This window comes from Takifugu flavidus, chromosome 12, assembly GCF_003711565.1.
Source record: "Takifugu flavidus isolate HTHZ2018 chromosome 12, ASM371156v2, whole genome shotgun sequence".
Lineage (NCBI taxonomy): Eukaryota > Metazoa > Chordata > Actinopteri > Tetraodontiformes > Tetraodontidae > Takifugu > Takifugu flavidus.
Genome location: NC_079531.1, coordinates 10,893,516 through 11,032,187, shown reverse-complemented (window position 1 = coordinate 11,032,187; position 138,672 = coordinate 10,893,516). Strand labels below are relative to the sequence as shown.

General features: G+C 44.0%; 13 protein-coding genes and 1 long non-coding RNA gene across 22 annotated transcripts in view; 4 read left to right on the top strand and 10 right to left on the bottom strand.

The window, feature by feature from the left end:
• The window catches only part of lsamp (limbic system associated membrane protein), a 272,640-nt gene extending 247,085 nt beyond the window's left edge, over positions 1-25,555 (top strand). For 3 of the 4 annotated variants that reach the window (XM_057050598.1, XM_057050596.1, XM_057050597.1), the window contains 5 exons: positions 234-359; positions 16,542-16,673; positions 17,272-17,392; positions 23,149-23,297; positions 23,680-25,555. In XM_057050598.1, the coding sequence (XP_056906578.1) occupies positions 234-359; positions 16,542-16,673; positions 17,272-17,392; positions 23,149-23,297; positions 23,680-23,777 (626 nt within the window). In that variant the 3' untranslated portion in view covers positions 23,778-25,555. The other variant, XM_057050599.1, reaches the window with a different exon arrangement.
• A 4,383-nt stretch (positions 25,556-29,938) lies between these two features.
• On the bottom strand, positions 29,939-38,957 carry gap43 (growth associated protein 43). The gene is made up of 3 exons (XM_057050601.1): positions 38,662-38,957; positions 32,731-33,316; positions 29,939-31,142 (listed from the first exon to the last, which is right to left on the bottom strand). Exons 1-3 carry the CDS (start codon positions 38,689-38,691, stop codon positions 31,060-31,062), a joined length of 699 nt encoding a protein of 232 aa, XP_056906581.1. The 5' UTR covers positions 38,692-38,957; the 3' UTR covers positions 29,939-31,059.
• A 3,316-nt stretch (positions 38,958-42,273) lies between these two features.
• Positions 42,274-50,300, bottom strand: mpzl3 (myelin protein zero-like 3). Its single transcript, XM_057050603.1, has 6 exons — positions 50,054-50,300; positions 47,675-47,841; positions 44,288-44,501; positions 43,405-43,561; positions 43,142-43,215; positions 42,274-42,948 (listed from the first exon to the last, which is right to left on the bottom strand). The coding sequence occupies exons 1-6, from the start codon at positions 50,157-50,159 to the stop codon at positions 42,869-42,871; spliced, it is 798 nt and encodes a 265-aa protein (XP_056906583.1). The 5' UTR covers positions 50,160-50,300; the 3' UTR covers positions 42,274-42,868.
• Positions 50,301-52,317: 2,017 nt separating this feature from the next.
• On the bottom strand, positions 52,318-62,503 carry LOC130535523 (myelin protein zero-like protein 2). The gene is made up of 5 exons (XM_057050600.1): positions 62,224-62,503; positions 56,681-56,850; positions 56,346-56,556; positions 56,059-56,230; positions 52,318-53,584 (listed from the first exon to the last, which is right to left on the bottom strand). Exons 1-5 carry the CDS (start codon positions 62,276-62,278, stop codon positions 53,428-53,430), a joined length of 765 nt encoding a protein of 254 aa, XP_056906580.1. The 5' UTR covers positions 62,279-62,503; the 3' UTR covers positions 52,318-53,427.
• Positions 57,012-58,954, bottom strand: LOC130535528 (uncharacterized). Its single transcript, XR_008953154.1, has 2 exons — positions 58,198-58,954; positions 57,012-58,095 (listed from the first exon to the last, which is right to left on the bottom strand). It is a non-coding gene; the product is annotated as an uncharacterized LOC130535528 (long non-coding RNA).
• Positions 62,504-66,349: 3,846 nt separating the features above from the next.
• On the top strand, positions 66,350-68,049 carry LOC130535526 (T-cell surface glycoprotein CD3 epsilon chain-like). The gene is made up of 5 exons (XM_057050602.1): positions 66,350-66,556; positions 66,761-66,940; positions 67,022-67,165; positions 67,276-67,316; positions 67,771-68,049. The coding sequence occupies exons 1-5, from the start codon at positions 66,469-66,471 to the stop codon at positions 67,834-67,836; spliced, it is 519 nt and encodes a 172-aa protein (XP_056906582.1). The 5' UTR covers positions 66,350-66,468; the 3' UTR covers positions 67,837-68,049.
• A 1,002-nt stretch (positions 68,050-69,051) lies between these two features.
• Positions 69,052-70,449, bottom strand: LOC130534719 (T-cell surface glycoprotein CD3 gamma chain-like). Its single transcript, XM_057049199.1, has 6 exons — positions 70,322-70,449; positions 70,202-70,225; positions 69,924-70,112; positions 69,699-69,842; positions 69,475-69,539; positions 69,052-69,386 (listed from the first exon to the last, which is right to left on the bottom strand). The coding sequence occupies exons 1-6, from the start codon at positions 70,431-70,433 to the stop codon at positions 69,330-69,332; spliced, it is 591 nt and encodes a 196-aa protein (XP_056905179.1). The 5' UTR covers positions 70,434-70,449; the 3' UTR covers positions 69,052-69,329.
• A 921-nt stretch (positions 70,450-71,370) lies between these two features.
• On the bottom strand, positions 71,371-75,045 carry LOC130534718 (transmembrane protein 25). Of its 2 annotated transcripts, none has more exons than XM_057049198.1 (9): positions 74,396-75,045; positions 73,887-74,008; positions 73,279-73,626; positions 72,914-73,204; positions 72,693-72,824; positions 72,578-72,611; positions 72,313-72,422; positions 71,915-71,995; positions 71,371-71,680 (listed from the first exon to the last, which is right to left on the bottom strand). In XM_057049198.1, the coding sequence occupies exons 2-9, from the start codon at positions 73,963-73,965 to the stop codon at positions 71,607-71,609; spliced, it is 1,149 nt and encodes a 382-aa protein (XP_056905178.1). In that variant the 5' UTR covers positions 73,966-74,008; positions 74,396-75,045; the 3' UTR covers positions 71,371-71,606. The 2 variants fall into 2 exon arrangements, with proteins under 2 accessions (XP_056905178.1, XP_056905177.1); XM_057049197.1 differs by having other exon boundaries at positions 73,887-74,004; positions 74,395-75,042.
• Positions 75,046-77,362: 2,317 nt separating this feature from the next.
• sik3 (SIK family kinase 3) lies at positions 77,363-102,155 on the bottom strand. Of its 4 annotated transcripts, none has more exons than XM_057049192.1 (26): positions 101,775-102,155; positions 97,486-97,602; positions 96,496-96,559; positions 96,225-96,386; positions 95,945-96,069; positions 95,742-95,865; positions 95,390-95,508; positions 94,194-94,304; positions 93,973-94,107; positions 93,356-93,436; positions 93,108-93,217; positions 91,334-91,490; positions 91,071-91,220; positions 90,906-90,979; positions 89,814-89,948; positions 87,903-88,044; positions 85,859-85,978; positions 85,637-85,695; positions 85,419-85,528; positions 84,124-84,293; positions 83,920-84,047; positions 82,181-82,944; positions 81,879-82,033; positions 80,133-80,262; positions 79,935-80,061; positions 77,363-79,823 (listed from the first exon to the last, which is right to left on the bottom strand). In XM_057049192.1, the coding sequence occupies exons 1-25, from the start codon at positions 102,138-102,140 to the stop codon at positions 79,940-79,942; spliced, it is 3,930 nt and encodes a 1,309-aa protein (XP_056905172.1). In that variant the 5' UTR covers positions 102,141-102,155; the 3' UTR covers positions 77,363-79,823; positions 79,935-79,939. The 4 variants fall into 4 exon arrangements, with proteins under 4 accessions (XP_056905172.1, XP_056905173.1, XP_056905174.1 ...); XM_057049193.1 differs by having other exon boundaries at positions 84,124-84,290; XM_057049194.1 differs by having other exon boundaries at positions 93,356-93,433.
• A 1,840-nt stretch (positions 102,156-103,995) lies between these two features.
• med17 (mediator complex subunit 17) lies at positions 103,996-109,018 on the top strand. Its single transcript, XM_057049957.1, has 13 exons — positions 103,996-104,154; positions 104,400-104,648; positions 104,985-105,145; positions 105,241-105,460; positions 105,621-105,757; positions 106,031-106,112; positions 106,236-106,388; positions 106,787-106,917; positions 107,004-107,188; positions 107,889-108,026; positions 108,098-108,215; positions 108,304-108,463; positions 108,645-109,018. Exons 2-13 carry the CDS (start codon positions 104,414-104,416, stop codon positions 108,851-108,853), a joined length of 1,929 nt encoding a protein of 642 aa, XP_056905937.1. The 5' UTR covers positions 103,996-104,154; positions 104,400-104,413; the 3' UTR covers positions 108,854-109,018.
• Positions 109,019-109,072: 54 nt separating this feature from the next.
• On the bottom strand, positions 109,073-111,946 carry LOC130535107 (V-set and transmembrane domain-containing protein 5). Of its 2 annotated transcripts, none has more exons than XM_057049960.1 (4): positions 111,621-111,946; positions 109,869-110,195; positions 109,658-109,801; positions 109,073-109,542 (listed from the first exon to the last, which is right to left on the bottom strand). In XM_057049960.1, the coding sequence occupies exons 1-4, from the start codon at positions 111,691-111,693 to the stop codon at positions 109,508-109,510; spliced, it is 579 nt and encodes a 192-aa protein (XP_056905940.1). In that variant the 5' UTR covers positions 111,694-111,946; the 3' UTR covers positions 109,073-109,507. The 2 variants fall into 2 exon arrangements, with proteins under 2 accessions (XP_056905940.1, XP_056905941.1); XM_057049961.1 differs by having other exon boundaries at positions 109,073-109,539.
• A 3,345-nt stretch (positions 111,947-115,291) lies between these two features.
• On the top strand, positions 115,292-121,258 carry LOC130534808 (transient receptor potential cation channel subfamily V member 1-like). Its single transcript, XM_057049371.1, has 15 exons — positions 115,292-115,508; positions 115,975-116,129; positions 116,942-117,094; positions 117,167-117,304; positions 117,372-117,673; positions 118,463-118,639; positions 118,888-119,043; positions 119,120-119,215; positions 119,298-119,368; positions 119,445-119,610; positions 119,718-119,784; positions 119,850-120,184; positions 120,568-120,683; positions 120,790-120,896; positions 120,961-121,258. The coding sequence occupies exons 1-15, from the start codon at positions 115,381-115,383 to the stop codon at positions 121,032-121,034; spliced, it is 2,241 nt and encodes a 746-aa protein (XP_056905351.1). The 5' UTR covers positions 115,292-115,380; the 3' UTR covers positions 121,035-121,258.
• LOC130534809 (protein FAM222B-like) lies at positions 121,068-127,922 on the bottom strand. The gene is made up of 3 exons (XM_057049372.1): positions 127,769-127,922; positions 126,028-126,154; positions 121,068-125,545 (listed from the first exon to the last, which is right to left on the bottom strand). The coding sequence occupies exons 2-3, from the start codon at positions 126,107-126,109 to the stop codon at positions 123,633-123,635; spliced, it is 1,995 nt and encodes a 664-aa protein (XP_056905352.1). The 5' UTR covers positions 126,110-126,154; positions 127,769-127,922; the 3' UTR covers positions 121,068-123,632.
• Positions 127,923-128,228: 306 nt separating this feature from the next.
• Positions 128,229-135,450, bottom strand: LOC130534810 (flotillin-2-like). The gene is made up of 11 exons (XM_057049373.1): positions 135,266-135,450; positions 133,175-133,256; positions 132,813-132,903; positions 132,056-132,179; positions 131,660-131,778; positions 130,777-130,890; positions 130,574-130,693; positions 130,278-130,492; positions 129,951-130,134; positions 129,269-129,418; positions 128,229-129,192 (listed from the first exon to the last, which is right to left on the bottom strand). Exons 1-11 carry the CDS (start codon positions 135,312-135,314, stop codon positions 129,166-129,168), a joined length of 1,275 nt encoding a protein of 424 aa, XP_056905353.1. The 5' UTR covers positions 135,315-135,450; the 3' UTR covers positions 128,229-129,165.
• Between the last annotated feature and the right edge of the window lie 3,222 nt (positions 135,451-138,672).

Sequence of the window (138,672 nt, the reverse complement as noted above, 5' to 3'; positions counted from 1 at the left end):
TCTGAGTGCTGCAGACGGTAAAGAAAATGTTCTGCAAACCTTTTCTCCTGTCCATCTTCCACTGAGGAAATCAAGGCCGGGATGTTTTCGAATTTAAATGCACTCCAACATCGCATCTCAGACGCAGAACTAGTCAAAATACCCCCCGAAATGGACCGATGAACAGCCCCCCGAGTCTGAGTCTTTGTATAAAGGTTGCTTTAACACTGGTGTGGTGTTTCTTGTGCCTGCAGTTCCAGCCAGCATCTATAAAGTGTCAGAGGACATCATAGTCAACGAAGGCAGCAACGTGACGCTCACCTGCTTTGCCAGCGGCAGACCAGAACCTGCCATCACCTGGAGGCTGCTCAACCCCTCAGGTAAGGACCAACCAACGGTCAATGGGGCCAGCGATCGTCTGAACATCTGTGGTGTTTCTCTGTGTCAAAAACGCATCTTTCGAAGGGAAACGGGCCGTGTTCCGAATGCGGACCCACGTTGGGTCTCAGCCTGCGTTACGGTGAGAACCGCGGTGGAAACGAACGTGGGGTTCCTCATCAGAACCTGTCACTGCGCTGTGATGGATGGAGACGCTCTCCGCGTCTCAGTGCGACGACAGCGCCGTGCTGATGGAAAACTCTTGTATCTTTATCAATTATTGCGTCGCGCGTCAGGGCTTCGGACACATTTCATCAAATCCATCTGTCTCCTGCACCTGGAAGCTAAACCAGACGGACGGGCGTGCCTTACTTCCTCTGTCTGTTTGCATTAGAGGAGAGCCATTTGTTTGCGCTAATCCTCTGAGCCTTATGGAAGTGAAGCATTCCGCCTTTCACTTCCTGGATATCATCACCGGAGGTGAGCTCCTTTGTAAGTTTAAACACCCTTTGTTGGAGAAACTGGGCCGCAGATTTGCGCAGAGCCTGGCGCTGCAGTGGCCAGTGCCGCAGCACCTCTTTCTAACTCCAGCTTTTGTTCTCTTTCTGTGGGTTTGCTTTGAATGGCGATTAGGCCGTACAGCCGCCACGCTGTTGATTTGCAAACTTTGCCACTCTTGTTTTGTTGTTGTTCTTTGTATGCGTTCCTGAGACTCCCACCCCGAGTCAGTCCAGCCCTGCAGCAGCGTGTAGGGAACTGCTGAGAGAGATAATGATGTCTGCCAGCCTGTGGTCTCTCTGTTTTATGCCTGCGCTGCCCGGGTGGCAAAGCTTCTTTGCTCAAATAGCCACGCTCTCAGCTGTTTTCTTGAAGAGCAGGTGTCCGTCTGCTGAATCAGAGCGGGATCATTCTGTTATATAGGGATCACACTATGATATCTCACCAGTTTCGCTTTTTTAAAATCACCGTTATTACCATTACTTGCATAGCAACATGCAAGCATAGGTTCTGTTAGGGTCTGTTTTCTCCTTGCTGCTTCGCTTCTCACTTAAATGAAATCCTTTGTGCGGATTAAACTTTATGATGTGATGCATGGAAAAAACATAAAGGTTTTCTTACAACCTTGATACCAGCTCATCGGGTGCTCGGATCATCGAGGGATCGGGATGTTGGTTTTTAAACTTGTGTCCTGGAGGAACTTACTGACCCTCAGTGCTACATTGTTGTGATGCTATAGTACTCTAATCGAAGCAGTATATGGTGGGTAATGTCAACAGATGGTCATCCAATTTAAAGATTGTGTGAATCGCTTCAGTTATGGAAGCAAAGCGGACACGAAGTTCAGCCTCTCGGCGACCTTTTCATCCGAAGTGACTTTAGACGAAAGCTTTTCGCATCTGAATGAGGATCTGAGAGAACATGTGGATGTCTAGAGGATTTCATTATAATACTATAAGTATTTGGAGGATCGGAGAGTTGAGAGGCATAAATGGCGTCATGTTCCTGTCTGAAAATCCAAACGGACATTGCAGACTGAGTGGATCATCACTGGGGGCGTAAAAAATCAATTGCTGAATTCAATAATGATTCTAGTTTCTCTCCATTGTTACAACTGTTTAATCTCCACTTTCCTAAAAGATTAGAGGTACAGATATGTTAAAGACAAGCCAATGCTGAGACTAACAGGCAGAGGCAGCATCAGGCTGGGGGGAGGGTTAAGCAGCATATGTAATGGGGGACTGAGTCACAAAGCATTTCCAGCGAAACAGAAAACCTGCTTTGAATCTCTGATATGACTCAGATGTTGCGTTCTGCAACAATGGTGACCCCGTTTCTTGCTGCTAACTACATGTGGGCTGCTCTGATTATGGCCGTCGTGCGGTGGGTGTCTCCTCTGGCCATCTGTCATATCGTCAGAACTGACCATTCTCCCTGTTGAGGAGTCATTGTCAGACGGGCATGTCGGGAGAGCAAAAGTAGGAAAAGTATCTAAACGCTGCCAATTTGAGGATAATATGTTCCATCAAAGACGCTTTCTGACTGTTCCTTTTACATCTCCGAGCTGCGTCTGTAGTAAAAGGGCTGAAGTGACTTTTCTCAGGCTGAGTGGCCACGTAAACATTCCAGCGTGGTGGCAGACATTTAGTCAGGGGCTAAATCAGGCACTCCATTAAGTGATGCAGATTCAGAAAAGTGATTGATGAGTCAGTTGTGTAGCTATTAAGGTCTAGCTGAGAGTCAACTGGAGCGTGGAAAGAAAGTGGAAGATGTTTTGTCTCTTATCCTGAAGGGTTTCTCCAGTTGTAACTAAGATGGTGGGAGTTGAGACTCTTCACGCTCCTACTGTACAAGCTAACCTAGTTGTCTCAGCTATCGCTAATGGAGACAACTAAGTTACTCACATGAAGCTAAATGTGACAAAGTCTAAAAGCAAATGAGGTATGTAAAAATGAATATATATATAAATGCAAATCTTAAATCTCTCGTTGACATCTGAGGGAGAGCTGAAGCCAAACTCTGCTTCCTTGTTGAATTTTGCTACCACTGTTTTCACCTTAGGTGTGTCCACATCTATTCCTGCAAACGTTTCCCTAAAAAACATGTTCTTTTGTGGTTTTTTCTGTACTTTTATCAATAGGGGGAGCAATTTTGATAGTCCAACACCTCCCCATACAATAACGCTCCCAGCGACACAATGATTTATTATTTAACCCTCCGCTCTTCATATTCAAGAACAAAGCCAATATGCAACCTAACGTAGGCGACATTTTAACTCTCACAGCAGGTGTTGGATCTTTGTAGATGTTGTGAATCTAATCATCAGTCTCACCATCACTGTTAATGATGTTACTGTATATGTGGCACCTGCGGATGAGGGAGAGGGATCCCTATAAAAGTAGTGTGTTTTTGTGCCTGTGGTCCTATTTCTTCTGCCTCTTCTTCATCATGACAGGTTCTTTCCTTTTATAAATAATTATCTCTGTGTCCAAATCTCTTGAGTGCACACAACCTGCTGTGTTGGCTAATTAAAGTAAACACAGAACACCGTGCCACGTGTACAAGTCATAAGCAGGCGGCATGTATATTCCCTCCACTCCAATCATGTTGAACACTCCATCTTCTCCGAACCAGTCCAGACAACCATCCTGCAGCGGCAGAGATTTCCAACATAAAGCCGGTACAAATAAAACATAATCACTCCCAGGAAGTATTCAGTGGTTTCGAGCTAGGCAAAGCTGTTCATAAAGTGTCCAGCTTCGATCCCAGGATTCAGGTTCTTTTATGTCTGCGTTTCTTTGGCTTTTTCCCATTTCGACATGGATTTTCTCGGTGGGAGTTTCTTCCAGTTGTCCAAAGATGTTCGGTTCATTGGTGACCATTTGTGTTCTGACGCACTAGCAACACATCTAGATCACATTACCTCTCGTGTTGCTGCCCCCCTGCTGTGAATATTTGAAAGTAGCGGCCCGGCTGGCACCTGATAGAAGGTATAGAGGAAGTGGAAAGTGGTGGTTTCGGTGACCTTGGGATTCTGTCCACAATATCTGTGGATAAGTTAGTCCTATTGGTTTCATTAAACACCGACCTCCAGCTCACCCTGGAGTCATTTGTAGCTGAGTGTGAAGCTGCCGGGATGAGGATCAGCACCTCTGAGTTTGAGGGCAGGGTTCGCTGTTGGAAAAGGATGAATTACTCGCTCCATGGCAGAGAAGATTTGTCGGAGTATCCCGGGGGTCGTGTTCTGAAGTGATGGGCGAAAGAGGGAAGAGATTGACAGACAGACGTCGTGCAGGGTTGTGGGGTGGGAGAGAGAGCTGAGCTGGAAGGGAAAGCTCTCAATTTGCCAATCAGTCAATATTCCAACTCTCGCCTATGGTCATGAGGCGTGAGTAGTAACTGAAAGAATACGATGACGGAAACAAGTGGCTCCCCAATAAAGCCTGAGATGGGGGTGAAGAGCTCAGACGTTCACTTCTCCATGTGGAGAGGAACCACTGGAGGCGCTAAAAAGACATTAAAATGTCTCCGTGATGTCGACCTTTTTATGTGGCAAAGTAAGTCAAAAACACAAGTTATACATCAGTAACTACATAAGGTTGACCTTTATCTGAATTTGTACACCCTGAATCCTACTTTTTATGTGAATCTGTAGGATTAATCAGCTAAAGGCACGAGGTCCTCCATAATGTTGTAACTTTACTATTAATCAAAGTGCTCACCTGAAAAATGTATATCTATATTAGTATTCATTTGATACAATTGGTGCAATCAAAACAACTGAAACCTAATTAGATATATGATGGGGATGCTGGAATTAATGCATTTACAGAGGATTTTTAAGGGATTAATCAATTAATGCATGTGGAAATATGCTACACCGAAGCCCAAAAAGCTTGTATCATCTAAATATATGCTCATTGGCCCTTCAAGTTCTGCTGTTATGTCTGAATAAATGTAGATTCAAGATTCAAGATTCAAGATGTACTTTATTCATCCCTGTAGAGAAATTGAATTGTAGTAGCAGCCTAACGTGGATTAATATAACTGTAGACTAGGTTTTGTATTTACAAAGTATAGAAGCAGAATAAATAAATACAAATAAGATTAGAACGTTATAAGCATATATACATATAATATACAGTATACATAATATAATATATACATATTATAAGCATTATAAGCATATATACATAAATATAGAATAAAATAGAAATAAAATTACAACATAAACATTACACAGTTATTGTTGAGTAGTTTTGGGTGAATTATACAGTCTGATAGCGGACGGCAGGAAGGACTTCCTGTACCGTTCCTTAGAGCAGCGAGGCTGCAGGAGTCTGTTGCTGAAGCTGCTCCTCAGTTTGTCCACTGTGTTATGGAGGGGGGGGGGGGGTTTCCTTGATTGTCCGCAGTTTCAACACCATCCTGTCCCTCACCACCTCGTCCAAGTTTGCCAGTCTACAGCCAACAACAGACCCTGCCTTTTTAATGAGTTTGTTGAGTCTGTTGGCATCCTTAGCTTTAATGCCTGCACCCCAGCACACTACAGAAAGAAGATGGTGCTAGCCATGACATGATAGAACATGTGGAGCATCCTGCTGCAAACACTGAAGGACCTGAGTCTCCTGAGGAAATAGAGTCTGCTCATGGCCTTCAGCATCGGTGTTTGTGGACCACTCCAGTTTATTGTCCAGCTGAACACCCAGGAACCTGTAAGATGGGACTAGTTCCACTTCTTTCCCACTAATGCAGACTGGGGAGGGAGGGGACTTGCTTTTACTGAAATCCAACACCATCTCCTTCGTCTTGGTCACGTTGAGCTGCAGAAGGTTCTCCCTGCTCCACCTGACAAAACTCTCCACAAGGTCCCTGTATTCATCCTCCTGTCCATTCTCCACACACCCGACTATGACTGTGTCATCCGAGTACTTCTGGAGATGACATGTCTCAGAGTGGTACTGGAAGTCAGCTGTGTAGGTGGTGGACAGAAAGGGGGAGAGCACAGTTCCTTGGGGAGCCCCTGTGTTGCTCGTCAGGGGGTCGGACACACAGCTCCGCAGTCTCACAAACTGTGGTCGACTTGTCAGGTAGTCCTTGATCCAAGAAACAAGGGGAGCATCCATCTGCATGTTCTCAAACTTAGCCCTCAGCAGTCTTGGCTGGATGGTGTTGAAGGCAGAAGAGAAGTCGAAGAACATGACCCGCACTGTGGTGTTTAGTCTGTCCAAGGAGGAGTAAGCCCTCTGTAGCAGGTATATCACTGCGTCATCAACCCCCACCTTGGGCTGATAGGCAAACTGCAGAGGGTCTTGAAAGGGGCTCACCAGAGGTCTGAGGTGTGACAGCACCAGCCGCTCCATGACCTTCATAATGTGGGAGGTCAGTGCTATTGGCCTGTAGTCACTCAGTGCTACAGGATGGGTCTTCTTTGGCACCGGGACCAGGCAGGATCTCTTCCAAAGCACTTGGATCCTCTGAAGATGAAGGCTCTGGTTAAGAGGTGCTGCAGTATCCCACACAGCTGCCTGGAGCAGCTCTTCAGCACTCAGTTCTTCAGCACACTATATATCGGCATTTTTCCAATATTTTCATTCTGTAGTCTTAGCCGAATGTGAAAATGGTGCTGTCTGTGTCCAGTTATTGGCCTAAACCTGGGCAAATTGCAACTGGAAGACACTGATTTGAGATATAACTTAATATATAGTAATATATAAATTTATAGTAATAACTTATTTTGGTTGTGTATATTCACAAACATGCCGATTTTCAGGTATGTGGAAACAAAGATGAGAGGCGAGAGCAAAGACCTGATTTTTTTTTCAGTCCAACTCCCTTCAAATCACATTTTCCCTTCAGTTCAGCGAATTGAGTTGCTGTGATCATTCAAGGGAAGATGGTCTTCACCTCTTCTGAAAACACTCCATTTCTTTCAAGGAATTGAGATGGAATGCACTGACACTGCCAAAATGCTATTAAAATGTGCAGCTAGCTTCCCCAATTTTTGTCACCGCAACTCACATCACTGCTCCTGGACAGTTGGGAAGTGAAGATGTGCACCTCTTTGGTCAGCAATTAAGATCTTCAGCCAACTTTCAAAGGAAGCCTGTAGTGGAAGGATCACGAACTCTGCACCATCCCCCCACTCCCCTTGTCCTGCAGCTTCAGATTGAGCTGAGATGTTGTGTCCATCACAACCAACCGTCAGCTGTCATTATTCCACCCAAAACCTCTCAAAGACCCTTGTCTTAGACAGCCACCCCACTTTATTTTGGAGGAGCAAGTCATCAGAAGCAGCAATTACTTGGTAAAAGCAAGAGAAAAAACAGGATAGGTTAACACAAACAACACAAAACTCCTCCCTAGCTTGGGAAAATTAGGTGTATCTGGTCAGGTTTATCTGCGACTAGTTAGCGCTTTAGTCAGCACAGGGGCTAATTACTTAGCAATTGCAAGCACTTAGCAAGCACACTCGAAATCTGTAAAGACAACAATCTTAAATGAGTAAAATTAATAGACGCGCTCATTCAAAAGACTACAACACTATATTCGACAAAGTTAACAATAACTGAAATGTTTACTTGAGGAACATCCCTTCTTTCAGAAAACTGTTTGCACTTTGCAAATACTACCGTGTGTGTGTGTGTGTGTGTGTGGAACCTGCAGGGAAAATTGACTGATAATTGATTGAACTTGCAAGGCAAATAAATCAATAGGCTCGCATGAGGCAGTGAAGGGCAGAGGCAAAAGGCTGAGAGGAGGAGAAGAAAGATGGGCCTAAAAAGCTTATTTTGGGCCTGAAGAACCAGAGCAGTGAAGAACACTTTCATTAGATGTACGATTATTCTTATCATCCGTTGGGCTCCACGGTGGTTAATTAATGCGCTGTAATGCAGCGAAGTTCCCGTCACCTCCGTGTGGGAGTATTTCAGGACTTTTTCAGACTTTAATGCTGCAGGCAGCTAAACTCCTCAGGCCCACTCAAGTGAGCAGGTCCACCTGGATCTCTGAGGATGCTGCAGCCAGGGAGCTGCAAGCAGGACCAACGGGTCCGTTCCACCCTACTGCAGCCCAGGAGCCACCCCCAGATCCCACAACCAGCCGGCCACAACACCGCACAGGCACACCGAACGCCTCTATAGGAGTTTACTCTCCTCGCTGGTTTAAACTAAACTAGAGCCAATATCCCAAATAATTGCAGCAGCTGGTAGTCAGCAAGTAGTTGAGTGGAATATATTTCATTTTAATGTGATGAAGTAGACAATCTGTAGTTTCTGATCAAATTGAAATAGAAATAAAGAACAAGTTCAGCATGGAATATAAATAAATGGTCAGTCTAGAACTTAAGGGGAATGAAGGGCAATGTGGATTTAAACACAAACTGCTCATCGAACAGATGGTAAAATGAGACGTGGGGGGGACCAGCAGATTTAAGAATTTCATCAAGATCCGCCACCGTTTTCTCAGAACACCTCCCTCGCCTTTGAGGTTAGCATATGAATAGGAAAAGACAGATTATTGAAAAGATATAAAATATTAAAGGATTAATCAGAAGATTCTTGGAGTGGAAGGGGTTTTATTGGGTGGGGGCTGCTTTTACAGTCTGAAGTTCATCAGATACTGCAGATAGGAGGAGTGTGTAGATAAGACAGGCACACACACACACACACACACACAATCTCTAAGCTGACAGCTTTTCTGATCATTAGCGGGAAGTTTAGGTGGTCAAAGTCTCTCCTACAACACAACTATGGTCGAGAGAGAGAGAGTGTGCATGGATGTGTGTGCATGCATACATGTGTGCATGCGTGCACGCCCGTGTCTGCGAGAAGACAGCTGCTCATCTGTCTCGGCAGATCCCAGATCTGCTGGCTGTCACCGGTTTGTTTACAACCAGCAGCATTAGCAGCTGGTCTGAAATCAGTCTGCTGTCACACCGGTGCCGAGAACACGATGAGCACAGCTTGGCCCGCATCTGCCCGGCCTCATTAGGTGTAACACCGGCGAGGGAGGCTTGTTCGGAGCAAAGCGGAGCAGAGAGGGAAGCAAGCGCAGGTTAGCTCCTCAAACCACCCATGTTGACATCGCAGCCTTTAGTAGCCACAGTTAAAACATTCCGTAGGGAACCAATTATCCACTCAAATCAGGCTCCAGCCATAATGCCGCTGACTCTTTTATTCTGGTTTTCAACACTTTCAAGTTAAAGAAGAGGAAATGCAGCGTTTTTACCATTAAAAGGAAAATCAGTCCTATGAGGTTCAAACTCCTTTATGTTTTTTATTATTTTCTTCCTCTTTTGGTTTTAATTTGATGATGCGGAGCATTACCAAACCAAAATTCTTTTCTAAATATAGCAGCACGGGGACGGTTGACCCCTTCGTTCAATCATAAATGAGCTCAGACTCCATCCGTTTGTTCGGTAACTTCCGTAAACATAAAATGTTCCAGTGGTTCTTTGGGGTTTTTTTGTTTTTACCGTCAGAGGCTTTTTATTTTTTTGTCTGGGCATCGAATTCTAAAAACTGATACATTTTCGTTGATTCTTTGAGCTTTTTCCCAATTAAAGCGGCGGCGTCAGTCGATGGCATATCGCCAAGATTTCCTTTTATTTATGTTTAAAGAGAATTACGGCTTTTCCTGAAACGTTGCTGATAATGTCAAGATGAATTTGAGTCATTTTAAAACCCGGAGATGCAAAGTTTAGTTTCTTATATTTAAGTAAGTAATTATATTTAGTGACAATCAAAGGGAAACTTGGCACTGACAGCACATCTCATCGTATCTCTCTCTTTATGCGCCAACATATACTCAAACCTTCCACAGCGAGTAATTTATCTCGCTATGAGTGTCAGGTAATGACATAAAAAGTGGGGGCGCGTGGATGATCTCATCAGAAGTGTCTTTAGATGCAGTAATGTGATGATGGATGGAAATGAAGGCAGTGACGGAGGCGTCTGGAGCGACCTTGCCTTCGACTCCTGCAACAAACGCTAGTCAGCTGACCGTGTCCCGGCAGCCATCAGAACACCCCCCCACACACACACACAACAATAGTCCTCATTTTTTATCAGCCCACTAGAACAGGACACTGGTCCAGCCTTTGTGGGACTTCAGCCACCATTTATCGCCATCTAATCTGCTTTTAAAGTCTTCAATAGGCCCAACAACCCACCATGGAGAAAGCACAGTGAGATAGCACAATGTGTGTGTGTGTGTGTGTGAGAGAGAGAGAGAGAGAGGGGGGAAAAAGAGATGACAGCGTTCCTTTAAACCCGAATGCTGCTGCGCTCCACTGTGCATGTCATTCCTTCAACTCGAGAAGCAGCAAATAAACAGACGCCGTGTTTTCGGCTTTGGCACCTGCGTTATTTCAGCACTGCCAGCAGCACTCCGTGGCAAATAGCCTGCGAGGAGAAGTGGAAGCTCTCCTTTTGTCCTCAGCCTGTTGGAAAGATGTGCGTGTAAGACTTGCTCCTGAGAATGACAGCCAAGAGGAATAGTACCTATAAAACATAGTGCATTAAGAAGAGAAGTTCCACAAGGGCACTTTTACCGCTTTCATTTATGGAATTATGATTAACTGCACGTCATAAAAAATGCACACAAAATGCCAAAATAAATGTCTGCTCCCAGATACTTCACCGTTAAAATCCCGTCAGATAAGCCCAATTTGCACAGAGCCCATTCTCAACAATGCTTAAATACGACACGGGCGCTTGAAGCGATGGAGAAGTTTAATCACTTTAATAAAACCTTAAAATGTGACTTTAGGTCAAAGACTGTTGGCGTCGCCGAGCTTGGTATGCAGAGTCTGTCGGCCCTTATCTGCTCTCAGCTTCTGCGGGGTGTCAGCGGGATGTGGTCGCAGCGGGGGCCTGCCGGGTTTAGGGCAGAGCCGCCGAGGATGAGGAGTTCCTGAGACGGCAGAGCGATGCTGGGAGCTGGCTGCTGCTGATCTGGGCCTGGAAGCACACGCCCGCGTTGGCGAACCAGGATTTAAACATCAGCGGGGGCTGAGGATCAGCTGCACCGGGACGAACGCCTTATATATTCTATAAAAGACACAATAATTCTCATCAGCATCAGAATTGATCGAGGGCGGAGCCAAGCGCGAAGGGAAGTTTCTGAAACCAAAAAGTCCAAAAGGGAAAATGTGTAAATGGTGTCACATATGAGCAGATTTATATTTGGTTTGGTAACTCGGTGAATAGACTCATTTTATTATTGGGGGGGGTTGTAATTTTGGTAATTGTTGGAATCCCACCTGCTCAGGAAGATAACTGCCTGCAGCTGCGAGACCCACACTGTCCAAACACGTCCGCACACGTGGGACACGCGAAGGGACAAAAGGAAGTAAATGTCAGAGGGTCTTTTATGCTTCCCAACTCTGAAGTTTCTCAAATCAGCTGTTTATCATAAATTAGCATTTGCAAACTAAATGTAATGTTTTGCACTCTGGTAAAGTGATGCTGATGAATCATGCATGAGCGTATGCAGATGAAGTGCATCCGGTTGCCAGCTGAAGTTGCTGGTTTGTGATTTCTCACCCATCCGCCTCCTCCAGCTCAGCCCCCCCCCCCCCCCCCCCCCCCCCCCCCCCCATAGGGGGAGGGCTTCTGCTGTCCCTCACTCCTACAAACTGCTTTAATTGACACAGAAAAGTTGGAGTCATTCATCGTAACTTTGGGACTACAATGCAAATCAGGATCCAGCAGTCATTTGTTCAAGCTCGCTTCTTTCAGAACACCCCCCCCCCAACCCCTCACAAAAAAAGAAAAATCTTTCCAATGCACTAACAAAAGCCGGCTTTTGAATTTTCCACCCAGCTGCCGAGGCTTAAATCGGCTTCCAGCTGTATAATGTGTGGGAAATGACAGCAGTTATATGCAATTTAAGGTGTTCAAGAACATATTAAATATTCATTTAAAACTTTTTTTTCGAGGGGAGAAGATTCCCAGTTGGGAAAATCAAAAACAATTGATTCTAATCCACTTTTCCAACAAAGTTCTATTGATAAATCGTTCCACGCCCACCTGGTTCACAGATGTCAATGTACAATCCTGGTTGAATATCACCTTAATCGTGTCGGCTCAACATTTCTGTTTCGCCCCGAGTGTCCGTCCGGTATTCCAGCCGAACCCAGACTGGTTTCCAGACTCAGTCAGGCTAATCAGGAGCCGCTCTGGAGCCAGTATGTCAACCTGGACGTCTGAGAGTCACGTCAGAACCTTGGAAAAGTCCTTATTTGGTTTTCTTCGACAAGAAAAAGTGGAATTTTCTGTTCCAAGCTAGACACCTAACATGTTTTATTGAAATAGTCGATAATGTCAAAGAGGCTTAAAGTGACTCAGCACTTTTTAAAGGTTCTTGTTCTGTCCAGCTCTTTTTAGTTGCTCTCTATATTATTGTGAGGACTTTTATGTGTCAGAATACAGATTCATTCATCTACAAAATATTTTTCCGCTACCAAAACTTGAGGTTCCAGTTAGAAGTCCTCCAGCAGGAGAAACCAGGTGAGTCCCTCATTGTTCATTCCGGTGGTGTAATAGCTCAAGGCTTCTGCCTCGAGACTTTCCCTCCCCTCTAAACATATATCTGCCAGGATAAAAAGTGTAAGAAATCTCATTCCAACTCTGCAAGGCCACATTCACAGGTGAAAGAAGCAACGTTCGTCCACCCAATCCATCTGTATCTGCTGAAAATAAGCAGAGAACGTGAAATATTTCCATTTTTGCTTCATCTAGACACATTCTCTTGTTCTTATACCATCAGTGTGAACCGATGTAGAACTTTAGACATTATTCCGAACATCATCCGCATATGTCAACATACAAAAATGAGAAGTTTTTAGCTGATACTGATGATTATTTATGTTTTTAGATGAAAAAAAAACAACCTATACATTTAAAGTAATCGTGCCTTCTTAAACGCTTCATTATTCCCGACGGTGAAGCATCGGAATTTTTTTGTCCCTCGTCAATCGAAACGCCTCGCAACTCAAATTTAGGATTTGAGAAACTTTCACAAATTAGTAAAAAAGACAAAGTGGTCTTACAGCTACAAGTCCAACCACACTGAACCGCTGAGACGGTTTTAGCCCGACAACCCGAAAACTGGGCTCGAGATTCTTGTGAGAACGACGCATAAAAAAGCAGGAGAGGGGTTCCACTCTGCGGCAGAGCCCGGTTCTTAGTTACCAAAGCCTTTTCCCAGACGCTTCAGTTTGTTCAGACATCCAGCGGTGAGGAAAGTCCAGGTCGACCCAAACTTCTTTCATATGATAATGATGGGGGTTAGGCCCTGGGATTCTGGAAAGCGCCTTGAAACAAGTTTGATTGTAAAAGACGCTATATAAATAAAGATTGATTTGATTTGATTTGATGGAGACTGTTGAGACTTAGGAACGATAAATGAAGCAGATTTTGTTTTTCTAGCCGTGTCCAGACCTGTGTCCTGCTACAGCTCTGTCTCTGAGCTCTTCAGGCAGTTCTCCTGACCTCAGGAGTCTAATTTTTGCTCTGATATGCTCTACGAAGATCAGTGTCGGCAAAGGAAGTGGACAGAACCTCAACCATTTTTTAGTTATTTGCGAAAAAAATCTAAATTCTGGGTTTTGTGAAGTATTTAGTAGAGCTCGATGAGGGAAAGAAATATATTTTGGGATTTTGATGTGATGCTTTCCTGTAAGAAATAGGAAAAACTAAAATCCAGAGGGCGACCTGAGACCTGAGAAGAAGAGCAGCAGTGGAAAAAAGAGAATCACGAGGGACAAACAGTGTCAACATGCACGAGGCCCACGGCTTCTTCATTAACCCCTGTTGACGCACTGCTTTGTATTTATTCCCTGGGTTGGTTTAGGGGCTTTATAAGACTGGTTATATGAAACCTAAAGTCTGGATGGATAAATAGTTTGATTAGCATAAAAAGGCGATGACACCGTACACTGTAAAACATATACTGCGCTTTCCTCACGTGCACACCGTGAGTCAGCCGCTGGGCTTCGTGCTTCCTGAAAGCCCAGTAGCTGCCTACATCTGTGGAGACGTAGCTCCGCCCACAGTTCTTCTCTCATGACAGGATTAGGCAACCAATCTTTACCCCACTTCATTAGCCAGATAACGTGCGAAGCCCGTCCATGCCACGCAGGAAGCACGAAGGGAGGAATGATGAGTGGTAATTAGTCGTCCCTCCGTGCACTATATGACACCATGGAGTTGCTGTCCTCAGACCTCTGACGGCTTCCTCTCTGCCCCCTCTAAAAACTCTCATCTCATTGAAATTCTCTCCTCCCTCTGCCGCTCTTTCATCTTTGCAGTCACCTGCTTTTCTCTTTATCCCGCATCCAACCGAAGCACATGAGAAGAAATTGAGCCCTAAAGAATTTCCATGGCAACAGATTTTCAATCATTCTTCTCCAATCACATTACCCCCGCAGTTCATCCACAGAGGGATGAATATGATCTGCTATTCTGGGCTGTGATCATCATCCCACTGATCTTTCAATCAGTGCTGTACAATGGTGTTTTCAGATGACCCGTGTGTCCGTCGTCCAACTCGTCGGGGTCGTTTGGTGCGTTTCCTTTGTCCGCTCGGAAGGCCACTCATCCAGAACTCAGTATTTTGGTTTAATAGCTAGAAAAATGTAACGTTCACAGTGAAGCCTGTGGTTGATGAGTTGTTCTGGGTGTCAGGTTGCTTCAGTCTCCCAGAACGAGCGGCAACTTTCCAGCGAGGAATTACCGCCGCTGACGTCTCCTGTCCACACATTGTGTATTTTTCCCAGCTCCCCTAACAATCTCTCTCTTCGCGCACTTTATTTTGAGGGTGTTTTCCTATGATTACAGCTACCAGTTGCCGTGATCGCTCTTATTGCATTTACTGGCTCTTCTGGGAATTCCTCCGTTATTCAGCTCAGATAATTGCATACAATTCAATTGTTTACCTACTGCTGGTTCCAACATAATGTTATTTTTCTCACATATTTATACAGGTTTGCATGAGACAGCACGCTACAAGAGTACTTCATCTGTTAGATGTAGTCTGATTAAATCTGTGGATTTTATACTTGCACCATTAGCTTCGCTGTTTAGCTTCTGGTACACATGCTAACCCAGTTCAGTCTAATGTGACCTGAATGTTTTCAACAACAGCTCCTCTAACAAAGGTTAGGTCAGCAGGCGTCGCGTCATCGCTGCGAAGGCGCTCGCGTTTTCTACAAGGGGCGCGGCCCGACTTTACTCCCCCGACCGCAACATTTCCTCACCTTAATCACCACACACACTCAGGGAGGGATGTTTATATTGACTTATCTCCCACAGGAAGTACATGAAGTTATAGTTTTGAATGTTAATGTGCTAATGGCTATTACAAGCCACTGATTAGCATTAAAGTACATAAATGATTTCCATGCAAATAGATGCTGTTGTGATAAGCTAAGAAATGAGTATGTTTTTCCCTACTTAAATTCCTTCTATCTGAAAACATTTATTTATTGCATTTTACGGTAAGTCAAAAAGCACATGTAGAATTGCTTATTTGCAATATTTATAGCTTACATGCGTCATAACTGAAAAACTTAATTATCACATCTCTGCCAGCTTTGCTGCAGGCTCTAACAAGCTTTCGCCTACTGATATCACAAGTTAATAAATACCATAACGATGCAGCGACTGCTGTGTCTTCTCACTAGAGCTGCCTTCAGAGGCGATAAAAGATGGGCTGCTACCAACATGTCAACACAATAAAGACATTTCCATTTCACAACTTCTGTTCCAGGTATACCTCTTCAAAAACACACACTATTTTTCCTAATTACATCCCAAGACAAGTGTGCTCTAATGGGGCTAATTAGCTGGCTTGCTCATTAAACAATTAGTGAGATATCTGTTGAACTGTCTCTGTGGACTTCTTTGACTAATCAGATGTGTTGCCTGACATTTGTGGGTATAATTCCTCTGTTAATTGAAGCTAAACACAAACAGTAATGTGTGTGCTTGACAACCTGTCAGCTATTTAATGCAATTTTCCTTTGCTAGCAGTTGAAATATTTCCGGGGAAATTTCAGATATTTTGTTGGTACATGCGGCAAAAGCGAAAGAAAGAACTCTAGTCGATGCTAGCCACAAAAAATGAGCCATCATCTGGTTTACTTTACATACAACTGGCTTACTGCTCCCCCTCTTGTTGACATCACTTCCTGTTTGTATGTGTGACATGAACATCTGACATCTCCCAACACGAATCAGAGGTTGTGTTGTTTACCTGCTGTTGGTGTGAAATGCACCACATTTAGAAAGTCGATGGAACGCCAACAGAAGGCTTTAAACACACACACACACACACACACACACACACACACACACACACGCGCCGTGCGGGAGGTGTTTCAGCTGAGTTCACTTTGACTTTTGCTTTTCTTGATAAGGATAAAACATTGGCGTCACTGCACAGACAGAAACCACCAGTAGGTCATTGATGCTTCCTCCTTCTCAGGCGGAAACAAAACCCAGATGAACCCCTGGGAGAACAGATCTATATATCGTTTTTACCATTAGCATAAGGTCCGATGCTAAAGGGGAGGAGCCAAAATGTAGGCGTTTAGACTCTTTCTGGCTGATCAAGGCTCCTTTTAGCTGTTCACAGCCGAGGCTCATCCATCTTTTGTCTTCTCTTTTTATCCTTTGCAGCAGACCCACTGGACGGAGACGAGTACCTGGACATTATAGGCATCATGCGAAACCAAGCGGGCCGCTACGAATGCAAAGCTAGCAACGACGTCGCCATGCCGGATGTCAAATACGTCAACGTGGTTGTCAACTGTAAGTACGGAGGGGCTGCTGCTCTTCCTCCGCTCCGACGGTCTTAATTATTCTAAGCACATTTCATCTGACTCACTCAGACATGAAGTCAAGATTAGAGGTTAGAATCTGGTGCGACAGGCGGCGAAGATTTGAAAGTTTTGGAGTGCTCTTCGCTTTTCTCCCACGAACTCAGGTAGACGGAGGAAGATCCAGGCGTTGATTGCCGCGGCGTTCCAGCCGAGCCGTCATCCTCCAAGAGGCAAAAATTGCGTTCGAAAAATAAGAGCTTCTAATTGCGTCTCGTCACTCCTCCATGTTGGATCAGCTGATGCTGACGATTAGCGTCCAGCCCCAGTCGCCGCACGTTTCTTTGATGGGAACCCGTCAGGAATGGCTCCGCGCCCAAAGCCACGCTGGAGCCAACCCCAACAATCTGAACATAGCGATAAGGATTTCTATACGGAAAACCTCTCTGTAGTGTGGACTGTCGCCAATTATCCACATGGGACATACGTTAGCGCAGGTTCCTGATTATTCCAACGTTAGCTGGATGAATAATAGGGCTGAAAGTCGCTTTGGCTATTACATCTTCCATCACCCGGCTGTGCCTCCCCAGATCCTCCGACAATAAAGAAAACCCAGAGCTCGGAGACTCAGGTGGGCCGCATGGGGACGCTGCAGTGCGAGGCCACCGCTGTACCCACGCCCGAGTTCGAATGGTACAGAGACGAAAAAAGGTAATAATCCGACACGCGTTTACACCCGACGCACCGCTCACAGCGGCGGCGCGACTTTAAAGCACTTCATTTCAGCTCCGTTTCGCTCCCGAGTTATGAGAGAAATCCTACACTCACTCCGACGCCATGCGCATGGGTCTATTTACTTTATATCAGAATGCATGCGGGGTGTTCAAAGGGCAAAGTAACCCAGTTTCTGCTTCCAGTGTTTGACATTTAATAGCCTGAGCTCCCCTCAGCCGGAGCACACGCGTGATACAGTCTCTCCGGGAATGGCGGGAGCAGCCCGCGATGAAACGAACATCATAATCTGCAATTCCCGCAGTAAAGGTTGGGTGAGGACGGAGAGGAAAACACCGGAGGAGTGTCGCGAGTGTTATCGCAGATATGGTCTCTGAAGTATGGGGCTATCACAGGGCCGCTTCAACGCCGAGATTTATGGGCGCTGAAATATTTTTGCATTATCTGTTGTTTTGAACCTCCCTATATCTCACTTGTTTTGTTCCCTAGAGGCTTTCGGTGATGTGTCTGTTGGCAACTTCTCCCTCTGGGACAAAGTGTTATTGCACTTTCTCCTTGGGCGCAAGATAATATTCTAATTTACCTTCACTGAATTATAAATTGCGCCCGCAATCTGATTATTAAAGGCAGTTCCCGACAGCGGGGCTGGCCTCCGTTTAACCTGTTTGACTCTACATTAACACATTTAACCCCCTGTTTTGGGGGATTAAACTCTACTTTGAGGCCGAGTAAGAGCGCTGAATTCGTTTTAGAGGTTTTGTTGGCGGAGTTTTTTCAGCATTTTATCAATGGAATTGAAAACAAATGTTAACAGTAACTATTTATCCGACTGACAAGATTATCGTCCCTGATGGATCGCGCCGGGAAGCGACGCTTGTTGTCAGCTCACATGCAAATCTACCATTGTTTGCTGGGGAGGTCGATGTTACACTCTCAGACTTTAGCTGCATTTCACACACACACACACATGCTAATACCAAGCTATGGTGGCACTGTTGTGATAAAACGGTCGTCAGCCTGGATAATCAATAAAGCTTATGCATTGATCAAAGGACACGCGGCATTTTAAACAGTGTAAATCAGAGATATTTCTGTCCCCGGACACAAAACATGCATCACTTTGCCCCAGGATTCCCTACTTAAGTGTGAATCACTAAATGAAAAATATAATCCACACCCACAGGAAGGAGGGGAAAAAAAGGGAATTCATGGACCATATGGAGTCACAGGATTCAAACCTATAACACAAAGCAACAAATCCTCCCGGCTTACAACAATGCTCAGACCAGGATGACAAATAAACGCCCATATATGCAAACTGGTATTTATTTATTTATTTGCTTGATGTCAGAAGGTTCGTTAAACGGATTTTCCTGATTTTTCCGGGTTCAAGATTTGCGGGTTTTAAGGCTCTTTCTTCAACCTCAACGATCGCTGTAAATGTAGCGGGGCTTCTTTCCTGCAGCTGTTTGATACTGCAGTCACGTCGCTGTCTCAGCAAAGGTCTTTGGTTCTGATATTTATTGCCCAGTTCAAAAGCATCGGTGTTGTCCACACAAACAAGCCGGTTTCGAGAAGTAAACCCAAGACAAGCTGGTGAAAAGGGACCCATCCTGTCAGTCTCCGCACAGCAGATGAAACATTAAATCATCCCGCGTCTCACCAGCGGTCCCACGCTCTCCGCGGCGCTCACAGATCCTCTGTAGAACTCAGAGCATCTCGATGCTAAAGTGTCTGGGCAGCAGATCAGAGCTGAGAGCTCCTCCAGCCTGCCTTTCATCAGCCTCCATGTGATTTAATTCCCTTCTTGCAGCTGTCTATCATGGTCATTCCCTTTGCCATGTGAAGATCCAGTTCAGCCAGATACGCTCTTAGAAATATACGTGCGCGCTTCCACCAGAGCCCCGTCTGTAATTCAAAGGTAATGGACAACGAGAGTCGGACTGAGGATCTTTTTCATGTTTTCACGGTTTCGACCGGGGAGCTCTTTTCAAAAAAGTCTAATATTTTCATTGAGGAAATACTTTTTCCTTTCTTTTTTGACAGAAAGATTCTATTAAACTTTTTTCCGTACACCATTTTTTCCCAGGTTTGGACCTGAGAACCTCAGTATAGAGCCCTGTAGAGAGCCTTACACACACAAGTTGGACACCATCATGCAGATGTGTGGTTTGTTTATCTAATCAGCTGATCCATGATGTCACTATAACCTTCCAGTCTCAGCAGGACACAATTTCCTCCCTCATCTCTCTCACTTGTCTTGGATTGTACCACTTTCTCTGACACCGCTGACCTACTTTAGATGCTCCCACACACGTCTGAATCAAATCTTTTCATCTGCTTATTTCTTCCACGCTTCCATCTTCTAACTGCCTGCGAACGTGGCCCCTGCGCACACAACCCCTTGCCCTCCACCAAATGGAGAGGTCAAGTCATTTCAGTAAGCTTTAATGTGACACAGCAACAGCACATCTGTGGCAAAAACACCGGTCTGGCTGGCGGAGCTCTTCTGCCCTCTGTCGGCGGAGAGAGCTATTGCATATTTAATCTTAATGCCTTGTCTTTTAACAAAAACACAGATAAAGTAGTGTTTCAAGCTCTGAGCCAATTTATTAAATATTATGTTTTACATTTTATTTTGTCCATGGAATTCTTAATTCTTATTTAACATGTCTTTTTTTAATGGTGCAGCTTCACCTCAACAATAATCTCAGTGTATCTAATAGAATAATACTCATTTACTTGTCATTTATTTGCCATTTTTGTGCTGACTCATTCTAGATGGAGAGGGAAGCATATTTAAGCTCAAAATCTGCCTAGTTAGAAATGCTGAGATCTATAAATGCTGATGGGAAAAGCTGCAGATCAAGATGTTTGGATTTCTGTTCCCTCAACTCGTCACTCAAAAGTGTTTGTAATGGCATAAGCCTTGTTTCCAGCCGGCCGCGGTGCTGTCTATTATCTGGAACCTTGGTGTTTCATTGACGTTTGCACTCGAGCCGATCACAGTTCGAGCAGTTGCGGAGGGGAACGCTGCTGCTGCACTTCCCTGCTTTTCCCAGCACGTCCCCATGGAAATGCCTCGAGTCTGTGCTCCCCAGGCAGCCAAATTACACTTGTCCAGGAAGTGCAACATTTTCCTTTTTGGACTAATACTTTCATCATGTGTCAGTACAAGGATCCTGCTCTACGGCTCATAATTCTGATTACGCAGACTTAAGCAGGATTAACTTGAGGCACCTCAAATGAACTCGTCATTCCTTCGCGGCGTTAAAGGGCTGGATCAGTCCACATCAAGCAGAATCCATTAGATGCTCCCCGCTATTAAAAAGAGATGTGATGATGTCAGATGTGCACTGTACACAGCCTGAGTAAGCAAAGTGTATTGATTAATTAGCGCTGAAGAGAGTTCAAGGTTGACATAATTGATTGTCAAAAGTTTGCTGGTTATTAAGCCTCCCTGTAGCGGAGACCTCAGCCGCATGTTAATCACAGACTTTCAAAGCAAAGTCCAACACAAGATCTTGTGGTTGGGAGAGACCTTTGGACTGAAAAGCCAGGCATGTTTCCTGTGAGCCGTATCAGAAGCAAATCCCAATGTCTTCAAAATTGTTTCAAGGCGCTTTCCAGAATCCCAGGGCCTGACCCCAGACAAGCAACAGTGGCAAGGAAAAACTGCCCTTTAACAGGAAGAAACCTTGAGCAGGACCAGGCTCATGTAGGGGGACCCTCCTGCTGATGGCTGCTGGGTAGAGAGGGAGGAGAAGGGGGAGGAGAGGAAGGAGAGGAGAGGAGAGGAGAGGAGAGGAGAGAGAGGAGAGGAGAGGAGAGGAAGGAGAGAGAGGAGAGGAGAGGAGAGGAGAGGAGAGAGGAAGGAGAGGACAGGAGGAGAGGAGAAGTCTAGAATTAGGAGAGAGGAGTCTCTTAGAGAGTCGAGAGGAGGAGGAGAGGAGAGAGAGGAGAGGAGGAGAGGAAGGAGGAGAGGAGGAGGAGAGGAGTCTTCTCTTCTTCCTTTCCTCCTGAAAACAGGATTGAAGCAGGTATAAAAACTTGCTTCAAAGTGTGTCTGCCTCTCTCTGACTCCAGAGCTGGATCTTTTCAGTCTCCTGAAGCTTCTGCTCCGGGTCCGATTTGGACAGGGAGCTTTCTTTCCTTTCATCCGGCACCTCCTGTGTTTTTGCTGCCATTAAACCCGAGGCTGTGTAACACACCTCTGCTCGTCGGTCCACTCCTGTAGACTTTTCCTTGAGCGACTCCATCGCGAGCTGCTTCCTGAAACCTGAGCTGTTGATATCTGGAGGACAAACTCCCAAAGACTCGTCTGTGGAGATGAATCCTATCTGAGTGATATCGAGGTGGTTCTTTGTCTCGCCCCGTAAAGGACGGGTCGTCACCACCAGGAACCAGTTCCCAGCAGGAACTCAATATTTTTTTCCTTCAAATCATCACTTGAAGTTGTTTTCAGCCAAAATGACTTCAAATGAATTAATTTCCAGCACAAAGCAAAGTGTGACTGGCTTTTTTTTACTGGTTTACTCCACATCAGCGCTTTAATCGATACAACATCGCAGTTTTTAAAGATTTAATTTCACTTTACTTAATTTTACTATTTTAATATTCTTTTTTAAGGGTGTATTGCGTGGATAAAATTGTTATTTTTGAACTTTGTTTTGAGTGTGCTGGTTTCGCGAATTTTCTCATTACATCGTTAATGAGCCGGATTATTTTGTGTCTTTATGTGTCATCATGGAATCGAACTCCTGATCAAGTCTAAATTCACGTAGACCTGCACTTAAGCTCAGTAAAGTGTTGGTTCAGAAATGTCTTATTCCGCAGAGTTCCACAGATAAAGTTTTTCCGTTTAACATGTGAAAACCTTCGAGTGTCTTCAACAATAAATAACAAAGGTCATCATGCCGCTGCTCTTCAACAGGTGCTCGGGTCCAAATGGAATTTTCTATAAGGATGAGGGGTTCTGAAATAGTCTGTGATGAGACAGAGAGGTCACAGCAAGGTCAGCCCCTCCCCTCAGCCCTGGGACGAGCTGAGATCAGCACCCACATGTTGATCACACGCCCCCCAACCCAGAACCCAGAGCTGTCCTGACGTCTGACTGGTTTGTGTGAGACACCTCCAGGTCCTGGGGAGATTTTAAATAGAAAGGAACTCAAAATTTAAAATGCAAAGGATTGGAAACCCCCACCCTCCCGCCGGCAGTTCAATTAGATGATCCCCAACAGATCTGGTACCTGAGCCCCAGCAGATCTGGTACCTGAGCCCCAACAGATCTGGTACCTGATCCCCAGCAGATCTGGTACCTGAGCCCCAACGGATCTGGTACCTGAGCCCCAGCAGATCTGGTACCCGAGCCCCAGCAGATCTGGTACCTGAGCCCCAACAGGTGCAGTGCTGGGATCACATGTCTGGGCAGAACTGAAAGAACTATGAGGGTCCTCAGATTTGAGTGGTTACCCGGTTTGGGGGCTGGTTTCAGGAGGGTCATACCCTCCACCCACTGGTGGGCTGGGGGGAGGAGCCTTTCAGAGCAATGTCAGTGGGAGGAGTCAGCTGAGGTCAGAGAGCCTCCATCGTCTCTGGGGGTGGCAGAGGGAGCGGGGTCCTGAAACGAGGACCAGAGAGGTCCAGGCTGGAATTCTGGTCCTTGCTGATTGGACCGGATTTCCCATCCTTCGCCATCATGGGGTTCCTCCTGACCGCACTCTTTCTATTTATAGGCTGTCCAATTCGCAGAGCATCAACATCCAGATTCTGGGCACAACCACCATTCTAATGATCGCCAACGTGACCGACGAGGATTATGGGAACTACACCTGCGTGGCTTCCAATCGACTGGGCGTTCAGAACGCCAGCCTTTTCCTCTATAGTGAGTATGGCCTCGTTTATTCTGCTCTAACTAGTTAGTCTGGTCAGAGGTTCAGGATCAAGGTCTTTGTTCGCTGTCACGCCACAAGCGAAGCGTCTGAGGCTTCAAAAATGAGGAAATGTTTGTAAATATGGAAATATACGATGCTGATGCGACGCGCCGCCTGTTTTTTTTTAACTCTTCTTCACCCAGACACGAACATGAGCCGTTCACCATAGAAGATGGTTCATCCAGAATGAGTCCTTCTTCCTCTCTGTTGGGTGGAGGACAGAAACAGACGTCCCAGAGATGGGACGACCCTTTAAGATCTACCGTATATATGGACACGGACATGTAACCTCCCCTTTAAAAGCATGCGTGTGTGTGTGTGTGTGTGTTGCAGGACCAGGGACAGGCCGAGATATCAACGGCTCTTCCTGTGTTTCTGCACCAGTTTGGCTCCTGCTCTCCTGCATCGCCGGCCTTTTCTTCAAGTCTTAATCCTCCTCCTCCTCTTTCTCCTTCTCCTCCTCCTCCATTGTTCTTTTTCTTCTCCTTCATCTCACCAACATCCAGACTGTTTTTCTTCACGAAACGCAACCTTAACGTGCCCTCGGGCGCGACGTACAGATGTTATAAAAAGAGAAGTTCATGAGTAAAATAAGAATTTTAAAAAACTGTGAAAAGGGACAGAATACTCAAATAGTGCTCTTTCTGATGACTGTCTTTTTCTCGTTCCTGTTTTTTTCTTTCATCTTTGAAGGTTTGGCTGCTCCTTCTTTTTCCAAACCTGCCAAAAAAAAAAAAAAACACACATATAGTCTCAGCGTATTGGACATTCCTAACGAAATTCCACATTTTAACAACGTTTGTAAATGTCAACTGCATCCATGTAAATTCTCCTCCGAATCCGAAGACGGTGCACGTCTGAAACTAACTCGAATCAAAGGGAAAATACCGCAGCTTCCTACCTTCATCTTAGCCATCTGGTTTTGTTTCGCAGCCTATGGAAAACAGTAGATTCCTGAACAAAAAAGTGTACTGTACATAAGTTTTGTATTCCTCTATGGTGAGACGACACATTCTTTCACTGCACCAGCAGGACAGACACAGGTGGACGTCTCCGCTACCATATTCAGTCTTGGCATCATTCGTCACAGCTGGAATTTGGATAAAAAGAAATGTATGACACCAATGAATGACTTACTCTTTAGTTTTTCTCTTATAAACAAGTTTGTCTGGTTTAAATATGAAGCTAAGATAATCCATGTAATTTTGTGTCCAGTTTGTGTTGGGTTTTTTCTGTTTTTTTGTTTGACTTTTTTTTTTTTTTTACCTTAAAGATAATGTATATTGTATCGGATAGTGCTGACTTACATTATATGAGTATAAGGATTTCAGCCTTACGTTTAGCTTTGCTCTGCCAGGAGAGTCACTCGGTAGTTTGGGTACTATCTATAAAAAATGAGAAGGGAAAATAAAGGATTGAAAATAACACTGAAGCCAAAAAATCCATTTGAAAATAAGACAAAGACAAAGCCTAAAAATGAGGGATTAAATGTGTGGCGAATGTGTCGAGATGTGTCGATAATGTTACCCAGTAACAGCGGAATGACACGGCTGGGCACTTAAAGAGACGGAGGTATAGATGTGAGTGGTAACCATGACTACAGTGTTGTGAACTTGAGCCTGTCTCAATGCATTTAAAATGTGAGATAAATGAGGCTAAACTGTGTAAATGGGGACATCCAGTAATTAAAACAACATGTCTCTGAATAAACATTTGAGGTGGTGTTTCGTTTGTGCCATTTTAACATTGATTTCAGTGTTTCCAGAATAAACGCTTCTTTGATTTACATCTGCTACAGTCTCGCCGCTTGTATGGAAACAGGACTGTACAGCAGTATGAGAGCAGCAAATGTTTGCTTCTCCTCTCCTGCACTTAAAGGATTCTTTTTCCAATTAGATGTTGCACCGAATGTTCTCGCCCCACAGGGATCACTGGTTTTATTTTCATCCTCTCCTTTTTCATTTCTCTCTGTTTTTGAAAGGTCTTTTTACACAGTGTAGCTCTTTCAGCTCAGAGGTCATCACCGCTCTGAGCAGAATCGCCGACACTGATGCTCTATTTGTGCCATTTAATCTGACCAATTCCATGTAGACTTCAGAGACGCTGATTCACATTTCTAAAAAAAAAAAAAAAAAGTACTGTAAACGACACGTGTAATTAATGTGTTTCTTGTCATCCATTAAAGACATTCCTGGTGTTTTCATCATAACTGCTTCTGAGGCTGCATGACTTATCAGTTCTAAAGAAACTTTTTTTTACTGGATTTCTACAGTGGGTTGTGCCTCTAACATACCACATCGAAGCATCCTTCTTTGTTATTTGCATATATAAATATATAACTAACGTGAACCTCGATCAAGAATAACCACATCATGTAACTCATCTTTTACTGTATGACTCTGCAGTTCTCACTGTCGCCACCAGATGACGCTGTCCTCCCAGGGGAAAAGAAGCTGTGGCTCATTGTTTCCACTCAAAGAAAAAAGCTTCAAAAGACTTTATCCATCACCACTCTCTTCGGGTAGCTCCCTGTGAGGCCTCACTGTGGTCCTGGACTCTTATTTTTCATCATCCACTACTACCTTACACGCTTTTGCCCTGTGGATCGAAGATCACATGTGAGCTGAACACGCTAACAGTGTCTCCGTGACCACCTGCAGAGGGGTTTCGGTAAATGGGGGTCACGAAATGGGGGTTCTCAGTGTGTTTTTGGCATTGACCATACACGTGCTCTTCGGTGTGCAACGTCAACACAAAACACATTTTAACTACAGATGTAAAAGGGGCATAATGTTGTAAAAAAGCAAATAATCTGTGGTGAAAATGTTCTTTTTATGAGTCTGATCTGTGTCATTATGTGCCACATTGCAAAAGAACCTCAGGTCAGAGCGAGGTCAGCCATAGGCCGATTTTCAGGCAGGTGTAGCAGAGCAATGTACAACGTTTCCACATGGTGGTCAGCTGTAGCATTATCCTGCTTGTAAAACATCTACCTGAAAAGAAAGCTCCAGCTCTTTCAGGTAGGATTCAAACCTTAACAGTGAGTGTCGATAGAGCCCACCTTCGAAATTACGGTGTTTACAAGAACCCTTCAGAGCTTTTCAGCATGGAGAAGAAGCTTTTCTTTTCCTGCTGTTCAATATTGTTCCACCTGGAACCATTTTGGACGATTCTTACCAAGTCATCATGGACATTTTGGGAAGCTTCATTTCTAAGAGTGCAGCGGCTAAGCAAAGGCCACTTATGTAAAAGCCAAGACACTCTGTCAGATTCATCCAGCAGGAGAAAACTGAGTAAATACTGTCCTTTGTGCAGCCTGTGGAGACAGCAGCAGCCTCTGCAAACAGTCGATATGACTGTTGTTTACTGAGGGCAGCCTCAAAACATCATTACTTTTACTCCCGGGAGAACGGCGCTAGTTCGATGCTCCCCACAGTAACTCTTCATTTGATTGATCTGAGTGATAGATTGGTTTTTAGTTGCTTTCCTGTATGTACATACAGTTGAGTGTTTTGCAGAATGTTGTGAATTCAGCAAATCCATTTTGTGACTAAATGATTCAACTTTTTTTTCTTTTCTTTTTTTTAAAAAGGTTTTTCCCCTTCCCTTTGTGAGGGGAATTCATCATTAAATCTGACACAGCAATGTCCCTTTTCTCACAGGTAGTTTTGATTACAGTTTATTATAAAAATAAATAAAATAGTATATGAGAAGATATTCATAATGCTAAATGAAGTGTTTTGAACCTAATGTTCTGTGTTTGAATGTGACTTAATGAAGTAAGCTCTATTTTGCAGATAGCTTGGATGGTGCTGTTGTGCTTATCACTGTGTAACACGCAAATAAAATTCTATATGTATTGTTATATTCTCTGGAAAAATTCTTGTCGTCAATCAAATGAAACTGTTTTGTCAATCATGTTAATTGTTCGTGCTGATGCAATGCGATGTTTTACCACAAGGTGTCAGCATAAACCCGGAACTGAAGCCCTCCTGATTTCCTCAGAGCCAGATGGTTGTGTGTTCTTCCCGAGTTGTGTGTTTGCCGTCGGTTTACACCCTCTGTCACATTCCAAACAGCACTGGAACGGTACTGATGGCTTATGCACAGATTTAAATGCTTTAACGCTACTTAGAGAAAGAGCACTGAGACTGCAGTCATGTATTTTAGGAGTGGTACAGTATGTGTGCATCTTTTCAGGGCTCTACAATGTCTTAGCAGATGACAAACACGTTTTTCTGCATCATTTTAGCTTCAAACCCTGATGATGAGCGGGAACTGTAAAAGCTATAACCATAACCTTTCCAGCAAAGGTTAGAAAAACAAGCCTGTAGCTGCAGTTTATAGTGCGCAGCACCCCCACCATGGGAATATGTGGGTGGCAAAAAACACAGACTGGATGGATGGATGGATGGATGGATGGATGGATGGATGGATAGATAGATAGATAGATAGATAGATATAGATAGATAGATAGATAGATAGATAGATAGATAGATAGATAGATAGATAGATAGATAGATAGATAGATAGATAGATAGATAGATAGATAGATAGATAGATAGATAGATAGATAGATAGATAGATAGATAGATAGGTGGGTGGGTGGGTGGATGGGTGGATGGATGGATGGATGGATGGATGGATGGATGGATGGATGGATGGATGGAGGTTAGGGCTAGTGAATGGGGTCAAGGTTTGGGTTAGGATTAGGGTAAGGGCTGGGGCTAGGGAAATGGTTGGGGTTAGGGAGAGGGATGGGGTTATGGGTGGGTTTGGGGTTAGGGTCAAGAAAGAAGGATGGGTTGGGATCCAGAGAAGGGGTTTGTGGTGGGTTAGGTATAAAGGATGCATGGGTAGAGTGCATGGGGGTGAGCCATTGTGGTGTTCTTGATTGTCGGAAGAAAGCACCTTGAGTAGACTCTATTGTGGAGGCTATCAAAGAGTGTGCTGGTGGCGGTGTGGAAATCGGATGTGGTGGAACAAATGCCTTAGAAACAGATCATTTGAGATTTAATGGTTGATTTGTATGTTTTGGGTGGTGACTAGATTTTTGGAGAATACCGTCGGGCTGCCTGGATCTGGTCTTGAACCCTCTTCTCATGTGGGAGGGAATGTGACCTTTCTGCCAACTCTGACCCTACTGTCTGACCCTACTTTTGACCATAACCCAAACCCTAACCCATAACCCTAACCCAAACCCTAACCGCTAAACCTAACCCTAACTTTCTAATTAACCCTACTTTCGACCCTAAGCCTAACCTTAATCCTAACCATAACCCTAACCACAAGCATAACTCTAACCCAAACCCTGGTCCCTAACCCTAACCCTAATTGTACCCATCTTCCTTTAAGACTTTAATACCTAAAATTAGCCTTCACCTTTTTATGGTCTATTTATTTATTTTTCTAAAAACTAACACAGAAACAGTCAGCTTGCTTGGTAAATCCCTCTCCCTAACAGCAAATTAAGATTTATGTTAAGATGCATGTAATAATATAAAATTATTTTTAAAAATTAGATTTAAAAAAAATTGGCCAGCTGAGGGAGGTTGTTCCTTCACATTGGTCATTTAGGTCTCCTGGTACAGCTGTGCCCAATTTAGCGATCCATATTCATTCTGCTCTCTTTCTCTATCCCCATGTCCAGCAGTTGTTGCTCTCCAGGCCTGAGATAATGAGGATGTTGTTGGAAATGTTGACCTAGGGGTGTGCCAAGTTGAACTCTTGCTATATTGTAAAGGTGTTCGGAAGGGCGGGGACAAAAGTAAGGTTAGGGTTAGAGTTGTGGTTAGAGTTAGGCTTGTGGTTGGGGCTAGGTTTAGGGTCTAAAGTGGGGTTTAGGATTAGGGTTGTGGTTAGGATCGAAAGTAGAGTGGGGGAGGGGTTGTAGTTGGGGTTAGGGTTGAATTATGGTTAGGGTTAGGTTAGAAAGTAGGGTTAGGGTTCGGGTTGTGGATAGGATTTTTTTCAAAAGTAGGGTTAAGGTTAGGGTTAATTAGTAAGTAGGGTCAGCGTTGAGGTCTAGGATTTTGGGTTGAACCGTTTAGCACTGGCATAGTGATTACAAGGGTGTAGGTGCGTGGAAAGTTTGCAGTCTCTCCCGCAGGGGGTTCAGGTTCAAAACCAGGTCTGGATGAACAGAGGAAGAGGGGATACCTAAGCCTGTCAGCTGCATCAGTGTTCACTTTTAGAAGACTAATTAAGTCGATAGAGTACGTAAATAAATAGATATACCATAAAAAGGTGAAGGCCAAAGTTGGTTATTCAATTTTTAAAGGAAATGAAGAAGTGGGTTAGGATTAGTTAGAAAATAGGGTTAGGGTTAGTTAGAAAGTAGGGTTGGGGTTGGGGTTAGTAAATCGGGTTGGGGTTAGGGTTAGTAAGGCAGTAGTGTTAGCATTAAATTTGGTGTTAGTTCAATAGTAGGTTATGGGTTATGGTCGGGGTTCATTCAAAAGGGATAGGGTAAAGAGTTAGGGTAGAAGGTAGGGTTGGGGTCAGGGTTAGTTTGAAAGAAGGTTTGGGTTAGGGTCAGGAGTTGGGGTTAAGGTTAGGGTTAGAGTTAGGGGCTTTAAACAAACTCCACAGCTTGTGATGGTAATTGGCACATTTGCTTTATTTTTGAAAACAGACAATGAAACCATTTTTATGTCGTTTTTTTCATATTTTTTCTCACAAGTTCAAACTCCTTGATAAGGTTGAAATTGACATTGCACTCACTGGAACATGGGAAAAGTTTTATTTTTGTTTGCTTGTTTGATTTTTTTTTAATCTTTTTAGTCATAACATCAGTGCAAGATTATTTTTCCAATTCATATAAACTGTCATAACAACACCAAAGACATCAAAAAGAAGCCGCCACAGCTCTTAAGTTTTTGTGGCTGCGAAAAAGTTCCTCTCGGAGGGAGAGTTCCCATCATGCATCTGGTTCGATGGTTCATGCTACTGTTCTCAGGTTTGGTCGTCTGAACACAAATCATCAGTACTATAACTGATTTCTACAGTATAGTTTATTATATGATCAGGTCAATAACAACAGGTCCTTTACTGAATACGTGAGTAAACAGAGTTTGTAAGGGTGTGTAAACTGAGCTGGAGCAACTCAAATAGAATGGAGCGAGGCGGGGGAATGAAAGAGCTTCTAAAGGGTGTGGGTTTGGATAAAGCTGCCCAACTGGAAATGTCACACATTGGTTCATACATTCTACTCTCTGTCTCATATGGAAGTACATTAACTACGTGTTCTCAACACACTTGTTCTGTGTTGAAAACAGGATTTGCATTTTAAAACCAGCTATTTTTGTGCGTGCATTTGGAGAACTATGGATTTTGCAAAACGTGTTGAAAGAAAGTGCATTGCAATGCAAATAATCGGTGGCGCATTTGCAATGCATTTAGATGTGGAAATATCCAGTTGGGAGAGTTCACTCCACCACTGATTCACTTGCAATAGAGAGTGAAGGTGTATCCTCCTCATCGCCATCCTCGTCATCATCAAGGTAACAATCATTTTTCATCATCATCCCATCCTCCTGTATGAGCTTGAGCCAAAAAACTTCACGCTGGAAACTCCCCCAACATGAGAAAAATCATTGCCACACAAAAAATGACAAACAAATAGAAACGGAGTGCCCTCTTAAAGGCAAAGAGCAACCTTTCAGATTTTTCTTGTGTTATTCTTCATTCTTTTTCTGGAGGTGATATTTCATTCTATTCTTCCTTGGACTCGGTGGCGCCAGCCGCCGCTGTGTCCGCTGGGGCGGCTTCCTCTGCTTTACTCTCCTCTGCAGCATCTGGAGGAAGAGGAGGGAGAACGGAGGGGCAATGAGGAAAGGAGAGGAAGATAATGAGGATTGAGGTAACATATTCAAGCTCAAACAAAAAAGCATAGGTACATCCTGTTAGCATTAATAGAACAGCTTGGTCTTTCCTTTATTCACTCAGATGGAGTGAACATGAGGACAAGAAGAAAAACAAGAAGAATAGGAGCTGCTTAAATCCTCAATGTTGACTCAAACTATAAGAAAAAACCTGCACATTCTTCATGCCCCACATGTAGATCATGAAAGAGGGGGGTGCTGCTAATGGGGGCTGCTTCTCCTCAATGTACCTGATGTTGACAGTCAAGTGCAACAACAACAACCGCTGTGACTTTCATGCAGTCACCCAAACATCTGCTGTCCTGCATAATAGAGAAAACCCATTATCGTATAGAACAAACGTGTTGTCCCACAAATTTTGGAGAGAGAGGAAAAAAATGCTCTTGTAGATTACATCATGATGACCTCATGGTCTTTGAATAGAAAGGGGTGAGATCATAGCATGACATCATCCCATTAGAGATTAGACTTTGTGTGTGGGTATGTGTGGATAGATAGATAGATAGATAGATAGATAGATAGATAGATGGATAGATGGATAGATGGATAGATGGATAGATAGATAGATAGATAGACAGACAGACAGACAGACAGACAGACAGACAGACAGACAGACAGACAGACAGACAGACAGACAGATAGATAGATAGATAGATAGATAGATAGATAGATAGATAGATAGATAGATAGATAGATGGATGGATGGATGGATGGATGGATGGATGGATGGATGGATGGATGGATGGATGGATGGATGGATAGATGGACAGATGGACAGATGGACAGATAGATAGATAGATAGATAGATAGATAGATAGATAGATAGATGATAGATGGATGGATGGATGGATGGATGGATGGATGGATGGATGGATGGATGGATGGATAGATGGACAGATGGACAGATAGATAGATAGACAGACAGACAGACAGACAGACAGGACAGACAGACAGACAGACAGACAGACAGACAGAAGACAGACAGACAGACAGACAGACAGACAGACAGACAGATAGATAGATAGATAGATAGATAGATAGATAGATAGATAGATAGATAGATAGATAGATGTAGCCAGGTAGATTTTTAATTACCGCCTGTCCAGCAGCTCTAACGGTGACGTACCTCCCCGGTTGGGATCGTGACCGGACAGAATCATTAATCATTCATTGAAATCAGAGCACCTGTTATCGCTGCTCCACACCGTGCAGGCCAGCTACCCAACTGAGATGGTAACTATGACAACAGGGAGACAGCACAGCCTAGATGACCTAGTTTCCTTTTAATTCTGTAGTGTGTACCACTCCCACCTACCACAGACTGAATGCAATCAATAACTACCTGTCTGACCCTCATCCTAGAGCAGAGGAATGAGACCACGTTGTGCACCATGACTGAATTTTCGGTATCACGTACTCACAATATCGTTTGTCTTGGATTTATTTTAAGTGCAATTGTGAAAGTGAGATTTTGTGCAGCAGTGCCAGGTGTGAGGGGTACCTGCTTGGTCTTTTGTTTGGTTAGGCTCCTCCTCCTCAGCTGTCTGACTGACAGCAGCAGGCACGTCGGCTTGTCTGGCCTCCTCCTGTTTCTCCTCACTTTGCTCCTTCTCCTCCTTCTTCTCCACGGCTGTGGCTGTGGTAGGACTCTTGGCATCTGCCTCTTTGGGCTTCTCCTCGGTTTTCTCCTCCGGCTTTGACTCCTGTTTCTGGGGCTCCGTGGTGGGAGGCGCAGCGGGAGATGTAGCTGCTCCTGCAGGAGAGTTAGCCGGTTTTTCTGCCACCGGGCTTTTGGCTTGGCTCGTCTCCTCCTCTTTCTTAGCCTCTCCTTCTTCTGGAGCCACTTCGCCATTCATCTTCTGCTCCCCCTCTGCTTTCTGCACCTCCTCTCCTCCCTCTGTGGCCTCCTCTGCAGCAGCAGGACTGTCTCCGTCCTTCTCTTTCTCGCCATCTTTCATCTTTTTCCGAGTTATGTGTCCACGAAAGCTGGCCTGTATTTTGGTGGCAGCCTTGTGGGCTTTGTCTTCAGGTTTGTTGGTGGTTCCATCCTGTTCAATCTTCTGGTCAGCGTCCTCGTTCTTCTCCACCTGAAGATAAAGAAAAGATACCATAACCACACATGCAATAATGTAGTGTACTGGTTACCCAAAATACTGCTGCATGCATCTTTTGATTTCTACAGAAGAGCATTTTTGTTGCTTCAAAAATGCTACAATTATACAGATTAAATAAATTAATCGGATTTCTGTTTTGTTCGTTTGTTTTTGTCCCAAAAAGAGAATTGATTAAAAGGAAAAAAAACTTTGAAAAGCACTCAGAAATTAACATAAAGGAAAGTAAATATAAATCTTAACCAGGAATTGAAGAGGAATATTAAGTCAGAAAACAAAGACAAAAGTTATTCTGTGAAAGCAGTTTTATTCTGCTCATACTGGGGAGTCAGAGTGGAAAGATGTGGGTGAGGGTTCAGGACTGGTTTAGGGCTGAAGGAAGAGCAGGCTGAGGAAGAGGACGGAACAGTGGAATACTGAGGTTGGGCCCATCTTATTACCTTGGATAAGTGGATCCACACAGTGGCTCTCCATCAAATTGTGGCTTGTGCTATGAGTCATATAAATCTAATGAAAAGAAAGCAAATCAAATCAAAGAATGGGTGATGAACATAAAGTGGCAAAGAAAAACAAATCCGCACATTTTGAGCAAAACAGCCAAATTTAAAAAAATAAATTTTTTAAAGCGGGTAGAGAAGAGCCAGTTCAGCCAGTACGGAGCTTCAAAGGTGCGCCTTCACTTAAATGTGAGGGGGTAACATGAGCCAAACACAAAGTATTCAAAAAGCTGGGATAAAAAAAGGGAAAAACCCAAGTGCGGCGCAGGCATTGTTGAACATAAATGATTAAATAAATAAATAACGTGACATTTATCTCTGTCAGGTTTTCCCTCCAACATCGGGACATTTTCAAACAGGAACGGATGAAAGCGTTTAAAAACTCCCTGGCTGCTAGGAGACAAGCTGCTCTCCTCAGCATTCCCTGCCATACCCACCATCGCCCCCCCCCCACCCCCAGCCCACCCCAACACAACCATCAAAGGTTACCGTGACAACCAGAGTGCTAACTCATCACTGTGCTGTCTGATGGATGCTGCTATGAAAGACTTTATGTCACCCTGACTGGCAGCGCACCTGACCCCTCTGGGGTACAGGCCAAGAGGAATTTACCATTCAGGAGGGGGGTGGACAGTGAGAGGGGAGGGGTGTGGACAGGGATGGGAGGACAGAGGAAGGAAGAAAAGGGAGAGAGAGGTGGGGGAGAGCGAGGGTGATTTTTAATGAGAGGAAATGTTAATCGTCTATGAGGACAAGGACGTTCTCCGTTACATATTCAGGTGACCGCTGCTCTGATCAATCTGCCCAAGGTGCTCGCTTCTCCCAACGTGATCAAAAGAAAATCCTGAAACTCTCAGAGTGATTATTTATTGACCCCATCAATGCGATCGGATTACACCGTGTAGTCAGATTAAAGAGAGTCTAAATTGAGAAACATTGCATGTTTGGTTTCATTCGAAAAAATATAACCCCAAAAATATTATTGCATTTTTATTGATTGTTTGTTTTTTACTTTTTATTCTCTGACTTGATTTAAAAGCCCGGAGCTTTAAAGCAACATGTCTTCTTCAGGGTCAGTCTGTCAGTCTAATATTAGAGCAGGGGCCAAGGCACATGAAGTCATTCCATCCAGCTCCTTCACCTTTCCTCACCGACATGCTCAAGGTCCAGGCTGTAAATCCAGCCTCACCTCTTCCTACAAACCATAATAACTTTTCCAATCTATTTGCTGCCGCGCAATGTTATAAAAAATACATTTCGCCTTTTCGGCGTGGGTCCAGGACGGTGCGTCCGGCCAGCAGATAAAGACTATATGAAGTGTCGGCCTATTAAAACACAAAGCAGCAGCCGCTGTTCTTTAAAATCCACTGGTCTCCAGTGACTCCTTTAAGATTTTATTACAGCTGATCTCATAGGTGGTTACAATTGCCAAAAAGTCTGACCCGAGCACTTAACTCTAAATAGAATTACTTACTGGCCGCTTGCAGTGAGTCAGTCAGAAAGAGAAAAGATGGATGAGAGAGATTGGGAATACTGGGTACATGACATCATACTGAAGGGGGGGGGGGGCTGTCACTGGAGTACAAATGGGGTAAAATATGAGCGGAGTGCTCAGTGATGTCATCATAGATCACATCATTCCCATTACTGACACGGTTGTGGGTTCAAATATGACACTGAATTTACATAGTATTTAATTAATAAATGATGATAGATTTGTCTCATTCATTTTCTTAAAATACACACACTCATTAATAATTCTTAATAAAAATAAATCACCTGTGACGCTGGTGTGTTCTTATATATCATTCGCCTGCTATGCAGCGGCTGCAGGGGGGCCAAAAGAGCAACGCCTCTGAGCAGAAAGTGAACCCTGGTCACGTTCTCAGTCCTGCAGGTTCTGCTCCACTCGCGTTCTGTTGCAGCACAATTTCATTCATAAATACAGCGGCGCCTCCCCAAGCTACCGGGTGCACGCTCATCCAGGCTCTGCAGCCGGGCATCTGCTCAAAGCGCCTTAATTAGCCATTTTTAGCCACCGTTTGGATTCCAAGGAGGCCTAAAAATGAAAAGTTCTAAAAACTCGACAGTTGTTCAGGAATCTGTCCGTTCAGAGTATGAACGTGCAATAATTCGCAGGTCTATTGAAATGGATGAGCAGCAGGGGGGTGGGGGCATGCGTCCTTTCTGCTAAAGTGATAAATATGTGCCCAATTCTTATGTCAGCGGTGTCTGTGTCCTTGGGTGGGCTGAGAACCACACCCGCCAGATCCATGATAATACCCCATCCCCCAGCAGCGATGCACAGTAACAATCCCACAGCTCCGTTCCATGGGTGACTTTTGGGGAGTGGGGGGAATTATTAAGGAATGCATACATTAATTCACACGTGTTTGCGTGACCTTGGTACGCCAAGCAAGCCAAGTTGATTTGATCCCTTTCATGAGGGATTTCTCCGTCAGTGGCCGAAATCAAACTGGGGAACATCCCAAGCATTTTTTTTTTACAGGTTTTCAGAATTCCTGATCGGATTGTTGCGATTGTTCGGAAACTCAAACAGCAATAAGTTTGTGATAAATTCGTAAGGCTTCGGCAGTTTGGCTTCATCATTCAACCCTGAAATATTTGTTAAAATACTCACTTTTATCAGCTCATAGACATTAGAAATCCACCAAATTTAGCAAATTAACATGTTTTTTATTTTTATGGATCCCAGATTTCACCTTATCTGTGTCAACGGGACCCCGTTTCCAAAATGCCAACATGTGGATAAGCAGCCACGCCGTCGCTGACAGTTTGTTAATAGAGCAGATGACATCAGCAATGGTTACGCTGCAGCAGTCCTAATACTCATAATTACACAAATATAATCATTAATGGACTGATTCTGACAGAGATGAATGTTCCTTGCTGTTGGGGAAATGTGCGTTTCAGATTCTGAGCGCTGATTCATTAAAAGAGGTGAAGAAGTGGATGTGTGGTTCAGTCCCAGTAAGCTCTCCTAAAAACCCAGCGTGGTTTCATGATGTCTGTCTGATTTATGTCTCTCCCTCTCTCTCCCTCTCTCTCTTTCTCTCCCTCTCTCTCCCTGGCTCTCTCTCGGAGCACCACACCCTTTCAGCCGGCTAGCTCCTGCAGATGAGGAAAGGGAGTCTCAGGTGGTGACTCCCTCCATTCCTCACCTCCACCAACACTTCTCCTCTCTGTTTCCGGTGTGTAAAGAACGCCGGCTGATCAGCGGCTGATCGTTCCATCCTCTGGAGCTGCCTTTAATTCAATTACAGCGACTCTGCCTGAACAAAAGCTCGTGGTCCACCGCTCGACTCACAGAGGGAATGAGGGGGCGAGGATGAGGAGAAAGAGAGAGAGAGAGAGAGAGAGAGAGAGGAGGGACGTGCTCGGGTCTTTGGGTTCATACAGAAACAGACAGACGGGGTCTGGACGTTGAGCAGGATCTGGGCGGAGGTTGAGAAGATGCTCGCTTCTGTGCAGGCCTAAAGGTGGATGAGGACGTGCCTGTGCTTCATCTTTCCCTCCATTCCGTGGTAAGGACGAGTAAAATCAGTCCTAAAGCTAAAAATACAGCCGGCAGACATAAATGAACACTAGCAGCCACTCCCAGGGAGGAGATGTTGCAACAGCACTTAAACGTCCACGACGGCAGGACCGGCCGGCTTTTTGCTCATCCGACCATGAAGTAGCACAAGTCTGTCTGGACTCATCTGTCTCTGTGGTCCTGAAAAGCAGCAGCGGGAGGATAAGTGCTTGTGTAACTGCTTAGAATGCAGCGACAAAGATCTGTGGGAAAAAGCCGGTGCCTCACCCACATGGCTGCAGCGCGCCGGCTGCTTCCACCTGCATCTCTCTCTACAAGCTCATTTCTGCTTTGTTGCATGTCCCCACCTCCCCCCGTACCTCCCTACCTCCATCCTCATCTGAGTTGAGGGGTTTTTTTTACCTCCATTTTACTGTTCTTCCCTACAATCTCATTGTACAACAGCAACTCTCCGCCCTGCAAATTCAAAAGGGAAGCTTTTGTTCAGAGCTAACGTGACTCATCCACACTAACATTTAAGACACCGGTGACAGCAGCTCCTCTCTGCTGCCGAGGCCCACCCGCTCCTTTTTATTTTTTAAATCATTCTGCAACCTTTAAATAAGTACACACTCCATACTAGCCTCCATTGACAGCAGCCACTTATAAGGCTGGAGGGCTGTGATAATCCATTTATGCTCATTTATTCCCATTGTATCCCCCCGAGGCTGCTGACATGATGGTGCTGCTCGTTCTATCTGTACCCCGCCCTTTTTTTTTCACTGTGGAAATTTACTTCCCACTTCAGCACAAGTGAAAAAGAAAGGTATTAAGACCCATCAATTAGGAGCTCGTAAGCTGTTTAAAGGAGCACCAACGTGTTCGGACTATATTTCAGTTTTGCAATGTGCTCGATGCTCTTTCACTTTTTTGTTAAGTGCTTGATCAATATGAGGGGATGTCCAAGATCCGGTTACACACCCAAACCCATGTGCACGTAGCGCCAGAGAGGGACTGTGGGAGCATTATTCATGTGGGGTAATCGTATTAGCTATAGGTGTGTCTGCATCAAGACGGCCAGGCTCCAGTCCGAGGAAATGGCAAACATTTCCACCAGCACCACCAGCACCACCCCACCACCACCACCCCACCACCAGCACCACCCCACCATCACCACCCCACCACCGGCACCATCAGCACCACCTCCTGCTCCGGCACTCACAAAGTTCAGAGTGGAGACACGTCATTTCAGTCACGCCAAAGATCAGAATAAAATCGGTTCACTTTACCGGTTTGGTTCTTCTTATGCAGCACAGCATGGTTCAAGTTGGTTCTATCCTCCCTTTTGATGCTCTGCTTCTTTCTTCCCTTGAGTTTGCTCCTCAATTTTTCACTTCTCTCTCACACGCTCTCGCGCACACACACACACTCTCTCTCTCTCTCTCTCGCTCTCTTTCTCTCTTTCAGGCTGTATCAACAGCTAAGCTGCCCAGTGCTTTTACTCATCCCAGTCTGCTTGCACTCCTTCTTCAGTTGCTCCTCTCTCTCTTTTTCTCTCGCTCTCACTGACAATGACTGTAAGCCCACCCTTTAAACCCCTCCCTCCCTCCCTCCCTCCTCCCTCCCTTCCTCCCCGCCTCGTCTCTCTGCCTGACTTCAAGATGCGGCCCCACCCTAAAAAAGGTTCTCCCTTAATAGCTGCAAGGGTACCTCCAATTTGCTTTATCCACTCATCTGTATCATCGCATCCTTTCATCAAGCGTGCAGCCATATACATATGTTGCCCTCGCTTTTCACTTTCCAAGTCTTTAATGAGTGTTTCCAAATTGCCACGGCGATGTCACAAAGATGGTTTTTGGCTCAGCCAGCAGCATCTCACTGCCAGGAGCAATGTGAGAAAGATGATGATGCCACACACACACACGTGCGTGCACACTCACACACGCGCGCGCGCATTTAAGCCACATCACCCTCACTACCACTACTCCCCCCGAAACGCAGCTCACTCTGTTCTCATGGAAACACCAGCAGATAGACCACAAGAGCAGAGGAGGAGGAGTAAGAGAGAGCGAGGGAAAGAGAAAGAGGAATAGGAAGAGAGAGAGAGAGAGAGAGAGGAATAGGGAGAGAGAAGAAAAGAGGCAAGAGGGCCGGGTGTGGCAGACAAGAAGAACTGACTCTGTTTCTCTCCCCCTCCCCCATTTTTCCTGCCCACATTGACACACAGTGTGGTTTAATGAGCACACCCCTGCCCTCACCCCCCCGGCACTGTCTCACCATCAGTATTTACAGAGCATGGCAGGTGCATGTCCATGCAAAACACCCACACTCCGTATTTGTTTTCCATAATACACACGCACACACACAGGAACACAAACTGGTGTCTGAGTGTCCCCACCCCCGCATTAACAGCAGCAGATGCTACAGATGGATGGATGGATGGATGGATGGATGGATGGATGGATGGAGGATGGATGGATGGATGGATGGATGGATGGATGGATGGATGGATGGATGGATGGATGGGCGATATTAAGCAGCCTGCTGAGCCACAGCCTTCCTGGTGGTCATCGTTACTTGAATGCAGAATACGTCAGCGCCACTGTGACATCATGGTCTGAACTGGCCTGGATGACACACATCCTGGAAATATGCAGGCTGCCGGTGCCACTGCCGCTGCCGCTGCCCTGCTTGTCCTTTACACACCTTCTTCTCAGGGGTTTAATTTAATTTAATACAATCATGCAGATGAAATCCACTGTTCGCGTTTCATTGTTTCAGATCATCCAAGTTCTGAAGTCATTGTTTCTGGGGGGTAGTTTTTCACCGAGCAGTTTTTGAAGCTCTTAAATAGGGGATGTAAGTCTTTCAGAGGCTGCCAGATTGAATTAAATTTCTTCTATTAGTTGATTACGGAAGATAGGGGGCAACATCAATCACAGCTAAATCTTGAAAAAAAAAAAACTTAAGTAGTATTTCTCCAACTGTTACGCTTCATTTTCACTACACTGCAAATCCTGACAGATACCAAATCATTGCTCTACAATAAAGTGAGTAATGGCAACCAGCCATAAATTAAATTATCCGTTTCATTAACACGTGCTCATCTATTCACCAATTACAGATTTTTGCAATCTTCAACACTCTAAATGAAGAGATGATTGGACGCCTTGTTTGCCCAGATACACAGAACTGTGTATGCAAACTCCATCAACTGCTCTGGAACACATTAGCATATGCTAAGTCCATGTCCAGATCTTTGATTTCCAGTAAAGGGGTAGAATCTGCCGCTGTAGTGATTGCACGGATCGATAGCGTCGCGCTGTATTGAGAAGCTGTCAGGTACAACCTGACAACACCCTGTGTAAGCTCTTCATTGGCACTCTGTCTCGAAAATAGGATACTTTTGAGAAAGAACCATCCGAGCGCACCAGAAATGTTGCACATCAACCCTGTGACCTTTTAGCACCCTCATTAATTAACTGTTACAGTCTTTTACTCCATCAGTTTGACACTAACAGTAAACTACCAAGCTAAGCTAACCTGCGCACGTCCGTGTCCTCGTACACCAGGAAACAAAGTGACAGTATTTTTTAATTAAATTTCCAGGATTGTCAGTAATGAGAGCATTCTTAGAGTCACCGCACGCATCAATTTAGAGTCTGCAGGTGACACCGGGTGAACCACAGCAGCTGAGGCAGGAGTCAACGCAGAAAACAACTCTAGTTGTTGTTGCTATGGCAACAAAGCGCTGCCACATGCTTGGGTATATGTATCAAGTGCAATTTGAAGGTTTTCGTCTCACCACGATCAAATCTGACTGTAGGATTAAGAGCTTAGAGTCTGATGTCTGAATGGCTGTTAGTCCCTCCACGTTTGTCTGCAGTGCAGAACACTGATGCATCATCTCCTGCGAGGAGACCTGGAACAGCCGTGCACGGTCCTCCTCACCCGGCAAGTGGAGGTGAGCAAGTGTCAAACGCATTTCAGAGGTTTTTCCAGAGTTTATGAGCAGCTTCACCAATATTCCGAATGCGTCTACTTGAATGTAGGTTTTTTGGGGCAATTCCTCAGGTATCCTAGCAACGTTGGTGTTGAGTAATCGAGTAAATGAGTGATTCCTTTTGTTGAAATCTGGTGCAGAGAAGTTTTGCTCCTCTACCAACTCAGAATTTTGAATGCATTTACTCTTTAGTCTAGTAAATATTCAACAATAGACAAATTTGACCTGATGAATATGGACGATGATACATATTCAGCAAGATTTGAAGACTTGACTGCAGCTTTTGCTGGAGCATTGTGATTCTGGGGCCGGATTAGACGCTTGTAAAAAAGTATTTTAAAAAATCTTTTAAAAAGTTTTACTTCTGTATCATCTCGGATACAAACATCAACCGATTGCGAAATAATAAAACGGATTAAATGTATTTCGATCAGGAAGTAGCAGAAGACAAAAGTACTTTAAGGGCCAACCTGTTAAACTAGTATAACTTGCTGCAAAAGTCTGGGAACTAAATTTTGTGTTTAGGTGTTTGCAAATGTGAATAAAACTCCAATATGTTCTTCCTTTACAAGCAAAGTAACACTGGTCAGTTTAAAAACATCGCAGAGTGGAAGTAAAATATAAAATGAAACTAATCAGATGTGGAAATCATTCACAGGGATTTAGTTACATTCCATCAGTGGTTAGTTGTATTGATAAGTTGTAACCACAATTCTCAGCAAAAGGCAGATGTTTCAAGGGTTTCATTTATTTATTCTCCTGGCTGACATCAGCAAGCTGTTGCCATGGCAGTTCAGATGATTCAGGAATGATAATTGCTCCAGCTCAGAGTGAAATATTAAAACCTACAAGTATGAATGGAAAAGAAGCAGTTAAGACACGAGACAAGACGAGGATCCGTGTTTCACCCCAGACCTTTAATTATCAATTGTGGATCAAACGGAAGCCACACAGTCGACACTTTAACTCGTCCTCACAGCTGATTTTATTTAGCATCTTTAATGAATGAGTGCAAACAAAGTGAAATGAAATATCCAAACCAATAAAGACTGATATTTACTGAAAATGCACAGTCGGATGTGCTAAGAGGTTGAAAATATAGAAAATATACAACATCATATATACTACCATCATAATCAATCAATATAAATAGCACTGAATGTTCAAAACTGACATGATCAAAGTGTTTATTCTCCAAAACATCAATCGTATGCACACGGACACGCAATAAATTAAACTCATATCTCTATCCTTCATAATAAGAAAGTGACAAATATAAAAAATATTCACCTGAAGCTCCTTTGAGCCAGACAGATGTGATCCTGTACTAACCCAACATGTTGGAGATTTCACCAAAGATGTGAAAGTGGAAACAAAACATGTATAAAACTGTCACCACAAACCATAAACCTTCTGAGTGGCTCCACCAGTGACCGCCATTCCTTTAGGTCAGCAAACAGGGTGCAAGTACGCCTCCCAGCCTGCAGGCTTCTCTACAACTGAGATTCAGCATAGCCTTGATCCACCAGAGAGTTCTTTTTCAAGTGGTAATACTCATCTTCATCTTCAGGTCCTGCACAGAGCAGAGAGACAGTCTGAGATGTGGCTAAAGACATAAAACCCAGACACACACACGCAAATCTATCTATATTTCATAAATCCTGAGCCCTGCCAGACCTGGAACTATGTAAAATTAAGCAGCCATGTCTGCGGGATATATGTGCTGTTTAAGTTATTCATGGATTAGAAGCCAAATATAGTGCAGCGTACCATCAGATACAGGTCACAACACGTGGGCATCTTGGTTCTGCCGGGTGGTGGGAGGCCGTCATGCAGCTCTCTGAACAGCATAGAACAGACGGTCAGGCTGATGTCACACCAACACAGTAGACGCGATCGTTTACAGCAAGCAAACAATGAATTTACTGAAAGTATTCTCCCGTCATGAAAAAAATACCCAATCTAATAGATTATTGATTACCACCCATTAGCGTTATAACGGCAGCAACTGGCAGGTCACATGACTCACCCCTTTGTGACCTCGATGGATGATCTATATTGCGCGGATCTGCAACACATCTTCTTGGAACAGACCATCCGTCCAATCAAAAAGAGCATGATGATAGTGGAGGGGAGGAGGATAAAAACGAGGAGGACTGTGACGTCAGAGAAGCGAATGCTGGGGGCTGGAGAAGAGGAAGTGAGGTCGTTAGGTTAGACCAGGGGTGGGCAAACATTTTGATTCGTGGGCCACAATGGGTTCTAACATTTGACAAAGGGGCCGGACCAGGAGCAGATGGATGGATGGAGCGCTTTGGTAACCTCACCTCATTGGAGAAAAAATACACATCTTGGGATATGGAGAAAACATGTGCTTTAATTTCAAATGAAAATGAAGAGACAAAATATCTGACTTTGGAATGAGTCTTAAAACACTTAAAATCAAATGAATAAAATGTGCCTTTTAAAAAAAATTAATAACCATTTCTATTTTAAAGCACTGAAAGTTCTGTTATCCTTCAGGATATCACCATCACTCTCCTCCTGACTGTCTTTTTTCTAGTGGGAAAACACCAGAATTGCAGTGAAAATTTAACATTAACAAGGTTTATTCATTTAATTTTTCAAGTTTGGCGGGCCGGATTAAAACGTTTAACGGGCCGCGTGTGGCCCCCGGGCCTTAGTTTGCCCATGCCTGGGTTAGACGCACCCACATGACTGGTGACCTCTGACTGCAGGGTCCAGACACTCATCGTGGTCACTTGTTGCGTTTGTCAAACAGCTGTTTTATTTATCCCGGACCCCTACATAAACATCACTAGTCCAGATGTGCTTAACGATGTAGTGAGATAAACGCCGGTGCACTGAGAGATGCAGCCGAGAGAGCCGATGGTCATTTTGCATTTTCCTACCTTTTGGTGTGACAGTGAGCACAGTGTGTGATGATGGAGACCCGTGAACATCGGGGGGGTTCCTGACCGAGCACGTGTAGGTTCCATTATCGTTCAGCGTTGCGTTTATCAGAGAGATGGAGGCGTCGCCGCGAGCCGGGGTACCCTGCCACCGGATACGGCCAAAGAACTGACCCGGCGGGGGGAGGAAAACCTGTGAGGAGAAGTGGAAAAACTAGAGAGAGAGAAGAGAGATACAAAAAATGATTTAGAAGGTTAGCTTGATAACACCATTCTTACTGAGCAGGTTCATTCACCTTTTAATCCAGATGTTAGTTTAATTAAGCTTAATAACCCCAGTGGAGAGGGTGAGAGAGCAGCATTCTACACACAGCTGTGGTGTTTATTCACACACAGCCTGAACATACCCACACGCAGGGCTGTGGTTTTACAATCAAATCACATTTTGATGAGTCTGTAAAAGAAGATAGTTCAAGAAGGTACAAGAAGCTCTCCACCTCAAAATCGTTAAAGTGTTGTATCTTAAAAAGGCAGAAAACCGTAACGCCAATGACATTAGCGCTCACACGCTAGCTTAACACACTCTAGATCAAACACCTGTATGAAAGAGTGCAAATAAAAAAATCCAATAGTGTTACCTGCAGAAAGAAATCCAATAACTGCCTGGAGGGGGAGGGGTAGTGGGGTGGTCGTACACAACGCATTAGCATGTGAGACCACAGGACAGAATCAAGCATGACTGCTTCTGTAACGTTCTGACTGTAGAACTTCACCCAGAGTCATCCTGCTACAACTGACTTCATCCATCTCTTTGGCAACAACATTAATGCATAATGGAATTTTGAACAATTCTTGCATAATTGATTTAATTACACCTCAGCCAGCAGCAGGTTAAGAATGTCTAATTAGTAAATTCTGTTTGTAGTAAAGAAAGAGACAGACATTAAGAGACCAAAACATCTCCTCAATCATGGACATGGTTGAAAACAAGTCAAGGCTACTGACAAGAATGTTTTTACAGGAAGAAAATTAAATTCCATCTAGTCCGGTTCACCAAATCAAACATCCAGCTGATTTCCAACAAACAGCGTTGAGGAAATAAAAGTTGGAACAGCAACTGGACGCACACATTCAGGGTCAAACAACACAAACTGAGGCTGAACAAAAATAGGCATTCAGCCTGTGGAGGACAGGTGGGTTCTGGATCGTTCCATTAGTACAGAATGGTTCTCAGCAGAAGCCTCAGCATGACTGGCGCCCTTCACCTGCCTCCCTTCCCGTATTTATTTGTATCTATTTGAACATCCGGTCAACCCAATGAGAATTTTAAAAAGGTAGGGAAAAGGTAGGTGAGTCATTCAGAGGAGGAGCTGCAATACAGCCAAGAAAGACCTTTTGCCACCAAGTGTCTGATGTAATCCTCATTAGAGATTTTTTTTGTATTATTCAGCAAAATTCAATTACCAAATTCAATAATTACATCAAAGATTCAAACACGTGGCCTCTGCTCTCCAATCTCCAAAATTAATTCTCATCAGGGCTGCAGTAATCATGCAGGAAGCCAGCTCTGGCTTCTAAACTGTGTTTTGTGCTAGAGCTTTTCCACTGCTTAATCACGGTGGTTCCCAGGGTGAAATATGGATACTAATGGAAATGGATGCAAAATGAGTGAAGACTTTAAGACAGAAGTAAGGAACTTTCAGGATTGATTCCATCTACTGGCTGTTTCTGAGAACATTAACACATTATCAGCCCTTGATAAAGGGACATCGGCTGGGTCAGAAATTAGCAAAGATTATTAACTATGCCATTATGAGGTAATTCTAGACAATCAGCTGATGAATATGCTACTACACACTCCTCCTCCTCCTCCTATATAAATGCTGAGACGAGACAAGTTCCAACTTAATGACTAAACCAACAGTATTCCAAATCAGGGGAGCCAAGAAACATTAGCCTCCACTTAACTCTTGAGTGCTCCTATAGGAAATGATGCCATATAGGGTTGCAGCTACCGCACTACGGATTCCATTGGTCCAAATGCAATTACATACAACCGCACTTGATGGGTATTTTCAAGTACAAATGGAGCTGCTCAATTCATGTGGTGGATCTTTAGTGGACTGGTCAGTGAAACCGTACCCAGAGCGTGCAGGGTTAGAGGGCTGAGTGCAATTATGGGTTTAGACGGATATATGTGAACGCACTTCAAACAAGACCACAAAAACTCCACATAGGAAAGGGTATTAAGTCGCCAAGTGGCCACCGTTTCCTGCGCGTACCACAGTGGCCTGGCCTAAAGTGTGACAATACCGCCTGTGTATCAAACTTCTAGGAACATAAAGTATGTGTAATTAATTTGCTGCAACACCAAGCTGAACAATTGGCTAAATCAGGCCAACAACCCTGAGAAACCCGGTGAAAGCTGGTGTGGTCTGGAGGCAGAAATGAGGAAACCAGTTCCTCTTAGGGACGCAGTTCTCAACATCTAAATATTGAAATTTATGGTTTAGGGTTTCAAAAATAAACAGTTGCCAGTTGTAATGAGTGCAGGGGAGTCATTCGCTAACAGTTTCGCTACCAATGTCACGAGTAACAAACATTAGTGTTGCCCCCAAACCAACCTTTTTAATGGAATTGGATTGGCTTAAGGAGGAAACATGACTGGTACTGTTTGTAAACAAGGATGGTTGCAGGTGCAGCGTGACAGCAGAAGGATGGCCGCTAGCCGAGGCTTGTTAAGCAAGCAAAGACTAATCTTAACAAATGGAGCGTGGCAACGGAAGGATGGCCGCTAGCAGAGGCTGGTTAAGCAAGCAAAGACTAATCTTAACAAATGGAGCAACATAAAGCAACAGCCTGAAATTTTGATGTTGGTGGGGGTTATTGTTTAGCATCAGATTCGGTTCTGCCACCCGGTCAGTACGTCCGTTACCATGTTGCACGCGCAGCCTCTGTAAATGGGTCTATACTGCAGTACTGCTCGGTGTTGGCAAGAGCACAGCTGCAATTTCTTTAGCGTGGAATCATTTTCAAAGCAAAAAAGACGCCTGGCACTTTTGTTCAGTATTTGGGGTTTTTTTTGGCCAGAGACCAGAAATGCTCAGACTGTTAAAGTCTGGCAACTGCCTCCTAATGGCTCCAGTTATCTGCTTAATAAGCCTAGATCTGGAATAAAAATATATCAAGGAACAGCTTGGCTGTGGGATTTTTTGATGTAATTCCTCTGGTAAAACATAGCTGCTCTGGTATTAATAACTTTAATGTAGGTCTGCTTGAAGTGATCAGCAAACCGGATCAGCAAGACAGTGTTTATTTAGTATTACATCGGGAGCAAAGCTACTGGATCAGGACAACCCTAGTAAAAATGTTTAAACATCCACTCACATTCTGTGGGGGCCCACCAGTCTGAGGCCTGTAGGACCAGTCGACAGACATCTTACTGGTTGGTGTGTTGGAGGAAGTGAAAGTGCAGGACAACATGACAGCCTCTCCTTTAAATGCCTGGAGTTCTGCTGGAGTATTCACAAAGATGGAGGACACTGGAGACAAAGCTGCAGGTGAAAAGACGAGGAAAACGTCAAATGACAAGGAAGAAGATTTAATGACTGCTTGGTTTTTGTGCCCCGACAATGCATCCTATGTGAGATACCCTGTGTAGCATTATTACAATATACACTTGTTCCACTTGAAACACTGATTTCAAACAGAGGGCTTCTATTGTCTGTGGGGACAACTGACAGACGAGCAGCTGTGGTCTGGTCCCTCATTCCTTCAGGACAAATAAAGCAGACACAACAGGCCTGTACTGTTTTTGGCGACTGATGTCATTGATGACATCTGAAGTCTGCCTGGTTCTGCCGTGTGGCTGGTTAAGATCTTGGCACGAGGGTTTAAAAGCAATACAAACCGCATCAGTTTCATTCAAAAAGTGTGGTTGCGACGAGTTGGGGTCAGTTGAGTTTGGAGAGTAACGTCTTAGCCTCCAGCATGTCTGTGTGAAAGGATGGTTTCAAAGGTGGAAGAAGTATCCAAAGAAAAAGAAATCACCTTAACCCAAACCCATTCATTTCTATTACAAGCGTATTAACTCCAAACAGCTGCAAAGGGTTTCTGAGCCTTTGAATAATCCCAGTCTGGTTCAGTGGGCTACACCATCATGACCTGATGATCATCGACACCCAGCACGACACCAAAGGGCATAAGAAGGCTGCTGTTCTCAGTCCCAAACACATTCATGGAAATGTAGAACAAGGTGCACAAGCCAGAGGAACAGCCACTACCTTGAAGCTAAGCCCATATAAGACAATGAGGGGGATTCTCAAGGCCCACAGATGGAGTCATAGCTTTAGGAGATACCACAAACACCCCTGACTGAAACCCTATCGTTGAATCTAGGAGGCATTAGGAAGATGAAGATGAGCAACATCAAACTCAACCACACAGAAGAGCTGAAGGCCTCTTTCAGAGCGACCTGGGCTTTCAGAACCCCTCTGCAGGGCCAGACCGGTCCCTTCCATGCGACTACACGTGGCTGCAGTAATTCTTGCAAAAGGAGCCAAGCAAGTATTGAGGGCTGATCATGTTTATCCTTTGCAGTATCCCAACATTTCTACATACAAATCTTTATTGGCATTTTTGGTTTGTCTACAGTAACATTCAGATATTCTGAAACATTGGATTTGAATTAATCGAATCATATAAATCATCTTTTTGATATTGTGGGATGCAGTGTGGTTAGAATATACTCACTAGAAAATATGGGCGTAACAACTACCAGTATCAAAATAAACCACAGTAAAATTTGTTTGTTACAATATTGCTAGCTAATTATTCACATTTTTTAAAGAAATCTTTATCATCCTTCACAGAATGTCCGGTCTTGAATGTCCTCTAGAGGTCATTGGTGTTTAAACTTTTCATCTCAGCCACTTTGGAATGTTTGGCCTCTGAAAACATGGCGGAAGGCACCTGCACGGAGAGTGTTCCAGAGATTTTAAGTGATTTTAAGTACTTTTGGACACATTTTAACAATAACGCGACAATAATGATAACCAACAATAATGATAACCTTGATCATTTTGGTCATGATAAATACAAAGAAAATATCCAACACAAAGTACAACCTGTCACGGATTACGTGGTTACAATCACAGCTGCCTTTTCTGAGAAGCTGAAAGCCTCCAGGTCTAAAGTCCCCGCCCAAATACTTCTGAATGCAACCATGCAAATGTGAAAGTCTACAAAGTCACCAGGCACTTTGTTGTCTGCGTTTGCACTGTCATCAAAATACCTCCGGAGACCTCTGGAGATAGAACCATGATAAAGTTGGATTAGAAACAAGTTAACTTGTCAACATGTTTAACATTCAACATGTTGACAACATTCAATACACTCCTGATTCACAGGTGTGTTTACACTGGTTGTCCTACTGGCACAAAACATTTCTTAAATTCATATTTTAAAAAATTTGGATCCCTCAGCGTATGGAAACCCCATCTTAATGTCTCTTGCCTTGGGCCCCTGGCAACACCTTATTCCAGCATTACTTAGGGAGAAGATCTTCAACATATTAATGTGGGAAACCATAAAGGCCTCAAATTCAGACGCTGTCAACTAGTTCTGCCCAGTTGAGGTGTCGGATAATAATGATCTGTCTGTTATTTTTGGATTATAAAGTTATACAGGTTGGAATAGTTACGATTAAAGGAGCAAACAGCTAGTAACAGACAGGCAGTTCACTGCGGACTAAAGTCCAAGGCTTACCGAGGAGCCAGAAGAGCAGGCCCCGGACCGTCGTGCTCCTCCCGCGGAAGGATCCGCACATTCCGCCATGTGACGGCGGTTTCGCACCACTGAACGCCAAAAACATTCTAAAGCTGCTTCAAAGTCCGGCTTCAATTCCGTCCATGTCAGACTAACGCATTATTCAACTTTTCCGTGCGTGCTGCGTCTCACACCTGACAAACAGGTGTGTCAGGAGGCGGACACACACGCACAGACAGAAGCACGCCCACTTGTGACGTCATGTTTAATGCACGGGAACTATTTGTTTGTGAAACGTAGGCCTGCCCTAGTGTACCCTTCAGGGGCACCGCTGTTTTTAAAGACATTTAATGAATGAATGTTGAGTTGCGTTCAGAATGTATTTTTCTTGGGTCATAATTGTGGTACTTCACATCTTAAATAGACATTGTAGCAGGATTTTATTCTATCTTGCTATTTGTTTCAACATTAGTTTGAAAAAAGGGGACAGAATTCTACGAATTATAGCCATTCAATGTTGTCACGGACACCTAACACATAATAACACAATGTAAGAATGCAGAATTTTATCAGCAAAATATAAAAGCTGTAAAATTATAAGGAGATTGAACATAAGCGATATGTTGCTGATGGCATTTTGATTCATTCATTTACTCATCTTTGTCTTATCTCCCACCAGATGTTCTCAGGAGGTTCTCCAAACATTTACTGCCCTGTCCCTTTCCCTCATCTCCGTGTTCTAATTGTCTCTAATGGGATACCATATTTGTTTTTCCGCCTTTTGCCATTTCTGCTTCACTCTCGTGGTTTATCTCTCCCAGACTCCTCCTGAAATCCATTTCTGTATTTATCTAATCTGGTCTATGGCTTCCATCCACCATCCATTCAGACTTTACTCGATAGCTCCACATTGCAAAGCTTTTTTTATATATACAGCATATTTCATTTGAGAAAGTGAATATCTTTTCCAACCCAGTCTCTGTCCCACTGTAACCAGTTTATATAGCTCTGTCCTGCTGTAGTGTCATTTGCCCTCTGTCCCAGTATAAGCAGTTTTGTTTTTAAGGCGTAAAAGGGCACTCCTCTCTGAACACTCCTCTCTTTGTCCTGCCCTCTGCAGGTGTTGTGTAACAGTTCCCACAGCAAACTTTTGAATAGATGCTGAGTTTGAGGAAACACTTGAAACTTCCAGTGGTAATAATGTTACCTGTCTGCTCACATATTCAAAACACACATTATCGCATTGTGTGTGAGCACAGGGGCCTCTCTGTTTCATCACAGTACTGTGGTCTCTGTTTCACTCTCTGGCTTTCTGACAGCTCAGGTCAACAACAAGGTGGTTCTTCTCCTGTCAACACAGGAGGCAATATTTGGGGCCAGACAGCGTAGGTAACTTTATCCGGCTTTTCATCCCTTTGCACGTACGCTGGTCTCTAATAAGAAAGTTGCATCTGTAGTTCTTTGTTGCTTTATACAAAATATGCCAATGAATGATTTTTCAAACGTAAACAGTCAAATTTAGCTGCATTTAAGGACTTTACAGGGTTCAAGAAAGGCCTAAAACATAGGCCCTCACCTCAATGCTCAACTAGTGATTTTTGAATGTTTCTTAGTGTATATAGACATTTGTAATTCATGTAGAATCTATGAAGCGACTCCACAGTATAAAATCACCTTTAAATGATGCTTCCTTCTTCCTCTTTGTCTTCTTAGCATTTTGCTATGAACTAAACTGCAATCAAACCTCTCCATCAGAACGTTCCTGGATGCTTTTTTCTATTTACTCGCACCAGTATATTTTAAACAGTAACACATCTTCTCCACAGGTGTTTACAGTAGTGGTGAAAGACTTTGCACGTCTGAATAAAACGTGGTTACAGTGATTAGATGGTGTACCGCGTAGATTCTATAATGGTTGCGTCGCTTTAGCACTGCATAGCAAAGTGACACAAGCACTTCTACCAATCTACCCAGCCCATTTGGATTTAATTCTAAAAACACACACAAATACACGCGTACAGTCATGAGACGGCTGATCCAACAAAGAAGCAAATCCTGGCAGCAGCAAATTAAATATGTTGGTGCTGAATGTTTACAGGTAAATATGGTGTTGTGCACACTCTCAGAGGCACCGCACTGAACACAATGATGCATAATAAATGGCAGATAACACAATTCCTCTTACATAAGTTATGAGCTCTATCAAATCAGTCTCAGCGTGAGATTGTTGTTGTTGATGCATGCATACATGACACAGATTAGAGTTGCGTTCTTATTAAAAAATATTTTAAAAAAAAAAGAAAAAGCTCTATAACAAACATATTTTATACACTGTGGTGAAATACTGGCATTAACTAAACATGTACAAATCTATATTGTTCCATGTTGTAGGTACAAAGATCTGCTTTGGGGAAAAAAACCAGTATATTACAGTCATCGTTAGTACACATGAAGCACGGAGATCAAGGTTTTTCATACCTGAACAGGTGTGTGTGGTGAGTTTTGTGAGTGGTGGCTCCAATGAGGCTTCTCTGATTATCTGATGTGACATAATTCCATTAAAGAATCACGAGAAAAACCGCTGTGATTCAGGCAGAGCCCCCTATTGGACTCTGTTGGTACTGCAAATAAATACATCAGAATGTCTCTTTGGCAAGTGGTATATCTCTTCATTCCTGCAGGATCTCATCCTGAGACAAGAGAGGATCTCCCCTATTATAACCTGGGCAGCAGTTTTATTCCATGCGTGTTGAGAACGAGAAGGGTGAGGTTTATCACATTTCCTGGAACATGCAGAGTTGTCCTGGATTGCACAGTGCGAAGGTGTTTTGCTAGAGGTCATTTTACACAACTGGGCATTTCTTTTTGGGAAAAAAAGGGGGAAAAAAGGTACAAGTGCCTCCGATTTTGGTTTTGGGACGCTACTTTTAAGGTTTCATGAAATGACTTTGGGACCGAATGTAGTTGTGAGCTGTGCCTCACGGTAACATCTTTGTCTTTTTGGATCCTTGTATTTCTGGTGGAGAATTGGGAAACCTCAAAAGTTGAGATAAAGCTTTCCTTTTTCAATCTGACTCCTAATATAAGGTCACAACTACCTGCACAGGAAATATTACCACAGACAGACAGGTCCTAAGGTGGCCCTCAGCTTCGGCTGTAACATGGTCCCAACATTTTCAGCCCTCACACTGTGGAAGCAGTGACTAATACTTTTTATCATCCTTCAAAACTTTAGTCACATTGAGAAGCTGCGCTTGTCCTCCTCCTCAACCGGAACCTGTCAAATTTTCCGATTTTCACCCTCTGATGAACAATGTTCTGGCGCTTTGACAAGGCGTTACCCGTGATAGCCAGCTCTGTCCGTCCCTGCCTCCTCAGGACGAGTCGTCACCATCGTCTTCATCTGAGCTGGGGCTCTCCTCTGAAGAAGAACTTGAGTCTTTGGTGCTGGGATCTGAGATCATGCCATCTGAACTGTCAATCTCTACGGATGTGTTTGATTTGTAGAGGTGGGCTGCCATCAACGGGTGGCTGGGACACGAACACAAAGAGCCATGCATCAACGAGGTCAAAGTCAGACACACACAGGGGTCACCACAAAAATGCGTGCATGACACCCGTGAATCATTCGCGTAGAGGCGCGAGCACAGTCAAACACCGGTGGGAAATGAGAAATGAGCCGACAGGATGAACCAAGCAGGGAAGAGTTAGCGTCCCGAAGAGTTAACCAGAATTAAGAAAAGAAATTAACAAATGCTCTGTTTACATGGCTGCAGCTGATTACAGGAAATCTGTTTCCTTCCCCCTCACAGATTTCCAAAGATCTGGTTCGAGGCCCAAATAAATGTGACGGAGAAGGAGTCGTCTTTCAGACGCTCGGCTGTTAGCAGGAGCCACATTTGACAGTAAACACTGGTGCCGTCTTTAAGAGATAGATCTCAAAGCCTCGGAAATAACAGAGAAGTCCCAGAAGGAGGTTTTACCACAAAAGAAGCATGTTGATGAAAAAAGACACTCTGCATCACAGAGGGAATGTGATTTACAAGCTTGAGCTTCTACTCTGCAAGGAATGTCTATTTTCATAGCACCTTGATTATCTTTGCAAGATCATAACAACACGGAATGTACAACAATACATCAGGAGTAAATTAGACAGAGATTTACACCACATCACCCAGTGTACACTCTTGGAAATAAAAAAAATAGAGCTGAAAATCTGTGAAACCTAAAAGCTTTGACCTAGAACCACCAGATGTCTTCATTTAGGGCCCACTCTAAGAGTTTTATCTGGAATCATAAGTACAAGATTATTGAGCCTAAGCAAGGAGTTTAATCAGCAATGCATCTTGTTTTTCTTTTTTTTTTACAAAAGGTTCTATCCAGAACTAATTCAGGGAGTTCCACAAGGACCTGAAGGTCCTGATCATCACAGTGGCGCAGGTTGAAAGATATTTAGAATTGTTGTCACAGAGTGCCAGAATCTACTCGCTCCACACTCCGATAGGCCCATCTTTCATTCATCTGTGGGCCTGCTTTCATTATCTTTCAGAACACATGGTACATGTGTTATCAGCAGCAAATTTACCAGAAAATAGCAACGCTCTGACTCACCGGTTCCAAGAAACTCACTCAAAGTGTGAGAATGGGTACAGAACATTACACGTAAGCAGCCAGCATCAGGCTCTGACAGAACAGATTTTGGATCACTCTCAAGATGGCACATAGCCCGTAAACTTTTAGAGATTCAGTAAGAAGAACTTCTGCATTTTACAGTGGGCTGTAATCAAAAAGGTTCAGTGAAGAACTAGTACTTTAAAATTCAACCGTTTCAACCTGGTGGTTCCAGTAAGGCTCTTTGGATCGCACGAGATCCGCTGAAAACTCCTTTACGCTAAGAAATATTGTCAGAAGCTAATGGAACTTTTAACCCTTCAAAAAAAGGCATCATTATTTCCAAGAGTGTAGTTTGACAGCAGATATATGACAACTGGATCTTTGCACATGTTTTGACGGTAACTTCATTATCAAACAGCAGAGAAAGAAACTGCTCAACCGTGGTTCAGTGTTCTACTTTTCACTACATTATTATTACAAATCACGACTTGTGTTAATACAAATATAAGCGAGAGGATTCCTTATCGCTGCGGGACAACATGTCCGATCATTTACTCTGTACAGGAAATGAGTTTGGAGTCTGAAAGGCCTTATTTATGTACGGTGCAGCAAGGTCTGAGCTTTATCTGGCTTCCATCAATAATCAGGGCAATAGATTTGAAAGCCACAGCTGGTTGTGGGCGCGAGCTTCAGTTGGCTTTGCATGTGCTGCAGCAGCGTTTTATAAAATGTAGTTATTGTCTTTTTGTTGATGAGGGTGTGATGTCTGCGGCGCACATACACACCACCACCAAATATCACCCCGGTCGCCGTCGGGGACATAAGGCGAGAATACACTCAAAGGTCAAGAGCGTCTGCGAGACGTATGCCCATTAATTATTTAACTTAATAAATGGCTGTGACTTTTTAGGCCTTGGGTAAAAACCAATGGTCACAAGAGACACTTGGAGACAAATTATAAGGACAGAATTGGGGGCATAAATAAATGAAGAAAGGGTGCTGCACCTGTAAATGCTCGCGGTGCTGAGACCATTGCTGCACTCAGGCATATAAAAGGACTTTGTGACTTGAAAACAAAAGGCTACATGGTGATAGAAACACAGCATTTGGCTAAAGTTCTACATATCTACAACTTTCTACACGATTCCACAATTCTTAACTGAGCCCTTGATAATGGCAGGTGCCCGTGGGTGGTCCGCTTTTTAGATCCAAAGGGTGCAGTTGTGGAAAGAAGTTGAAGTGGTGTATCCAGCAGGAAAGGAATCAACCCCTCGGCCCCGAGACGGACGAACACCTGCCCTCATCCCCATAGTTAAAATGGGAGTGAGAGAGGAAGTGTGCCATTCTTCTCCAACGCTTCCTCCCCCCCTTCCCTCTCCTCTCAGTCTTACCACACTGTAGGGTCTTTTCTCTCTTTGCGGGGGGCCTCCTCGCATCTTTCTCGCGGCCTTTGTCTCCTCTTCTTGCACCGCCTGCAGGACACAACGATGATGAGGAACAACACGATGGCGGCGATGCCCCCTCCGATAGCCAACGCCAGCAGGAGAAGATCGGAGAACGAGGCTGGAGATAAGAAGGTGACACGGGAAGACAGCAACATTTCAGGAACATGTGAGCGCTATGATTTCCCACCACTGGAAGGATGGAAGGATATTTTGTTTGGAGTGAGGGGGCAGACCTGTAGTGACCACGCGGAGCCGAATCTCTCCGCTCGGGCCGTGAACATCCGGCGGATTCTTGACCTGGCAGACAAAGGTGCCGTTATAGATGAACTTGACCTCCTGTATGATGATGGAGGCGTCGCGGCCCATCACGTCTCCGGCCCAGATGACGCGCTTCCTGAAAATGCCATCAGGGGGTGGGTATGGTCGCTGTTGGTAGTGGAAGACCTAAAAAAGTAAATGCAGTAGGTAGATTGGGCTGAACTTGAAAGGATGTTCTGTTCGCACAGCTCCATGGTCCAAAGACTCGCTTAGAGTGAAGGGGTCGGATCCCACCTGAGGCTTTACTTACTGATTCTTCTCTGCCTGGTTTGAGAGGCCTGAAGCTCCAGAAGATGACAATAGTGTTTGGGTTGATGGGCGCAGAACTTTGGAAGGTGCACTTTAGACGGACATCGGTCCCGTTGACCGCCTCCACGTCCCCGGGGGTGTATACTCGCATCCCGCTCACCCGTGGCACTCCTGCGACATACACGGAGCTTACACAGAATGTTCTGCTAGGAATTATGCGAGAGGCTTCCATGAGAATCCATGTTTTCACACGTGTCGTCGGCGGGAACTTGAAGGTTTTCGCTCCATCATAATGTTGACTTCAACGCAAGGAATAACAGGTTTCTCTCAAATATCTTATCAGTAATCCAGTTTATTTGTTCCAGATCTGCAGAACCACCATGATTCCATTACGCAGCCCTTACTACACCTCACCAGCTGTTGGGCTCGGCCCCCAACTTGCTCTGTGTCTTATCAGGCTGGGGGGAGTTTCCTGTGGGGTGGGGTGGGATGAGAGAGCCAGCTGATGGGCCTGTCTGTCATCAGCAGACCCTGACAACTCTCTAAAAGCCTAATGTGTTTTAAATGAGTCCGTCTACCAAGTGTAGACGCTACAAGAAATGTCCATCTTTGCTAATTGTTCCACTCAAATAGTATTTTTCTTGCAGGAAAAAACATGTAATTACTGTACGCTGTCATTGTGAAGTCAACCGGCGTTCACTTTGTCCCCGATCAATATATTTTTAACCAGTAAATAAGTTAAAGGCGAGAGGGTGTGGTCAAATATCTGACTTTTGGTCCACAAAGCAGCTTAACTGAAGACGTGTGAAACAATTAGAGGTTCAATCGCTCCGTTTTAATCATTGAAATGATTCAGCATAATAGATCAAAAAAAAAAGATTAAGATCACAATCATGTCAGGCTAAATTTACTGAAAGGAATAATGGGGGCTTTATCAGTTGTGTCTGTTCTTGGTGTTAATGGATCCAATTTAATCAATGTTCTTTTGACAGATGGCATCAGCACGTGCTCATCATTAGGACCTGTTCTTTACGATCCCTCCTCTGCTCAAAAGATTCCCCTCGCCACATCCTGAAAACCAAATATGCATTTACTAGCAAAGTGAGGACATTTTGGCTGGTCCTCATATTTTTGAGGGTCAAGACTTGGTTTTGACCCTTGGACTTTTCCCCAATACACCCAAAGTCCTCACAAAGATAGAAGTAATATGGTGTGTGTGTGTATTGGGGGTGTGTTAGAATTAAAATACACATCTACAGTACCTATGCAACCAACGGCTGAGACCATTCATCCATCTTCCATTAGTCTTCCACCTCTTTGTATTCGGGGCCCCTGGGGGTCCGAGCAGCACCGTGTGTGGGTCGTCACGGGCGCGCACATGCTCACATTCGCATATCATGAGGCAATTTCATCAGCCTAACACACAATAGTGAGAAAACCACAAGTTTCCATGTTTCAAGTCATAAAAAGACCTCGCTTCAGGAGAGGAAGCAGTAAAGGGCTAAAATGTTTTGCTACCACTGGTGTCGACTGATCCCAATTCAGCTCACACGTATTCCTCATGCCGTCGATGTCGGATTAAAGTTGCATTTTTACATCCCCATTTCTGCACCCGGGAGCACGGCTCAGCTGTACTGTATATTAGATTGTGTATCCTCCCCCTCAAAATTATTTAGCTCGCGCTAAATGATTCATCATGCTTCATGAATCGAGAGGAGCCGTTCCTTCCGGCCAGTACATCATTTCAAATGCCTTCCCTTTAGCTAATCTAGTCAGTGCATGGATTTAAATAAGCATAGCTAATCTCTTTTCAATAACCAAAAATTGAATAGCTTTCATTACACACCATCCTTTGATGCAGACAGGGCTCGTTAAGGATTAAAGGTTAATTAGGCCTTCTTGAAGACCAAATTAATATTAGCAGAATGGCAGAACACTTATGTACAGTTCCTCAGCTGCTAAAGCGATTTGTCCCCGCAGCAGAAATTACACGATGACTGTTTAATCATTCATTAGCAACGACCAACTCCTGAGGGAGGAACGCCAGTGAACGCGCGGCGCCGGGTTTAGCAAAAAGAAGGAGGTGAGGCAGGAGATGAGGAGTAAAAAGGAGAGGATTGGGAAGATGGATGAGCCGCTGGATGGTGGTTTGAAGGAAGGAGATGAGATGGTTCTGTTGTTTGTTTGTCCAATGTGTACAAGCAGCCTTGATGTGTTTATGAGTGGACATCCTGCGTGACCACACCCTGCACACACACCCTGTGCATACGCACCCCTGCACACACACACACACACACACACACACACACACACACACACGCAAAGAGAGAGAGAGTTTTTCATGCCCTATTAACATGGAGCTATGTTGAGGGTCGGGTCGAATTGTCAATTCAGGAAATACAGTAAAGACAATTATCTGTTTTTCCACTAATGCCACAGATAAAAACAGTGACCTTTGCTCTGTGTCAAAGCTGCGATTTTTGCACTCAAAAGGCCGTTTTAATCTTTCTAGTTTGGCTTATGTGCTGTTCGGATGACTCACGGCTTCTCTGTTTCCATCAGGCTGCAGTGATTTTTATCTGCAATTAACTGCACAAGTCAATGTTCAATACTTTCCACTTCAGGCTGGTTAAAATGAAACCATCTGGGAAGCAATCCTTCATAGATTTAAATGGCATGCTATTGCTAAACATCGCGCTAGCATGTGGGAAGGTCATATTTAGAGTTTGACAAAATAAACTGGCTCAATTATAGACAGTAAAATGCGGACTGTGATATATACTGTAAAGTGTATTAATGTAGATTAAAAGGTGCAACATTAGGAGGCCTAAAGGTGTAAATGAGAAGCAAAGCTGTTGACACAGCCGATCTCCTGCGTTTCCACAGACGAGGGAACATTGAACTGGGAAAACCAGTCACCATGAGGCCAGCCTGTGGTCGTCCCCAGTAAGGTTTTAAATGTATTTTACAAAACTCTAAATGACATATTATACCAAGATTTTGCCGTTTTATATCGGAAACGGTCTCCGTGGAAACAGGCTTCCTGCAGGCGGCCGTGTGCATTAATTATAACGTCCTTCTGTGTTCAATCAATAAAGTCAGCACAATCTGTGGCCTGGCGGCGCCGGCGGTGGGCTAACGGGAGAGTTGGGGCGCCGCTCAGAGAGCAGAGGAGGACACACTGCGCTTAGCAACAGCCACAGGTTGACTACAGATTGAGATGGATGCATATTTTGGAAGAATTAGCAGCCGTGAGGTAAAGTCAGATACCTTAACTGCAGCACATCAGCTCACGATAAATGTCCCTGAGTAAATTCCACCAATGAGGAAATGATTTTACACTATTAAGAGGTTTTGCTGCGTGTGAGACATGTGTAAATCAGGGAACAGGCTTGATTACACCGTTTCCTTGATGGTGTGTGCTTGTGGCTTTCCTCGCTTCATTATAGCTCAAACACAAAGGGAGCACCAAAAAAGCACCAGGAAACCCGATTCCTGCCCAAGAGGAAACACTTAGGATGGGTCTAAACACACAAAGAGTCCGCGCTGTAAGAGGTCGGAGCGTTTCCAGCCCCGTTTTCTCCCCCTAACAAGGCCGAGCTTTCACGCTGAAGCCTGTGAGCGACAGGTTTGTCTCCATGAGATGGAGAGAGGACATTTTGAAACTGACACCACGTTCCTGATTTGGTTTCCAAGCGTGCGGGACGTCACGAGCACAGTTTTGGCATCTGGAAGTGTCTGAGACCGGACAGTCGTAGTTAGCGGTTCGATACGCCGTCCACCATTTTTGATTCTAACCGGGTCAATCGTCAAACACCTTCTCGTCCCTCCTGCTCCTGATGAAATTGCCCAGCTTCCCGGAGGAAAATGCGTCGTGGGGGATAAGAGTTTAATCCATCAAACAGCCTCCAAGCACAACCCCACTGCTGACTCAGCAGCTCCTCCACAGGATTACCGGCTCTTATGTGCGACATACACCCTGGTTCGACACATCGTCGGCCTCTTGTTGGATTGGCAGTCCCGCACCTGAAGGACTGGTTTGGCTTCTTGTTTTTATCACACATCCATGTTTCACATTCCCCGCTCTGAATGAGAGAGAATCACGCTTCAGCAAACTTCTCGTTAATACCTGCATTAAGAGCTACAACCAGGATTCTTTCTATCAGCATTGTGCTGCAAACCTTGTGAATCATTTCAAAATAAAAGCATATTATTAGGTTGAGTCGTTCGGAGCATCTCAAACTCTTAATTCCCTGTTTACATTTGGAGCAGACCGCGTTTAAGGACTTTACATAGGGAGTGACTCCCAGCCTCTCTCCTGGCGCTAAACCTAAAGCCCAGTTTGTTCTTTTTCTATCCCAGTATCATTCTCACAAACCGCCTGAGCCAATAATCCTGCTGGAACGTCGACACGGAACACACAGAGTCCACGCGAGGTGAATAAGAGATCACGCCAGATCCCCAGTAAGACCTGGGAGACGCCCACTCTGTGTTGAACCAGTACAGCTGGACAAGCTAACACTTGTCAGTGGGTGAATGTTTTGGCTGCCTGCTTGGAGAACAATGTAAGAGGAAGAATCTAATTACAGAAACTTCCAAAAGCCGTCCGTGTTTGCTTATGACTAAAGAAGCACGGTGCACACACACACACACACACACACACACACACACACACACACACACACACACACACACTCTTTATTCAGAAACAGAAACTTCCAATTCAGGCTGGGGGGGCTGTGAACTAAGCAAGTAACTATTCAACAAAATATAACACAGAGCTCATTGAACTTGAACTGGAGTTGCAGGTTGATTTTTGGCTGAATTATAACCAGAGTCCTGCTGAGCTGTTATCAGAACCGACCTGCATGTGCTGTTGTTTTGATGCCTCCCAGCCTTTAAGACACAGAAGCAGCCTGTCAGTGAAAGCCAACAAGGCTCTCTTTAGCGGTGGATCAAGATGTCTGATCAATGTAATCCACTTAAATGTGATTGACACAGATTACTTCAATGATAAACAGTCTGAACGACGCAGCGATCTACGTTATTAAAAGGTTTCCCATTAAGCATCCAGCCACTGTTGGAATCCGAGGGGGAAATAGCCTGGACCTGGGGCCCCCACCTCCTGCTGACGGGAAACAAGTGGACTTCTCCCCTTCAAAGGACGGATACAGGTTTAAATCAAAGCACAATATGCTGCGCGTAGTTTAAGGTGGAGAACAAACGGTCTAAAGGAAATCTGAAGGCAACTTGTCCTGCTCCCGGTGACGCACGACGGGCGCTCCTAGATCAAGATTACGGTTCCCCACTGAGCCTTCAAACCTGTTTTCGACTCTAACCTGAGCCTCGATTGTTTGACTCTCTCTGGTGGCTCATTTTAAGTTGGATTAAGGAAGAAAAAAAAGACTTAGCGATGACATAAACGCACCACTTTACTACGAAGGACGTTTCTTTATGGACATAAATGTATCCAGCTCCGTCTGTGTGTGGTTATACGACATTAAAGAGGTTTGGAGAGGAGAAAATATTAGCTTTGTGTCTCACCTGAAGCCGCCAGTCCACACAGGACGGTGAGGAGACGAAGCGCTGTGGCGCACATTGGACGGACGCACCGGAGACTGTCCGAGCAGAATCAGTTCTCAGTGAAGCCCCGCCGCTGTCTCACGGTCTCAGAAGCCTTCAGGAGGGTAGAGTCAGTCCTGTCCCCTCCACCTTCTCTCCAGAAAGACGCGTCCCAACTCGCTGCTGCCCTCCTGCTTTAATCACCACCCTCCCATCACATTACCGGGCGGAGTATCGGAGGCAGTGTTCATCACGCCTCTTACGCACGGGCCACACGGTTCATACTATAGAATCAATAAATGTTCGACCAACAACACACCTTCATACCTGTCGTGAACATTTTGAAATGTAGTAATGTTTGCGGGAACATTCCTGGTGTTCACCAAACCTGTTCAACAACAACTCCACGTTATTACGCAAACAGGGTCGAGTGGAGACTTGGAAACTTGGGAGTAATTACACTATTTGCTTTTCACTACCCATTATTACTGAGACTAAATGGTCCTTGTTCCTCGTTTACCATTTAAGAACCACTCTGATTTTATGATGCTTTTGTTTCAGTTCCGTCGCTGTTTTATTATTTTTTTTGGTATGACGCACATTCGGGTCCCTCTGCTGTGCTGATATCCTGGCATGAGCGTCGGTTCCCCCTCCCCAAGTCACCTGGAACTTAGATCAGGACTTTATGCCAGTGGCAAAAGGGCAGATTTGGCTCCAGAGGTCCCCTGGAGAAATCCCCTAACTGGACCACCTTCAGTCAACACAGCTAAAGTCAACATAAAGAGCAAAGCTGACCATGAAAGTTCCAAAAATAGCAGAGAAGCAGAACAAATGAAAGCATGAAATGATTAAATTAGTTACTCATTTACATGCATCAAACTCCTAAAGCTGGCTGCTCTTCATAACTAAAAAGGTTGTGTTGGTGTTAGGCTGCAGTTTGAAATGTGGTTGTTCAGCCTCTTAACCTGTAAAAGAAAAGGACCCCCCCGAGCTAAAGTGGCAATATTCTAATCATTCCTTTCTTCGCTTGCAAACATTTGCAGCTCAAATTCAGTTTTCACTGTTTCCATCATCTCATCAGGGAGAATGAGATCATATTTGACCCTTTTTAAATCTTTGAGAATCCTTAAAAGTTTTGGAAAAGCGTCTGAATATAAATTTAAACTCCTTAAAAGGTGACTTTTAAACATATATCAATAAACATTATTACACTAAACATTAACTACGTGTTTACTGTAGGATGGAAGCAGTTATTCAGCTTTACTGGTCAGTCCTTTCCCCCGATATAGATCATATTCATGTATTCGGAAACTAAAGACAAACTTTCCACTCAAGACAGTTTCACTCTTCTCATTTCAAAACAAAGACATAACCTTGAGGGAAAAAAGGGCACATCCTGTCTTTCCTCAAGAAGCCCCCCTGCTCCACAATAGCCTCTTTGTTGCCGTGCAACCCCTCAACCATATCCAGTCTTGATGACCCCCCCTTCCCCCCGATGGACCGATGTTCCTGCTGTAAACCCGTCCTGTGACCGGACAGACTCCAGCCTTGGTAGCAAACGGATCCAGCTAGGGCCCAACCGTCAGCAGCTACGGTCTCAAGAGGAGCCTGAGGGACCTTCCCCAACTGAAAACCTGCCCAGAAGTTCTCCAGAGCTTCTCCAGAGCTTCTCCAGAGCTTCCTCCTCTCCACACATCTCCTCAGTTCTCTCTGGCTGCTGGTTGACCCTCCGTATCACCTTTAAATTCCTGCTCCTCACCTTCAAATGCCTCCGTAGTCATGCTGCCTCTCACCTCACAGAACTTCTGGATGCCCACAAAGAGGGTCATCCCTCTATTCCAGTCCTCTTCATTTGCCCACCACAGGACTTGCAGCTCACTGAGGGGCAGTAAAAGGAGGAATCAGTAAATTTTAAAAGGAAAACTTCACTTAAACATCCGATCATTGAAAAATACTATTTAAAAAATGGAATTTTCTGATTATCTCCCTTAAAAGATCATGGCTGCTCCGAGATGGGACGTTCCATGCTGTCTACCTTCACAGTGACAGCAGATATCTCAGTCATGTTTACATTTTAGGCTCAATTATCTAGTTTATAGAGCTGGATACTTACTGTTGTTAATGCTTAAAAAATGTCGTTTCAGTCTGCACCAATGATCAGGGAGACGGTATAGACCTTCAAGGCTCAACCTGATTTTTTTTTTGGGAGGTTTTGAGTGTTTAAATGTGTGGAAAGGCAACAGTAGGGAGGTTTTGTGTGCTCTTACCGTTCTTTTAGAACATTTGGCTGAATTCTCCACAATGGATCCACCAACCTGCTCTGACCCTGAAGCTGCCGTGTTGGCCTGAGGTTGTAAATCTCAGATGGTGCTGGTGACTTTATAGAGAAGCTCAGTTTAGAGTCCACACAAGGTGTCCAATCACTCAGGTGCTTCCCTCTCAGAAGAAAAGATCATTATCGTATCCAGTCAAGCATGAGAGTTCCTTTCATAATATGAGCATTTTTAATATTAACATTATTGAGTTGAAGCTCATTGAAGCACAAAATAATGTATTTTCTATCTTTCTTGATGATTAAATTGTAGCTAAAGGATTAAATGAAAGTATTTACTTTAACTTCAACTGTAACTCCACTTTATTGATCCCTTTGGAATGACTCCCTCAGGGAAATTTAAACAGCATACAACATTTAAATGCAATATCCTAAAACAAATAAAATGATTACATTATTTAAAGCGAAATAGATGAATGTGGTTTCATGCACATAAACCTGTCATGGTTTTAATAACTCTTTAGAATCAAAGAAAACGTTTCGATTTCAGTTAATTTAGTGAAACAATCTGGTACATTAGGAAGGAATGAGCTGCTGTTGCTCCAAAGACCACCAGGGGGCAGAGCTGCACAAGGGTCCCTCAGAACCATCGTGGCTGGTTGTGAACTGCTGGTGATTTCTAGACAGGATTGTGCTGATTTTCATAGAGTTCTGTGTTTTCTGCTAAAAAGAAGAGTGTGGAATCTGAGCATAACTCTCTTCTGTCCACGCAGCAATGTCTATTTTTAGAAGGGTTCTACCTGGAACCCTTTCACAGTGCTCAGTGTCACCTGCCAGTGGTTTCATCCTCATTACTCACTGGTGATTTATCCAGGATCTGATGTCTACAGTTGAAGGTGTGCTATTACTGACAACTGCCATAGCACGGGCACGGAAACAGTACCTTCATCTCAAAAAAGCAGGAGGGAGTTTTGTCACAATAAGTGAGTTCACACAAGGACTCCAGCAGCTTCCCAATCAGCCTAATGTGGCAGGAAACCAGAGCGCCGTGAGAACGCCGGCGTAGAAGAGTGGAGAGGGGAGAAAGGAGCTCCAGCCGCCCGGGATGAATAGAAAAACGCCGCATTGAAATGTGTCATTAGCCGTTATCCTGGAGGTCCAGAAAGATCTCGGCCCTCCTGTCAGACCCATAAACGCAACGTTAGCAGCTAATCCTCTGTCTGTCTGTCTGCCTGTCTGTCTGTCTGTCTGTCTGTCTGTCTGTCTGTCTGTCTGTCTGTCTGTCTGTTACGCGTGATGGCTGCCCTTGTGCAACCCCGGAGTGTTTATTGTGTTTATTGCAACACTGTCATTCCTGCTCGTCGTGACAAACAGGCAGCAACGACTGACAACAGCTACCGTTGTTGCAACCAACAAAATGGCTACCCCCCCCACCCCACCCCCCCATCCCGCAGAGGAAGTGCGACCTGCTGGAGTTTACTGAAGCTCTGTTGCAGGTTTATTTACACGGGAGCTCACCGAAGGACAGGAAATGAGCGAAAACAGGCCCGAATTCCTTTAGCAGAAGGAACAACTGCTGCCTGCGTGAACCAGTGACAACCAGATTGTTCTCAGGTGGAAAACAGGTGAAGACGCCAGAGGCGCCTCTCAGAAACACGGAGCAGGTCGGATCTTTCGTTCAGCGTGCAAACGTTGATGCATCTGATCGGGAGAAAACACAAATAAAGCACAACGGCTGCCAGGCAGCATGGAAATACTGATGTATGCCACCTTTTGTATATGAGACTGTGGAAGAAAAAAACACTTCCTGTAGCGTGTATACGTAAGAGAGAGAGAGAGAGAGAGAGAGACAGAGAGAGAGAGAGTTCCACCGCCAACTGTTGAGTTTTAAATGACTGAAGATCAGACTGAAAATCCAACCGATTAGAGCGAATCAGAGGCCAAAGGTGTCAGTCATGATCGTCCGAGCGCTGCTGTGCTTTGCCGTCCTGCTCCTGGTTGCTGGGCAAGACGAGGGACAGGAACAGGAAGAGGACAAGCCGGGTAAATATTTCATCTTCATATGATATAAACGAGCTCTTGTATATGGCGCTTCATGTTGGGAGAGTTGTGTGAAAGGGGAGACTCCGAGGAGGGTGTAACTGCAGCGTTTTACTGAAATGTGTGAGAGACCATGAGGGAATATTCCTCCAGTTTCTTTTCGATAAGAACCAGACTGACTAACTGGGCCTCTGCCTTTGTTTGCAGGGGGAGTAATCTTCTGGAGGACATTCGTCACCATGACCTGTCCTCGTGATGGGAAATGGTTCAAAGACAAAACACAAGTTTCCGAAGAACCTGTGTATAAATTTGAGTATGATAATAAAAAAGGACGCTACCATTGTACGTATGACAACACGAGATATGACTTCTACGTGCAGGGAAAAGGTGAGTAAAAGAACTGAGAGCTCTGGTCTGGCTGCATCGTCCTGGCAACCGTCGCTCATCTGTCCCCTCTTTGGCCCCCAGTGTGTGAGAACTGCTTTGAGTTAGACGGCGGGTTTTGGGGTATGATCATCGCTGCGGACATGGTCCTGACAGTGGTCGTCATGGTGATGGTGTACAAGTGCGCCAAGAAGAGAAGCTCAGCCGCACTTCCTCGTGTCCCCAAAGGTACAATCGTTCCAAAAGGTCCCCACATTTATTCAGGCTTGGTGATGATCACAGATTCAATTAAGATGTGCATGACTTTTGTTAATGAATTTTCTGTCCTCGTATTCTAGCCGGAGGCCGGGCTCCACCTCTCCCATCACCTGACTACGAGGTATCGATGTCGTGTCCATGTTTTCATTTTTCTTCAAGTAAAACTTGCCAAGGGTTAAATGTATGGCGCCGTATAAGACCAGAGCTGGGATGCGTTTTTTCATCGGGGACATCGACTCTTTTAGGATTCTATTCAGAAATGTGGAGGTTACCAAGGTTACAGCCATGTGCTGTGATGTACCCCATGACAGTGGTAATAACGTGGATCCTCCTCCAGCCTGATGGATGCATCAGGTGCAGCTTACGCTACAAAAGTTAGCTATGACCCATTAGTCTCGCTTCTCTTAGCTTAGCTTAGCATCCACCAATGAAGATAATTGGTGAACTAGTATTGAACTCGTGGGTTACTTTTAAAATGAACACATTATATTGTCAAAATATTGACCTGTTGGGATTGATTGTCCATGTCTGTGACGCTAACAGTGAGTTTGCATGTGTGGTTTTTGGTTTCACAGCCTCTGAACCCTCACACCCGCTCCCAGGGAACGTACTCCGAGGTCCACCCGAAGAGGATGGGTTAGAATAAAGACCTGCTGGATCCGGGAAGGAATCAGGATGAAACACCATCGAGTCAAACACGACATCACTGATTCCTGTTTTCATCCTGAAGTCTCCTCAGCCAACAAAGTTCGGTTTCTTCTTACACTTTTGCTGATCCAACGCTTTTGTCACAGACGTTTTAACCTGCACAAGCAGCTAATATATTGTAAAAATAAAAGAGTTTGGGCAGAAAACGTGTCATCTGTGTCTCTTGGGTAACCGCGGTGTGAGATGAGAGCTAACGAGCGCACCAGCTCTGGTTTCCTTCTTCGCTTCGAGATGTTCCCGCGGCTCAAATCTGCGTCGGCTTCGTGTTTCTCTAACGTGAGCAGAGTGGAAACGTCTGGTATCTCCGTTGTCCTTTGATGGAGGCGACGCACACGCTTGTGAAAGACTCAGGGCGTCAACACAGGCGGTGCCGGCTGTCGGTGCTGCTCAGTGGAAACAGTCAGAAGGTTCGCTTATTATCATCTTCATCAGCTCTGTGACAACAACGACCACTTCCCACACACAGGCCTGCCACTCTGTGTATGTGTGTATGTGTGTGTGTGGGGGGGGGGGGGGACTGCATTTCCTCCTTCATTCTTCTTGAAACATTTCTCTCTGCTCTTCTTTTTCTTCTTCGCCTTATTGTAAACAGCTTTTTTTTCCACTTTGGGGCATCAAACAGACGCACGTAAGCAGACAGAAGGCGCATTGGTCTGAAAGCGTTGTGATTATTGACAATATGGATGTTTCCATATTGTCTCAGACGCCTCCATCACAGTTAAAAGAAGGAGCGTTTCAGGATTGACTTTAAAAGTCCCGATAATCCTTTGGATCATCATAAATATGACCGTGTTTTCTTTGATAAACGTTTACTGTTCTGGAGGTTGATCAGACGTTTGGGGCTCTGGTTCTACTGGTTATTGGTGTAATGGCACAAAATGGCGGCAAATATGGCGGCGTTGTAGCGACGACACCCATCGAAGGCATCGCAGCGATCCGGCTGTTCTCAGATCAGAGTCACACATCCAGTTCTTCCACTTCCACATCCAATCTTCCATTACGCAGGTCTGGGTTTGGACCGACAACCTACCGATGGCTCACTGGTTTAACGCTACAACGATGAGGTATCAAAACTGTAGATGTTATATGTGTTGGGTCCAATGTACATGAGGTCAAATCCCAGCGTTCTGCATAAATGTGAAAGAGGATTTTCCAAACAGAAAAGGTTTATTTCAGACATCAAAGGGGGGGGATGCGACTTGAATAAGAATACAAAATAGCTCTAATCATGTGGAGATGTTCTGGTTCTGTGGCAGCCACCAACAGAACTGCAACAAACGCTGTAAAAACACAAGTTGGCGTTGAAATGGCAGCGATGGAATGATGAGCAATTCACTCCTTAAGACTCCACACGGAATTTTAATGGAATGAAGCTAATAAACAGGGACCGTAAAACCAGGTGAACATCAGCTGACTGCCGCTGCATCTATCTCCTGTTGGTCAGCACGTCATACGTGTCCTTCTGACCTTTGTGGTTCAGAGGCTGATCCATCATGGAAAGACAGGAAGAAAAACAGTCAGTTTACGTTCGATTTGACCGCCTGAGGAGGAGGTGAGAGGTTGGACCCTACCTGGTAATGATCGTTGGGGGGCCTGTTTCTGGATTCGGATGGAACCAGGTGCTGCCTGTCAGAGCCTGCAGGAAGGCAGGAGACACCTTTAGATGGACTCACCTGACCTTTTTTAACCGGATTCTGAAGAACAACCTCAGAATTCCAACATCAAAAGGGTGAGCGTGTGAGTTTAAAGGCGTAAATGGAAGCAGTGGAGTCACTGTAGGGAGCTGGAGTCTTACTTTTCCTGGTAGAGCTGCTCACATCTGACCGTCTGTGAGAGGCGGTCAGATAAACTGCCACTCCGATCAAAACGGTGGCCACCAGGTTTCCCATGAGGATCCCAGTCAGAGAAACTAGCTCCAGCTCCACGCAGTTGTCACAGGCTACACACACTCAGAGTTAACACAAGTTTCCTGTGACCAAATGAAGCAAAAAAAACCAAAAATCAGCAGCTCTGGACTCACTGCGGAACTTCACGTAGATTTTTTGTGAGTCTCCTTCGTTGTCGGGGTCCATGCATTCGTACTCTCCACTGTTTTCATCTTTGTACTCCAGTTTTAGATCGTCCGCGAAGCCGTCGGTTGTTTTTATTTTCAGCGGATTTTTGCAAGACAGCAAGATTCCATTTGGCTGACTTTTCACGACTATCCTATCTAATAATAAAAAAAGCAGACAGACAGAGAAACTTGTTGCTTTTTGACGGCACTTACAGACTTGAATCTGAAGCAGAGTCATTTCCTACCGGTTAGGTCACATCTGACAGATGCTGTGCAGAAAAAAAGTGAACATAAATGAAGCGTTTTCACCAGAAAGTAAAAAATCTGGATTTATATTTGAGACAAATCGAGTGGTAAAGAGATACCTGTGGTTATCCAGAGCAGGAGGACGATGGCGTGACACTTCATTGTGTGTCGACTTGCCTTCTTGTCATTGCGTTGATGACGGGTGCAGATATTTAACAGGAAGGACGCCATTTTGAGCTCCCACCCACCCCACATCCACCATTTTACTGCAGCAATTAGACTTGACGAGAAAGAAAGTTAATCTTCGTCTTTACTACATATCTGTACTGTTTAATATGGTTAATATCTTTTTTATTACACATTGAAGAGGATGAGAACTCTTTGATTGTTTTGGGTTTTGCTTTTAAAATGTGCTTTTTTTAAGTTAATGGAGGAAAAATATATTTCCACACAACCTAACATGTGTGTTTAGGTGGAATCTCAACGTTAGATTGGGCCATAATGTAAAAGTTATAAGGGAAAATAGGTGCATATTTTTTTGAGAGCGAGAAAACATAATTGTGCTTCCAGTCAAAACTGAAGCCACAAAAGCCACCTAACAGCTGCACACACGGAGGGCTGCTTATCGCTCTCACAGCTGCTGAAAAAAAAGAAAATCTCTCTACTTCAGATGCAGCAGCACTTTCACATCACAGATCAGCAGCGGCGCACCGAAACCTTAACGAGAAAAGGCCAAGCGCCTAAACGGTAGCTCAAAAACTATCGTTTTAATGGGAAATTAAATGCCACCTACATGGTGAAGACTTTTGGTGACTTTTGATTTAAATTTTTCCAGCTGACTCAGCATTTGAGGGAGAAAAAGGTTGAATTTTGAGTGAGACAGAGGGAGAATGCAGACAAGGATAAAAATAGATACTGAAAGTAAAATACTCCTAATCTAGAAACATGTTCATTAGGTTGATTAGAATCTAAATCACCCCTCAGAGCGTGTGTGAGTGTGTGTGTGTGTGTGTGTGTGTGTGTGTGTGTGTGTGTGTGTGTGTGTGTGCGCGCGCGCGCGCGCGTGTGGTGAAAATGGCTGAATAAATGATGGATGTATGGATGGATGGGTGGGTGTTGTCTGGCGCCCCCTAGTGAGCAACACCGGCAACATGACCAGAAACCACTATTATAGTAGCGACAAATGCTTATTTTATTAAACCGTCTTTTACAGTTGCATAATGAAAACAAACATAACATATATAGCATATGCATATACATATTATACATTATAATGGTGTGCTATTAAATTCTCTGGTGAAAAAAAACTCTCATGATGTTTTTTGGGATATTTTGACACTGAATAGTTTCATTTAGAGAATGATTCAGTGTGTGTGTGTGTGTGTGTGTGTGTGTGTGTGTGTGTTACAGCCAGATCTCTTCACTGCTCGTGCTGTTCACCTTATAGATGTATCCCACCATCGGATATCTGGCAAAACCTGATAACAATCGGGGAGACGGTATTTCAAACACGACAAACACGTCAATAATCTTTACTCCTGTATAAACAGTTGTTTGTATTTAAACACATTTCATCTGATAAAACAGCCCAATCAAAAAAAATCCACAATTTTTTGGTTTTGAAATGAATCCAAATTTTTGGAACCCCCAGGCAGAAAAGCATAACATCAATAATAGTGAAGCAGACCAATAGTGCAGAATCATCTGCTGACCTCTGGCAGCATAGACTAATGACAGGTCTTCCTCCTCCTCTTCCTCCTCTCTCTTCCCTCCTCCAGGGTTTTGCTGGGCAGCTTCCGGCAGTGAAACAGGAACAACGTTGGACAAAAGTATCAACAAGGATTAAAAGTGATCATAAGGCATCAAGTTCTGCTACAACCTTTGCTAAATTAATTAGCTGCTAGTTATTGTTTTGGTTTTTTTTACTATTATGACACAAATGTGACAATATAGCGGAGCATTTCCTGATTTAGACACCTTTTCACCTCATTTTGTTCTTTTCTTTTTCCTTTTTCCTGATTTGCAGATGGAATTATTTGCACAAACTGAGGATTTTATGAGGAATGGAAGCTCTGTGCTCCTGCTGGTGTGTCTGAGGTGTGTTCAGTACCTTTAGTCAAAGTGCTGAGATCATTGAGCTGCACGTGGGAGGGCAGAGACATGTGGTCTCTGGGGAGGTGACTGGTACCGGCTCTCTCTGCTCTCATGCTGGCAGAGTCGCTGCAGAGGGAAGAAAAAACTCTTTTAGAGGTCCGTGCATCTACAGATGTTCCCTCCAAAATCAACCAAAAACATCGATTTAAACATTTTAAAATGAAATACAGTTGACGTTCTTCATCATGGTGACCCTAACCCTAGCAGATGGAAGCACTGACCTTTTCTTCGTCATCACAATTTCAACTGGCTGATCTGTAACGAGATAACTGCGATTATAAACGCCGACCAGTCCTTGTTCAGCTCCATGAGGGACATCCATGTCAGCAGTCTTACCAAAAGACTTGCTCTTGTTTTTCTGCATGAGGCAGAGAACGATGAGACTCAGGATCAGGAGGGCCATGAAGGCCATGGCTCCCCCGGTCACAATTCCCAGCATGGGCACCTCCACGCGAGACTGCAGGAACTCTGGGAAGAGAATCACACACAGAATTTGACAGAGCTCGGTAAAAAACCACGAATATAAAACAGCAGGAAGTACATTCGGATGTCCCGACCTGCTAGCGTGAGGTTGCTCTGCACGGTCCCTGCAGTGTTGGTGACATTCAGAGACAGGGTCCCCGATAGGCTACTGAGCATGATCCTCAGGGTGTTATTGGCCAACTGGGGGTTTGTTTGCGAGTCCAGGAGGAGGAAGTCTGTGGTGTCGGCCACCAACTGTCCTGACTGGTCTACGAAGGAGATGGTTGCGGGCGGGTTGGACCGTACCAAGGCAAACAGGACCAGGGCAAATGCAGGGTGGGAGGTCTCGCTGTGGTTGACGTTCACTCTGAGAATCTCTGGCTTAACTGGCAAAGAAAGGCAGCAGCATTACTGACTGGGTCAGGACAAGCAAGTGTCCTTCGTCATGCTGAAGACTCACACTGGAGACTGAGCGTGATCGTGGCATTGTATCTCTCTCCCGTCCTGGGATTTGACGCCACACACACGAGCTCCCTGTTCCATTTCCTGGGCCGCAGAGAGAATGTGCTGTTGTGCTCGTATCCCAAGCGGACGGCGTCAGAATCTCTTCCTGACGTCATCGCCAGGCGCCTGTGCTTTGACGGCTCCTGCTTCTGCCAGTTCCCGTCGAGGTGCCACCTTATCACCAGGGGGTGTCGTGGATCCCGGCCATCCGAGTGGCAGCTGAACTGGTGTGTCACGTCCTCCTGCAGGGCCATGGCTGCCTGCTGCTGCCGTCCTTCCTGTTTGGAGGTGGGTTCCATCGCACCTGCAAGCAGTGTTGATCTTGATGTAAGATCATTGAGCTAAAACCCAACAAATGATAGCATCGCGGTCTAGATTTAACCAACAGTTCCGGCCAACAGCTGGTAAAAGGTGCAATGAGGATTTTTTATAAAATGTCTTAGATCTCAACAATGATTTTAAACCTGATGCACATATGATGAACTTCAGGGATTATTGCGACAGAAAGGCTAAAATATAGTGGGACAGAGGCTGCGTGGAGACGGTGGAGCACTTGTGTCTCACCCGTCCAGGAGAAGGTCAGTGTGTGGAACAACATGACAGTGGCGCTGGAAGCCCAGCTCCTCACACACACATGTCCCATGCTGTTCTGCTGGAGCTCCACACACTCCTACACATCGACCTGCCGCATGGAAGAACAATAATTAATCATCCGTGCTGAGGTGGGACACCATGACACAGGAAGCAAATGCATGGTTGCGTCCATGGAACTGGAGACATGGTGTTTACTGGAGTCATGTGACCTGCCTCAGCGACTCAGGTAAAAGCAGGAAATAAGCTGACAAGAGGAACGCTTTCCGATCAATCCTGCACATGCACAAACCAGGAATGTTATTTGAAATGAGACTCGTACGCAGATGACTCATCATGTTCTTCCAGCCGTGCCCCTGGATCAGGATGGATTACTGCTCGAGAGCCATTAGAGTGTGGGTTCGGTGATGCATGAGAAGTGGTTCACTGCAGCTATGAGAGAAAGAGAAAGAGAGAGAGAGACGGAATGAGAGCGGATTACCTCAACTCTATGCAGACGCTGTCGTGATTCCTGCTGGAGCACCATGGCAGCAGATGAGTCGAAGAAGAGACTGAAGGATGGAGACAATTGTGGAAAAACTGAGAGGCAGCAGCCCTCCCGCACTCTCTGCTCACCCACTCACTCACTCACTCACACACACACACACACACACACACACACACTGCAGTGAGAAGATGCTGGCTGACGCAGGAAGTTGCTGCTGCCTCTGAGGACGAATAAGCGTCGTGAAACAACAGAAGTCTTCTGAGATCTCCCACTGGCTCGTGTAATTGATTACACATTATTTAAACTTTTGATTAAACATTATTGGAACATGCACACAATAGCTACTGCATTAAAACATACAGACCCAGGAAATATAAGGGCTAAAAATGTCCATGGACATCGTATCTGGAGCACATGTTATAATGTGTAGCGCCGCTGGATATTACTGGTTTTAGTAGTTCCATAATATGTGTAGGTGACACAATAATGGCTCAAAGAGCCGAGAGCTCATCTGTGCTTGTTCAGTCGAGACTGAAAAGGCTCCGCAGTGCAGCATGCAGACAGACCTGAGCAGCGGCACACAGAACCATGTGGACTAATCAAATGGAACACGCTCAGTCAACATCCCTGGAAGTCAAAACTATGGAATGGAGCTTCTCTACACAATCAGGCCATAGATGTTGTCTTTCCTTTACATCGAGAGAAGTCTGACCAACAACTAATCAACGAATCAACGGACTGATCTGGTCTTCATTAGATTTTACCATGGTCATCAGACTATTTCAGTGTTTATTCCATAATCACCTTTTACTAAACTTTTAAATGGTCTTACTCGGGTTAGGGTTAGCAAACAACAACTGCGGGGTTGCAGCTGGTTTTGAGGCTGGTTCTGACCCAAGTACAGCTTGGATGATGGCGTGAAGGCTTGAGAAACTATCAGCAGCTTTCCCGAGCCTTGACCTCCTGCTGCTCCTCCTGCTGGGGGGGGCTGGCGTGGAGATGGGGTGCAGGCGGGCAGTTTATGGAAGTGTTGCACCCATCTTGGTGCTTGCATGCTCTCTTCAGCTGGACTTGTGTTGGACCTTTCACCTCTTATTCGAGAGGTTTTTTTTTTCAGTTCTAAATTAACTGGTGGGAATCCCAGAGTTATATGGTGCTAGTTTTCATTATTAAAGGGTGGATGTCATGTCCTGTGCTCATTTTGACCTTCTTGTCCTTGTTATGTGCCTGCTTCTGACGTCTCAATGATTCATCATTCAGCAACTTGTCTTTAAGAGGTTTTGTTGTTTTTATGGCCACATGCTAGCCTCTCCTTGTTGTCCTTATGCTGCTGGACTTCAGCAGCTCTTCTCAGCCCATGGGTCCTTCCCGGTTTCCCATGTGGTGTTGATATCAGGGCACTCATCAGCCGGATCAGCCAGAGGCCCAAAAGCAAGGAAAGAGTTTCTCAGCTTTAAAACAAACTCCTTGTTGGTGTTCATCACACCCCAGCCATGACTCCCTGAGGCTCAGTCACAGTCGTCACTGTTTGCATTCATGTTGCCCCTGAACACCAAGAGGGAGCTCGGAGACGGTTCCTTGTATAGTTCCTCGTACCGGTCATCCTTTTCTGCTTTGGCGGTGCATAACCTTGTATGGTGGCAAGTTTGCAATGTCTGGAATTCAAGCATGCTGATTATTCTGTCGCCAACAGGCTCCCGTTCTAACAAGGTTTCTGCCTTTAGGACAACTGGTCCTTCACTGGTTGTTTGGTATCCAGAAGCCGTCCATCAAAACTCCCAGAATATCCAACTTTGTGCCTTCTCCCACCACTGGTGACCTCGGTTTAGGTTCTCCCAGGTGAATCTTGGGACAGATTCGCTGGAACATCCAATGTCCTGTTGAAGGGTTTGATTAGGACTAGTCACAGTGTCCAGGTTGGCTGGGGTCCTTTATGAGGCCCAGGGTGGCGTTTAAAACAGATCTGGAACTTCCTGTAGGAATCTGTTCTTATATGGGATGGAACTGGTGGCCCTGCGCCCCACCCAGAGGGTCAAATTTGTCTAGAAACCTGCCCAGCATGGTTGAGCCTGCTGAGGGTATCAGTCCTCCACCGATATAGATTCCTGAATCAGATGCACAAGCCTCCTCGCCGTGGTGTGGGAAGCAATTCAAATATATCGGGGAGTGTAATAAATCTCGATTTAACTTTAAAACATAAATTAACCTTTGATATTTTAACTTATTGACCTTCACCTCCATATAAAGATGAGCTGAACTTAACTTCAGGTTCCCCAAAGAAACCAGTGGAGATCTTCAAATGTGATGAAGACAAGCAGACGATAAAGTCATGTTGTCATAGCGACGCTGAAGTCTTTTCCAGGTTTTTCCAGACTACCTCATTATAAGTGGGGGCTACCTTCCAGATGTTTAACAACACTCTGTGGAAAATGTGGTCAGAGCATCACAAATGTAGAAAGGTCACAACCAAAGACAATTTCACCCTAAAGAATCAAGTTAAATCAAAGCTGTCCTTTCTTGTGTAAATGTTTGAACGTATACTTGTAATGTGGTCAACGACGACTAGACAGGTGCTACAAATATTTACATTTTCACTCAGATTAAGGACATGACCTTAGGAGCTTTTAAGTGACATAGGTGGACTGGATGGTTGAATGTTGTGTGAATATGCTCTAGTGTTTTATATAGGTACGTACGTAAGTACACACACACACACACACGATGGGCTTTTAGCACCGTCATGGTCTACACTTGTAAGTCTGTTATAGGATGTAAAGACATTTGAGATTAGTGGCTTAACCCTGACATGCAAAGACCTAATGAGTCAAGCTGCAAATCACACGTCGCTGCCTTCCATGCTCGGAAGCTAAATTTTAGTAGAAAATGCGGTAAATATAAGATTCATGACGATATCACGTGTTTTAACAGCTTGTTTTATCAAAACACACAATCCAGGGCAAAATTATGACCTTTTAAAATTATTTATTTATATTTATATATATATATATACTGTATATATATATATATATGTGTGTATATATATATATTTTCATCTCAGTTTGGTTGATATTCTTTTTTATCATTGTTGCACTTTTAGTATTTTTGTACTGAACAGAAATGAACATTAAAAACAAAACAAACGGCAAAATGAACCTATAGAAAATAAAGCTGAGAGTCGAGCAGAGCTGATTTACTTAAGGCTGGGATGAAAAGGTACAGCGTCTGTGTATTCCATTTACAAGCACTACCCACTTTTTCGGCATGAACTGGGGTGTGATGGAAAGCGCTGGCACCGTGTGACGCCTTCGACAGCTCTCGGACATGTGAAAAGTCATCCGTGCAGCCGAGCGTGGTGAGAAACGGCCGATACAAACACACAAAAAAAAGTGGAGTTTGGCTGTTCGCACCACTGTCCCTCCAAAGCTGATATTCAAGGTTTGGTATATAGAGGACAAAACAAAATAATATCGAGTCTGTCTTCTGCCGTGGTGCCCGGTGCGATGTAAGAGCCAGACACGGAGCAACCAATACAGTTGGAGAGCAGTTGTAGTTTCTCCCTGGACTGCCAGAGTGCCAAGGTTCATTCAGGGGAAGGAGACATGTCCATAAGGCGTCAGCTCATCGACAGACAGCCAGGCAGGGCAGCCAGAGAGACAGTCAGGATGATATGTCAGCTATTTTACAAGGTATTCCCTCATTTATTGTTTTATAGTCTCTGTAGCACCCATCCAACCATACCGCCCTCCCAACAGAATAACAGGCCCAACATCAACATGAATGACAGTCACAACAACTACAATTGAAATGATACTTTTTTTTTTTAAAGCAACACAAAATAATAACTCCTCTTATTCAAGTGTCTTATTATATAACAGTAAAACGAATGACCATCTTTGTGACGCCGAAAGAGCACCGTCTCTCTACTGTCACCTCTGACTAGAAATCTCAACATTAAAAAAAAAAAAAAGATAAAAAATATAAAAAGCCTTCTCAGCCACATCTTAAAAAGTAACAAATAGATTGCAATAGCATTCTATACATGGCATCACTGTACAAGGAAAGGAGCTGGTAAAACTACCCACAATGCAACACATCTTCACTGAAATGGGAAAGGAGGATGGAAAAGGAGGGCAAACACTAGGTGGAGGGGCAGATGATACAGAGAGGAGGGGTGGAAACAGAGGGAGAGCTAAAAAATTATTACATATCCTTCATTTCGAACTTGCATATCCTATAATAGTTGACAGATTTGCTTCCGTATTTGGCTTAAATAGTATTTGTATTCTCAGCAGTACTGCAGGTGATCACAGCAATAGTGACACGAGTGAACAATTTACATTTTACAACCCGGCTGTTCAGGCAACTGCTGATCATCCTTCGGTTGGTTTTCACTCAATCCAATAGGAATGGCCGAGAATTCCTGTCCACGCCTCGTGTGCTTTTCAAGGGCAAAACAGTTCGCGACTCCTGGCATCCAGTAGAAGCACTAGTGATCAAAAAATGTCAACTAGTATAGAAATCTGTGTTGATATAAAGGTTATATAATAAACACTCAAATGATTTTCCATAAGCTGGAACTCAAAGTGCAGAATTATTTAAGAACTCCAAAAATATCTTGCTTGCAACACAAAACTGCCTTTCATAATAATAACAATAATTATTATAATTAAACCTCTTTTACAGAACACAGTAATAACAATAAGAGTAACAATATTGACCATAATGCCTTTGAGACATCAGCTGCAAAATGGTTTTTCCAAATAAAGACTGAAGGAAAGAAAACTGAGAGCTGGTTTATCCTGCGTAATGTCACTGAGCTATAATCACTCCACCCAAACCACCCCAGAGCCTTTAACCTGCTCTGAAATGATCTTTTGTGGGATGGCGGGAGGCGGTTAGCGCCAACACCCCCACCATCCCCTCTTCTCTCACACACTCGCACGCACACCTGATGTGAATACTTTGGGTTTGTGGCAGCAATGTTTCTTTGTGACTTTGAGCAAACAACAAACCATGAGCCAATGAGGCACGTAATGATGCAAGCCAACACGAGGGTGCGGGGCTGGGATCTGCGCAGGGGGAAGGGGTGGGGGTGGGATTGTTGGCTTAGAGGAGGGGAACCCCAATCTCCCTGTGATGAGGTGAAACGGGGGACACCTGTGGCGATGACTCCTGGATGTCCGTGCAGGTAAAGCTGGCACTTCTTGAACATTGAGGCCTCTCCTGTGAGCCCCCACAACCCGCCCCTTTTAAAGTTAACCCCCCCCCTCACCCCGCAGACTGCCCGCACGGGGACAGGTGTAGACGGGTGGACAGAGGGCGGACCCTGCTCAGGCAGGATGGAGGTTTGGCATGATGCTGCTCAACTCAAGACAACTCAGGATGGCTGATATGGACCACTGTACACAGGGAACCCCCTCCACCTGTGAGTGAGAGCACAGGGAACTTGATTACCAAGTCAAATCTGAAGGGACAGGAAACACCAAGCGACACCTGGAAGGGTCACAGGATGGACAGAAAAGCTCCAGGCGTACCTGTGCTAGACTCCAGCCTGCTCCATGCTGTACTGCAGGTCAGGGGGCTTGTAAGTGAGAAGCATATCACTGGTGCAGGAGGAAGGGTAGCAGGCTGCTGCGTGGAGCTCCCCTTCAACGTCACACACTGCAAGACAAGCAGCCCTTTTATTTAGATGCTGTGGGCTCATTTGCAGAGGACGGTGTCGTGTTGCTGACCTGACTCTTCACGCTGCTGGAGCTGCTGGCTCCCCGTCAGCGACGTCTGACTCAGGATATCAGACATGCGAGCAGAACTCAGGGCCTTCCCTGCCAATAGGCTCATGCCCGACATGGAGTCTGCCTGGTCCTGGAAAGACACGTGCAATATTATCACAAGGTACTTATTCACACGCTTGTGTAAGCATTAGGAGGAATACACGTTATTGACAGTGGTGACAAGGGCTGTGTCCGAAACCACACACTCGTTCCCTATTCACTAGTCACTACATGGGGGACATGGATTGAGTGAACTACGTAGCGCACTCAATTCAAAATTAGCTTTCGGACACTACGGCGCACGTAAAATGACGTAATGTTGTCGCATAATAATAACGAATCGTTCCCCGGGAAAGTGGCCAGGTCCATTTAATTATTTTAACCCATCCGAAACATACCCAAACACATTCAGCGATCGTTTCTTTGAAAATGCAATATTTTACCCTATTATAATCTTTATATAATAATAATAGATTAAAATATTAATGTCAATAACAATAACATAACACTTCCTTATTATCTCAAATAATTAGTGTCCGGTGACATTTCCGGTGACGTAATCTAATAAGACGCTTATAGTCGCGTATAAATAAATAAAGGCAAAAAACATATTTAAAATGGAGGCAGCAATGTTCCACTAAAGTGAAAGAATTTTACGCTCTAGTAAGATATGTGAAACAAATAGCATATAATAATAAAAACATAATATTACATAGATTTGTACGTCATTACTGCTCGTTTACCCGCCATCGACAGATTACCACGTGATACCGTAAAGGCTGATGGGATATATGCTAATTTGCTAAGTTGCTAATTTCCCTGGTGGACACCCCCTAAAGGGATCAATAAAGTTCTCTTGAATCTTGAATTGAATCTTGATATTACCGAGTTCGGGTGCATCGGTTGTACACTACTTTTTGCAGTGCATTGTGGGATACATTGAGTGCACTCGCGATGCTCACTAAGAATTCGGACACTATTTCAAAATGGCGTCCACACGATTGAGTGCACTATGTAGGGTATAGGGCAGGCATGGGCAAACCGGCCGGGGGCCACACGCGGCCCGTTAAACGTTTTAATCTGGCCCGCCAAACTTGAATAATTAAATGATAAACCTTGTTAATGTTAAATTTTCACTGCATTCTGGTGTTTTCCCACTAGAAAAAAGACAGTCAGGAGGAGAGTGATGGTGATATCCTGAAGGATAACAGAACTTTCAGTGCTTTAAAATAGAAATGGTTATTAATTTTTTTTAAAAAGGCACATTTTATTCATTTGATTTTAAGTGTTTTAAGACTCATTCAAAGTCAGATATTTGTTGTAATGCTTCTCTTCATTTTCATTTGAAATTAAAGCACATGTTTTCTCCATATCCCAAGATGTGTATTTTTTCTCCAATGAGGTGAGGTTACCAAAGCACTCCATCCATCCATCTGCTCCTGGTCTGGCCCCTTGTCAATGTTAGAACCCATTGTGGCCCACGAATCAAAATGTTTGCCCACCCCTGGTATAGGGGGTGGTTTCGGACACAGCCAAGGTGTCGCACTGAACAGGCTTGAAATCTTTGATAGCACTGAGTGAATCTGAGGTGATAAATACTCCGGATCAATTAGAGACTTTTCTAATGCTGAGATGAAGAAACAGATGTGGGGAAAGTCCTGGTCGGGTGTAGAGCTGGAAGGAGCTCAGCAGTGGCATCTCACTCACGTAGGCGTCGTCACACGTCTGGATGGTATGGTGACGTTGTAGTTGTCCACGGGACCTGTAGGCCTCACCCTGGGGGCCTCGTAGATAGCCAATACCGTTATGATCGGGCACCTCCATGGTCTGTCCGGGGGGTCTGCATTCCACATGTTCGGATTCTGATGGAACAGATGAGACAAGTCTGTAAAATACTACTTTGTAACAGCCGTAGCAGAAAAGTAAATAAAAGAAAATGGCTTGTCAGTGTCTGATGTCTTGTGAAAAGGTAACATTTTAATTGAAAGAAGAACCTATGTGGTTCTCACCTCTAGTTGCTGGCGCGCTCCTGATATAACCTGCATGCCTGTGAGTAGGGGAGTTGTAGGGTGGGGTGCCCCCCCTGGGTGGCCCCAGGAGCTCATTACCTTCACCAGCCTTTGTCAGCAGTCCTTCATGCGGGTGGTGGTAGCCCGCTGGTGTCTCGTCCTCCTCCATGCTCTCAGAGTGCGGTAAGCTGGGGCAAGGTGGCTGGGCCGGGTGCTGCGGTGACTGAATGTCTGGGGGGCGTATCTGGAGGAGATGGTGGTAATGCTGACCCCCGGGGGAAGCTTGGGGCGGATCTAAGCTCTCACCCTGGCTCATCTGGCGCAGAAGCAGCATTTCTCCATACTCTTGGGGCGCACCACTGGGTGGTGTGGGGGTCCCCTGGCATGGCCGGGGGTTCTGTCTCTTCAGCAGGGCAGCCAAGTCCTGCAGGGGCAGCCTAGGGTCAGCGTGGCCTGTTAAAGAATGGCGAGGGGAGAGGAGACCCTGCAGGGTGGGAGTGACGTGCTGTTGTGGTGGGCGGTAGTCCAGAGGAGTCGGGGACAGCAAGGCCTGCTGTAGTGTTGAAGGGCTGCCGTAGCTGCCAGTGCCCACCACCCCACTCTGGTAGCCTTCCAGGCCTGGGACTTTGAGGGAGGCACCTTGGAGGTAAGGGCTGTAGGTCCCTACCATCGCAGAGGTGCCGTGAGAGGGGTTATCGCTGGAGAACAGCTGGGGGTTGAACTGAACCTGTTCGTAACCAGAGGTGAAGCGGCCGAGGCTGCGACTGCAGATAAAAAGGAATTCAGAGGATGATTAGCTAACAGCAGTAGACTCTAAAGTCACAACTGCGTCATCTGTAGCTACCGCCAAAGACATTGAAACTGCAGTGAGTGCATTACAAATGTATTATTGGCACCTGTAAAACCAGGTTTTATTGAAAACTGCCCTTTAATTTGTGTTTACAATGTTATTTGAGTCTAATCAATCTAATTTTTTATGCAAGAAAGTCCCGAGAAGGTCGGATATACATCTGTACCGTGTTCTCAAAGGAGTCACACTTTATACAGATGTTTCAAAAGACGTGTGAGTTATGAGCAGAATGTGTTTGTGTGTTGTTCTGTTTACTTCAGGGTTGTTGGTCGGACGACAACACCAACACCACAGAGTCATAGTTTAACTAAAACTCAATGTAATTCTACCCAGACTCGACGGGATCTACTGTATATTTTAAACTCAAATCTTGACCAAACACAGCACACACTGCCTAGCCAAACAAAGGTAGATACCAGGCTCTCCAAATGGGTGTTTCAAGGTTAGCAGAAGGAAAAAGATTAGTTTTACTTCCCCAGAAGGCAGTCCTGGTAATGAAGCTAGGGGGGTCACAGGATGACTTGTCTACTCTACATATACTTCTGAAACATTTCCATCCAACCACTCACCCAACCAAGTTGTAGTGCAGAGGGTGTTGAGGACCTCGTTTTGGTAAAACTCAGTAAAGGATTTATATCATTTTACATCAGACACAAAATAGCTTCTGCAAGTTAGCATAGATCTGTCACCTGACCAGCAGTAACATACAAAATCTCTTAACAGGAAAAGAAATGCTTACATACAGTGATAGACCGATAGTAATTGAAACCAACCAAATAAAGAATGAAGAGTCCGAGCAGATAATATAGAAAAGATGGGAAAAAAAAATACAGAGTCCATTTATACTGTTGGGACCTTCACAGTGAGGTGATGGGATGCGAGGGGTCACCTGTGAGACTCGGCATTGTCGGCGCTCAACTGCTTCCCCAGGACCCTGTGACCTCCTGGAGTGGACAAAAAGCCGCCCTGCCTTTGTGTTCCGCCCCCGAGCTCCACTTCCTGAACCTGAATAGTCACCTGCGCAGATAGTCAAATCAGATTACTAAAATTCGGAGCAGATGAGGGTTGGGAAATGTGTCCAACGACAGGTCACCTGCTGTGGCTGAGGTATGCCTTGGGCCAATGGGACAGCGGTGTGACCAGTTGGCCCTTGCTGACTGGTTGATAGAGAAACTCTGGGCAAGCCTGTTGCAGGCGGGCTGCCACTCTGAGCCTGATAGAGCACTGGAGTACCATGCTGATACTGGACTGAGGAAGGACCTGCTAAGAAAGGAGGACATGTGCAAATCAATCCGCAGCCCAAAGAAATGGCTCAGATAGGACAGGACAGCACATCCGTAGGGCTGGGGATGGGGAGGGGTTGTGTCGAGAGCATGAAGGATGTAGCAGGAGACAGGCCAGTACAACAGGAGAGGTGGGGAGGGCCAACCCAGCAGCAGAACCACCATCTGCTCCTTCTGACAGGAGCAGAAGCAGCACTGCCAGAGTCAGGATTAGACCCTCACTCCCATCATCAGCCCATATGCTGGTGCTTCGGGCCACTCCTGATCCAGGCCAACGCCCACCTTCTTGTGCCTAAAAGGTGTCACCAGTTCCTGGAAGCATTGATGGGGGCAACTGGGTACGTCTGGGACATCATGTGTCACTGTGTCCATGCATGTTCAGGCCACAGGTGCTACTTGGCCACATTATGAGTTGGTTTAAGGACCTTCACAGAAGTTTGGCCCATCCAATTTGATTTGAGTCATGTTCTGAACCAGGTTGTTGAATTGGCCTTTCACTGATCATTTTCACACTCCCTTTATTTTTTAAATCTTTAATTTTGTGTTTAAAGTCCTTAAAACTCAGCACCCAGGGTATGTTTAGCTTTAAGAATCCATCAATATCATTCAAGTATTTCCCACCAAAATGTATCGATATTGGCTACTACTGTAACATGTCAATTTCCCCGATGTGGGATCAATAAAGTTTATCTTATCTTAAAAAAATGTACACGTTTAGGTCGGACGGGAAAAAAACAGGAAGAAATGTAACCCAAATAAGACTGTCTTTTATCTTGACAGGTGTTTAAAAGAGGAACCTGTTGATTAATTAGTCTAAAAAGGCTGACTACCTAAACATTTAGGGTTAAAAGATATTTAGAAATTTCACACACACATATTCTTAGGCGATTTGAAGACCTGCATAATCTGCAGCTCTACAGTTGATTCCATGTATCCGGATAATCAGTTCAGGGCAAAAAGTGCATCCTTTCTGCAGTGTTTATGTACACACTACAATACGCTAGTGTGCAAGTCTGTGCAAGAACAAGCTGATATAAGACAGATCAGACAAATATCTAAAAAGCAGTCGGATGATCAGCATTTTTAGGCACACTGAATCACCTACCATGCCCCTGCATTATGCCTGCAGAGCCAGGTGGAGGACTCTGGTTAGGCTGTCTGAAGAGGTGGTTGCTGGGATGTGTTGGCGGAGGGCTGGAGGGCTGAATACGTAACCTGGGGGTGGACAGGAGAGGAGAGAGATACAACGGTGATGTAACATTTGGGTCGATAGCACTGTACCACAGCGTCAAGTTCGATGTTCAATAATGGGTGAATGTATACCTCTGGAGCTGGTGGGTTAGATGACTGGGCTGGCTCTCTACGTGGCCTAATGACAGACCCTGCATGTTTCATAAACACAAGATTTGGTTATATGCAAGGGCGGCATTAGATTTGACACAAAAGAATATATCAAAAAGAGCAGATTGCAGCCGAGGCCCCATTGAAGTCTCAATTGAAGAAAACTAGAATTCTCCATCCCAGTGCATAAATCTAAGGACTCACTTGGATTTGCTGGTGGAGAATTTGTTGCTCTTGCTGGTACAGGATATGCTGCTGCTGGGTGTGCTCCAGAAAATGCTCATCCTGCTGAGCAGCATACTTTTTCTGAAGCTCCTCGCATTCCTGCGCGGACACGGAAAAGTCACTACACCGACTCTCTAACGACATCTACACCGATCACATACAAGTCAATTAGGGAGGATTATGATATCAAAGGATGCTACTGGCTTTTAAATGGATACACTTCCGAAGACATCTTCTCCAGCTATGCGGCTACCTCGAAAACTGAGCTTTCCACTACGCTTACTCAGTTCAGCCATGTCGTAGGTTCCGTGGAGGATGGAGAGGATGACTGCGCATTCTCAACAGTCTACATTCAACTCGATTTATCTATCTATTATTATTATTTACCATTAAACTAAGATTGACTCTGTAGATTGGCTCCGTAGGACCTTCGTACAGGACTTGATTATGTGGAGCAGCATGAGGTTGACGTCTGTGAAGTGTGGATCCCACTAGGCGTGGATGGACATGCTGAATCTCCATGTTCATTTACCACATAAAATGTTGAACCTGGTTTTACAGCTTCATTCTAGTTTTAATAGTGCTGATAAAGAATTAAGTGTCCAAATAAATGGAAAAGAACGCTAAAGAGCACAGACCTAATCAAAGAAACCCAGTATGACTAAAACAAAATAAATGTGTGTGCTGTGTTTCGGCAGGATTTGAGTTTAAAAATAAATGTCGAAATTTTTGGGGTGGATTAACACACAGCAGCACCCCTGAGGTAGCAGGGTAGCAGGTAACAGGGTAGCCCAGATGCTAACTGAAGGTTCTCTGATATATGAAGATATATTTGGTGAGAAAACCAAGCAAAATGAAAATGTAACATATCAACTCATGCCCAAATTAAAATTCTAAAGTTTAGTACAATGTTTCAATGCTCTTATGAAATTTTAAATTAAAGAAATGGGAAAAAAAGAAAGATTTATTTGAGAGAAGATGGCAGGAATAGCTCTTAATTAGACCACAAATTATGGACAGAAATTTTACTGCATTTAAAAAAAACCTGGTTGCACAAGAGCCTTTTTCAAACCACAGCCACAAATTCATCAGGCCTGAGATCTCTCACTAGAAAACTACTCATACTCGTTGCTACTTTAGCGACTTTACATTATCTTCCAAATAACAGGTGGAGGCAACACCAAAATTTCTCTATTTTTTGTCTCATTTCCTCTGACTTTCCATCTTCTAATGGGCTCTGTGGCCGTGAAGCCTCCCCACACTGTGATGCCGCCACGTCCACGATTCACACAGTACTGCTGCTTTGACTGTAACTGCAATGGCGATCTGCTATGATAAAAACAGGTTTTCTCCTTATCACTCTCCCATAAAGCTGTGATGTTGCAGAACCCAGACAACAGTTGCAGTCTGGAGAGAAAAATTCATCCCAACTGCTTAAGGCGTCCGTGTTCTTCAGAACAAGTTTCTTTCCATCAATTATTTCTTCCTCTGAAATGGCTGGTGAGTGTCTTTTTGTTGTGTCTGCTGGTGATGGCACTGCACAAAACACTATCACCAGAGAGGCTTAAGCTTCAGAAGAATAGAACTCACAATAAAATGCTAACAAGACTGTAGATACTTAACACTTTCAGCACCATCTCTGCTCAGTCCCCAGAACAGAAGTTTCTTTTCTATTACAGACAAACCCCTGAGTTAATTCCATCTTTTACTTTCTGATTTACCGGTACTCAAAACTTACTTCACAACTCGCTTACTTAGACTTTGCTGTGGCCTCTCATGACACCGAGGCTAAAACCATTATTCCAATGCCATTTTAGTTAATCCTTAGGACGTAAGGTGAATTAAAAGGGTAAATACAGTTTAACAGAGCTTTGTGGGACAAAGATTTGGTTCCTTTATTTTAGTGTATTCCTTGGTGGGAAATATAGTTGTTCTATTGATAAAATTGTTTTATACCACTTTGGAATTCTTATCTTTCTACTATAGCTTGAGCATAATTGTCAAAAGGGGAAAAATAACATACCTGTTTGAGTTTTTTGATGAGACTGCTGTTCTCTAGATGGGCTTTGAAAGCTTGGATTGTGGCCGCCCCATCAGAAAACCGTCTGACAGGCGAGAAGCGCTCCATGGGCAGATGAAGGGTATTGCAGTCCTTATAGCTGGACCTGCGTTGGCAGTCATAGGAGGCGGACAACGCATGTGGACGGAGACAAAAGCACGCATGAACACATGACAGGTGATGTCAGTCAGTCCTGCAGGAGAGTTCTGTATACTTACAAAAACATCCCATTTCAACATCAGATCTGAGACAGACGTGAGACAAGACAGTAGCCTAAAACCTAAAGATTGAGTTTCTCAAATGTGCTTTATACATCCCATGTAGCGACAAAAGGTGTTAAGCCCCCGATGTTAACCAACGAGCCTAAAAATATATAAAAGTTTAAAAAAAATTACACGGTGAACACAAAAGAACACAACGAGCAACAAGCCAGGGAATGGACACTTAAAATGACAGAATTGCCAGTTATCTTCCAGGGTAAATCCATCAACTCAGACAACATGACGTGCAAATTTTAGACTGGTTGTCAGAGTCTCCATCAAGAAGACTGTGGGAGGACCCGTGGGGAAACCATGACTACTCTTTAGTCTGTTGGATTTTTGGATTTTAATTCCATTTACACAATCCCAGCCATGATAAATGGCACAAATGTTGAGCCAGCAAATAGCTTCTCTTTGGACCTAAATGATTCTACCTAATTTGACTTCATGACAGCGCTTTCAAGGATTCCATCTCTGACCATAAAACTCTGATTCTCAACTGCCCACTCAATAGTGCTCTCTTGTTATGTCCCCGAGGCCTCTAGAGCCCGTGGTGTTTTAATAACACAGTTCAATCTGGGCAAAACATGCCTGAGGTTCTCAAGCCTCCCAATGGTCCATGAAAGAGTGTAAACCCAATTGGGCAAGTCCAGATATAAAAAGCCAAAATAGTGACAGCAGGACAACTGAGAGGACCAAGTTAATGTCTCTGTGGTGTCTCTAAAAGGGCAAATGTCTAAGAATGAAAGGATAGTCACAAACGCAACACCCATGCGTCACGGTCTCATCTGAAAACAGGTTCACCGTCCGAGAACGCTCAGCTCATCCTGGACAGCATTTTGTCTCTCTTGAGATTAAGTTGTCTCTCAATCCACTCCGTCTGAATGTCAGACTGGATTCCCAGCTGCTCTTTAATGGTGTCGTTAATTCAATCTCTTTAACCAGTACTATTATTAGTATCTGTCCACTGGACCAATCCTAGATTAACAGTAGTTAGCCAGTAGTTGTAATAGAATATGCTACGGTTTGTGAATTAACCATCTTAAAACTAAATACTTCTGGGATTGCATCAAACTAGTGCTCCATTTCATTTTCTTTTTATTTAATTGAGGGTTTTTTTTCTATTTATCATAACTACCTTCTACTTTATTCCTCTTATAGAACACAGAGCCCTACAAATTCAAACTATTACGCGTTAATATTACTGCTCTGAAAGAGTTGAGCTTCAGCAACTGAGGTTCTTTTACCTGATATGATTAAATTGAATAACACGTGTTACTGATGTACTGTGTGTGGGGACCAGTGAGGATACTGGAAATCATTACAACATATTTAGATTCTGAAACTTCCTAAATTGAATTGCTCAGGTGCACCTTAAAGGCAGAAGTTATACCTGTATATTAAGAAGCTTACATTGAATTAATGTGGCGAAGTACCTGTTGCTTAGCACCCATTCCAGAGCTTTAAGTGTTTGGAAGGTACACAGCCTTCAGTGGTTTGATCACACATTCAACAAAAGCAGCCCTGTGTTTATTGAAATTGTAATTTTATTCTTTAAGGTAAATGTTTGAGTGTGTTTGTGCGTATACAGCTCAGAGCTGGCGTGTCCCCTCACCGGGTGTGTGTGTCGGGGGCCCAGACCACCCTCTGGCGGGGGCCCTGAGGCCGCTGTGACTCTGCTGAGGGCTCGCCATGTGAAGTGCTCATAAGCGCGTGCGTCGTGTGCCGCTTGGAGCGGTTCGCCAGGTACCTGGGCCGCAGGGAGGGGGGAGGACGGGGATGAGGATCGGAAACAGGAAGCAGCGCTGGTCAGCTCTCTGTCCTCAATGGCTAATGAACGGGGGGAAGGCCCGTCCCTTCCCACCTCTGCCAGAGGGTGCCATCATTCATCATCATGTTTGCCAATCAAAAAACATTAAATTTGTAACAGATTGATGTTATACTCTTAGGCTATCCAAGAACACCCAGCTTTAAATTTAATGGCTGATTTTGCAAGCTTCAGAGTTAGCAAAGCTGTGTGAGAAAGAGTGAAATAGCCCAGAGAATAATTTGCCACATAATGAGATAAGAAAGCCAAAGAAGCTGCTGGCCAGAGAGAGACAAGTGGGCAGAATTTGGTGATAGATTTGGTTTGGAAGTGTGGCAGAAAGCAGAAGAAATGGGGAAAAGGCCAGAGCACAGTGGTCACCTCCCTCGCCAAAAAGCAGAGCAGCCTAGAGGCACTCCCAGCAACCCAGGTTACCAGCATGATCAGAAGATGGTGCTGTCTGAGGAGGACCAGCTGGGACCATAAGACCTGGACTTCTCTACATTTGCAAATCTGAAGTCACATCAGAAGATTCTCAGTGGAAAACCTATATCCTAAACCACAATCATTACTTAATCTGGTGATTGATTCACTAATTTGTCTGATTTTTGTTTCCAAAATTTTTGAATTACTTTCTTCTGAGAGTTATTTTCTCTTTGTGCAGTGATTAGAGAATTACCTCTTTACCTATAATTTTTCCTTCATCATAATTTTATACATCAGACATTAACTTCCTACTTAAGCCAGGCAGCCGTGAGTAGACTGATAAATGACGAAAAGCCGAATAGGACAGTAAACCTGGTATCTAATGGTTGTCACGGGTTACTATGCTTCCAAACTTTCCATTTCAGACAGCACCTCTGCGGAGTTTTCCCTCTGTTTATAGCCGTTACGGATTACCTCTGTACTGCCTCTTGGTCTGGTTCTCCATCCGAACCTTCTTCATCCACAGGTGCGACAGCGGGGATCGGGTGCTGAGGGAGGCGGCGAGTATCAGTTACCACTTCCTGGGTTATTATGAGGACACAAGTAGTAATATACGCAGGGAGAAATCCAAATCCTCACCGGGCTGGCGACAAGTGGTGATGGTCCCCGTGGCCTCTTAAGTAGCTGAGCATGTAGCTGAATATTAGCCCCCCCATCAGAAGCTCTCCGACCAAGTGGCCCCATGCCATTAAGCAGCTGGAGGGTTGGTGGTTGTAAGAGACACTGCTCCTGTGGGAACCACACAAAAAGTGTTAAATGTAAGGGTAAATGAGTCACAATCTAACCTGACTTCTAACACTAGCTGAATACTCACACAATAAACCCAACCTAACAGTTTATACCTTGTATTCAAGCTGTTGTGTGGGTTGTAAGCTCTGTGTGGGCATCAGAGTGTGCATTGGTCCCATCACTGGGGCCAGCGGGGGGAACGAGGGCTGGGGCACCGCACCACGTGGGAAACCTGGAGGTAACCTTTGTAAGTCTTCCTGCATCTCCGCCCTGGATTAAGATGAGGTACAAGAGAAATGTGAGTCAAAACCTTCGTGCTAAAATGTTTGATGCTAGGATGAAGCACTTTAGAACCCGGTTTCTCGAGTGGTTTCTTGTCCATGTGCTCTATACACTTATGCCATTATCTGTTAATTTCAAATTCCAGGGATTAAGCATGATTGCCTTGGTCCATTCAGCATCATGATCTGAGGATTCTCAGGATCATTATCAGCCCATTTCTCAAGGAGTCTACATTTTGGAGGACCATGAACCTCTCCAAAAGATAGACAGCACATGCAAAAGGCCAGACGCCCCTTTTTAAAAGCCATCAGAAATGTGATCACTTGTAAGCATTTGTAAATGGATGGGTGCCAAATTACAGACAAATGTGAGCTAATGGTATGAATTAAGGTGCCAGGAGACGCTCAAAGATGATGGCTTTTCTTTCTGCTGCTGTCCTTAAATTAGAGCACAAGCTTCCAACAAGAACTGTGTAATGACTTGAAAGCTGTCATTTACTGAAACGCTTTGATTTACTCTGCATCTGCAGGGACTCTGCATTAGCATATGGTAAAAGTTGCCTGAATAAATAAAAATTCATGTATTCTCGAAAAGAACTGCTGGAACAGTGAGCATTAGCAGTGCTGTTTGAAGCCTGAAGTTTTTTAATAAACTGTTACAACTGTTTATCCACTCACCAATGCAGAGCATCTATTTAAAGGGGGGATAAACGTCTGTCAGTGAAGAATGACTAAATTATCTGTCTGCCAGCAGTGGAGGTCATGCACATGACTTCATGTTTACTGGGTGCTGTGTGTGTAGAATAAAGGGCATATTATGCTTCTGCGTAGCCTATCGGCAACGTGAACGTGTTTAACGTCATCTATGCTTCAGTGGAATGCTAAGCAACTTCCCGCCAAAATGGTAGAGGGTGCGTCATTCCGAGTAGACTCTGCAACTTCCCAAATTTAGATCCAAACTACAGAAGATGGGCAGCATTATATATAGCATCTATTCCCATTATTAGGAAGCAATAAGGAAATCCAGAGACATTCCATCAAATTGGCGATATGACTGTTGCAGTTTGTATAGTTTGGAAGTTGAATCCATGCTGTTGTGACTCTTGTAAGTATAAAGGGGTGGGTAGTTCATGATCAGGTTAAGAGAGGGTTTCGTGTCAGGGCAGGGGTAACTGTGCCTCACTGAGAATTATGAGTCTCTTTATCAAAACTTATACAGATTTGGAAAATAGAAAGTGCCTCATCACGTAGATAAAATAAAGAACATGCAAAACAAGATGATGAACCGATGTTTGACAGTATGCAGGGCTTGTGCAAGTGTTTTCAGAGTGCAACAGATCCTCTGAAGACTTAAGTGGATTTAACCCTCTCTCTTATTCAATTACAACTTCACCTGCACTGAACAGAAGCGCTGAAATAGAAAAAGTGAATGGGGTTAGCTGTAAGTCTATATTTATATCTATGTTTGGCTTTATTACATTATCTCTTTTGAGCTGTTCACATCTCTGCAGCAGCACATCGCGCCTATCAAAAATGATTGAAATTCACTTTCGTATGCGACCACAGCCAGCATCAAGCCTTAGAGAGGTGCGCGGACGTGCTTTACCTTTGGTCTGGTACCCCCACAGTGTGCCGCCTCATTGAAAGGTAACGAGCCATGGCCTCAGGAGAAGGTTCCTCTCCTTCGTCACTGTCTAGTGCCATGCTGCCGTCCGGCTAAAACGCACACAACATTCAATTTACAGTCAATAAATAAAAGGGAGGCATCGGCAAAACTATGATCACATGATGCCATCATGAGGGACCAGTGCCTGTATGTTATAATGCAGTGATGACAAGAGCAGATGAACTCACCTCAACTATCTGGTTTTCTGGGTTGATGAGCTGGACGTGAGGAACAGTCATGCTAACAGGATTGCCCTGTGGATCCGTCTGCTGGGCACATGCACACAAAAGGTCAAGCAAGGATTACACCAAATTACCAACAATCTTCTTAGTGCAGCAGGTCTGACGGATGGGAGCTAAAGCCAATTTACTTAATTCAGTTGTTTTATTAATTGTGCGAAGATGCATTAGGCAGACTTATAGGGCAAAATTAGCTCTTGACATCATATTAAATTAATTTATTAATTTATTTCTCATAAGCGCCTTGAAACAATTTTGATTGTATAAGACGCTGTATAAATAAAGATTGATTTGATTTGATTTGATTTGATTTGATTTGAGAGGATGTGGTCTACTCAGCATTTGGATTTTGAATCTGATTGTAATGACGAATGAACACAAATATTAAAAACCCTTCATTTGTGGGAGCAAATTCAAACAAAAAAGAAATCTTTTCATGTAAATGCAAAGTGCTTTCATTTAAATGAATAAAAATCGAATGAAGAAAATAAGGCAGCTTCTGATCTTAATCAAAAATCAAGTATGGATATTATAAAAAGCAAAGGCAGGACATTTGAACGATGTACCTGTACAGCATTAACAGGATAGCTAATGGGGCGTGGCATCGGCAGGACAACAGGCAGAGTCTTGTGTTTCTTGAGGCGGTCCGCCAGCAGACTGTAGATGGCGCTGTAGTGATCGTAGATGTCTGTTTGTAGGGACTGAAAAAGAAGAATGCCCCTCGGTTGAATTTGGAATAGATCTCAAATATAACAGTGCAAAACTCTGGGAAAACTCTGCATCCAACCTGAATGGTGCGTTCACGGTCCAAACCCATCTCAGACATGAGGATGAGGACCTGCTCACTGATGAGCTCCGTCTCTCTCTCGGTCTTCACCTGCTCACATTCGGCTATCAGCTTCAAAGGGAAAAAAATGAAGAGAGAGATTAAATGACTTCCTCAAGACCAGTTATTAGTTAATGGGATTGGAATAAAAACATCTAATAAATACAGACTCAAGTTGGAGCCTGTGCACGAGCCAAACTATGGGAACTGACGCAATACACGTCAGATATCTTTAAAGGACAAATAAAACAGCAGCGAAGAAGCAACTATTGTAGAGAGCGAGATAAGATTGGTTTGCTGTTACAGCGGCGGCCGTGGCCAAAGGTTTTGAGAATGAGTGAATGATTATCAGAGCTGTAGTTAATCCGAATTTGTGGCATTGTTTTTCTACCTGCCTATTGCGACTTTTTTCGAAAACTAGCCCTTTCATTTCTTGTCCATGTGTTCGTTTGTCAATTTTTTTCCCCCCATTTTTCCCAATGGGATGAAGGTTTTTGGCCATTGAGCCGAAGATTTCGCTCATGAATGACATGTCTGTCCTGCAGAAGTGGCTTCTCTGCGCTGCTGGTTTACACCAGCCCATCCTCCCAAGGTCTTGGCTCACTAGGTGTGCAGATCCCTTTACACCTGCGGCTATTCTAATCCCATGTGAGGCATAGACATACACCAAAATGGGGATGAAGCCATAGAAAGAGGTAGACCGAACATTGTAGACGGAGGAAATTGTCTGTTAAAAAAGGCGCAAACACATATAGAGCGCCTATGGTGCGTGCGGCAGTGGGAGGGGCCTAGTCCAGATGCTGGAGTTTCTCAGGAAGTATGAAATGTCCAGGCTGAAACAACTTTGGTTTTAGGTTTTGAAACGTCAACATTCTTACTTGTGGAACAACGATAGAATCACTGACATGATGTCAGCTGGTCCTTTTAAGGCTGGACTGAAAGGGAGTAAAAATGTTCATCGTTTCTATTCCCGGGCTTAATTAATGTTCATGGTAAAGACAGATGTCATCTGATGAGTCTTCATAATTTTAGATATAGATTAAATACAAACGTATACAGCTTCAAACTGCTCTAGAAATGACGGGGTCTCAGAGTGAAGCTCTCTTCTGGTTGGAGTAAATGCTCCTACCGTGTTGATGCTTTAAAATCGTTCTCACCCTATCAAACTCGGGGTCAGGGTCTCCTTGCCTCATCCACTTATTCTTGCAGATCTGCTCCATGGTCAGCCGTCTGCTGGGCTCCAGCACTAACATGTGTCTGATCAGGTATTCACAGTCTGCAGAAGAAGACACAGATGGTGACTTACACCACTACAGCATTAGGCTGTGGAGGTAACAAAGAAGAAGAGTCGGGGGAAGAACAATAACCCTTACAAAAACCCTTTTTTGCTGAATTCCAGTCAGGAACTGAAGTTTTAAAGTGCTTAATTGAGAATGTGAATCATATTAATAAAACTTGCTGAATTTACACTGTCTAGATGGATGGAAAAGATGAAGGCAGAGGTCCTACCTGTGGACATGAAGAAGGGGATGCGGAACTTGCCACTGAGGACTCGCGCTCGCAGATTTTGTAGAGTGCTGCCATCAAAAGGCAAAGCACCGCAAACCAACACATATAAAACCACACCTAAGCTCTGCAAGACAAGGACCACAGATAATGAGCACTGGGCTTTCAAACTAAATCCAAGGATTCCTTTTAAACACAACACGCACCCATATATCTACTTTAGGCCCGTCGTACTCTTTTCCTTCAAACAACTCCGGTGCAGCATAGGGTGGACTGCCACACCACGTCTTCAAGAGCTGTCCTTTTGAAAACATGTTACTGAAGCCAAAGTCTATCAGAGAAAAGAAGGATATCGCTCATCAATTGCTGTAGAAGAACGTGATGAAACTCATTTGGATTCTAACAGAGCTGGTCAGTTACTTTATTGAATAGTATCGTAAAATTTGAATCCAAATGCCTCTAAATGCAACATCCAAATGCACAAACCTGCTATTTTGATATTGAGATTGTGGTCCAAAAGCAGATTTTCAGCCTTTAGGTCTCTGTGGACAATGTTGCGGCAATGGCAGAAATAAACTGCAGCAACAATCTGCTTGAACTTCTTCCTGGCGTCCTTTTCTGCCATACGGCCATGAGCCACTAAATGGTCTGCAGACACACACACAAGACATAAACTCTTTCGTTTTATCCCGATAAATGAAATAAATTGATTTCCACACCAGCAATAAAAAAAGAAAGAAAGAAAGAAGTTTCTTACCAAATATCTCTCCACCGCTGGCGTATTCTGTAACCAGATAGATCATTCTCTCCGTCTCCATCACCTGAGAACACAAAAAGGCCCACTTTCTGTGACAGACCAACACTGGGTGGTAGGAGGTTCGCATATTACACAACAGCATGACTAAGGCGTAACGCATTTAAACATTATTTAATCATTAAACATGCAGTGGTTTATCAAACACTCCTCTCCAACAGCTGATTCTCATGTAGTTGTTTAATACAGCGGCGACGCATGGCTTGAGCCCCCACTCATAGTCTAGGAAGCCAGTTCAAGGATCTGGGACCCAATGTGAAGGTTTATTGACAATGTCCAGAGAAGACGGTCTTGCTCATCATCAAATTCTGTTGACAAAAAGACCATGTGTGGCTGGATGGTAATGATTAGGACGATATCATTTCCACCCCATGAGACTCTGAGCAAAGAGGCTCCGATTGTTGGCCACATTAAAAGAATTTCAAACTTTTGAAAAACTAAATTCTAATAAATACAATTATGTCATTTGCATTGATTTCTAGTGACTAAAAGAACGTCGTTTCTGAGCAGAGAATAGAATCAACATTGTTATTTCGAGCAGTGGTGGCTGGTTGTGTTTGATACACTCGATCAAATGCAGGCAAATACCTGCACGTCGGTGTTCCAAGCATCAAACTAGACCAAATACACTTCTGCAGATGGCAGAGTGCATTCACGAGGACAGAAATATCCGCCACCCCAACAATTAGCTGCACCAATTACAGCCGTGTCACACTACAACAGCACATTTGAAATAGATTGCAGAGTGCAGCACCGTCATTTTGTCAAGTGAAAATGGAGATTAAGAACAAACTTTGGGTCAGAGCACAAAAACGGGGGTCAAGTGAAATCACACCCTGCTGGAGAGACACATGCACGTCATTTGTCCTTTTCAGACGGGACCGTACGTCTCAGGCGCGTGAAGTGGCTCTGAGGACCAGGGCGAACGTGTACCTGGTAGAGGCGGATGATGTGGGGGTGCTTCAGCAGCTTCATGATCTGCACCTCTCTGAAGATCTTTTTCAGGTTTTCATCATCCAGCTGAGTCTTATCGACAATTTTTATAGCCACCTGGAGAATGAGGAGACAAGAAAGGAGGACGAATGCTTAGAGAGGAGAGCACAAACGGGCAATAGAGGGATAACAACAAGTAAAGAATGACAAGTCTCAGGTATTTCAAAGCAGAAATGTCTGTGTCCCAGTCAGATTATTGATCTAAACCAATGATCTATGTGTAGCCGTTATGAATTAGTTGTTATTGTTGTTATGCACCACTGTAAAGAACAAGACTTCCATAAATGATGAGTTTCCAAACATTGCGCGGTGCCTAATATTAGTAAATTATGCAATGTGGCAAATCATTGGTGAATATTATCACGATTTCAACAAAGATTTTTTTTTTTAATGAAAGGAATTCACCATAAACAGCCCATTTAGATGCCATTTCCGGTTTCACTTCAACTTAAAAAAATGAAATGAAATCTGACCACAAAAAAAACCTTTTTATTGCGGGAACATTTATAATTTACCAAGGATTAAAAAAAACTTTCTCCTAAACCAAAACTTTTCCCCAAAAAAGCACATTGTTAGGTGGGAACTTTTAGGACTTCCCAGAAATTAACAGTCACTGTCAGGCAACGATACCACGGACCCATAAATCATCAGCCTGATTTAACCACACGTCATTCCAAAAACCTCTACTTAAATTATTTGGGGAATCGTTTCATTTAGAATTAAGGCATTCTATCTGATTGCAGGCAAATATTTTACAGCCAGAACGCTTCTCACGACTGGGAGGACCCGTTATGATAAACGGTAATCGTGTTAGATCCGAAACCAACAGAAAAGGTTGTGTGGAGTGTAGATTAGATGTGACCCTGGTGGTACACGAGTGGGTGCCTGACCCATTTGCCCTTTGACCATTTGTGCAAACAAAAGGGGACCTATTTTCAGAAATAAAATATGAAGCAGCACTCCAGCATTGCGTAACATAATTATACAAACAGAACTAGTTATGCAGTGTTTCATTCAGCACCCTGGATCAATGCATTCACTCTCACCGGCCTCTTATAGGGCCAACGGTGCCCCATTGCAACTAATCTGTGGCGTTCCAAGGACGGCGTCAGTTAGCAGCGTGGCGCGCTTAACACGGTTATAATGAGGCTGATCCAGAGCAGAAAGCTGGATCGATGCGGTAATGTCTACAGTCGACGCTGACGCAGGTGTACACACAAACAATGTGGTGCTGCTCTCATGCCATTATGGATGACGTTAACCTTCATTAAAAACCAACCACCGTCGACATCAACGCTCCACTTTGATGCCTTCTTGCACAGCACGGCCTGCACAACAAAGGTGCCATTTGATTTGTCTACCAATAAACAGTACTTGAATCTCTTAGCGATGCGAGCGCGTCTTCGGTGCACGTCACTCAGGACGGGGTTGTAAACAGCGTTTTGGTATGACTCAAAGACTTTCACGACATTGTGAGATGAGCCAAAAGACAATATCAACAAGGTTGAGTTTAAAGGATTGTATTGGAATTTAAGAATGTGTAGCGGAACTGTTTTAGGTGGTTTGTGAGCCTCTGATGGATGCGAAAGTGGCAAAAATCTACGGTCACATGAGCTGAGCTGCAAAAACCAACATCGGAGCATAAACACCGGTAACACTTTGCTCTTATCTGGAGGACACGCAACTTAAATCCCACCTGACATGTGAAAGAGAAAATATTTGCTATACAGGCGTCTGAGTCTCGGAAAGACCAACCATCACAACTACGCAAAGGACATTTATGTCACACGTCGTGCCAGTGTGTCGTAGCAATGTTTGCAGCACTGGGTGTGTAGCGGGCTCTTAATGCTTGTCTCTACACAGACAAAAAAAACACACTGCTATCCAGAACCCGCATGCCTGACTCGACGGTACCTGTATTTGTCTGTAAGGTTGAAACGTCAGCATGGTGTTAGGTCAAATGGAAGGAGCTCAGAGACAGGATGCATCGAGACACAGTACTAGGGAAGACGACAGGAAATAAAACTCGGTACTGAAGGTTCTTGGGAGCACGACAGCCTCCCTCATCCAGAGCAGAAAATGTTTGGAACAACCAGGATATTTCCCAGAGCTGACACCTAGAAATAGGGGAACTGGTTCTTGCCAAGAGATGAAACCAAGAACCCAATGGTCACTTTGGTTAACCCCAAAGTTCCTGTGTGCCCTCAGACTGGGCTGAAGGTTCCCCTTCCAAACAGACAATACCTCTAAACACACGGCCAACAACAGTGACAACAGGGTTTTACGGAAAACACAACCCTCTCTGGAGGGTCCACTGAGTCTCCATCCGAATGACTAAAAGGATCTGCAAGAATTCTGAGTCTCCCTCTGGCAGCTCTGCAGGCATCATCATCAGCTGAGACCATGTGGTACCACCTCCTAAACACCCCATCACACTTTAATCTCAGTGTGTAATTCCCAGGGCGTTCAGAGGAGTTTCAGGACATATGTTAATGTGCCAATACATTTTCACTTCTTTTTTTTTTTTTAGCAGAGACAGGTGTGTAATAAACTGGTCTGTTTCACTTCAGGCCTTGGTGATTGATTTTTTTCCAACAACAGGGACATTTAAGCCTGTGGTCTCGTGCCGCCCTGTTAAAGCAGAAAAATATAAAAATATATAAATAACTCAGTCCGAGGTCAGTCGGAGTAACTTTTATTTGCACCCACAGACAGGTTGTCATGCAGCAAGAAGATAAAGACGTAGTGTTTGGCCTTCAATCACAAAATGTAAGAACGCGGCACGACATTCTAAAACATAATAAAGTTGAGTTAACGTGCAGTTTCACAGAGTGAGACAGAGACAAAGTAACTAATAGAAACCCCAAACAAGCATTTTCCATTGCGATAACCTTTCAAGTCGTTTTTGGACCTTTGATGATGCTTCTCGCCAGACCTACAAGAGCTGGAGGGGACCCCCCCTGAAGAGGGTGAGAACTGGAGCTCTACACCTCATGTTCAAGGGCTGTGACCAGTGTCGCTGGTTTCCACCTTTCAATGCATTTCCTGTTTCTCAATGGCCAATTCAAGAGACGGATGAAAGTCCACAAATACAAATAAAACACCAATTCTAGGGTCTAAATGCTAGCTGTCGGTTGACACTCGTGTCTTTACATTAGCTCTTGCAATCTTTTAACAACATAGTTGCCTAGTGTCACCGCTCCCCTGGCATATAGTGTCCTGAGCATTAATCCAGCTTTAATGTGTCACTGTCCATTAACCCTGCTCCACATGCTAAGCAGAGGTTTGTGTTTTCTGTGCATGTGTGCAAATGCATAAAGACAGATTTGTACTGGTGCTTCGACTTTTGAGGCCAGACAATTGCTGCAGTCAGAAAAGAGCAGGAAAGCCTACATATACTCCACAGGCCATTTACTCGTTACTTTCTGCAGTACAGACATCGCCAGGTTGGTTGTTTTTCTAAATAGGAACTTTTATACATTTGCAAGGCTCTTCTTAAAGTTGCACTGAGCTCTCTCTGCTAGTTTACAGCAGCAACATCTGTGCGGCCATGCAAATGTAGCAAAAAGGAACGTTATATGCCCCGTCTAAAAGGTTTAAAGTCCTCTCACACACACCCGTCCAGCGGCGTAAATTGACAAACGAACACATGGACAAGAAATGAAAGGGCTAGTTTCGATTGTATCTGCCAATCTTCTTTTTTTTTTCTTTGTCATCTTCTTTTAGCAACTTCAAATTCAAGTTCAATGTCGCCAAAAACACACCGCACTTCACAACCCCCGCTGTCTATTTGCTGCTGAACAGCAACATTAAAAGTCGTGCTGGCATGAAATATCAGCATCTAGCCAAACAGCTAATAAGCTAGTTGTGCTAAGCTACTAGAGTGGAAACGATCTGATTCCCTTTTTATTCTCGCCGATACCCTTCTCCCCGTCCTCTGCCACATTAACCCCAACAAAGGCCTCCTTTCCCCTCATTAGAAATTGCTGCACATGGTGCACTCGGCTGCATCATAAGGAAGGGGATTTTGATGCTATATCCTATACAGTATCCCCGTAGAGGTGAACCTCCTTCCGCGGATCAGAGGTGTCACCAGAGCGGGCTGACCGTTGTCTCCACCGCTCGAAGGCCCCGGCGTCCTCCGCGACTACGAGCTCCATTATAGCTTTAAAGACACGCTGACAGCTTGTGACCATTGGTCGGTGCCGCAAGGACATGGCCTCCCTTACCTTTGCTTTGGTAATGATGTGGGTGGCTAGTTTGACAACCGCAAAATTTCCCTTGCCGATGGTCCGCTCGATTTCATAGTGGCCCACACGGGCAGGGGGGGGCCTGGTGGCCGAAGTGTGGCCCGGGTTGGTCAAGCACCCAGCGGCCGTGCTGGTACGACTGGAGTGGTTAAGGCCGGAGGGTGGCTGGACTCTGTTCTGGGAGCCCATGCCTGCGTGGGTCGCTCGGGAAGGATGCGTAATCGCGGCCGCGGTAGACCCAGCAGCACCTCCGCTCGACACGGCCGCCATCTTCTCGCCTCTCTGCAGGAACAACAAGCAGCCTTGCGCAGCGCGCATCCTGGGCACGCCCCCGCCCTGCGTCATTGTACGTGAGCGCTCTTCCGCAGCGCCCTCTCTAGGTTGTAACCACGGCAACCGTCCGCGTAACAAATGACCTCATCCGCAGAAACGTATTGTGGTTGCCGTGGCAACGACGACGTGCGTATTATCCCCGTGGTTCCCATGATTCAGTGGTTCCCCGCAAACTGCTGAAGTGCACGAACGCACGGTTTCAGGAGACGGTCATTAGGGAGCCTAAATGAACAGCCGGTTTTTATTGAGCCGACCCAAAGGTATTATAAATAATAGTCTGAGCATCGTGACGGTGACGGAAGTGGCAGGAACCAGCTAGGCCGCATGCCACCTTCTCCCAGATCAGGTGTTGACGTCTATCTCAGCAGGTAGAAGCATCAATCATCAGGGCAGAAACCATGACAGGACATACATGTCATTGAATAAGCTACAGAAAGTCCCAAAAACACCATAATAGGGTCGAAAAGCACCCTTTCATTGTAAAAATAAATAAATAAAAAGCTGTTTGGTAACACCATTCACCGTCATTCCCATCATTCCTGATTTTTCTTCCATTTAACTGGTTTTCAGTCACCAGTCAGCAAATAATACTAACAAAACATGTGTGACATTAAAATATTTTTAGTATTTCTTTTAATTGTGGGTCTATGGATATTTAACATGTTGTTCAAGTCTCACAATCAAAGCCCCAGCTCACAAATACCTCTGTATGGTTGTGAGGTTACCCATGAAGAGCATGAATTTTTGCACAGTTCTTAGGGGCACCACCTCCCCCAAATAAATAAAGTAGCAGACTACCAAATGCAGAAGCAAACGACGGCCTTATATGTTTATCAAATGGCTGATGGGATGAAACATTTGAGTCCGAGACATTTACATGTAAAGAAATTGGACTTACAAGACAAACACAATAAAGGAATGCATCTGCAGGTGTATCATGTTGCAGCAAGGGAGGCATGGAGGACAGAGGAGAAGCAGGACAGGATCAGCAGGATTAGACGGGGTCACATTAGATTAAATTTATCTGTTCATGTCACTGAGAAACATTTCTAGGGCAGCAAAGCTAAAAAATGATCCCATCATTCTTTAGTTTCCATGATACACAAGTCAAAATGCACATAATAATCCTGGTAATACATTTATGTTGGAATAACTTCATTTAACACTATGTCACTCTTCTGTAATCATGTTTGCACATTTACTTTGAACAATTTTATGCAATACATTTTAAAATCATGTTAATGCTTTTACACTGGAGGATTTCATGTAAATCTTTTCATATAATTTTAACAATGATTTAATGTGGACCCCAGGAGGAAAATAGGCTTCATTTTGGTGAAGACTATTGGGGAAGAGAAAATTTGATGGCATGAACGTGAAATTTGAGTCTTATCGATATTGTCACAATTACTACCAATATGACTATTACAACTGTAGAAATATTGCTGGTGTTAATGTTCTCTGTATATGTGGTATCTATTGGACATCTGATAGGGATCCCTCATCTGTGGTCCTCCTTCAGGTTTCTTCTTTTTCCCTAAAAGGTTTATTTTGAAAGCCTTTTTTTTTTTTTTTTTTTTTACATTTTTCCTGACCAATTTCAAAGGGTCTCGGGACATATACGGTACCACAGCTGTGCAAATTGTATTTCTATTAATATGGATGATATGGATTACTTAGCAAGGGGGTGGAATTCCTCTTTTGGACATGTAGATCAACTTCCAAATACACTTGTGGAACCATCTGATTTCTTTCTTAATTGTATTGTCTTTATTTTCGCTAAGATGTTCAAAACAAAATGTGATCAAATAATATAAAACGATATAAAAAGATGTTTATTCAGTTTATCTCCGGTCCAGGTGGTGGCGGTAAAGAGCTTGTTTAACCGCTCGTTCACCTGTACTGAAGAAGAAAAGGCAGGAGAGAAGACGGATGCTAATGATAAATAAAAACGAAATAATCGTTGATCCACCCAGCAGCGTTCAGTAAATTCAACTTCAAACTCCATTTTTGTGCAAAGATACAGGTATGTTTTTTCATATGCTAACAGTTGTCCACTGTGTTCTTATTTTCAAATGCATTATCGGCACCATTCATTTGAGCAAAAGGCTAATATTTGCTAGTTAGCTAACTACACAGCTAGTGGGGAAAACATAACTGTAATTTTGTTTTTGGGGACACTATTATTGCGGAAAATTTGAAAGGATTAAAACGCCGACTCTAGACTCCCTAAACTCTGTCTAATATGTCCCCATCTGTTTGTTTTCATAGTATAACGTCTCATCATGTCTGGTGGGCCAGCTGTGAAGATCAGCATTGAATCTGTCTGTGAGAAGCAGGTACAGGAGGTGGCCTTGGATGGGACAGAGACCTATGTCCCTCCTCTATCCATGTCCCAGAACCTGTCAAAGCTGGCCCAAAGAATAGATTTCAACCAGGGGTCTGACTCAGAGGAGGTTGACGGTGAGGGTGAATTCAGGGACCGTGAATGGAGCAAACAGGAGCAAGAAGAAGAAGATGGTAAGATGTGATAAGGATGATGCTGGGAGCAGACTGGCTGGAACTGGAAAAGATTGCTAGACATTGGATTATGTGATGCATGGATGCAAATATATCAGGGTTTATGCATTAATTGGAAATCTAAAACTAGGCTGCGCTGGTCTTGTTTGTCAATTTCTCTCATCCTGGAAATCTCTTTCTCCCAAAAGAGGCCCGGCCTTAGTCCTCGGTAACAGCAAGATTCAAAGGACTTGTTCAGCGAGACATTACGTGTCCTATATTTTGTTGGTCAGCTTTTAGATTTGGACGTCATGCTAACAGCTGATGGTTTGAAAGGTGTTTTCTCTGATTCCAAAGGAACTGTGAAGTTTCAGCCATCTCTGTGGCCATGGGATTCAGTGCGCAACAATCTGCGCAGCGCACTGACGGAGATGTGTGTGCTCCATGATGTGCTTAGTGTGGTGAAGGAGAAGAAATACATGGCTTTGGACCCTGTATCTCAGGATCAAACAGGAAAGGTAAGCAGTTGCTAAAGATCAGTATGTGTAAAAATGGAATATTTGAGTCTATTAAGCAGCAGCATCATCATCATCATCATCATCCCTTTGCACAGACCCCTCAGGTGTTTCAACTGATCAGTAAGAAGAAATCACTGGCAACGGCAGGGCAGCTTCTCCTGAAGGGAGCAGAGAAGCTCAGCAAGTCAGTGGCTGAGAACCAGGAGAACCGGAGACAGAGGGATTTCAATTCAGAGCTGCTCAGACTACGCTCACAGTGGAAACTACGTAAAGTGGGAGACAAGATCCTCGGAGACCTGAGCTACCGGAGTGCAGGTCCCATTGCTGCTTATTCATCCCCTGGTTTAAAATAGTGTAACGAAAAATAACTTTCCATGAGAGTGTCTCATAAACACGCTCGCAACGAGTTTTTATTTCAAATAAGAATGTGATCAAGTCATAGTTGCTTACATGCGATCCATCATCATTCCCTTAGGCTCACTTTTTCCTCACCATGGGACATTTGAGGTTATCAAGAACACAGATATTGATCTGGACAAAAAGATTCCTGAGGATTATTGCCCTCTTGATGTGCAGATCCCCAGTGATCTGGAGGGATCGGCGTATATCAAGGTAAGAAACAGCCTGGTAGCAACGCCTAAACTTAAACTAGAATGTCTTCTAGCTGCCCAAAGCAGCAAGCAAAGACTCAAGGAGATCCTCTCCACCCTCTGAAACATTTGCATTGTGGTTCTTTGGCACAATAGTAGCAATTAATCATGTAGCCATGGTATTAATGCGGGTCAACCCACCATGCTGACTCAGATCAGTCACTTACTGTGAGTCACTGAGCATTAAATGGGAGAAAATTAGTCACTTTACAAATTTGTTGCACGTGTCTTTCAGGTTTCTATCCAAAAACAAGCTCATGACATTGGTGATCTGGGAACCTTCAACTTGTTCAGGAGGCCATCTAAAAACAGAGGCGGTAGGGTTCTTTAGAGTAATACTGCATGTGTTGACCTGGACAGAGATGATTGATGTATTTTCATTCTACTTGCCTTATCTGTGACGCTGGTGCTGCCTCTACCTGCTCTCGCCACTGTGGTAGGCACACAAGCGTGGCATATGAAGCTGGAGGCCGCTCAGAACGTTTTGTTCTGTAAGGAGATTTTTGCCCAGCTGTCCAGGGAAGCGGTCCAGATCAAGTCTCAGATCCCTCATATTGTTGTGAAGAACCAGATCATCTCCCAGCTTTTCCCAGGTCAGAATGACAATGATAAAGGCTCCATGTTCTTTTCAACTGTGGTCTAAGGCTTGAGCTCTCCATGTTTATATTACGGTAGGTAACTTTAAATCTGTACATAATTACCTTCTTTAAAGCTTATCTTGAAACATAATGACCTCCATTATGAAACTTTAGTTTTAAAGTTTTTAGATTTAGTCCAAGAATTCTCAGATCAGGTTTTTCATCATCAATTCCTCCCACCAAGTCTCCCAGATATCCAGAAGTTTGTGTGAAATGCTGACAACAAAGCAGTCAGCCAGTCATCTACAGCATAATTAGTTAATGGTGGATTAATTTGCTTTGATTGGTAATTTTTCTGTTTTTAATTAGAGCGCCTGGAGCTTGAACACTTTTTTCTTTAAAATGACGTGTAGGTCTGCAGCTCTCCATCTCTCTTTGCCACTCAACAACTGAAAAGAAGCACCAACGAGTATCACCAGAGAAACCAAAACCAGATGACTGCCTTTATGTACTGGAACACAATTTGCATCAAATGATGAGAGAAGTAAAACATCCCTTCATATCTCTCTGTCTCTGTCTCTCTCTTTGTGTCTCTAATCCCAATACTTTGATTTTATTTCTCTGGTGCAGTTCCACAAACAGCAGCTGAGCTCTGTGGTGATGCCACATCCTGCTAGCGCCCCCTTTGGACACAAACGGCTTCGCCTCGCTGGTTCGCTGGCCTACGACAAGACGGAGATCTCCAACTTGCAGCATAGTGAGGGGCTGCTGGAGAAAATCATCAAACAGGCCAAACACATCTTCCTCCGCAGCAGGTAGCCACACAGCTGTGACGCTGTTTTTAAATATGACAACATAGATCATATGAGGTCATGCTGTTAGAAATGGTTGACATGCAGGGTGAGGATAAGGAAATGGACATCCATGTTCCCCCAGGATGCAGACAGGCCTGACGTGGAGCTTTTACACACAAACTTCTCTTGCTGCACCTCAACGCGGTCCTCATTGGTTGCAGTACCGCGTTTGGGCAGACGGGGGCACGATTTCATTGCATCTTAAAATATAGAAATTCCTATATTGCATTCCTAAAACCAGTGTAACTTCAAAACAGTAGCATAAATATTGAAACTATTACTGAGATTGCACCATACGTTCACTAAACATCCAGGAAATATGTCCTTGTCAACAGCTTTTGCTAAGTAGCAGTTTAATCATCGCAAATTATTTCTGTGTATCACTAATTTTCATAATGGATATGCTTTGTTTTTCAGCCTGCTTTAGCTTTATGAGCGCAGTGAAAAAGTGTTTTATAGAGTCATTCATTGAAACTGTTTAACCATAAATACTGGGAAATAATTATGTTAATAGGAAGGCTGGTTGGATTAGAACACTGTGAATATTTTGTTAGAAATAGAACCAAAGCACGAAAAGCCTCTCCTTGAACTCCTCAGAGGCTTAACAGCCCCGCATTAGATTTATTTTTTGCTGGTATCAGTGGTTGTATGTTTTCTTCAGGACGGCGCGGACCATTGACACCTTGGCCAGTCGCATAGAAGACCCCCAGATCCAGGCTCACTGGTCCAACATCAACGATGTCTACGAGTCCAGCGTTAAGGTGCTCATAACTTCTCAGGGCTATGAGCAGATCTGCAAGTAAGTGAATATTGCTGATCGATCGATTGATTGATCTCAGATGACATGTAACATTCGCTGTTTGTATTTAGGTCTATTCAGCTGCAGCTGAACATTGGTGTTGAGCAGATCAGAGTGGTGCACAGAGATGGACGGGTCATCACTCTGTCGCACCAGGAACAAGAGCTTCAGGACTTCCTCCTGTCTCAGGTAGCAGTCAGTTTCCAACAGAGTCTGCGGAGGAGGCAGTTGGCGATCTATATTAACCTTCTCACGGCGCCCTTCCACCCTGTTCCAGATGTCGCAGCATCAAGTTCACGCGGTGCAGCAGCTGGCCAAAGTCATGGGCTGGCATGTCCTAAGTTTCAGTAACCACGTAGGCCTGGGCCAAGTAGAGAGCATTGGAAACGCCTCTGCCATCACCGTGGCCTCGCCAAACGGAGAAAACGCCATCTCAGGTAAGAACATTCTGACTCCTGTGTTTTTACCTGGTTTTCAGGCTTTTTTTCCAATTGTTCCCACATTTTACCCACTTCCTTAGAAAATAAATAAATGCTATAACAATCAAAAAATGCCACACGAGCAGCAGGATTACACCAAGAAATAAGCTTAAGTAAAATGGTGTGTGTGTGTGTCCAGTGCGGAACGGTCCAGAGAGCGGCTGCAAAGTTCTGATCCAGTTCCCCCGCAGCCAGAGCAAAGAGCTGCCAAAAAACGACATCATTCAGGACGCCAAGTGGAGCCACCTCCGGGGACCCAGCAAAGAGGTCCAGTGGAGCAAAATGGAGGGACGCAACTTTGTCTACAAGATGGAGCTCCTGATGGCAGCGATGACTCCCTGCCCATAGATTTAAACGCCGGGGCTCAAAGGTGTGGATACATCTCCAAGATAGAGCCTCACAAAAGTTCAACCCGCGTCTTGAGTCTTCTCATCCGTCTACAATTTTGTTATAAAATAATAATGTCCAGATATGTATTCTATGACATTAAAGATGAGCACATTTACAGTAGAATCTTGGTGTGTTTATATAAATGTCAAGTTATGAGAAACAAAACTACTCAACGTGTTACTGTGAAATACAGGTTCCTATAAATGGTTTATTAAATCTGACTGGCATCAAAAACAGTTTGATAAAAAAAAAAAGTGACACTGGTGCAGCATTTGATCTGCAAACTATTTACACATAATAAATTAATGGAGAGGAAACGTCAGAGCGAGATGAACGATTCACACATGCTGAAGTAGAGGTTGTCTGGGTTTACCAAGCTTTTTACAGGATTTCCTGATGTTGAGCTGTGTCGGGAAGACATTTAATAAAGCAACAACCGGGAAAATAAATACAGTATGTACGGTTCAGCACCGTTAGACTCAGTGTGGGAACACTGGAACTTCATGTAAAACGCTGTAAACATAAGACTATCACGACGAGCTGGCATCTAAACTACACAGCGTGTTGGGAGGAAGGTGCCCACTGCGGGGGTGTATCGAGCAGCCTCCGTCATCAAAGTGGCTGCAGCTCTGTGACGTCATTTTCTGCTGAATTAAAGAAAAGACCACTTACACAAATGAGGACACTTGTTGTCGTTCGTGGACTGATGCGGCCAAATATTAAAACGTCTGCAGCATTTACTTGGACGCCGCTCTGCTTTACCTTGCATCTGTTTCTTCTGCCTCCACGCCACAATCCTTCTGTACGCCTTGTCCAGTAGCCACATGACCAGCATGAGCAGTCCTGCTATACCGGCCAGCGCCACCGCGGAGACGGACAGGTACTGGAGGTCCTCGTACAGCACCTCTGCAGGCCACGAGACGATACTTCAATAGTAGATGATGTTGCTCCCTACCAGGTCACTGCAACTCACCGTTCACTTTGAGGACCAGGCCCATGTCCCTGCTGCTTCCCGTCATGTCCGTCACAGTGATCACGTAGTAACCAGCGTCCTGCAGCCTCAGGTCCATCAGACCCATGGAGCCGTTGTCATAGGCCTGAACCCTGCTGCTGTAATCCACTGTTATGTTGGTGTACACGCCTGGTTGCCACGTCCCGATGGTGCGGCTCACCAGGCCAGACATAAACGTCCACTGGATGGTTGGGACGCAGAGACATTTCACGTCCACAGACAGGAAGACGTCCTCCTGAACTGACCTGATGAGGCTCTTCTCAGGGGAATGGATGGAGATGTTTCCGGCTTTCAGCGTGAAGAAATGTAGCAATAGGTTAGTTGGGATTTCCACGACGGGGATTTAAAAAGTGTCAAATAGTGTTTGAGGATTCTGGATCATAAGTATTACGCACACAATTATGTCAACAGTGGGATTCTATAATGATTAGGATCATTTGTTTCATTCAAATGACTCCAATTATTACCCAACTAATGCTGACACTGATCGCTAATTTCACTTTTTAAAAGTCAATTTCATTAAAACTGTAGCTGCAGCCCAACTGTTTAGACTATTCATATAGATATTTTATCTGAAGCTATTTTGACAGCAAAAGTAAACGTAGATCAGGTCAGCAGATTGGCCCTTTAGATGTTGAAAGGGAAACTCTGTTGTTGGTCTCATCTGCAGTGGATTCGGTCCCGGAACTGGTCAAACGAGCTAAAAAAAGGGTGAATATGAGCACACCTTGTGAGTGCCTCAAAGCCCTGTGCAAATATGTTCCCAGCGGCTCCACAGCCAGATCTGGTTTTGCTGGTGTTGTTTATTTAATGAGCAACAGCTTAAGAATTCCACCTGAGAATGTCAGTGACGCCGTGCAAAGGCACTTCGGACGGTACAACACGCCTCAACGCACAGATACGACACGTCTGGCTGGGCCTCAACAATAGAAACGCTGTTTATAGCTCCTGCAACTGTAATGTGAACTTTAGCACCAGCGTTCCTGCTGGGTCAGTCACACTTGTGGAGTAGCTGACGGGAAACTGTCTGTCTGTCCACCTGTCTGTCCGCCTGCCTGTCTGTCTGTGGTAGCTTTGATGATGTCGTCACATGGATGGATGGATGGATGGATGGATGGATGGATGACAGACAGACAGACAGACAGACAGACAGACAGACAGACAGACAGACAGACAGACAGACAGACAGATAGATAGATAGATAGATAGATAGATAGATAGATAGATAGATAGATAGATAGATAGATAGATAGATAGATGAGTGGGTGGGTAGATAGATAGATAGATAGATAGATAGATAGATAGATAGATAGATAGATAGATAGATAGATAGATAGATAGATAGATAGATAGATAGATAGATAGATAGATAGATAGATAGATAGATAGATGATAGATAGATAGATGAGTGGGTGGGTAGATAGATAGATAGATAGATAGATAGATAGATAGATAGATAGATAGATAGATAGATAGATAGATAGATAGATAGATAGATAGATAGAGAGATAGATAGATAGATAGATAGATAGATAGATAGATAGATAGATAGATAGATGGATGAGTGGGTGGGTAGATAGATAGATAGATAGATAGATAGATAGATAGATAGATAGATAGATAGATAGATAGATAGATAGATAGATAGATAGATAGATAGATAGATAGATAGATAGATAGATAGATAGAGAGATAGATAGATAGAGATCTTACCTTGGGCACACATATATGAGGCGATGCTGACAAACACAGCAACTTGAAGGTTCCAGAGCCTGAAATGCCTCATTAGAACGGCTGAGCCATCGGCTTCACTGCAGCAGAACAATCTCCTGGGAGTTCTTTTACATCATCGATCCTTATTTGGTTCTTTACGGCGACCTCTCTGGTTTCCCGACCGGCGTTCCTCCTGTCTGTACGCTGCCGGGCTTCCTCAGGTTCTCTCACAGCTCCTCTGCATTTGTCTTCATACCTTTACAAGTCGGCACCAGCCAGCCCACACCTAAGAGACAGGTGGAGCCAGCGATTGAGTCAACATGTACTCTGTGCTCTCACACACCCCCACACTCTCACACCTGCACACACGGTCACCCCTCCCCCCTTTACACCCACCAAAACACCCACCTGGCTGAGACGCGCACCAGCTTCGCGTGAATGAGCAGGTTTCAATGCTGTGAGACGCCTGCTTTAGCAACCTGGTGAAACGTGTTTAACAGGAAGTTTAGACGCAGGTACCTGGGAACAGGAAGTGCTGGCACACAGGAAACGTGTCAGGATCACATGGCCTAGATCGCTGTCCTGTTCCGGTCTCTGTGGCATTAATATAGCATTTTTATGTTTGAATTTTACTATGAAAGTCCCTCATATGCATATTGTGTACTTAATATGTTTTAATATAGTGTTTTGGGCATCTCTAGTTCACTGTTAATGTAGGAATTTAAAGCGATGTTGAGAGTAACTGCAAACAAATGAACCATGAAGGCAGAGACAAGTGTAATGGGATAAAGTCTCCCCCCCTTTCTTTTGGATTGGCTGCTCCTCAACTCATGTTTTAGCTAAACTTGCATCTTCTGAACACATGTTCATGTTCTGCGCGTTTGGATTTATAAAGAAATAAGAACAACCGCGTGCACGTCAGATCTGAAGAGGACAGCTCACAGGAGGACACAGCTGTAGTTGCGGCTCATTACAGCAACACCCACTGTTGTTGCTACGTTATTTGATAAATCACAACTAATGGACGTGAATATCAGCCACGACCTTTGGGTCCAGTAAATGTTCCTGCTTTACAACATCAAATTACAAATCCAGAAAGGTTCACCAATCTATATTCATGTGGCAAATATTTTACAGCCAAAACAACAAGGAGAATGAAAGTTTTACCTTTATGGACCAAAAATCCAATTTTGAAGTGTAGTGGTATTTCTGATAAATTCCTGTTTAAATTGATTAAAACGTGCTCTCTGGTCAATACAGCTGCCATATGGCAACAATCTCACCAGCGTCTTTGTGTTTGGGGTAAAAACAAGGAGGCAACTAGAGACAAGAGGATGTTTCTGCAACGTGCAAAGCTGAGAGTGGACGATATAACAGACGCATCTGAAGTCATGTCTAGAATCAAATCAGCCATTTTAGTGACGTTCTTTTAGCCACAGATTCTGGTCACTGGTACTGTTGGACCCAACGGCTGCATTTGACACAGTGGACCTGTGGAGCACCTCAAGGTTCCAGTCTTGGGCCTCTTCTTTATGTGATGTTGACCCCTTTGACCTATCCTCAGGACACACAGCATCCCCTGACGTTTTTTTATGCAGACAACATTCAAATCTATGTGCTAATAAATAGGATAATACAGATGATGTGGACCAACTTTTAGAGTGCATTGGATGTCTTTAATTTTACATTTTAATGACAAAAAGGATGTGCTCATGCGTTTTGGGCCGAGTGATGCCGCCAGTGTTTATCCTGAATTGTTTTTTTTTTGTTTTTTGGAGTAATTATTTGAAGTCGAGAGCAACAAATCTAAACGTAACCCTGAATTATAATTTTAAACTTGATGCTCAGATTGGTTCATTCCAGCTTCTTCAACTGGCCAAGGTCAAATCGTTTATTAGCATCATTTTTAGATTTTATCTCGCGCTTTATTACAACTCGCCTTGATTGAGACAAGGAGCCCAGAAGGGTGAAACCAAGTATGAATGGAAGACAAAATCAAAGTGTCAAAATTCAGGAAACAAAGTCTTAAATCCAGATGGAGGCAATAAATCATAAACAGAAGGGTACAGACAGACAAAATCAGACAGGAAGCAGGCAAAAATCCAGAGCTGAAGGTGCCAAACCCAATCAATCACAGGAGTCAAACAAGGACCAACAACACAGGAGGAACAAAGGCAACCTGGCACCGAACAGAAAGGGGCGTGGCTTAGGCGGTAAATTAACGGGACTACTTAAACAACACACACACATACACACACACATGCACACACAAGCAGGAAAAAGAAGTACAAAATAAAACATAAAACACAATAACAAAATAAATCATTATTGCCATGTGCTCTCTGCTGGGCTTAGACAGACCTTGTTGTCCCAATTACAGCTGGTCCAAAATGCAGCAGGACATCTTTTAACTGGTTCCAACAAAAACAAAAACGGGAACACATTTTTCCAATTTTTGTCTTTCTCCAATGTGTCTGTAAAAAGAATCTGTTAATCCTGTCCAGAAGCTACATTAGACAACCATAGTTGTCCCCCTGAATAAGGCGCTTGAATAATTAGATTGCATAATTGAATGTGATGATTGAATAATTAATTGCAAAGCATCACTTTTATCAGTAGTTTGACAGAAAAAAAGAACCTGTTTTAATCAGTTTAAACCAGAAAAACCAGAAAGTGGACCGAGTATTCTGGTCCAAACAAGTGTAAGTGCCCCTTTTAATGCACTTTAAATCTCCTAGGAAAGAGGCAAACAGGTTTTCCAGCCCCTTCTTCTGTTTATATCTAAACAGCCCCGGATCCTTTGCCTGCGCCAACTGGCAACTGAAATCTTAGATGTCATCAAGGAGCAGCCAACACAGGCACTGAATACGGACGATTTCTCCCACAGTCGAAAGACATAAAGCAGAATATACTGAACGCTAGTCTTTAGCCACTCAGTATCTGGGGCCACTATGAATGCCAAAGTCCCACAAAATGCTTTGTCAAGGCTTTTCTCTGCTTTGTCGAGGCGTAGGGAAATGTGTCACAGAACTTTACGCAAAAATTCGACTTGAGCTGTTATCTAACTTTATTCATTCACCTTTTTAAATGTTGTCATTTTGATGAGAAAAGAAAACTAAGGGGGTCGCAGCCTGCTGATAAAGGATCTCTCAGAGTCAGAATCAGGTTTTGCTTTGACATTATGAAGCCTGAGAGGCAGCTTCAGAACCTGATCAACATAGAACTTTTCTTTTCCTCCCAGGAAACCAGGATCCCAGGTCTGTTGACCCCTGGGGGGGATCGACGACACAGAAGTAAAGAGTTCAACGGCTGTCTCGAGGAACACACTCATACTGAGATGTTCATGAAAACGTCTGCAACCAATGTAAATTAAACCTAAATTCTTAAATTCAATTTCAATTAAAACTTTGTCCTGAGGGAATTTATTTTTTATTCATCATAATCATTGAGTTTCTGCTCAATTTGATACATAAAATCTCTACTTTGCCTGAATAAATAGCTTACATGAGTAAAAGTATTTAAATATATGACAAAAAAAAATTAGGTTTATTTTTAAAAAAAAATCCAGAAGAAAGTTGAAGAATTGTTTGTCAGGTGATCTAGGAGTTTATTTTCTCCCGCAGAAGAAAAACAGGTTTTCCTCAGGGGAGAGGGAGGATCATCCTTGTAATTCTACACCTGCATTACACCTGATGAGCTGCGTGTTAAAACAGGACGCCGCGAATAATCCCTGGCTTTTGTGCTCTTCCTCACGTCCGACATGGACAATAATGGAAAGCTGCTGGAAGAAGGGGAGCGCGACGAAGAGGGGAACAGCCTGGACTGGCTGCTGCAAAAAGAAAAATCAGAGGTTATTATCCCGATGGACACCAACGTGTCAATTCAAAGGTAAACCGCTCCTGCACGAAGCCGACGCGTCCCTGTTGCCACGGGTCACAGGTTAAGCTTTATAGGCCTTCAGACATGGATAAAGAAACAATGCAGCATTGTGGTTTCTAGGAAAAATAGGATTTTAAGCCTGTAGGGAACAATAAGTATCAGTTGACATCATGAAACGGGTGTGGGTTTATTGACATACCCTCCCCCATCTCACCTGCAGCCCCTCAGGAAACCGCTGCAACATGTGAAAGCCATTAATGAGTAACAGGATTTATAATACTTATATACTGTATTTAGAAATGCTCCAGATTTTGGTGGCAGTAAGACATCCACACAATATTAAACAAATTCCGCACTCAGCAACACACATTTAGCTTCAGTTCTTGGCTTCTGAGAAGGAGAAATGATTGATCGGTCCTAGATGCTTCACTTTTGTTTGTTTTTAACAAACTGTGTGGTTTTTCTTACTTTTCAGACAGGAACATATGGACGTCGACAGTATTTGTAGTAAAACGTTCACAAGAGAGCGAGTGTTTGAGGCAGCATCCCAGGGAAACGTGGTTCTGCTGGAGGGTCTGCTCGAATACCTGCGTATCAAAGGAAAACGGCTTACAAGCCCAGAATTTACTGGTAAGAAATGTATCTGCTATGGGAGAAGCAGCTAAATGCATGGATTCAGATAACATCATATTGCACAGCAAGACTTTATTTCTATTTATTTAGGACAGAGTTGAAAATGGTTGTTATAAAGGGTTCAATACAACAGAGAATTAATCTGAGTGTGGACCACTGAGAAGTGAGAGGTGTCTCACCTTTAATGATACAGGCTTCGAGTAACATCAGGCCGTGCTGTTTTAAACAAACGCTGCAGGGAAGGGAAAGAGGGGTAGAGATTAAAGAGATTTAAAGGATTTTTTAAAAACTAATTACACAAATCAGAACAGGCCGGCAGTGGTTGCTGCTTGTCCTTTTCATAGCTCGCCCTTGTTGCTCTTTCTGTTGACAGAATTGCATAAATAACGATGTTACAAGTGAAACAGCGCATGATTCTGGTGACGTTTAGGGGGAACTAAGAGTGATTTTAAAACTTGGATACAAAATATTAAGACCTTCAGTTGCTATTGAATAAAAAGCCTGTAGCTTGTAAAGTAGAGGTATTGCTTGCATAAATTCTAATCTGCTCTAATCTAATTGGTCAAGATTGAAATCAACTCTAATACACCCTCCAATAAGGGTGGAGAAATTCCCCTTTTGTTGTAACTGTTTGCCTAAAGAAGAACAAATTTTTTCTTAAAGATGAGAAGAAAATAAATAGTACCTGTAAAAGTTTGATTGTGCATATTCTTGTAGGTTTGTGTGAACATTATAAGGCCATAAATCCACATCCATTTAAAAGCAAGTGTGCAGGGATGCGATAAATAACGTTTCTGCACAACTTTCAGATGAGCTGAATGGAAAAACTGCTCTGCTGAAAGCGTTGCTGAACCTTAAAGATGGTAAAAACGACACAGTTGAGGTGTTCCTGGCCATCGCTGAGAGAACTAATGATTTAAAAGATTTAATCAACGCATCTTATAAAGACCCTTTCTACAAAGGTGGGTGAGACTCTTGGTGGCTTGATCTCCTCGGTTGACCAGCTCACATGATCAGCGACAATGTTCCGGCAGGTCAATCAGCCCTGCACGTTGCCATTGAAAGGAGAAGTTTTAACCATGTGAAAATGTTAGTGGAGAATGGAGCAGACGTCCAAGCCAAAGCCAATGGCACCTTCTTCCAGTGTAACACAGGACTTGGCTTTTATTTTGGTGAGTAATCCCATCCTACCATTATCCCAAAGTTACGTTTCCTCTAATGTGGCTCGGTCCTCAACAGGGGAGCTTCCTTTATCACTGGCTGCCTGTACAAATCAGCCGGAAATAGTTTCCTACCTGATGGAAAACCCCCACAGGCGGGCTGACGTGACGGACCAGGACTCGCGGGGAAACACTGTCTTGCACACCCTGGTGGTGATTGCAGATGATACCACGGACAACACGGACATGATCGCGAGGATGTATGACCAGATCCTCATTCAGCATTTCAAGCCAGAGACAAAAACAGTCCAACTGGAAGCCATCGAAAACAATCAAGGGCTGACTCCACTGAAGTTAGCAGCCAGATTGGGCAAGATTGGAGTATGCCTGATTTTTTTCTAAATCTGCCTTCTTTAGATTTAACTTAGCATCTGCCCTCAATCAATCAATTAATTAATCAATCAATCAATCTTTATTTATATAGCGTCTGTTACAATCAAAATTGTCTCTAGAATTTCCAGAATTCCAGGGCCTAACCCCAGACAAGCAACAGTGGCAAGGAAAAACTCCCCTTTAACAGGAAGAAACCTTGAGCAGGACCAGGCTCATGTAGGGGGACCCTCCTGCTGATGGCTGCTGGGTAGAGAGAGAGGAGAAGGGGGGAGGACAGGATAGGCAGAGATCATAGAAATACATTAATTATAACAAAGTGCTGGTGTAGGAGATGAGTGGGTCAGCAGGGTCGGAGGTCAGCATGTCAGCATACAGCTATAAACATGGCGATGCCTTTAGGTGGACACGGGGGGGAGCAGAGAAACTAGAGGAGAGGAGAGGAGAGGAGAGGAGAGGAGAGGAGAGGAGAGGAGAGGAGAGGAGAGGAGAGGAGAGGAGAGGAGAGGAGAGGAGAGGAGAGGAGAGGAGAGGAAGCCATGACCCTGCTGATGATGCACTCAACTAGATTTTATTTTCTGTGATGCAATCCCAGTTTTGTTACATTTATTGTGTGGGTGGGTGGAGGAACATGGGTAGGTTCATCTAAAGGGTCCTCTGAGGCTGTCCCACTGCTTCTGCTGCACCAAATTGTCACGACAGGTTGTATCCAGCGTTACCGCGTTGGAGCCTTTTGTTGCTTCATTTCCATGATGCTCTTTTTCGCATATTTCTGGGCAGCTGTTTCGCCACATACTGCATCGGGAATTCACAGATGAACGGATGAGGTCCCTGTCCAGGAAGTTCACAGAATGGGTATACGGACCAGTCCGCTCCTCGCTGTTCGACACCAGCTCCATTGACACGGACCAACGCAACTCAGTGCTGGAAATAGTCATCTTTGGGAACGACATTCCAGTAAGCTGCAGTTAGCTTTTAAAATAAGCTGAGGACACTGGGGTCGCCTTAATGGAAGAACCGTTTTTAGTTCGTGGTCTTCCAAGTTACTCCTCAAGTTCTTGTCGGCCGCAACAGAAGACTTTAGAGCTGTAACAAGTTCTGATGATTCTGTTGGGAACCGTACTGTTTTCAACAGGTCCAGCAGAACTGATTTAGGAACGATAAATGCTTTTTCAGATAGTCACCTTTGGCCCTGTGTCCATCAGAACCAGCCCGAGATGCTTCAGATCGAACCTTTACGAAGTCTTCTCCAGGAGAAGTGGGACAGGTTCGCATCAAAGTTATTTCTCATGAACTTCCTGTTCTACCTGGCGTACCTGAGCATCTTCACTACTGTAGCCTTCTACAGAAAGGAAGGGCAGGTAATGTTAAAGTCAGATTTTCCTTTTTGTTTGAACGACGTCATCGGTCTGACCCAGACCTCCGTCTGACCCACAGCCGCCGTTCCCCATCGAGCACGTGCCACTGGACTACTTCCGCACCTGCGGTGAGTTCGTCAGTCTCTTTGGAGCCATGTGGTTCTTCTATAAAGCGGTGAGGGGGGCAGAATCTGGTCCGGCAGATGGTTCGTGCAAAAGAATCTACATTTAATATTTCCACAAACCCAAACTGGCAGATCGTCATTTTCAAGAGGAACCCGCCATATTTGAAGTCCTTGTCCTTGGACGGCTTCAGTGACATAATATTGTGAGTACGGCTGTGCTCATCCTAGTGGCCGAACCTTTAAAAGCACCCTTTTCTCACCACTCATCTGTTTTTGAAGCTTCCTGCAGGCAACGCTTCTCCTCCTCTGCGCTGTTCTCTACGTCACCGGTTGTAGGCAATATGTTGGCTTCCTCGTGCTCTCGCTGGCTCTCGCCTGGATCAATGTTCTTTACTACTCCAGAGGCTCCAGACACATGGGGATATACAGCGTCATGATGCAAAGGGTGAGGGTTTTAGGACAGCCAAGTGTCACCGGATGGAAAGATTTTCTTTGTTTGTTGACATGATGATGGGGCAACAACACAAATGGATGCTCGCTGTGTGTTTTCAGATGATTCTGCACGACCTGCTGCACTTTTTGTGCGTTTACGCCGTTTTTCTCTTTGGATTTTCCGCAGGTAAGACTTAGACGCTTTCCGCCGCAGAGCCACACTTCCTAACCTTCTCCTCTCTGTGTGCGTAGCGGTTGTGACCCTCATAGATGATTCCTTTCCTGATTCTGACGATCCCGCCAATGGGACTGGGGCGCGGGGGCGGAGCTTTGAGCCCGAGCCCTTCACGTGCAAGAAGCCGACTTACAACGACATCCGTTTCACAACGCTGGAATTGTTCAAGTTCACCATCGGGATGGGGGATCTGGAGTTCACCGATCACGTCCAGTCCAAGGAAGTTTTCTACATCCTACTCATCCTGTACATTGTCCTGACATACATCCTTCTGCTGAACATGCTCATAGCTTTAATGGGGAACACCGTGGAGAGAATCTCCAAGGACAATGAGAACATTTGGAACCTACAGGTTGGTTTCAGTCTAGAACATTTTAAAAGCGATGTTTACCCTGTTTTGAACGGCGTGTTTGAAGGAGTTCTAACGTGACACCAAGAAACACACCAGACCAGCACACAACGTTCAGAATTCCAGGTTCAACTCCCAAAACACCAGAAAAAAAAAGCACTCAACCTAAAATTAATGATTGGACCTGGTGTTCTGAATTGACCCACACGTTATTACTGGCACCAGAGTCTAGTGAAGGACCAGATGAAGGGAGGCTCATAGTTAATGTCAGTGATTAATGTGGAAAAACTTGTGACCTAGAAATAAAGTACATATTGTCATATTTTCCCCACCCTTTTAAAGCTTTATATGTTTACAAGCTCTAATATTGTGTCACATGCCATCAGAGGGCATTTACAATTTTGGACCTGGAGAGGACGCTGCCCAGGTGCCTGATGAGAAAACTGCGCTCTGGATCGTCAAACATGCTGTGTTTCACGGCGGAGGATAAAAGATTTTTCAGGTAAATCAAAAAAATTACTTTATGCAGCTTCACAAAGCTTTCAACCATTTGGACAAGAGGGTTGAACAGATCCATCGATGGGGTTTTCTGGAATCTTTTACACTAGGGTACTGGAAACGAACTGGAAACAGTGGAGGTCCGATTTGGGATACATCCAGGAGGAGGACCCCGGAGACACCATGTTGAAGTCCCAGTCCAAGAGCCAACCTCAAGGTAGCTCCTCGCCGTTCTGGCCCGGTTCTGTGAGCACTAACGTTAAGGTCTGTCTCTCTTTCAGGGGGTCTGTGGAGAATAAACCCACTCCTGGACAGGATTCGGGTCAGAGGTCATCCACAAGTGCAGCTTCCGTAAACAGAACCGTAATCAACATTCACATAAGCGTCATTCAGTTTGAAAACTTTATTTTGGTTAGGGGGAATGTTTGTGCAAGACAATTTATTCCTGAAAACTGCGCAGAACAGGAATATCACATTTTTATTAAGTAGTGAACAGCCTCCCCCCCTCCCACCATCATCCACACACATCTTTGATCACCAAATAAATATGAATCGGAGCAATAAACAAATTTAGAGGGAGAGTTGTTGGTTCATTCAGTGTGCTTGAGGAAATTATTGGAGCGGCGAACGATGACAGGCACAGCTCACGGCATCTTGTAAATGTGAAGATTCCGGCTGGAATCTTAACCTGCGAAACAGTGACGTGTGCTGCGCTCAGGAAACAGTCGCTCTGCATTTTGTAACGCTCCTAACACACGTTATCCTGACTGTTATGTCACCCGCTGGACTCCGTTACGTCACCGGCTCCTTGCCTACAGCGGTAGGAATCCAGGTTCCTACTGTCGGCCCCGGGAACGCGGCGGTTACAGTCAGAAACACGCTGAATCAGCAGCGCGCAGTTCACGTGTCCCAACAGTGTCTCAGAGTCATGGCACACTTCAGGACGTCGGTCCAGGACACAGTATCAGTAGTCGCTAAGCATCTTGGTCCCCCATCACAGATGAACTCGGTGCACCTTCTATCAGCATGCACACCTTTGTGCAAGTACCCAAGAGTGTCGTGCGCACACACACATTCACACATTTTTCCATACTAAGCCCAGAGGAGGCACTTCATATGAAACAGGAGAACCTGACTAAAATGAGGCAGTTCAGAAGACACAGGGCAGCTCGATCTGTTTAGTGTTCGTTTACAGTAAAGGCTGAAAATCCCTCTGCCGCTGTGAATACTGGTCAGTCATTATACATTTCCAATAATGTTTAAAAATGGAGATTACCAAATGTACAACCTGAAGCCATCACATAAATAGGAATCATTAACACAGCTCATTCATTAGTACTCAAACACATGCACACCATCCATCCCGTGTGTTAAGGTTAGAGTCAATAGCAGCTTTAAGGGATAGGCACATTAAAAACGGGAGACAGGAAGGAGAAAAACAAATCAAGTGTGAACACCTAAATCGTTCATTTTATCTTAGAGTTCTTCCTCCCTTTTGCCCTGAAGATTAAGAAAGAAAAAAGGAGAGAGGAGGAGAAAAGGTCAGTGCTCTGAAAAATTTAAGCACAATGTCTGCAACTACCAACTATGGCACCTAATGTCAAAACACCTATGGCTTCTGGATGCAGAGGTCAGAAAAGCTAACAACACAAGGGCTTCAAACTCAAACACTGTTCAAATATCTGCTACGACCCTGTTCTAAATACATATCCTGTCAAACACCATTCATATATTAAACTTAAAATCATTCCGGAACTTAGATAGGTGACATTTGAGACAATATTTGATTTATCAACAGGTATGAGTAGCATTATTACCCTACGATTTACTGCAATTCCAAAATACAGAAAAGAGATTTCCTTGCCTGTATACTTGTCCTTTAACACAGCTATCATTTCCAACTACTGACATTTAAGGCTTGTATTTCCTGAAGGATTGAGGCTAACAGAGCAAAAACATCCTGCTACATCAACCTCAAAAAGGGCTTTAGGAAGGAAAAAGGCCCAAGGATTCATGCTAGAAACGTCTAGCAAAACAGAGCATGCGCCCTGAAGGAGTTCTTTTTTTAGTCAGTGGAAATAAACATAGGCTAAGGCGAATGACAGTATACAATAACAGCCTAAACAAGCCAAGGGCATCATATCAGCACATCAGTTAACCTGTGGTACAGTAGTAAAAGTGTGACAAACGTCCCCTCTCTGAAGAAAAGGATGCATTTTCCCCAATTTTTAAAGTTTAGAGTACTTGCAGACTTCTAAATAATCAATCTGCTTTACACACACTGACGTCCAAATGCCTTTTCAACAACAGGGACATAATTCTGTTTTACATACACTATGTGAGAAGGAAGTGGGCAGTAATGGACTCTCTTTTTCTTTCCGCACATCAAATCAGAGCCAACAACAGAATTCTGCCCCAAACCTCTGTAATGCAAGAAAATCTGCTTCTAGCGTGAGAAACTACAAAATCTCACATCGATATCTTGGGGAAGGGACAACAAAAGGCTGGAAAGAGAGTGCGCATATACATGAAAAGATAAATATTCTTAAATAAAAGAGGAAGCTCAACCTATAGATGACTTTAGTACACTTGTAAGGACACAAATGCTGAACGTAGTTGAGCCGTTTATCTAAACTCATATTAAACTTTAGCTAATCTACGGAAAGCAAAGCAGTAAATAGGGGTTGTTAAAATCTGCTGCAACTATGTCTAAAAAAAACAATATATACACATGAGTATAGAGGAGTATTGAGGAAAAAGAAACTGCTCAGGAGTGGGCGACCTTTACCTCCGAACCATCAATTGGATCAAGACCTGAGGAATACTGTTAACCTTCACAATTGAATGGTCTTTAATCCACCTGTGATGCCGTCAAATAGATCTTCAAACATCAAACCCCAAAAATAAGCAGCTGTAAAGAATAGCTTAAAACACAGCAAAAGATGGAGTAAATTTAGTGGTAGCCTGGGGGGTGGGGGTGGACCCCACTGCCATTGTTGACTTCCTGAATTTGGCCCATGGCTGACCTGTGCATCTTCTCCATCATGCCTATCCTCTGCTCCTGAAAACTCCCCATGTGGAAGTCCTGGCCTAAGAAATCCACATTCTTCATCAACTTGGCCTGGTTGAGATCCTCTTTCCTTGGCAGGTACTTGGCCCCCAGGGTGCGTTCTGTAGAGGAAGCAATCGGCTCCCTCTGAAAAGAGCCTGGAAGGTCTCGCGGGCCGGATCCAGTGTTACCTGCTGCAGCTGGGATCCTGCTCCAGGGTGGCTGCATATAGTGGCCGTTAATATAAGGCATAGAAGCTGCGGTGCAGTTTACAGGAGGGGAGGGTTGTGGTTTGTCTGCAGTGTGTTTCAGCGTAAACGCGCCAGCAGGTAGCTTGTGGGGATAACTGAGGTTCTGAGAGGGGAAATCGGTGTCAGACGGACGCTCCAGTCTGGGGTTTTTGCAAGGATGGGCCCCTTCGGGCGGCTGCTGCATGTGGTCCAGTCGATGCTGGGCCCAGGAGCGCTGCTGTTGCTGCAGCTGCTGTAAATGCTGCTGCTGCTGCTTCTGTTGATGCGCGTGATGCTGAAGCTGCTGCAGATGAACCTTCTCCGGGTCTCTGTGAAAGGCATTAACAGCCATGGCGGGCTGCGAATGGAGAACAGCGGCAGGGTTCTGAGCTGAAGCTTTATCCGCGGCGCCCATCATGAGGCCGCCGGGCACCGAGCCCAAACCCGGTTGGAGCGAGGACACCCGAGAACTTGCGTTGATCAGCAGGTTGCGGCTGATCGGGCTTGGATTTGCGATCTGGCCCTCGCACACCGACGTGGTGCCCATCCCAGCTCTTGCCTGACACAGTTGGTTTATCTGGTGAACGATGCTGCTCAGGTTGCCCGGTCGGTTTTGATGCAGACCGGCCGCCATGGACAGAGGAATCGTAGAGGTAGATACAGTGACATTTGGTGGAGCGTCTGCATCGGGAAGCTTCCGGGGCCCGAACGTCCCTGGTGGAGGCTGCTGGAGACCATTAGCCATAGTCGGGGCTGCACCCACAGCGTGGGGCAGGGTCTGTGAAGTAGCTAGCCCCTGACTGTGCTGCAGGCTCATGAGCGGAGGTCCGTCAGGCATGTGGCGTAGATCCTGAGTCAGTCCTTGTTGTGGAAGTGAAGCCTGCGGAGGAGGCTTCAGCGGCTGCAGATGCTGCTGCTGCAGAGCGGCAGAAATACCAGGCTGACTCTGCTGCTGCTGTAAATGCTGGGGGAGCGGCACGCTTAGCTGCCTCTGAACACCTGGAGGGTGAGCCAGTCTCTGCTGCTGTGATGTCTGGACCTGGGACAGGCTCTGCTGCCGCTGGAGAACCACGCTCTTCTGTTGGAGGGCCTGTGGGTGGGCCATCGCCTGGGCTATTGGTTGACTCAGGCTTTGCTGAAGCTGTAGTGTCTGTGGGTGGACCATGTTCTGCTTCAGCGCCGTTTCAACCACAGGCTGAGAAGGGCATCGGAGGCTATGAGCAGCCTGAGGAAGATTTAAAGTGCTATGAGCAGCATAGGACCCATTATGCGGGTTCATGATGGCCTTATGAAGCTGACGAGCGCGTCCGCTGTTCAATCCTTTTATAATGTCTTTGGAGGGTGCAAGGAGCACAGCGAGCAGGCCCCGATGAGAGCTGACCTGAGTGGGGTAGGGACTGTGACGCTGACTGGACGAGGACGTGTCAAGTCCGTTGACTGTGCGGCGAATGTGCTTCCTCTGAGGTACTTTGACGCTATTGGGGAAGATCTGTATGGTCAAAGGATTGTTGGCAACTTTCTTAGCATAGGCATCCAACTGAGCTGGGGTTGGATAGCTGGCAGATCCCATCTTCTGTGTAGTTTCCCCTTGAATGTGTGGAGCAAAACAGATAAATTACTCATAAAGCCACACTTCAACAAGAGACGTCTAAAGAAATTTCAGTAACCACGTATGTAAACAGGTTCTTTGCACTGAAATCCAATTATTTGTTTTAGGATTATTTAGGAATAGTCCAAACTTGAAAACCAATTATTTTAAACACACCCTTTATACATCAGTTAAATAAGTTTATTTTTTCCAATTTTTTTTTTCCCAAATCAAAATAGGTAACAAATAATCAAAACCTGCTTATGTCCTAGTAAAGGTTGTCAGGGGAAAAAAGAATACATTTAAGGCAGACAAGTTCTTTAATAAGAACCTCAGTGTTTCCCTTGAGATATTTTAGGCCCATTTCTTTCTGGATTTTACGTTTTAAGCGTAAATATCCTTGAAACATCCTTGTGGTGACATTAGGATTCCAAATCTTCATCATACGCAATACTAATAAGGAGAAAAAGAAGCCACTTACATTTCTGAAGTCCAGTGTTCATCTGCGTACAAGAGAGAATGCTGATGGTAGAGTCACCTGATGCCGGCAGACAGGCCAGCATGTCAGTCTTTCCTAATGCAGCATGGGGAAACTCCTCCTCGCCGTACTGACGACATACAACAGAAGCTGGTGTCAGTCAACTGACTGGGGGGTTATCTACTTCCACATAAAGGACTGCCCTAATAATTAAATAACAATTAAATAACGACATGAGATGCAAAAGTGTTTTCCTGTGCACACCACCACTCACGCTACAAGACAAAATAAACAAGGCTCTCCGATGCCGACACCAGTGCAGAAACAGAACAGGTTAAAAATGACTTTGCTACTTTGGTAAGCCAAGCATTACCCTTAGATATTGGTGAACATAATCAGTTAAGCTACCAGGAATTTCCTCTCAAGTGTAAACCTAATAGGTCCTTTAAAATGAAGAATAATAGTAGTATTAGTATTAGTAATAATAGCAGGATCCCAGCTGCAGAATAATTAAGAATAGTGGGCCTGAATTAGCATCAGCATTCCAAAGCACTGGGATAAATGCAAACAAAACGGAACCATAAAACAACATCAACAAAAACACTGAACTAAACTGAACAGATCAATGAATGGCATCGGGCCATCGGTGAATCAGATGGAATTCGCCGATGTCAGCATCTGATGTTTTGGTTATTTTAACCACAAATCTCATCAACCACCAGAGCGACACGGGCCAGAAGCCAACTACTGGAAAGAGGGGAGAAAAAATAAGTCATTTTTGAAAAACAATTATTCCTTTGTTTGGAATAAACAGCCACAAAATATAATGCAATCATCCAACTAAAACTCTGTATCAATAGATATTTGATGTCGACCAAATGCTTATTTTAACAATTGGTAACAGAACTGCACAATCAGCGCATCCATAATAACAGGCCATATGTATCAATATTATAAACAACAGACATCAATACGGCATCCAAACATCCAGGAAACTACATGTTCCCATTTAAACTTCCTTTATCTATATATTGTGGCTTCCATATCAACTTATTAATCAGCATCGCACATATTTGATGCAGCTTGGTTCGTTTTCATCCGTTTTTGTGTTGAGTTTCCACATTCTTTATCCCGTTGCGAGGTAGTTTCAATGGCAATGTTGAAACAAATGAAAGAAAGAAGTCCTTGAACAGGGAATCGTGTAAAGATTGAGAAGAAGCTTGCTGACATTACTTTTCTCTTCTTTGGCCAATCAGCAAGACGCTGTGTCACAAGAAAAACACGATCCTTAGTCACTAGATGACGTCAAGTTTTACAGTCTCAGGTCACACCTGCCTCCCTCAGGTAACCACTCCCGTCCACTTCGTGATTTCTTTCAGTATTTACTTCTATATTTGACATCGTGGCCTCGGTTAACTCCCAAACAACCAGGATGTAGCCATATAATGTTAGCCATTCGCCTGACATCCGTGCCTTAATGCGCTCCTCTGTAACTACGCTACATCACCCAGGCCAAGGAACGCTTTACTTTTACGAAAATACAACTAAATGAGCATTTGTGTCTAATCTAATAGGGGCCAAAAACGTCGCAATGATAGTGTTCAATAGGTCGCCGAGTCCAGCAGCACAGTAAATAAGGAGCTTCTTTGTGCTTATTGTGACCAGGCCAGCTGGTTGGCAAACTTCAGCCTATTATCGTCAGAAAAAAACTGGCGCAGGGTGCTTTACAAACGATTATACTTACTCCATATGATCTTACGAATACGACTACTTCATCTTGCGAAGAAAATCCTTGATTTTGTTTCTAAAAGCAAACAGAACATCCCAAAAGTGTTGATTCTCCGTGCTGCTGCTGTCCAGCTACGGCAGCAACACGTAGTGCGCATGCGCCAGGAGAAAGGACCCCTCCCCCTCCGATATTTAGCTGTCAATGTCAGATGCCTGACTAATAATTAAAGTGTGGAGTACTGCTGGGTTATTTAATAAATACAATACCCAAACATATTAATGTATACAGATTAATAAAACGTAAAGGAAAACGTTTCATATGACATGTAATCCAACTGCCTTGACAACATAGTGATTTGAATCTTATTTTTTAAGATTTGTGTGCCCTTCTCACAAAGCTGTTCCTTTATGGGCTGAAATAGTGTGAATAATTATTATTATTGTAAGAAAAGAAAAATACGTGAATAATTAAGAAATATTATGAATCATATATAGTTTTAATTCAGTCACAACATATTTTATTTTGAGTGTTCCCAGGTGTAATTGAGCATCGTAACTTTGAACAGAGATGAAGAATGGGTTACATTTGCACACAGTATATGGCAAAAATCAGTTGGCATTTTTATTTATTAAAATAACACTAAGATAGGAGTGAACTGATCAATCGGTAAAGACGGACAACATGCAAAAACAGCAAATAGGAACACAACTGTTTGACAAAATGTATGATTTTTAAATAACATTAGTAATATAATGCAAATATGCCATATATCCAAAAAACAAAACAATCCTGTGACATCACAGTATTCATTAAATTATAATATTACCAAAGAATGATGGAAAAATCCATCCAACAATGAGAACAAAAACATCTTTATCAACAATAACAGTCAAAAGAAAACAGTGTGTGTACCAGTGTGTGAGCTGTCTTCCTTCATCTCAAATTGGATCTCATGCTAGTTTTAGGGTAGTGTCGGAAAGTGCAACTGGACAGCACCAAGGAATCAAGCAGGTTTGAGCTACCACAATCGACTGACAGCTATTCTTGAAGTATCTAAATCAGAATACCAAAATCAAAAAACAAAATAAATACAATAAAATAAACTCTTTAGCAGTAACTGATGCTGCTACAGCACCTGGCTTTAATATTTGATGCAATGACAGTTGAACAGTAAAATCACATCCAAAAAAAAAAAAAAAACCCCAAGAAATTACAGGTTCCATGTGAAAGGAAATGTAAATCTTGAATGAGCAGCAGTGCATGCAGAGAGTCTGGTCCTATATAAAGTAAGGCACCAGAGGTTTCTGAAATTCACTTGGTATACAGTATATGTATAAAAGAACAGAATTCTTCAAGTGTATTAAAGTCTGTCAGAGTGCATACAACGGAGACTGAGGTGGAGTGCGCGGGCTTCAGGTCATCTTCTGCAGCAATGGGATCTGCAGAGACACAGCATTCTCTTTTCATTCTGACTTTTGAGCAACATTTCTCTTCAAGCACAAAAAAGGTCATTACCTTCGTCAAATCCACGCCCGTGAGTGCATTGACAGCAACAGGAAGTTCGGCCAGAAGGCGGTTCACCTCGCCGGTCACCTGGCTCCTGTTCCCACTGAGGATGACGATCTCATTGGTCTTGGCTAAAGGAGCTGCCACCTTGGAAGCAATCTACAAATATACATTTATGCGTAGTTAATTGTATGCATGAAATACAGTATATTTGCTGCATATAGATTATCCTGTGGCAGAGGATGAGGAGAGACATTGTTGTTTCCATTACTTGCTGGTTCGCTGTGGCAATGACAGAACAATGGCAGCAGGTTCAACGATTAAAACAATAGAGTCACAAAGTTTTCTAAATGAATTTAAACTAGTTACACAAGCTGGGTGTTACTGAGTTGTTTAAAGGGATATCTTAAGAGTCCTAAGTCAATGGCTGTATGCCTGGAAAGGCTTAAAGCTGTGGTGAACATGAGCTTTTCTTTGCCTGGTTGCTTTAAGCTTTACCTTGAGGTCACTTTAGAAGCTCTTTTTCAGTTGTTGTTGGACCTGCTCTGGACTCTGCACCGAGATCTCACATCAACAGTGTGAGGACGTGGCCAGTGCAGCCAGTCAAATTGAAAAAAACCTCTTTCTTGCATGCATTTAAGAAGGTTCTGTCCGACCGCTGATGTGCACACAGATTCCCGTGGCTCTTTACCTTGGGAAGGGCCTCGAGGACCAGTGCAGTCTTGGCCGCCTCTCCATACTCTTGGTAGGCTTCTGCCTTTAGTCTCATCTTCTCAGCCTCTGCTTTGCCGAGGGCTTCAATTGAGAAAGCCTCTGCCTCACCAATCTTCTTGATCCTTTCTGCCTCAGCCTGGGATATCAGGACCGTCTTGATCCTGAGGCAGAGAGAACATACTTAAATACATTTCACTGTCACTGTTTCATACAAATGCATTGAACAGAAATGGAGTCTAACCAGTTTTAGCTGCTCCTGTAGACTAAAATAAGCTTCAAGAATGTAATTTTTTTTCTCACTTACTTGTGTCCTTCAGCCAGCTGCAGCATCTTGTGAGCCTCAGCTTCAGCTGGCCTCTTCACAACGGCAATGAGCTCCTTGTCAGTTCGGGTAATTTCCTTCTCCTCGATAACGATTTGTTTTTTCCTCTGCACGACTTCGATTTCAATCTCTTCCATACGGATCTTTTGTTGCTCTTTAGCTGCCTGCAGCTCGTATGCCAATTGAGCTTCAGCTTTCTACAAACATAAAAATCACAATAAACATGCAGTTTAGGATTGAAAAGCTCCATGTTTAGGGTCGGATTTCAAGGCACCTACCTTTGTGTTCACCTCCTGATTGAATGAAGCTTTCCGCAGCTCCAGCTCTCGTTTGGAATCGGCCATTTTGGTGTCAGCCTGGAACTTGATATCCATCATCTCCTTCCTACATTCTGCTTCCTGGTAGAGGATTGAGAGGTATTTAAGAGTTCGAGCGGCTGCTGCGAATGACAACACACTACGGCCCAGTAGTGCCTTCATACCCGTATCCCAGCATCCCGTTCTGCCTCAGCCACACCGATATCTGCATCCCTCTGGACAGCTGCAGTCTGCGTCTTCCCAAGAGAGCTCAGGTAATCCAGTTTATCATACACATCCTGCAAGCAGAGAGAAAATGTCACACACAGTAACGCTAACATTTATTAGAATTTATTAATCTGAATATGACAAACACAAATCTATCATTTCTTACCAGAGAATGCCTTTGTACATTAACCTCTCATTAAAAGTCCTCAAAATATTTTGTACATTTAAAAAGAGAGATACATACTGTATGATACAAGTAAATGGAATGGAATAATTCTCTTTTCTTTGTGCTTTCCACAGGACAGATGGGTGTTGGGTCATCATCTCGATTATATCCTTTGTGCTGCACAAGCCTCGTGGCCAGTCATCACCAGACTGTTATTCTCTAATAACATTTAACCAAATTCCTACTTCCTGAAGTCTATTCCCTGTAGCTTTTTGCCATCTAATTTCACACATCACAATTTTACAGTAGTACTCTAGTGGCTGCAATTCATATGTTGTTTTGTCATTCACTGCTAACAATGTAGCCTGTAAGCTTGATGATAATATCACGAGGTAATCATGAGGTAAAATAAAAACAAAATCTGAGATCATGGTCTCAGCAGAAAGTTAAACACATGATTATTTTAGTGCACAAATTTCCAGGCTGTAAAAAGATCAACACTCCCTGGTGTGCATTTGTTTGGATCTTCTTGAATACCTTCTACCTACTTTTGCTCTGCGATCGCAGCAGTGGTGATATCGGAGCTAATACTACATATGGTGTAATCACCGAATGAAAGTCTTTTACCCAAAGCTCCTGTCACTGCTGCATCTTCATCTGAGCCGCATCTTTACCTTAATAGTAAAACTGAGGATCTCGATTCCCATCCTTCCAACATCAGGAGCTGCTACTTCCCTCACCAGTCGAGCAAACTGGTCCCTGTCCTGGTAGATCTGCTCTACAGTCAACGTGCCTACAAACAGAAACAAGACAGCACAGTCCAAAATGACATTTCGGCGATGAAATTCATTACTGAACAAAAAGAAACTGAAAAATGCTTAAAAGACCACTGCAACGTAGCACAAGAGGGCCAAATACACACAGGTTCTTTTGTTTGTCATGAGATCTACAGTGATCGAATGCAACTAAACGTATCACCTCAAAGTCCAAATATTAAAACATCTTAGAACAGACTAGTGAGAAAACACATTTGAGTGACCACAAAGATAAAATAATGTACATTTTCCAACCTAAAATGGAGCGAAGATGTCCCTCCAAAGTTTGTAAGACCACAGCTTTGATTTCTATGACTGATTTACCAAGAAACTGTTCACAAGCAACTGGTAGCAGGTCAAGTTCTGTTATGACCTTTACCTGCAAAAGAAAAAATGCCAGTGAGTGATGAAGTTTTAGTTATCAGAACCGTCCTTTAAACAAAGCTAAACAATGAATTTCACCAATAAACTAGAATTACTACTACCATTAATAATCTCTACTAAGACGGTGTAGGCTATGATAGAGCTATGGTTCCTGACGACTGTCATAATCTAATAAAAAGCAATGTATAAAGTGGATTTCACTGGTGTTTTAAGTTTATTTTGTCAATAAAATGTATTAAAAATATAATTATAATCATTCATTTTGAAACATCTGATGAACAAGTTGAGATTTTCTTGATCCGGGTTGCTAATAACAATTCTGCATATTATTAGCATCTTGTCATATTTTATTGTCTTAAAAGATGGTTAAATGAAACTGATGGGATTATAAATGTTATAAAGCCATTAAACCAGTGCCAATGTCTAGTAGTTTGTACTAATAATTAACTGTAAAATACTGTAATGTTAGTCAAGCAAGTCTCTATATGTTCAGTTTTGACTTTATTAGGACCGAACTCTAATGGACATTGTATAGTATGAAAACAGAACAGGAAGCAAAATTATGATACTGCATTCTGATCCTGCTCAAATCAGAGGCTACTTTAAATCCTCCGTACTGGGCTTTTACCTGAGCCACCCCAGTGACAGTGATGGCAACACCCTCTGCCGTCTCTACGTCCTCACACCGGGGCTGTAGAGTCATGATCTCCAGGCTTATCCTGAGGCCAGGAACAAAACACTTTAGAAAATAAGAAGTAACTGCTCCAATTACTCTATTACCATTCATCTTAGAAAATAAAGGCTCTTTTATTCCAAGTGATTGCTTGAGTAAAAATAAGCACACACAAAGTTGACTTTTTGCTGCTTGGAGATCCTGTTTTAATGCATTCATTTTATCTTCATGTTTGTTATGAAAAGTGCATTAAAATATATTATTAGTACTAAAGCTAATACAATTTTAGCACGACTGGATCTATATGATGATGTCACCTTTTGGTGTCTGAGATAAGCCACCAAGCCCAGGACCAACCTCCCACAACATAGGTCTTTGAATCTGAACCACAACATCCACCTGAGGGAAGAATCACAAAATGGTTTATGGTATTATACTGGATTTTCACATTTCCTTTCAGCACCGATCAATATTAAATGGATTCAAACGCAGGTAAGGTGTTAATTACAGAATTTTTCAATACACAAACCATTGATTCAAAAGGATCACTAGCATAAATAATGAATCCAAGGTAGTTTTCTCTGTCAACTGGACTGGGTTTCTTCTCTTGAAGACGTTTCGCCTTCTATCCAGAAGGCTTCTTCAGTTCTGAAATCGCTGGGGAGAGAGCTTGAAAATATATAGCCCCTGTGGACCATTTGCATGCTAATGATCTGGGTGGTCACCTGAGAGTCGTTAGCAGGGTCGTTCGTCGGGTCGTTCACCTAGTTTCTGTTGAGGTGTCTCCCCTTTGTCTGCTGGGTCACATGGTGAGTCACTGGGTCTCCTGGAATGGTGTGAATGTTTGTTTTGCTGTTGGAAGGAGTGGAGGACTGCATTGTATGTGGGTGATAGGAAGTGCCTCAGGCCACCACCTCTGTTTAAGGATGGTTTCTCCAATTTAACATGGATAGCTTCCTTGACCCCCCTTTCAAACCAGCGGTCTTCTCTGGCCAGTATCCTTACTTGGCTGTCCTCGAAGGAGTGCCCACTCTCCTTTAAGTGTAAGTGGACTGCTGAATCCTGACCCGAAGAGGTGGCACGTCTGTGTTGTGCCATTCTTCTGTGGAGAGGTTGTTTGGTTTCCCCAATGTACAGTTCCTTGCATTTCTCCTGGCACTGTACAGCATAAACAACATTACTTGTTGTCTTGTCCTTTGGGTGTACTAACCTCTGTCTGAGAGTGTTGCTGGGTTTGAAATGAACCGGTATGTCGTGTTTCTGGAGGATCCTCCTAAACTTCTCCGAGACTCCAGACAGGTAGGGGATGGAAACGCTGCGGCGTTTGTTTCTCTCCTCCTCTCCTTTGCTGAGGTCTCGCTTTCTTGAGGTTTTGGTGAAGGCCCAGTCTGGGTAGCCACATGTTTTGAGAGCTGTTTTAATGTGGTCCTGTTCCTTCTTTCTGCCTTGGGATGTGGTGGGTATTTCTCTGGCCCGGTGTTGGAGAGTTCTGATCACTCCAACACCGGACAAGACACCAAGACCCAAACAAAGTAATGTTGTTTATGCTGTACAGTGCCAGGAGAAATGCAAGGAACTGTACATTGGGGAAACCAAACAACCTCTCCACAGAAGAATGGCACAACACAGACGTGCCACCTCTTCGGGTCAGGATTCAGCAGTCCATTAGCATGCAAATGGTCCACAGGGGCTATATATTTTCAAGCTCTCTCCCCAGCGATTTCAGAACTGAAGAAGCCTTCTGGATAGAAGGCGAAACGTCTTCAAGAGAAGAAACCCAGTCCAGTTGACAGAGAAAACTACCTTGGATACAATGACCTGGATGACTGAGAATTTACACAGACATAAATAATGAACTACTCAGAAGAAAATTACCATGTCAAAGACTTCTGTACATCAGGAATAAACATTCGATACATTATTACGCCACTTTATGGTATAACTGTAATCCAGAAACACATTCTTCACTGGGGGCTTCACTTCACGGTTACAATAGCTGTGCATGATGGCAGAACCTCCTCTTTAAGCTGCAGCATCGGGAAGCCGACTGAAGCGACATGCTGCCTCGAAATGCATAAAACTGTGAAACATTCACAAACACACGTAGTCTCCGACATCTATATGTAATTAATAGCTCCGCAATCTGTGCGAATAATTGATCACTTCAGTGATTATTGCTGTCCGCCTCCTAACGGTAGTGATGTTGTCATGATGTAATCCGTAATTAACCCGTTAGATTTTTCTACCGCGTCTATATAACGTTAAAAATCACAGGGCAGCTACAATAGTAGAGAGATTTAGATGGTAGTGGCTGGAATTTGCTAAGGTTAGCTAATAGCGATGATTGAGCTAACGTTATTTAGCGTCAGTTGCCGTCAGCTGTCACGGTAACAAGGGGGATTACCTACCGGAGACCACCAGAGCTTCGTTTGGCCCCACAGTTAGGCAGTTACCCATGTTTAATCAATGCAATCAAAACAAAAAACAACAATTTGAATGGTTTCTGATAATCTATTTATCCGCTGTTTCATCCGCTTGACCACTGAATGGTGTCAACAACACGACGCCCCGCCCCGCCTCGCCTCGTGACACCGCATTGTTTGAGTGACGTCACCAGCAACAGTTTTAATTCCCATCAGCCCACAGTGCAGCTCAAAGAAGCAGACTTCTGTTAATTGGAGGTGACAATTATGTCTTAGTGGGTCAGCACATACAAAGAACATCCAGTCTATTTATGTTGTCCACATTTGAGGCTTTAGAGCCCTTTTTCCATTTCTCAGTGGAACTTGGATCCAACCGTAATGCAAATGTAAAGATGCTTTGATATATATTTATTGGATACATTATATTTAGTTTGCTATTTATTTTAATAGCATCAGAGCAATCCAGGGAAGGTTAGCATGCTCATCTTTATCATTTGAGTAAAAAATATCACATTCAATTACTTGGGGTCTGATTACTACAGGTGTCCAGTGGACAAGTGTGTGTCCAGTATAAAGATTCAAATGGAAACAAAGATTTTCATTACACTAAATGATGTTGAGCCACATTTTACTGAAGCTGTCTTCTTGTCAAGGAAAAATGCTGCAGCACAAGTTCAGGGAATCTAAGCTTAGAATTCAACTGACGTCTGTCTCTAATCTAGAATGTGGGAAGTATGTATCTATGATAATCAACAATGAAAAAATGTCCTAAGTTCTCCATTTTTTTGTGGAGAAAAAAAAGTGCCACATAATTTTAGTTGGGGGCAAAAAGGGGTTTGTCATTGGCGGTGCTTCCCTGGATCCTTCACCTGTTAATTTTTCAACCATGCCAGTGTAAAGGTAGCTTCTGCATATCGCTTTTAAATATTAACAACATCACCAAGTAATAGATCTTTGGTCTTCATGTCTGCCATTTTACGTTCTTGGATATAATGTTTAGAATATAAAAGTAATTTACAGTTACAATGAAAACCTTACAAATGCCATTTGGAGGCAGTGGTTCTTAACCTGGGTTCGATCGAACCCAAGGGGTTCAGTAAGTCAGTCTCAGGGGTTTGGCAGAGGTCAAGACACACACCACACACTCATATGATTCGTGACAACACACCCCACTTGGCCATCATTGGCTGCAGGTGATCATGCTACGTTGCTTGGCCTACCTGTGCTGCAGTTAATTTGGTGCTCAGTAGTCGACTGGTGACTGTTGTGATGGTACATCGTGTGATTTCTTTGTTAATAATTTAAGCCCTTCATACTAACTGTGTCGAGCAAGAAAAGAAAGCAGTCAAATATGACGAATATGTACAATATGGATTCACACGTGGATGGGAGTCAGTTTCCTAACTGAATGATTTGCAATGCCAAGTTCGGCAATTGTAGTCTAGAGTTGACAAAAATAAAGGAACACTTCTCTAAGCTGCACAGAGATGGTGAATACAAGAATACAACGCTTGCTGAATTCAAGGTGGAGAGAGCCAGATTTGATGAAAAGGCTACTACCAAGTTGCTTACCTGATCGCATGTTTTTGTGTGAAAATCATGTTTTGCTAGTTTTGTTCTTTGAACACAGTGTTAATGCATACCTTTGCCCTGAATTTGAAAAAAATCATATTTATTTTTCAATTAAAAAGGGTCTGGTGAATGCGCATATGAAATTGGTGGGGCTCAGTACCTCCAGGAAGGTTAAGAATCACTGCTCTAACTAGTGGCTCAAAGTAGTGAACTGCATGCTCAATTGGTAATTGGCTCACTTTATCCCACAGGCACAATTTTGGGGAAAAAAACTGTTCTGGATAATCTGGCTAATCTTTGGCTGAATTATCAGTATAGTTTAACATACTAGCTAATCGTCAATGTATGATATAGGGAGTCAAGTCTTTCAGTCTTCATTGAAATTAATGTGAAGTTAAATATCCTGTAATGTCTGCATCTGTTTCTCAGTGAGCAGTTTCACTTCAGCTTTCCTCAGCGATGTAAAGAAAAAAAATTAGACCTGGATAAATTTGCTTTGAGCAAAAGCCTTTAATTAATGGCCATCGGAGAATTTATGGTGGTTGTGAGAGTGGTTGTGAGAGTGGTTGTGAGAGAAAAAGTGGTTGTGAGAGTGGTTGTGAGAGAAAAATGCTGCAGCACAAGTTCAGGGAATCTAAGTTTAGAATTCAACTGACGTCTGTCTCTAATCTAGAATGTGGGAAGTATGTATCTATGATAATCAACAATGAAAAAATGTCCTAAGTTCTCCATTTTTTTGTGGAGAAAAAAAAGTGCCACATAATTTTAGTTGGGGGCAAAAAGGGGTTTGTCATTGGCGGTGCTTCCCTGGATCCTTCACCTGTTAATTTTTCAACCATGCCAGTGTAAAGGTAGCTTCTGCATATCGCTTTTAAATATTAACATCACCAAGTAATAGATCTTTGGTCTTCATGTCTGCCATTTTACGTTCTTGGATATAATGTTTAGAATATAAAAGTAATTTACAGTTACAATGAAAACCTTACAAATGCCATTTGGAGGCAGTGGTTCTTAACCTGGGTTCGATCGAACCCAAGGGGTTCAGTAAGTCAGTCTCAGGGGTTTGGCAGAGGTCAAGACACACACCACACACTCATATGATTCGTGACAACACACCCCACTTGGCCATCATTGGCTGCAGGTGATCATGCTACGTTGCTTGGCCTACCTGTGCTGCAGTTAATTTGGTGCTCAGTAGTCGACTGGTGACTGTTGTGATGGTACGTCGTGTGATTTCTTTGTTAATAATTTAAGCCCTTCATACTAACTGTGTCGAGCAAGAAAAGAAAGCAGTCAAATATGACGAATATGTACAATATGGATTCACACGTGGATGGGAGTCAGTTTCCTAACTGAATGATTTGCAATGCCAAGTTTGGCAATTGTAGTCTAGAGTTGACAAAAATAAAGGAACACTTCTCTAAGCTGCACAGAGATGGTGAATACAAGAACACAACGCTTGCTGAATTCAAGGTGGAGAGAGCCAGATTTGATGAAAAGGCTACTACCAAGTTGCTTACCTGATTGCATGTTTTTGTGTGAAAATCATGTTTTGCTAGTTTTGTTCTCTGAACACAGTGTTAATGCATACCTATGCCCTGAATTTGAAAAAAATCATATTTATTTTTCAATTAAAAAGGGTCTGGTAAATGCGCATATGAAATTGGTGGGGTTCAGTCCCTCCAGCAAGGTTAAGAATCACTGCTCTAACTAGTGGCTAAAAGTAGTGAACTGCATGCTCAATTGGTAATTGGCTCACTTTATCCCACAGGCACAATTTTGGGGAAAACTGTTCTGGATAATCTGGCTAATCTTTGGCT

What these genes read in the sequence shown, in the direction of transcription:
- gap43 (XM_057050601.1), bottom strand. Translation starts at nt 38,691, where the DNA reads ATGCTGTGCTGCATAAGAAGAACCAAACCG. An exon ending in GCATAAGAAGAACCAAACCG is followed by an intron (nt 33,317 to 38,661) that starts GTAAAGTGAACC and finishes CTTTATCTTCAG; the next exon opens with GTGGAGAAGAACGAGGACGC. An exon ending in CCAAACAAAAGACCAAGCAG is followed by an intron (nt 31,143 to 32,730) that starts GTACCCCTCACA and finishes CTCTTCCTCCAG; the next exon opens with ATGCTGCAGAGGAGAGTAAA.
- mpzl3 (XM_057050603.1), bottom strand. Translation starts at nt 50,159, where the DNA reads ATGTTTTTGGCGTTCAGTGGTGCGAAACCGCCGTCACATGGCGGAATG. An exon ending in CCTGCTCTTCTGGCTCCTCG is followed by an intron (nt 47,842 to 50,053) that starts GTAAGCCTTGGA and finishes TTTCACCTGCAG; the next exon opens with CTTTGTCTCCAGTGTCCTCC. An exon ending in GCTCACTGTCACACCAAAAG is followed by an intron (nt 43,562 to 44,287) that starts GTAGGAAAATGC and finishes CCTCTTCTCCAG; the next exon opens with CCCCCAGCATTCGCTTCTCT.
- LOC130535523 (XM_057050600.1), bottom strand. Translation starts at nt 62,278, where the DNA reads ATGTGCGCCACAGCGCTTCGTCTCCTCACCGTCCTGTGTGGACTGGCG. An exon ending in AACCAGGCAGAGAAGAATCA is followed by an intron (nt 56,557 to 56,680) that starts GTAAGTAAAGCC and finishes TTACTTTTTTAG; the next exon opens with GTCTTCCACTACCAACAGCG. An exon ending in GCTCCGCGTGGTCACTACAG is followed by an intron (nt 56,231 to 56,345) that starts GTCTGCCCCCTC and finishes TCTTATCTCCAG; the next exon opens with CCTCGTTCTCCGATCTTCTC.
- LOC130535526 (XM_057050602.1), top strand. Translation starts at nt 66,469, where the DNA reads ATGATCGTCCGAGCGCTGCTGTGCTTTGCCGTCCTGCTCCTGGTTGCT. An exon ending in CTTCTACGTGCAGGGAAAAG is followed by an intron (nt 66,941 to 67,021) that starts GTGAGTAAAAGA and finishes TTTGGCCCCCAG; the next exon opens with TGTGTGAGAACTGCTTTGAG. An exon ending in ACTTCCTCGTGTCCCCAAAG is followed by an intron (nt 67,166 to 67,275) that starts GTACAATCGTTC and finishes CTCGTATTCTAG; the next exon opens with CCGGAGGCCGGGCTCCACCT.
- LOC130534719 (XM_057049199.1), bottom strand. Translation starts at nt 70,433, where the DNA reads ATGGCGTCCTTCCTGTTAAATATCTGCACCCGTCATCAACGCAATGAC. An exon ending in CCTGCTCTGGATAACCACAG is followed by an intron (nt 70,226 to 70,321) that starts GTATCTCTTTAC and finishes TTTTCTGCACAG; the next exon opens with CATCTGTCAGATGTGACCTA. An exon ending in TGTCAGATGTGACCTAACCG is followed by an intron (nt 70,113 to 70,201) that starts GTAGGAAATGAC and finishes TTTTATTATTAG; the next exon opens with ATAGGATAGTCGTGAAAAGT.
- LOC130534718 (XM_057049198.1), bottom strand. Translation starts at nt 73,965, where the DNA reads ATGGGACATGTGTGTGTGAGGAGCTGGGCTTCCAGCGCCACTGTCATG. An exon ending in GATCACGCTCAGTCTCCAGT is followed by an intron (nt 73,205 to 73,278) that starts GTGAGTCTTCAG and finishes TTTCTTTGCCAG; the next exon opens with TTAAGCCAGAGATTCTCAGA. An exon ending in AAACAAGAGCAAGTCTTTTG is followed by an intron (nt 72,612 to 72,692) that starts GTAAGACTGCTG and finishes ATCTCGTTACAG; the next exon opens with ATCAGCCAGTTGAAATTGTG.
- sik3 (XM_057049192.1), bottom strand. Translation starts at nt 102,140, where the DNA reads ATGACGCAGGGCGGGGGCGTGCCCAGGATGCGCGCTGCGCAAGGCTGC. An exon ending in ACATCATCCGCCTCTACCAG is followed by an intron (nt 96,560 to 97,485) that starts GTACACGTTCGC and finishes TTGTGTTCTCAG; the next exon opens with GTGATGGAGACGGAGAGAAT. An exon ending in AGGCATAATGCAGGGGCATG is followed by an intron (nt 84,294 to 85,418) that starts GTAGGTGATTCA and finishes CTCCTTTCTTAG; the next exon opens with CAGGTCCTTCCTCAGTCCAG.
- med17 (XM_057049957.1), top strand. Translation starts at nt 104,414, where the DNA reads ATGTCTGGTGGGCCAGCTGTGAAGATCAGCATTGAATCTGTCTGTGAG. An exon ending in TGCATCAAATGATGAGAGAA is followed by an intron (nt 106,918 to 107,003) that starts GTAAAACATCCC and finishes TCTCTGGTGCAG; the next exon opens with TTCCACAAACAGCAGCTGAG. An exon ending in CACATCTTCCTCCGCAGCAG is followed by an intron (nt 107,189 to 107,888) that starts GTAGCCACACAG and finishes TGTTTTCTTCAG; the next exon opens with GACGGCGCGGACCATTGACA.
- LOC130535107 (XM_057049960.1), bottom strand. Translation starts at nt 111,693, where the DNA reads ATGAGGCATTTCAGGCTCTGGAACCTTCAAGTTGCTGTGTTTGTCAGC. An exon ending in CTCATATATGTGTGCCCAAG is followed by an intron (nt 110,196 to 111,620) that starts GTAAGATCTCTA and finishes TCACGCTGAAAG; the next exon opens with CCGGAAACATCTCCATCCAT. An exon ending in CCTGGTCCTCAAAGTGAACG is followed by an intron (nt 109,802 to 109,868) that starts GTGAGTTGCAGT and finishes CGTGGCCTGCAG; the next exon opens with AGGTGCTGTACGAGGACCTC.
- LOC130534808 (XM_057049371.1), top strand. Translation starts at nt 115,381, where the DNA reads ATGGACAATAATGGAAAGCTGCTGGAAGAAGGGGAGCGCGACGAAGAG. An exon ending in AGAACATTTGGAACCTACAG is followed by an intron (nt 120,185 to 120,567) that starts GTTGGTTTCAGT and finishes ACATGCCATCAG; the next exon opens with AGGGCATTTACAATTTTGGA. An exon ending in GTCCAAGAGCCAACCTCAAG is followed by an intron (nt 120,897 to 120,960) that starts GTAGCTCCTCGC and finishes TCTCTCTTTCAG; the next exon opens with GGGGTCTGTGGAGAATAAAC.
- LOC130534809 (XM_057049372.1), bottom strand. Translation starts at nt 126,109, where the DNA reads ATGCTGGCCTGTCTGCCGGCATCAGGTGACTCTACCATCAGCATTCTC. An exon ending in GAACACTGGACTTCAGAAAT is followed by an intron (nt 125,546 to 126,027) that starts GTAAGTGGCTTC and finishes CACACATTCAAG; the next exon opens with GGGAAACTACACAGAAGATG.
- LOC130534810 (XM_057049373.1), bottom strand. Translation starts at nt 135,314, where the DNA reads ATGGGTAACTGCCTAACTGTGGGGCCAAACGAAGCTCTGGTGGTCTCC. An exon ending in CTGTCACTGGGGTGGCTCAG is followed by an intron (nt 132,180 to 132,812) that starts GTAAAAGCCCAG and finishes TTTCTTTTGCAG; the next exon opens with GTAAAGGTCATAACAGAACT. An exon ending in AACGGGATGCTGGGATACGG is followed by an intron (nt 130,694 to 130,776) that starts GTATGAAGGCAC and finishes ATCCTCTACCAG; the next exon opens with GAAGCAGAATGTAGGAAGGA.